Below are 122,732 nucleotides of genomic sequence, written 5' to 3' on the forward strand. Positions count from 1 at the left end.
TTCATTACTTATGATTCATCTGTTCATATTTTCTGTTTCTTCCTGGTTCAGTCTTGGAAGGTTATACCTTTCTAAGAATTTCTCTTTCTTCCAGGTTGTCCATTTTATTGGCATAGAGTTGCTTGTAGTAGTCTCTTAGGATGCTTTGTATTTCTGCAGTGTCTGTTTATTTTTTGTTTTTGTTTTTTAATTTATTTACGGCTGTGTTGGGTCTTCGTTTCTGTGCCAGGGCTTTCTCTACTTGCAGCAAGTGGGGACCACTCTTCATCGCGATGCGCGGGCCTCTCACTATCGCGGCCTCTCTTGTTGCGGAGCACAGGTTCCAGACGCGCAGGCTCAGTAGTTGTGGCTCATGGACCTAGTTGCTCTGCGGCATGTGGGATCTTCCCAGACCAGGGCTCGAGCCCGTGTCCCCTGCATTGGCAGGCAGATTCTCAACCACTGTGCCACCAGGGAAGCCCTGCAGTGTCTCTTTTAACTTCTCCTTTTTCATTTCTAATTTTATTGATTTCAGTCCTCTCCCTCTTTTTCTTGATGAGTCTGGCTAATGGTTTATCAATTTTGTTTATCTTCTCTAAGAACCAGCTTTTAGTTTTATTGATCTTTGCAATTGTTTTCTTTGTTTCTATTTATTTCTGCTCTGATCTTTATGATTTCTTTCCTTCTACTAACTTTGGGTTTTGTTTGTTCATCTTTCTCTAGTTCCTTTAGGTGTAAGGTTAGATTGTTTATTTGAGATGTTTGTTGTTTCTTGAGGTAAGCTTGTATAGCTATAAACTTTCCTCTTAGAACTGCTTTTGCTGCATCCCATAGGTTTTGTACCATCGTGTTTTCATTGTCATTTGTCTCTAGGTGTTTTTTGATTTCCTCGTTGATTTCCTCAGTGATCTCTTGGTTATTTAGTAACGTATTGTTTAGCCTCCATGTGTTTGTGTTTTTTACGTTTTTTTCCTTGTAATTGATTTCTAATCTCATAGCGTTGTGGTCAGAAAAGATGCTTGATATGATTTCAATTTTCTTTAATTTACTGAGGCTTCACTTGTGACCCAAGATGTGATCTATCCTGGAGAATGTTCCTTGCACACTTGAGAAGAAAGTGTAATCTGATGTTTTTGGATGGAATGTCCTATAAATATCAATTAAATCTCTCTGGTCTGTTGTGTTATTTAAAGCTTGTGTTTCCTTATTAATTCTCTGTTTGGATGATCTGTCCATTGGTGTAAGTGTGGTGTTAAAGTCCCCCACTATTATTGTGTTACTGTCGATTTCCTCTTTTATAGCTGTTAGCAGTTGCTTTATGTATCGAGGTGCTCCTATGTTGGGTGCATAAATATTTACAATTGTTATATCTTCTTCTTGGATTGATCCCTTGATCATTATGTAGTGTCCTTCCTTGTGTTTTGTAACATTCTTTATTTTAAAGTCTATTTTATCTGATATGAGTATTGCTACTCCAGCTTTCTTTTGATTTCCATTTGCATGGAATATCTTTTTCCATCCCCTCACTTTTAGTCTGTATGTGTCCCTAGGTCTGAAGTGGGTCTCTTGTAGACAGCATATATATGGATCTTGTTTTTGTATCCATTCAGCAAGCCTGTGTCTTTTGTTGGGAGCATTTAATCCATTCACGTTTAACGTAATTATCATTATGTATGTTCCTATGACCATTTTCTTTATTGTTTTGGGTTTGTTTTTGCAGATCCTTTTCTTCTCTAGTGTTTCCCACTTAGAGAAGTTCCTTTAGCATTTGTTGTAGAGCTGGTTTGGTGGTGCTGAAATCTCTTAGCTTTTGCTTGTCTGTAAAGCTTTTGATTTCTCCATCGAATCTGAATGAGATCATTGCCGGGTAGAGGAATCTTGGTTGTAGGTTCTTCCCTTTCATCACTTTATCATGCCACTCCCTTGTGGCTTGTAGAGTTTCTGCTGAGATATCAGCTGTTAACCTTATGGGAGTTCCCTTGTATGTTATTTGTCGTTTTTCCCTTGCTGTTTTCAATACTTTTTCTTTGTCTTTAATTTTTGCCAATTTGAATACTCTGTGTCTCGGCATGTTTCTCCTTGGGTTTATCCTGTATGGGACTCTGCGCTTCCTAGACTTGGGTGGCTATTTCCTTTCCCATGTTAGGGAGGTATTCGACTGTAATCTCTTCAAATATTTTCTTGGGTCCTTTCTCTCTCTCTTCTCCTTCTGGGACCCCTAAAATGCGAATGTTGTGTTTAATGTTGTCCCGGAGGTCTCTTAGGCTGTCTTCATTTCTTTTCATTCTTCTTTCTTTCTTCTGTTCCACAGCAGTGAATTCCACCATTCTGTTTTCCAGGTCACTTATCCGTTCTTCTGCCTCAGTTATTCTGCTATTGATTCCTTCTAGTGTAGTTTTCATTTCAGTTATTGTATTGCTTATCTCTGTTTGTTTGTTCTTTAAGTCATCTAGATCTTTATTAATCATTTCTTGCATCTTCTTGATCTTTGCCTCCATTCTTTTTCCGAGGTCCTGGAACATCTTCACTATCATTATTCTAAATTCTTTTTCTGGCAGGTTGCCTATCTCCACTTCATTTAGTTGTTTTTCTGGGGTTTTATCTTGTTACTTCATCTGGTACGTAGCCCTCTGCTTTTTCATCTTGTCTATCTTTCTGTGAATGTGGTTTTTGTTCCACAGGCTGCAGGGTTGTAGTTTTTCTTGCTTCTGCTGTCTGCCCTTTGGTGGATGAGGCTGTCTAAGAGGCTTGTGTAAGCTTCCTGATGGGAGGGACTGGTGGTGGGTAGAGCTGACTGTTGCTCCGGTGGGCAGAGCTCAGTAAAACTTTAATCCGCTTGTCTGCTGATGGGTGGGGCTGGGTTCCCTCCCTGTTGGTTGTTTGACCTGAGGCAACCCAACACTGGAGCCTACCAGGGCTCTTTGGTGTGGCTAATGGCAGACTCTGGGAGGGCTCACACCAAGGAGTACTTCCCAGAGCTTCTGCTGCCAGTGTCCTTGTCCTCACTGTGAGACACAGCCACCCCCCGCCTCCACAGGAGACCCTCCAACACTAGCAGGTAGGTCCAGTTCACTCTCTTATTGGGTCACTGCTCCTTCCCCTGGGTCCCGATGTGCACACTACTTTGTGTGTGCCCTCCAAGAGTGGAGTCTCTGTTTCCCCCAGTCCTGTTGAAGTCCTGCCATCAAATCTCGCTAGCCTTCAAAGTCTGATTCTCTAGGAATTCCTCCTCCTGTTGCCAGACCCCCAGGTTGGGAAGCCTGACGTGGGGCTCAGAACCTTCACTCCAGTGGGTGGACTTCTGTGGTATAAGTATTCTCCAGTTTGTGAGTCACCCACCCAGTGGTCATGGGATTTGATTTTGTTGTGATTGCGCCCCTCCTACCATCTCATTGTGGCTTCTCCTTTGTCTTTGGATGTGGGGTATCTTTTTTGGTGAGTTCCAGTGTCTTCCTGTCGGTGACTGTTCAGCAGTTAGTTGTGGTTCCCGTGCTCTCGCAAGAGGGAGTGAGAGCACGTCCTTCTACTCTGCCATCTTTGTTTATCTATTTTATATATAGTAGTTTGTATCTGCTAATCCCAAACTCCTAATTTATCCCTACCCCCCCTTTCCCCTTTGGTAACCATAAGTTTGTTTTCTGTGTCTGTGAGTCTCTTTCTGCTTTGTAAATAAGTTCATTTGCATGTTTTTTTTACATTCCGCATATAAGCAATATCATATGATATCCGTCTTTCTCTGTTAACTTGTATGTTGATTGAAGCCACCCTTTGTGCCACCTCTGCAAGCTCCACCTCCCATTGTAGCTCTCCTGACACTTATAATTTCTCTTCCAATGTCTGACCTCCCTGTGAAAATGTAGTTGCAACTTTGATCAATTGGTACGTACACACACTCTCGTGGGCCTACTATTTCAGCAGCTCTCATGGTCCTACTATTAAAGCCCAGCCTCCTTAGCAAGGTGTCTCATGACCCATCCAACCTGACCCCCACAACACGTTATCAGCCTTCACCCCAGCCTCACATTAATCTCACCTCTGAATCCACAGATGTTATACCCTGTCACATGGCTTACATTTCATGTCCAGTAATAGATTTTAGTCTTAAAAAGCTGGCAACTCACCTTTGTATCCTTGTCATTTTATACACAAGAGATGATGTTTAATAAATGTGGAATATGGTAAGAATTCATAGTATAAATGGAATTGGAACTACAGTTACTATCTAGATACATAATATCTAGATACTTCATGCAACAAACTAGGATAATTACTCTTTAGCTGTACATGTGGTTGGTGTTGCACAGAGTTTAAGAATACTGACTCTGGATCAAGAATCCCAGCATGTTACTTCTTAGCAAAATTGCTTCTCTGTATCTGTTTTTATTAAATTGTTGCCAGGATTCAGTGACTTAATATGCTTAAGTAAAATGCTAAGAAGAGTGCCTGACACCTAGTCAGTGCTTCATAAGTGGTATGGTACATGGTGAGGAAATTACTTGATTATATGAAGCCAAGTAGTATTCACAGATTGACAATCTGCTAGTTCAAACCTACTTTGTACCAATGCAGATTTTTTAAAAATTTGCATTATGTTAACAATATTTTAAAACTGTTTTAGGTAAAAGGTCTTTCTAATTTGTACTACTAGTTTAAACATTATATAATGTTTCACATTTATTTCAAAACATCTTCACATACATTATTTAAACACATCCTCACTACAGCTTTGAACAAAAAGGTGTGTGTCTAATAAGGCAATAGACACAGGAAGGTGAATTGGCTTCCCCAGAGCTATACATTGTGCTGCATATAGGAAGTGTGCTTAAAATCCATTTATGTGATTCAAAGAACAGATGAAACTGACCTATGGTAACTGGAGATGGGGTTGAGAATTGACTTGAAAGGGGCACAAGGAAACTTTCCTTCGGTGAATTGAAATGTGTCTTCTTTAGGGTAGTGATTACAGTAGTGTATACAGCTGTTAAAAGTCATCAAACTGAACACCTAAAATCTGTGTATAATATTGTATTGTTAATTATGCTTTGATTTTTTTTAATGTTAAAAAGATATAGGAGGAGGGAGATTGAGATGGCAGAGTAGAAGGATGTGGAGCTCACCTCCTTCCACAAATACATCATCAAAAACACATCTACATGTGGAACAATTCTCATAGAATACCTACTGAATGCTGGCAGAGGACTTCAGAATTCTGAAAGGGCAAGAAAGATCTCCACATAACTGGGTAGGAAAAAAGAAAAAAACAAGAGAGAGAGAGAGGAATCAGGAGAGTACCTGTGTCCCTGGGAGGGAGTTATGAAAGACTAAAAGTTTGTGTACCCTGGGAAGCCCTCTCACTGGCAGGGAGATCAGCCGGGACAGAGGGGGAGTTTCAGAGCCTCAGCGGAGAGTGCAGCAACCAGTTTATGGCAGGCAGAATGGAGAGAGACCCGCACAGAGGGTGTGTGCTGCTGCCTGGCACTCCCCAGCCTGAGACGCACATCTGCAGGGATGGGCGGGGTCTGGGTGCTGAAGCTCAGGCTTCAGAGGACAGACCTGGCGAGAGGACTGGGGTTGGCTGTGCAGAGACAGCCTGAAGGGGCTGGAGTGTGATGCCACCGCAAACAGTAGGGTACACAGAGGGAGCTGGGACCCACCATAGAGGCAAGGCTCCATTGTTGGGTGCACAGAGGAAGGGCCGGGGCCCACCACAGCAGCCTCTCTCTCCACACACACGCAGCCAACAGGGCACCACCTCCACGAGCTCCAGGAGTGCCCACCGGCTGTTGCCTCCTTGGACTCCAGGAGCTGATGCCAGCCGCCACCACCACCATGGGCTCCAAGAGCAGACACCAACTGCTGCCACCACCACTGCTGTGGGCTCCAGGAGAGGGCACCAGCTCCCACCTCTGCACATCCCCATCAAGGGGATAACGGCCAGCACAGGCTGAGGTAACAGTGGCAGGCGTCCATTAAACAGTCCTCACACCAAAAATATTAAACCCACACAAGCTACACAGGGACACTGCCACATAAAAATAGCCCTCCAAGACCACAGTAGGTAATTTTTTCTCCAACACTCACAGAATAAGGGAAATATAAGTAAAATTGAGAGGGACTTCCCTGGTGGTCCAGTGGTTAAGAATTCATCTTCCAATGAAGGGGACATGAGTTCGATCCCTGGTTGCGAAAGTAAGATCCCACATGCCATGGGGCAACTAAGCCTGTGTGCTCTATAGCCCGTGCACCACAACTAGAGAGCTTGTGTGCCGCAACTACTGAGCCCATGTGCTCTGGAGCCCACGCACCACAACTAGAGAGCCCACACACTGCAACTACTGAGCCTGCATGCTCTAGAGCCCACACACCACAACTAGAGAAAAGCCCGTGCACTGCAACGAAAGATCCCGCATGCTGCAACAGAGATCCCACGTGTCGCAACTAAGACCCAACACAGCAAAATATATATTAGGAAAAATAAAACAGCTTTTGCACAGGAAAGGAAACCATAAACAAAACGAAAATACAACCCTCAGAATGGGAGAAAAATATAAAAACAAAATAAAGTAAAACTGAGGAGCAGAGGAACACTCCCAGTTAAAAGACCAAGAGAATTCCCCTGAAAGAACAACAGTGAAACAGACCTCTTCAGTCTAATAGACACAGAGTTCAAAAGGAGATAATAAAAATAATGACAGGATTAAGAAAGGCTATTGACAGAAATGCAGATTGTTGTAAAAAGGAACTAGAAACTATAAAGAGGAGCCAAGAAAAATTAGAAAACTCATTCGCCAAGACAAAAGCTGAGCTAAAGGCAATGAATAGCAAAAAAAAAAAGCAAAATGAAAGCAATACAAGAGACCTACGGGATAATATAAAGCATGCCAACCTACACATAACAGGGATTCCAGAAGGAGAAGAAAAAGAAAAGGTGATCAAAAATGTATTGAAAAAAAAAATGTATTGAAAGAAATTATGGCTAAAAACTTCCCAAACCTAAAGAAGGAAACAGATATCCAGGTACAGGAAGCACAGAAGTTCCCAAACAAGATGAACCCAAACAGACCTACACTAAAACGTATTAAAATGGCAAAAGTTAAAGAGAGGATTCTAAAGGCAGCAAGAGAAAAGCAAAGAATTAATTATAAGGGAACCCCCACAAGGCTATCAGCTGATTTCTCTACAGAAACATTGCAGGCCAGAAGGGAGTGACAAGATATATTCAAAATCCTGAAAGGGGAAAAATCTGCAACCTTGGATACTCTACCCAGCAAGACTATCATTTAGAATAAAAGGAGAGATAAATAATTTCTCAGACAAGCAAAAACTAAAAGAATACAGCAATACTAAACCTATCCTATAAGAAATATTGAAAGGTCTTCTCTAAATAGAAAAGAAGCAAGAAGATATAGAAAAGAGAAAAATCACAACTGAAAAGCAAATCACTTAAATAAGCCAGTATACAGATTAAAAAGGAAAAAAATATTTTTTAATTTTGTAAAAGTGATAACTGCAATGAACAGCAAAAGGATGAACATGAAGATGTAAAAGAGGACATAAAAACCATAAAATGTAGGGGAGGAGAGTAAGAAAATGTAGTTTTTTTTTTTTTTTTTTTTAGAATGTATTTGAGCTTATATGACCATCAGTCTAAAGCAAGTAGATATAGGAAGGGGTTAACATGCTTGAAAAACAGGGTAACCACAAATCAGAAACATACAACAGATTCACAAAACCAAAAAGAAGAGAACAAAAGCATAAAATAAGAAGAAATCAAACCACAAAAGGCAAAAAAGAAAAGAAACACAAAATCAACTGGAAAACAAGGTTTAAAATGGCAATAAATATATATCTATCACTAATTACCTTAAATTTCAGTGGACTAGGGACTTCCCTGGTGGCACAGTGGTTAAGAATCCGCCTGTCAATGCAGGGGACACAGGGTCAATCCCTGGTCTGGGAAGATCCCACATGCCACAGAGCAACTAAGCCCTTGTGCCACAACTACTGAGCCTGCACTCTAGAGCCCGCAAGCCACAACTACTGAGCCTGCGTGCTACAACTACTGAATCCCACGTGCCTAGAGCCCATGCTCCACAACAAGAGAAGCCACTGCAATGAGAAGCCCATGCACCACAACGAAGAGTAGCCCCCACCCACCACAACTAGAGAAAGCCCATGCACAGCAACAAAGACCCAATGCAGCCAAAAAATAAAAAGTAAAATAAAAATTAAAAAGAATATTTTAAAAAAAATGTCAATGGACTAAATGCTCCAATCAAAAGACACAGAGTGGCAGGTTGGATTAAAAAAATAAGAACCTACAATATGCTGCCTACAAGAGACCCACTTTAGGGCAAAGGACACACATAAATTGAAACTGAGGGGATGGAAAAAGATATTTCATGCAAAACAGAAATGACAAGAAAGAGGGGGTCACAATACTCATATGAGACAAAATAGATTTAAGACAAAGGCCATAAAGAAAGACAAAGAGGGGCTTCCCTGGTGGCGCAGTGATTGAGAATCTGTCTGCCAATGCAGGGGACACGGGTTCGACCCCTGGTCTGGGAAGATCCCACATGCCGTGGAGCGACTAGGCCCATGAGCCACGATTGCTGAGCCTGCGCGTCTGGAGCCTGTGCTCCGCAACAACAGAGGCCGCGATAGTGAGAGGCCTGCGCACCGCAATGAAGAGTGGCCCCTGCTTGCCGCAACTAGAGAAAGCCCTCGCACAGAAACTAAGACCCAACACAGCCATAAATAAATAAATAAATAAATAAATATTTTTAAAATAAATAAATAAAGCAAATAATTTTAAAAAAAAGAAAGACAAAGAAGGACACTATATAATGATAAAAGGATCAATACAAGAAGAGGATATTACACTCGTCAATATATGTGCACCTAATATAGGAACACCCAAATACATAAAACAAATACTACAGACATAAAGGGAGAAATTGATGGGGATACAATAATGGTAGGAGATTTTAACACCCCACTCACACCAATGGACAGATCCTCGAGACAGAAAATCAAGAAGGCAACAGAGATCCTAAAGGATACAACAGAACGGTTAGACTTAATTGATATTTTTAGGATGTTACACCCCAAAAAACCAGAATACACACTCTTTTCAAATGCACATGGAACACTCACTCACTATGATCACATACTAGGGCACAAAACAAGCCTCAACAAATTTAAGAGTATAGAAATTATTTCAAGCATCTTTTCTGACCACAACAGCATGAAACTAGAAATCAACCACAGAAAATGAAATGAGACAAAAACAACATGCTAATAAAAAAACCAATGGGTCAGTGTTGAAATCAAGAGGAAATTATCAATTAAAAAATACCTTGAGACAAATGACAATGAAAAGACAACCATACAAAATCTATGGGATGCAGCAAAAGCAGTTATTAGAGGGAAGTTCATAGTGACACAGGCCTTCCTCACAAAACAAGAAAAATCTCAAATAAACAACCTAACCTACCACCTAAAAGAATTAGAAAAAGAAGAACAAGAAAAACCTAAAGTCAGCAGAAGGAAGGAAATAATAAAGATTAGAGAGGAAATAAATAGAAATTAAAGTCAAGAGGTGATTTTTTTGAAAGGGTAAACAATATTGACAAACATCTGGCCAGGCTCACCAAGAAGAAAAGAGAGAGAACCCAAATAAACAAAATAAGAAATGAAAAAGGTGAAATAACAACCAATACTCCAGAAATACAAAAAACCATAAAAGAATACTATGAACAGTTATATGCCAACAAATTTACTAACCTAGAAGAAATGGACAAGTTTCTAGAAACATACAGCCCACCAAAATTGAATCAAGAAAAAATAATTTGAACAGACCACTCACTAGAAGTGAAATAGAATCTGTAATTTAAAAAAGCTCCCTACAAACAAAAGTCCAGGACCAGATGGCCTCACAGGCAAATTCTTCCAAACATAAAAAGAACTTATACCGATCCTTCTCAAACTCTTCCAAAAGACTGAAGAGGAGGGAACACTCCCAAAGACATACCATGAAGCCACCACCACCCTGATACAAAACCAGACAAAGATACCCCCAAAAAAGAAAATTACAGTCCAATATCTTTGATGAACATAGATGTAAAAATTCTAAACAAAATATTAGCAAACCGAATCCAACAAACACATAAAAAAGACCATACACTACGACCAAGTTGGATTCATCCCAAGTTCACAAGGATGGTTCAACATATGCAAAATCAATGTGATACACCACATTAACAAAAGAAAAAACAAAAACCAAATGATCATCTCAACAGATGCAGAAAAAGCATTTGATAAAATTCAACATCGATTCATGATAAAAACTCTTGCCAAAGGGGGTTTAGAGGGAACATATCTCAACATAATAAAAGCTATTTATGACAAACCCACAGCCAATATAATACTCAAGAGTGAAAAGCTGAAAGCCTTCCCACTAAAACCTGGAACAAGACAAGAATGCCCACTCTCACCACTTCTGTTCAACATAGTGTTGGAAGTCCTAGCCCCAGCAATCAGGCAAGAAAAAGATATAAAATTTATCCAAATTGGAAGGGAAGAGGTAAAACTGTCATTATATGCAGATAACATGATACTATATACAGACAACCCTATAAACTCCACACAAAAACTACTAGAACTGATAAACAAATTAAGCAAGGTAGCAGGGTACAAGATTAACATACAGAAATCAGTTGCATTTCTTTACATTAACAATGAAATATCAGAAAGGGAATGTAAGAAAAAAATACCTTTTAAAATTGCACCCCAAAAAATAAAATACTAAGGAATAAACCTGACCAAGGAGGTGAAAGACATATACTGAGAACTATAAGACATTAATAAAGGAAATTTAAAATGATTCAAAGAAATGGAAAGATATCCCATGCTCTCGGATTGGAGGAATTGTTATTGTTAAAACAGCCATACTACCCAAAGCAATCTACAGATTTAATGCGATCCCTATCAAATTACCCATGACATTTTTCACAGAACTGGAACAAATAATCCTAAAATTTATATGGAACTATAAAAGACCCAGAGTTGCCAAAGCAATCCTGAGGGAAAAGAACAAAGCAGGAGGCATAACCATCTTAGACTTCAGACAATACTATAAATCTACAGTAATCAAACAGCATGGTATTGGCACAAAAACAGACATATGGATCAATGGAACAGAATAGAGAGCCCAGAAATAAACCCACACACCTATGGTCAATTAATCTTTGACAAAGAAAGCAAGAATATACAATGGGAAAAAGTCTCTTCAGCAAGTGGTGTTGGGAAAGTTGAACAGCCACATGTAAATCCATGAACTTAGAACACACCCTCACACCATACACAAAAATAAGCTCAAAATGGCTTAAAGACTTAAAAGGAAGGCATGACACCATAAAACTCCTAGAAGAGAACATAGACAAAACATTCTCTGACATAAATCGTACCAATGTTTTCTTAGGTCAGTCTCCCAAGTTGATAGAAATAATAGCAAAAATAAACAAATGGGACCTAATCAAGCTTTTGCACAGCAAAGGAAACCATAAGCAAAACGAAAAGATAACCTATGGAATTAGGAGAAAATATTTGCAAACAATGTGGCCTACCAAGGCTTGATATCCAAAATATACAAAGAGCTCATACAACAGAACAACAAAAAACACAACCCAATCGAAAAAATGGGCCGAAAACCTAAAGAGACATTTCTCCAAAGAAGACGTACAGATGGCCAACAGGCACATGAAAAGATGCTCAACATTGCTAATTATTAGAGAAACGCAAATCAAAGCAACAATGAAGTACCACTTCATATTAGTCAGAATGGCCATCATTAAAAAGTTGACAAATAACAAATGCTGGAGAGGGTGTGGTGAAAAGGGAACCCTCCTACACTCTTGGTGGGAATGCAAGTTGCTGCAGCCACTATGGAAAACAGCATGGAGGTTCCTCAAAAAACTAAAAATAGAACTACCATATGATCCTGCAATCCCACTCCTGTGCATATATCCAGACAAAACTATTAATTCAAAAAGATACATGCACCCCTATGTTCATAGCAGCACTATTTCCAATAGCCAAGACATGGAAGCAACACAAAAGTCCATCCACAGATGAATAGATAAAGAAGATGTAGTTTATATACTGGGTTGGCCAAAAAGTGCCTTCTGTTTTTAAGTAAAAATAAAAGGCACATTTTTCATTTTCGCCAAGAACTTTATTGAACAACATATTCACCCTTTTGTTCCACTACCTTCTGCCATTTCTCAGGCAACTTCATAATTCCATCTTTCCAAAACTTTTTACCATTTTGAGCAAAGAACTGTTCCAGGTGCCTTTTACAGTCTTCCAGGGAATTGAAATTTTTTTCATTAAGACTATTTTGTAAAGACCTAAATAAATGGAAATCCAAAGGTGCAATGTCCAGTGAATACGGCAGATGAATCAGAACTTCCCAGCCAGGCTGTAACAGTTTTTGCCTGGTCATCAAAGAAACATGCAGTCTTGTGTTATCCTGATGGAAGATTATGCATTTTCTGTTGACTAATTCTGGACGCTTTTCATCAAGTGCTGCTTTCAGTTGGTCTAACTGGGAGCAGTATTTGGAATTAATCATTTGGTTTTCCGGAAGGAGCTCATCATAGAGGACTCCCTTCCGATCCCACCCTATACACAACATCACCTTCTTTGGATGAAGACCGGCCTTTGGTGCGGTTGGTGGTGGTTCATTTCACTTGCTCCACAATCTCTTCCTTTCCACATTATTGTACAGTATCCACTTTTCATTGCCTGTCACAACTTGTTTTAAAAATGGAACATTTTCATTACTTTTAAGTAGAGAATTGCATGTGGAAATACAGTCAAAAAGGTTTTTTTCGCTTAACCTATGTGGAAACCAAACATCAAAGCGATGAATATAACCAAGCTGGTGCAAATGATTTTCAACGCTTGATTTGGATATTTTGAGTATGTCAGCTATCTCCCACATGGTATAACGTTGACTGTTCTCAATTAATGTCTTTATTTGATTGCTATCAACTTCAACTGATCTACCTGATGGTAGAGCATCGTCCAGTGAGAAATCTCCAGCATGAAACTTTGCAAACCACTTTTGACACGTTCAATCAGTCACAGCACCTTCTGCACAAATCTTTTTTTGTGTTTTTACCTTTCTTGAAATAATAAAGCATAATACGTGAAAAATGTTTCTTTTCTTTCATCTTCAATATTAAAATGGCTACACAAAAATTCACCAATTTTGATGACTTTTTTATTTTTAAAAAATTTTTTATTTATTTTAAAAATTTATTTATTTGGCTGCATTGGGTCTTTTGTTGCTGTGTGTGGGCTTTTCTCTAGTTGCAGCAAGCGGGGCTTCTGTTGTTGTGGAGCACGGGTTCTCAGCACGTGGGCTTCAGTAGTTGTGGCTCGTGGGCTCTAGAGCACAGGCTCAGTAGTTGTGGCACACGGGCTTAGTTGCTCCACAGCATGTGGGATCTTCCCGTACCAGGGCTCGAACCCATGTCCCCTGCGTTGGCAGGCGGATTCTTAACCACTGCACCACCAGGGAAGAGCTGATGACTTTTTTTAAATGCACGCTGATGTGACAGCTGTCACATACAATCTAACAAAACCGTTTCAAATGAAGTTAAAGACAACTAAGTGGGGCTTCCCTGGTGGCGCAGTGGTTAAGGATCCACTTCTCAATGCAGGGGACACGGGTTTGAGCCCTGGTCCAGGAAGATCCCACATGTCGCGGAGCAACTAAGCCCGTGCGCCACAACTACTGGGCCTGTGCTCTAGAGCCTGTGAGCCACAACTACTGAAGCCCACGCGCCTAGAGCCCATGCTCTGCAACAAGAGAAGCCACCGCAATGAGAAGCCCGCGCACCACAATGAAGAGTAGCCCCTGCTCGCCGCAACTAGAGAAAGCCCGCATGCAGCAAGGAAGACCCAACTCAGCCAAAAATTAATTAAATAATTAATTAATTTTTTAAAAAGACAACTAAGTGCTACTACAGCCATCTTACAGAAAAAACTGAATGAAACTTTTGGCCAACCCAATACAATGAAATATTACTCAGCCATAAAAAAAGAATGAAATAATGCCATTTTTAGCAACATGGATGGAACCAGAGAGTATCATACTAAGTGAAGTAAGTCAAAAAGAGAGGACAAATATATCACTCATATGGGGAATCTAAAATATGACACAAATGAACTTATCTATGAAACAGAAACAGACTCACAGATATAGAGAACAGATTTGTGGTTGCCAAGGGCAAGGGGGTGTGGGGGAGGGATGGTGTGGGAGTTTGGGGTTAGCAGATGCAAACTATTATATACAGGATGGATAAACAACAAGGTCCTACTGTATAGCACAGGGAACTACATTCAATATCCTGTGATAATCATAATGGAAAAGAGTATTAAAAATGTATATGGGACTTCCCCGGTGGCGCAGTGGTTAAGAATCTGCCTGACAATGCAGGGGACACGAGTTCGATCCCTGGTCCAGGAAGATCCCACATGCCATGGAGCAACTAAGCCCGTGTGCCACAACTACTGAAGCCTGCGCACCCTAGAGCCCGCGCACTGCAACTACTGAGCCCGTGTGCTGCAACTACTGAAGCCCACATGCCTAGAGCCTGTGCTCCACAGCAAGAGAAGCCGCCGCAATGAGATGCCCACGCACTGCAACAATGAGTAGCCCCAGCTCGCTGCAATTAGAGAAAGCCTGTGCACAGCAACGAAGACCTAATGCAGCAAAAAAAATAAAAGCATATTATCTATCTATCTATATATATAGATATAACTGAATCACTTTGCTGTACAGCAGAAATAAACATTGTAAATCAACTATACTTCAATTTAAAATATGTATAAAAATATATATAAAATATACATAAAATACATATAATATATATATATATATATATATATATATATATATATATGGGATGTTAAGTTGTGCACAGAGCTACAGCCATACAAGTGTGTTTGGGTATGTTGAGGAGAAGCAGTGGTGATGCACTGACTTACTTAATGGCACTCTGTGGGAAAAGATGTGAATCAGAGCTTGATCACAAACTCAGTATGAACCAAGTGTGTGTTCTACTCAACTCTAAAACAGCCAACATCAACCCAACCTAAGGACTTTATCACCTTTGCCTGTGTTGTTGGACTGCCCTATCGAACAAAAAGGCAGATTCTCTGTTCCTAGATATTTTTAGCATAAATTAGATATCCACCTAATAACTGTCAAAAATGGGAAGTTAACAGAGCAAAGAAGAGAGACCAGTGAATTTCAGGACGGGTCCAAGAACCAGGTGAGCCAGTGTGCAGAAAGTTTGTGAACATGTGCATTATTTTGAGAAGGTCCTTTGGTGCAACAAATTCTCCAAGGGATTTCTTTAAAAGAACTTCAAACCTAGATAAACAAAAACTGATAAACCTTCGTTTCAGCTCAGAAAATTACACACACACAAATAACATTTTTTAAGCTAACTCTGCCAAGGTGGTACTGGGCTTCCCAGTAACAAGAGGGGGCAGGAAGGTTGACTTGTGCTTTCCTGGCTTTTCTCTGCTTTGTTGAAATTATTGCTTTTAATAAACCCAAAGAAAATCTCCAGCTTTGACATTGTTAGCTTCCTTTTTCCACAAAAAAAGCAAAGGTGCTCCCACACAGAAACCAAGGCATAAATATACATGAATTACATCTGAAAACTTTTCCTGATACTTACAGGTGTTCTCTCACCTCTGAAGTCCTCTGCTTACTTTGTCGAGAGTCTTCCTCCAAAGTGCACCTGAAAACCTTCTTCCACTTGTTTTTGTTTTTCTCTTTAACTTCATGTTCATCTCTTGACCTAACGGGGACGTTACTGACACTATTTTCCCCTGTCAATCTCCATCCAATACTAATATTAATAGCACTGATGCACCCAAAGGAGAAAGTCCAAGAGCCTGAAGACTCAAGTAAAAGCACCAATTTCTCTCCCTGCTGCCACCGTCCCCACCCACAGACACCACCTCTACCTTCTTTTCTGCCAGGAAAAAAATGTTTGAATGGTCAATAAATCTAAACATACGTTTCAAGACAATTTAAGAAAAAAAAAAAAGTCATCTTAATTACTGCCTCTTAAATAAGAACATGCAGCCAATATGACCTTTGATATTCCAGAGTAGTTGCCCTCTTCTCTTGGGGTTTTCTACTTTGCTAAGTAAAGGTAAAGGCCAGAGCAGAACAGCTCAGAACAACAGGGAAGAGGCCAAGGGCTGCCACCAGTAACCCTTCCTTGCACAGCTCGTAGAAGCTTTTAAATAAACACCAAGGGGCTGGTCTGAAGAATATCAGCTTAAAGGGGTGACACATTATTAACCTGTCCATAGTACCTCAGTCTGATCCTGTTTCTACTCCTTAGGTTCCAAAATTATAAATTTTACTTCCAGGTAACATGAAAACCACAAAGTCGTCTTTTCACTCTTTTCTTCTGATGAATACAACCAGAGTTGAGAGTTTTGACCATGGATATATGGGCTGGGATGGTGGGGCAACTTAGTCTCCGTTCCGGATGTTTACTTTTCCGTAGAAGGACGTCCCTCAGCCCTGGCTTCCCTCTGCCCCTCATGCCTCCCTCCCCCGGGAGGAACCTGCCTCATTGATGAGTTAGTTAGGGGAAGGAAGTGGCCTAGTTCTTCTGCTCCTTCCCCACCTGTACCTCTTTGGAGGTGACCTGCCTTCAGACAGCATCATTGTCCTGGGCCGTGCACTAAGCTTAAGGGTGAAAGGCCCTGCCTTGGTAGGGGGACGTCTGCAGTGGTGCAAAGATGCTGGCAGCTGGCGAGTCAACCACAGCCTGAGGTTCCGTATTAGAAAGCCCATTTTCCATAGATACACGAGTCACAACCTCCAAAATGCATTTTATTATTTATAAAGATGTTTTGGCCATCATGTGCCTTAGTCTGTTGACTGCTTAGCTGGTTCAGAATTCAGAAAGGAAGCGGTGTGCTCTTTGGTGGGTACTCACACCCCAACAGGATAAAGTTTACTTTCCTACACTCAGCACTTTGAGTAACAGTAGAAGCTCATATGGGAGATGTCTAAAAATCAGCTGTATTTTTGTCTGTCCCTCTCCTCATTCATCTTTCTCACAGATGCAAAGTAGAAAAACTGGGGGCGAGTGCGGGACTGTTTCTAAAACCATAACACTCTTCTTTAGCTAGATTTTTTTTCCTGAGTGACAACGGGCAAGATGCAGTGGATCACTCCAGAGACACAATAAGTGTCTCTCCTCTCGAAAATCTCTCACTGATGGGCTGTGGATTTTTATGAAACTTCACACAAGTGCAACAATTCTGAACACCTTCCTCAACATGCTTACAACCTAAGAACTAAGGATGTAATCAGTCATCAACCAGATCGTACATTTGCCCTGTAAACTCAATCTGCCAGAAGAAGAAAACACACCACCAGATTAAGAGCTTTTTAAAATATAATTTAAAACTATTTTGTACCAGTACAATATATTAATTTTACAAATGTAAAATTTTATCTGCTGTTAAAGCATTTGCAAAAAACCACACATCCTACTTCAGCTTTATTGCACAATATCTATAAGAAAATATTAATTTTTAAATTAGAAAACATAAAAATGCTTTCAATATAGAAGACACAATCTGATTTTAAAGACAATACTCTATAAGGAGGTCTACCCAGAAAATAACAAACTTTCACAGGATACCAAGCTGGCCAGATGCTTCGGCAGATCCAGTACAAAGCACTGTTGAAAACCAGTCCAAGTTACTTAATCCAAACTGTATCATCCTTCTTCATTAGAAATCCAGATGCCACTCAAGGTGGTTTCTTATACTTTAAAAAGTTGAGGCATTTCTCAGTTGTGAGCATTCTGAATATATCTTACATATGAAAAACAATCCTTCCAACTTCACAGCCATCTGCAGGGTTTTTTCCTTCATGCAGATTATCTCTGGCAACTGTGTTTAATGTCTATCAAATAATCATTTCAATTCTTTTATGCTGATAGAAAACATCAAGTTAAATATACCTTTAAACCTAGTCCTTTACAAAAATCAGTTTATAAATTTGTATCATAAAAATTAGTGTCGAGACCATCAAGGTGGCCTTCGTTTGTTTTATATGAGTTGGTTCTCCCAGAGTTGGGATGGTGGATGTCCCACTTTTCAATGTAGTGTTCATCAGGAAATAAATCCAAGCACTAAGCTGGAATCCCAAGACGGGTTAATGAGGTTGTATGATGGATTTTAGTGGGATAGTATTACCCTGGGTATATATACCAATGTAGGTATTAAAATACTGACAGCAAATCTTGGTGGTAATTTAATTCATCTCCGACAATGAATATAATCTGGAGATGCAAAAGGAAAAATGTTCATAAGTACATATCAGTTGTGTGTATTGTAGAAAGGGAAAAAAATCCTTATTTAGTAGAACAAGGATTCAATAAATTTGATACATTAAATAGATTATACATCTTTTTTTATTAAAGTATGTTAATTCAATCTCAAGTGTTTTCAAATGGATGCCTTTGTGGCCCAGAAAATTGCCTTTTGGAAATTATGGCCTGCATAAGCAAAGTCAAATATAGTACTACACACTCGTGTAGAGAAAGTAATTATTAAAATAGTGGTTATGCACTCACAAGTTTGTTGTAGGTAGACAGAATTATCAAAAACCCAGATGCTTATAAAAAAGTTTGCATTATTTAGAATTTCTTCCTTAGGAATCAAAGCAGTTGCTTTCTGGAACTGCATTTTTTCAGAACTGTTCAAAGCACCTCATCTAGATGAGTGTTTTTTAAAAATATATATAAAAAGTCTACCATGAGACTTCAAACATCACATATTTCACCTTTTACGGGCTTTTTATCATGCATCCCTTCCTTTAAAGTCCTTCAGAATAAAATAAAAATAAACTCTCACATTCCATTAGAAAAAAAGGGAAACATTCACGGTCTGAAAATTTTCTGCATTCCCCCAAATCTTGGTACTATGTGCAATTTCCTCATATACAAGTTTTGAGGAAACCCCTGATCATCTATTACTGAATATTCAGCTAATGGACATGACATAGAAAGTTGACATTAATTGTAGTGAATAGATTAAAATCTATTCCATAAAACAAAAATGTTCTATGACTTCAATTTAAATACATATCTAAAAAGCTAAGAGGAGGTGTTCTGTTTGTTTTTTAAAAGTGCTAATTATTACAAGTATCTTCAATAATACATTATGTCCAATTCTTTGTAAAACTAAACCATGCTTTAGGCACACTGCTTGATGAGTTTCTAAGAAGCAGAGGAAAAAAAATATCACTTGTCAATTAATCCAGCTTCCTTAATTTTACTGAAGAAGAATTTCTCCAGGATATTGGCACATTTGTAGTATTCACTCTCAGGGGGGTTGTACTCTTTGCAATTGGTAAAGACGCGCTGTAAGTCTGCCATGAATAGTTTCTTAGACACGTAGTACCTATTCTTGAGGCGTTCGCTCATGGTTTTCAGATCTGCACAGGAAAAAAAAATATTAGCCATCTTTGACTCCTTTTAAACACCAGCTGACAAAAGTGAGATCGGGAAAGAAATCTATGTCATCAGTTTGATCACATTTGCACCATCCCAATGCCTTTCTTTAAGAGAAGTTCATATGATCAAGGAAAACAGTTCTTGAATCTTATGTTCTTCCTTTTGTGAGGGTATCCTGTGCAAAATCACAGTGTTTTAACATTGAAGGGACCATTATTAGTCATCTGGCCCAATCCCCTCTCCAGCACGAGGAAGCTAAGTAGATTAGCAGCAATAAGTACGATGAACTAAGTACTGTTAGCTCTTCATTCAGAATTATACAGAAGAGGCTTTGTCTATACATGGAGCAGAGCAGGTGGAACATTAGTATCGAATCATTTCATTACTTAAATCAGAACAATCAGACTGAGTTTGTTTCTCTAAATTCACAGTTGTTCTGGTGCTGCAGAGGTAGAACTAAAATGGAGAAACAGATCATAAATACATCTGCAAATACACCAATGACCTTGCAAGTAAAATGGTTCCGGTGAATTTAGTTTCATGCTCCATCAATGAAATAAGAATGACAAACTTTACTTAATAATCTATTTTCTAAAGCAAGTAAGCCTTGCGAGACAATTGTCAAAAAAGAATATTTTCCCAATATATCTACTTGCTTTAAATTATTTTACAAAGGAAAACAGAGCTTCATCTAAACTTGTAAGAATATAATGGGGCTTCTTTCGTCCTCACTCTCAGAACCACTTTAAAGAATTCCATGAAGATTAGAAGATGCTAACATTTGTCTATTTATAGGTCCCTAGTTGTCTCTAAGCCTGGTTCTATCATTAAAAATTATATCAACTATTAAATTGGATTAGCAGATACACACTACTATATATGAAATAAACAAGGTCCTATTGTATAGCACAGGGAACTGTATTCGATATCCTGTAATAAACCATAATGGAAAAGAATATGAAAAAATTTATATAAACTATGCATGAAAAAATAAGTCAAAATCACTAAAGAAATACTTCTGACTACCAACAACCCAAATTCCCACTATATTATCAAATTTTCCAGAGGGAGAGAAACTGACAACCAAATACACTGGGATTATCATTTAATAAGATAAATAAACTTATGTGCAACATCCCAAAATGGGGAGAAATTCATTTGCATCAAAATCCTAAATCTACCACAAAACTCCAAAGGAAAAATAGGAAATATCTGCTTTCGCCTATTTCCTTTGACTAAAGCCTTTTTTTTTTTTTTAATAAAGCCTATCTTGGTTAGAAGTATGTCATCACATCTGTGAATTCAACTTTCCATTTTCTTTCTTCTCTAACTGAAACAGTTTGGAGGGAGAGAAAAACTGAAAAGTGTTGAGCTACACAAAGGCTTGACAAACAGCCCAGTAAACGTGTCACCTGAGTGTAACTGAACAGCTGAAGAGGTGCTCTCATTGAATAAAGAAAGAGCAGTGGCACCGGCCTCTCTGGGTAAAACTGTATGCTTACCCTCCCCCCACCTAAATGCCCACCACTTAGGATGTGCTGCCTGATACCATGTTTACCATGTTTAGAAGGAAGAGACGTGTGACCGAAAAAACAAAAATAAAAAAAAAATAAAGGGGGAAAAAAGAATGAAACTTGACACAAAGAAGTTTATGCAAAAGCTTTCCCCACTATTTTTTGGAAGGCAGGAGGAAAGGAGCGATGGGGAGAGCTTCAAATACAGCAGAAACAAATCATGAAAGTGTTTGGAGCTTGCTGAATAATTACAACCAACTCTGCGTGTTTCCTTTCTCTATTTCCTTTCCATTCTGAAGTTATAGATAACAGCTTCCTTCCTCTGGCCTTCTTAGAAGCTTTTGGTTGACCAAATGGCCTGGGTCACAAAAGAAGGTGACTGAACACTGGTGAAAACAAACATGGAGACACCACTAAATTATTCATTAAATCCCCAAAAGTTGGCAGTTCTGGGTAAATAGGAAAGCCCTGCCTAGCTATCCATGTGTGAGAAGCTTGGGCCGCTCCTCAGACGCTGTACTGAATGCCATTTCCTTAACGAAACAGGTTGGATCTCATCCATATGGAAGAAAAGAGGTTTTTTTAGGGCATGGGGGGGAAGAGAAGAAATGTTTTTTTGAAAAAGCCATGAAGGCAATGGCAGAAAAAGTGGACTTACTGATTGTCAGTCTTGTCCTCAAAGACATGACCATCTTAGGGGCAAGGGCATCCCAAGAAAAAAAAAGCATCGCTCCAAGCAAAGAGTACCATTTCCTGTTTTCATTAACGCTGCTCACACACACCTCAGCCCACCACTGGCCTTGCTCAGTGGGGTCAATTGTCCCCTCACGAGCATTCAGCTGTGCGCACAAGTGGTGTCCAACTGGCGAGGTTCCCACCCTCCTCTGGCTGGACCAAGCAAAAAACTTCCAGAGAGCAGGCTGTGAGTAGGCTATGACAGACAGGACCCACGGGACCTGCCACCGCAGGGCTTCAGAGTGCACGTGGACAGGGCCGAAGACCGTTCTCCCCAGGCTCACGCAACCTCCCGTGAGCATTTCACAAAAGAACCTGAGGCAGCCCAGGTGACGAGGATGCAAAGGTCAGGTAAGTCTGGAAATGGACTTGAAGGGTTTTAGCATATTTTTCACATCCTGGGAAATAGTGATTCCCAAGTCACCCTTCCAGTCAGAATTCTACACTCCTTCAACCCTTACTCTGATTTTCATGTACTGAAATACACAGAAGCGAGGCAGATAGAAAAGGGAAAGAAAAGCGTATGGATGTGTGTCCACTTTAAGGATCAGAGACTACTGAAATCATTACCACCACTATGTAAAACATTCGTGTGATAATGCCACAGAAAACATCTACAAATAACTCTGTTATCGGGGAGCTAATGGGTCCCTTTCACTCTTCCTTTCACATCTTAATACCTTCTTAGCACCAGGTAGAAAAGGGACAGAAGATACAGGCTCTCTCCAGAAAAATGGCCACACAGCTGATTGGAAAAAAAAAAAAAATTCAGCTAGTGGTCTGTCATCTGCACAATGCCAAATTAGTTTAATTTGGGGATTCTCAATTGACTCAATTAATCATTCCTTTTAGCCTGGTGCAGACACAGCAGCAAATTCCACAACTCTACATTTCTAAAGGCATTTTTTTGTTTTGGGATGTGGGACAAAGCTTAAAATAGGAGTATAATTAGTGACACTCAGTCTCCTTCAGGAGCATGGAAAATCAAGAGCTGCATTAATGATGATTTCTCCATCTAAGAGTACAGCAGCCAAGCGGCTTGATCTAACTTCGTCTGTTTACCTTCAAAATTTCTCAGACTCTCCAAGCATATCAAGAGGACAAGCTGATGTTTTTCCATTTGCAACCAAACAGAATATAAGCAAGGTTATGTCCACACAGCTGACTCTCATCCCTAGTGCTGTCTGCAGCTGGCATTGATGGTGTGGGCGCTACAGGGCAGCAGCAGGAGCCTAATGAACACGGCCATCCCCATCCCTTTACCCTCCTGCTCTGATTCCACCGGCCCTCCACCCTACAACGGAAGAGTGCACATCAACCTCGGCACCCCTCTGTCCCCCACGCCACCATCCAGAGAGTTTTAAATCTATACTTAGAAAATGTTAATGGCATTACCCATGGGGAACCTTATAACTTCATAATATCCCGGAGCTTCTGTTCTCTTCACGGGTTCCATGAAGGGCCAAGCGCTTTGATGGCTCTTGGGTAAAGAAAAAAGTAAGGTATCTAATATGGAAATGCCATGTGGGAAATCATTTCAAAATATTTGCATGAGGTGAAGGAAAAGAAAACACCCACCTTCACCTGCTGGAGAATGCTCTTGAGTGTGCTATAAAGCTGGTCGGGGTCTCTGGGCTCTTTACTTGAAAGGAAAAGAATAAACAAGAAGGAACAATGATTAGCTTTCTCTTCTCTTGCCAAGTGGTTCCAGCTCATTTTTACATAAACTTAAAATTAGAACCATTCCAGAATTTTTTATGAAAATTGAAAGCTAACAAGTGTTGTGACGGTGACTACAGTCAGTTTGCCTGTTTTCTCTATGTTTCTGGGAGGGGAAAAAAAAAACACTTGCATTAATATCCTCTGGCCCATCATACTTACCTTTTCTCTTTTCCACTCGGTTTCCAGCCTGTCTCTCCTATATATCAACAAAATTAAACACTGAATGAGAACTGCTTTTGGTCAAGAGAATAACATATTTAATAGTTATCAAAAATACAATAAATTATAGCCACAACTCAATAAATGTCTGTATCTGAAAAGAGACTGAACTTAACTACAGTTAATTCTTTACTTCCTCATACACCTAACAATACAAAACATTTCCAAGGCTGACACTGCTCTATCTGTTAGTACTTTTTAAAGCAGGAACTTCAACCTTTCAGAGGAAAGCATAAAAAACAAATATGTCTGGTACTGTGGGTGGGTATTTTTTTAAAACCCTAAGTCACCTTTTTTGCTAATCACCCTGTGAAAGAGTTAAGCTGTTGTTTTAGGTTGGAACAAACTCTGTCCTGGTCTCTAGTTTATTTGGGGCAGACCCTGCTTGTAATGCAAGATGGTTTAGTGTAGCAGAAAGAAGACACAGCCTGGAGTCCAACTGACCTGGACTGATTTCTTGTTCTCTCCTTAAAAGCTAATGTACCCGAGATAAGTTAGTCAACCTTTGCCTCTGTTTATCAACCTATAAAACAGAACTCCAAAACTGAGCTGATGTGATTCCGTTTGAGATTAGTTGATATATGTAAAAACACACAAAACAAACAAACAAACAAACAGAAGAACGCCTGGCGCATGTAGGCATTCAGTGACAGGGTAGCTATTAATAAGGATAATACATGGAAGCAAAATTTCCAGGTCTGACAAGGAAAGTAAGATCTGCTGTAGGGTATACTCTGTAATGAAGAAATATATCTTGCCCATATACTGTCTTATTTTCTCTGGAGAATTTTAGTTTGTTTGCTTTGGTTTTGTTTATATTAAATCTTCAATATACTGGATGATCCTGGATTTGAACCAAATGAAAGTACCGATATTCATAGCTTTTGATCTACAAAAACAGCTATTTTATATGTTTTAACCCAATACAACTCACCTCTAATATACTCACAGAGAAGAACCCTTGGGAAAACTACTCTAAAATAGGGAACTTGAAACAAAGTATATGCTTTGCAATCATCTTGTTTAGAGGTTTGCGGAAACTAATTCAGCCTAAGCACAGTTCTATGCAGGTTGCACCCAGGAGGGCAGTGAGGCAGGGTGCCAACAGCAAGATGTCTAGAAGAGGCCAGGATGGGGCTGCTACTATTCCTGGCGGTCAGTGGCCACACGCTGTTTAAGGTTAAAGGGCTTAACCATCCTGAGGCTCAACCTTCCCCTCTGAGTAGAATTCCCTGCCATCAAGGTCACATGTGGGGAGTGTCCAGCACAGTGCCACAAGTAACAGGCGCTCATAAACGATGGACACTAACGGCTACAACAAGAGGTCGACTAAGTTCTCTTCGATTTGTTTGCACTGGGAAACAGAGAAAAGATGTAAAAGGAAAGCATTTGCTCCCTTCTTAAAGACTACAATAACACAAATGGAGACGGACAGGGGAAAAAGCTTTCCAAATCACTGCATTCTGGTACAACTGTTTCCAACACCCTCATGGCATTACCAAAAGGTTTTGCTTTTAGAAGAAGATCTATACATACGAATTCCAGGAATGCTTTCTATCGGGATCTGCCGGACTCCATCTTTAAAACAGGAAAGTCCCGGGTAGACTTTCCGAATCTGGGCTTGTTTTCTTTCTATCAGCTTTTTAATGATCTGTAAAGCACAAGAAGAAAATATGTTTAGTGACAGAAGTCTGTGGCTACAGTTTAAGTCAGTCAGTCTAAGGAGTCATTTTTCTAACAAAATTAAGTCTTCAGGAAACAAAAGGGTGAATGCTATTAAACAGTAAGACATGAAAGCATTCTATTATACCATGCCTTTAATGTCATTCACCCAGCCGTCTTTGAATACTTGTCCCCTGCCATTGAAAAGAAGCCAATACTGAGAGAACACACTGTCCCAAGGGCCCACTGTCCTCTTTAGCATAAGCGCCAAATGTTTTGCCCCCTCCCCTGGGAGCCTCGGCTGCAGCAGCCCAGGCAACGTCGGAACCTCTTCACATCCCACGACCAGGAACGGTTCCCTTCTACTCGAGGGGAGGACAAACTCACGAAGTCCCCAAAGCCTGGGAGGACGGCCGTCCTATTATTCACATTTTTCAAGGCTTGAGCTCCAACCTATGCTGCCTGCATCCAAAAAGCAGCTCTAAAGAGCAAAGGCAACACAACCAGGATGGGGGCCACCAGAACTGATTAGGGAATTTTGAGAGGTGTCCGTTTGTTTCATAAAATAATTCCTAATGCCCTGAGGTAACTATTTCCAGAGCAGTTCTCCCTTTGAAAAAGGAAAGGAAAAAATAAGATAAAATAGCCCTCAAAAATCACCATCTTGAGATTAACCATATCATAACTGAATTTTGGAAAACACAGAACAGTAGCAGTCATTAATTGAATTCACAAAGGAAAACAAAAAAATTCTAGTTCCTAACTGCTTGATCTCAGACATAAGGCTGGTAAATGCCACAGCATGAATGCATAATCTTAACAATTAAACATAGGACTCCATAAAATGAATGGGACTGGCAAAATATATTCCTGGTAAATCTACTCAGGGCTGTCCAATAGAAATGGCATGTAAACCACTCATGTCATTTAAAATTTTCCAGTAACTACTTTAAAAAAAAGAAAAAAAAAAGTAAAAAGAAACAGGTGAAATTTTAACAATATATTTTTATTTAATCCAATATATCTAAAATATTATCATTGCAGCATATGTTCAAGAGAAAAAAATTATAAGATATTTTACATGTTTTTATTCACACTATGTCTTCAAAATCAGAGTGTATTTTACACTTAACAGCACGTCTCAGTTTTGACTGGCCATGCGGCAAGCACCCAATAGCCACATATGGCCAGTGGCTACCACCTGGGACAGAGCAGATCTAAATGGATGCTCTGCATTTATTTGTAAGTCCAAGTCTTTTTAAAAAAGAATCCCTGGAAACAACCTAAATGTCCATTGACAGATGAATGGATAAAGAAAATGTGGTACATACATACAATGGAATATTACTCAGCCATAAGAAAGCATAAAATAACGCCATTTGCAACAACATGGATGGACCTAGAGATGATCATACTAAGTGAAGTAAGTCAGACATAGAAAGACAAATATCATATGATATCACTTATATGTGGAATCTAAAAAAATGACACAAAGGAACTTATTTGCAAAACAGAAACAGACTCACAGGCACAGAAAACAAACTTATGGTTATCAAAGGGGAAGGGGGGGAGGAATAAACTAGGAGTTTGGGGTTAACACATACACACTACTATATATAAAACAGATAAACAGCAAGGTCCTACTGCAGAGGACAGGGAACTATACTTAATATTCTGCAATAACCTATAATGGAAAAGAATCTAAAAAAGAATAGATGTGTATAACTCACTTTGCTGTACACCTGAAACCAACACAACACTGTAAACCAACTACGTTTCAGTAAAAAAAATTTTTGAAGGAAAGAATCCCAATGACAATTTCTTATATGAAGGCCTTCAGAAAATATAATTTCAAATATAATTTTGAAAGTTTTTTCTCTTCACCAAGGATGCCCTCAAATGTGCCAGCCTAGCAGGTGGCTTCCATACCCTCAGGTAGCACCTTGAGGTGACTGGTAATGGAGGTGGGGCGCGGGGGGCTTCGCAACCTCTCTGCGCCTCTGAGATCACTTTGGAGAAAGAAGACATTTCACTTCCGTTCCAGTCTCTTAGCTTCACCTCCCTAGAAAATGTCTTCACTTCATCACCATGTTGTCGTCTTTCTCTACTCAAACCCATCTCTCATTCCACTGCTGTTGGTGCTAGTCTTCCCAAACAGAAAATTGGGGGGAACGCCCCCATCTTTAATATTTCACCAAGTTTTAGGATGTCTTCCTACAAAGATCCCATTGCTTTTCCTCACTCTTACTTTGGCCCCTCCAAGCCCAGTCTCACGTAGCCTCACATGTGAACTGAGATTTAAGAATTACCCCCGCTTCCCAGCCCCTCAGACACACCCACACTCAGTCCTGCTCACGGCCTGTTCACACTTTCTCAAATAGTGGCCTTCATCACCCACACACCTACGGTCCCAGGTGTGCAGGTACCCGTGAATCCACTTATGTTGGACTCTGAATCTCTGCTCATGCTTGATTCCCTTCCAGGCCACCCCGTTCTAGACACGTGTCCCATGATGCCACCTCTGAAGATGCGAGATGATGCGAGGGCCGCTGCATCCCACCCTGCCTTGGAGTCCTCACTCCCCACAGCACTCAGCTCCCACCCGCCGCTCCGCCTGTGCAGCTGCACTGGTTCTCTCTCCACCCCCGCTAACCACAACCACGACTGACTGCTCTGTACGCTTCCACGGCGGGGAAGGCCCTCCATCTCCCTACAGTTTGTTCCTTCCCACTATTCATCCCTCCCTTCCCCAAGGGGGTTTCCAGAGTTGGAATAAATGACACTTGTAAAACATCACTTGAATTCTGTGGAAGAAGATATTATGTGAATCCAAATACCTTCTTAGGGCGACCTCCGATCTCTCATGCATTCAGTGGTGCGCCTGTTAGGGAAGGCTGGAGGCTGAGAGGGAGGTGGTGGGGGAGGAATCCAAGGGGAGAGAAAGGGGAAGGGGACGGGGCACTGTCTTCTCAAAAGCTGAGGCTTTGCTGCCATCTAAAATAGCTCTGCGCAGAGGGCTTCCCCTGCATGCAGGAAGGGCCCATTGATCTGGACTCTGAATTTGCGACCCCGCAGGGGGGATCCTGCTCTTGGCTTCTACTGTGGAGATGAGCTGGAGAAGGAGGAGCATGGTGACAGGGGACAGCAATGAGGACGGCTGCCCTCGGCTGGCAGCCTCTGATTGCTGCACAAGGGGCTGCGAATTCGGACCTGCTCCTTAAGCCCAGTGGAGAACAGGGAAAGGAGCCTTCTGTGCTTGTATTAACTCGCCAAGCACCCTATGTGGAATTCTGTCTTAGGCTGACGTCTCTGACCAAGAAACAACAGAGGTTGTTTTTATTTTCTAATCTAATAAAAGCCTTTTGCTCACTTCCACGGGAAGCATAAGAACAACTCTGAGCTACTTTAAGTAAAAGGAAAATACTTACTGAGCACCTACTATACACCAGACACTGCGTAAGGAGCTTTACATCTGTTATGTCAGTGACATCTGACAAGTAACTAAGAACTGGGATCAGGGAAATGAGCAGAAACCAGAAAACAAAGATAGGTTTAAGGCAGAGGTCTTTTTTGTTACTCACTAGAGAAAAGTACACTCGAATGAATAACAGAAGTATAAAGTGGGACTGATGTGGGGTGACCCAGGTGCAAATTCCCAGTTTTTGAACTCCAAGAACTAGGGGGACCAAGGGGATGATCCTGGGCTTAACACACAGAGTTCATTCATTTAATAAACGGCTTCTGTTACACTCCCCTAATTATGATCTCTGTATGTTTCTTTTCCCTGACTTAGAGAAATGTAAAAATTACTATGTAGTCAAATCTATCAACGTTTCCCTTTACTGCTTCTCTTTTAGTTCATATGCATAAAAGACTTCACCCCAGCATCAGATACCAAATCACTTGGTACTTCCCTTGGCAGTCCAGTAGTTAAGACTCTGCGTTTCCACTGCAGGGGGCGTGCGTTCGATCCCTAGTCGGGGAACTAAGATCCCGCATGCCATGCAGTGCGGCCAAAAAAAAAAAAAGAGTCCTCTCCAGATAACAAATCACTTACTATCTGGAAGTATAAGCCTTCAGAACTTGCAATGCAGAAGGAGAGGTGAATACAAACTAAGGTAAATATGGAAGGTAATGACTAACTGAAATTCAAATGAGTGGATCAAACTAGTGCTCAAGAAGTTCGAAGAGGAACGGAAAACAGGAGGAAGTGGTCGCATCTTGTGTGTGTGTGTGTGTGTGTGTGTGTGTGTGTACACGCATTGGGAGAGGAAGTGGGTAAAGGATGAAGATACCAAGCAAGAGGGTTAAAGCATCAGTAACAGCCTTTGGAGATTAGTTTAGAAAGGGAAATAAAGAGGTGGGTTTGAGAAGGATGCATGAGGCCAGCATGTAAGAGGCCTTGAAGGTGAAATTAAGATTTACTATCATATTTTACAAGTTTTGTATTTTACACCAATTTAACAGGTACTGACCCCCTTAGAAGTGGTGATTTAGAGCGGAGATAAAGGATACCTTCAAAGAAGAAATCTAGACAAAACAGAACAAACCGAGGTTATGGTACCCAGCAGACCCACACCCACAGAGCCCAGGGACGCACACTTCACCCCAAAAGAGACCGGTCTGCGCAGAAGGAACCCGAGTCAGTCACGTACTTACCTCCTTCTGCTTCTTAATGATGACAGAAAATTCCGTGTACGGGATCCGTGGATTTAGCTCACATCCCATTAAAGTGGCTCCTTCATAATCCTTGATGTAGCCAACATATTTGGTTTTGGGGATTTTAATTTCTTTGGAGAAACCCTGCAAAGTCAATGACTTCATTTATACAGGGCTGTGCATCAAACATCCTCTCTGAGTGCTAACTATGTGCTAGGCCTGTCTTGGTGCCCAGCACACGTCCAAGCTCTCATCCTATTATCCTGGGGAGGATTAGCAGGAAACCCTTCCAAGAAGTTCAGAAACATCAAAAATCAACTGTGCAGACAGGAAGCAATTCAACATAAAAAATAAACCTAGTAAAACACAAATAATATTAAAAAGTCTTTAACAAAAATGGCTATTAAGTAAAAATGAGGTTTAATTTTGCATTAAACTGCACAATTTCTCCCAAAGTAGAGAGGGGGGCCTCTAGGATGCTCCACAAATCAATAACTAACATTGATCTAAATTCTGAAAGCAAACTTTGTCCAAAAATATAAGAATAAGAACCTTGATGCTGAGGAAATGAAACAACTACTTGACAGGCAAAAAAATTCCAGACGGGCTTCCCTGGTGGCGCAGTGGTTAAGAAGAACCTGCCTGCCAATGCAGGGGACACAGGTTCGAGCCCTGGTCCGGGAAGATCCCACATGCCACGGAGCAACTAAGCCCGTGCACCACAACTACTGAGCCTGCGCTCTAGAGCTCACGAGCCACAACTACTGAGCCCACGTGACTAGAGCCCGTGCGCCACAATTACTAAGCCTAGAGCCCGTGCTCCGCAACAAGGAAAGCCACCGCAATGAGAAGCCCGCGCACTGCAACGAAGAGTAGCCCCTGCTCCCCACAGCTAGAGAAGGCCCACACGCAGCAACGAGGACCCAACGTAGCCAAAAATAAAATAAAATAAATAAATTTATTAAAAAACAGAAAAACTTCCAGACCATCACGACAGTGGTTGTTTCAGTGATATTAATGCTTTGCAGTACATTCATTTACATACTTTAAGCTGTAATAATATAGTTATACAGGGCATACAGTCATATAACGACTTTCTTTATGGTGCCTATTTCAAATTTTTGCAGAAGATTACTTGGACTTTAAATTTCCTGCCTCCTCTTTCAGCAAAAACTTATTTTCCAAGCAATTATTGACATCAGCCTCCAAGAGGACCACAGACAAGTCATCTAAGAAGCATGGCTGAGATTTCAGCTCTACAATGTCGTTACTGCCTAGGAAAGCTGACACTCAAGCCCCCAGTAAAACAAACCCACTGAGTTCTCTCTAGTGAGTTTTATTACGAAAGTCACAAAGGCATCCTAAAGAATGAGGAGAAAATAAATAGGAGGTTACTTATCTGACATCAGAGGAGTGAAAGCTTTCTAGTCATATAAGGACTTGTATTTTAAAAAGAGGTTAATAGATTTTATGTAATAAAATCTTTAAAATTCTGTACATTAAAAAAAAAATCCATATGCAATGTGGAGAAGCAAATGACAAATGGGAGAAAAATCATAAAATAAAAGGTTACTATCTTTACATATATGAGTTCTCATAGATCAATATAAAAATAAATATTTTAATAGAAGAAGAGGCAAAATGCAATGAATTGGCAATTCAAAAAAAGAAGAAATACAAAGGGTCAATGAACAAGGAAAAACAAGTCAAACTTCACAATAATCAAATAAATGCAAACATGCACAATTTGTCACCTAGGAAAGGGGTAAAAAAATATTTTTTTTTCAATTATGAACTTGTTTCCTGAGCCCCCTTATACACTGCTGACAAGAGGAGAAATTATTTGGCAGGGCATAACAAAACCTTAAATACTTCTGGAAGCGCACATTCACACACGGACACTTAGTTAAAAAAATACCTAAATGTCCCCCAAATGTGGCATTGGTTTAATAAATTATTCTCCATTTATACAACAAAATTTCAGAGAAGCATCAAAAATCATATTTGAAAAATCAGACTATATTAAGTTAAAAACGTAAGTGATTAAATTACATGCAATAATGAGCCAATTTTTGTATTTGTATACAGACAAACACACACAGAGAAAAAATATTAGAAGGGTATCTGTCAAAACGTTAACAGTAAATTTCTCTGGGTGGTAGAATTACAAGCAATTTTTCTTCTTTTCTTTGTGCTTCACTTCATTTTCCAAAATTTCTACAGTAACTATACGTTACTTTTGTCATCAGAAAAGTAAATGGAAAATGTTTAGGAATTTAGAATTACAAAGCACTATTAAAAAATATGTAGCAAAGTATAATCCTCAGAGTGCCGAGATGGAAACTTCTGACAGAAAGAACTAAGATGCAGCCAAGCTCCCAGCCGCCTGTGTGCTGTTGCACCAGGATTGTCGGGAGCCCTTTGTAAACATCTGAATTTCCTCTCTGCTGTCATAAATGAAGGTCTTCCAGAGACTGAATCTATTTCTCTCATTCATGGAGAACTCTAGTCCCCCAGCAATGGGAATTTCTCCTTAGCCTGGGGAATAGCACATTTTAGAATGTCGGGATGTAACATTACACTTCACTTACAGATGATGTTCATTCATTCACTCAACAAACATTTATTCAGTACTTACAATGTGTTGGTCATACCCTCTAGTCCAGAGTGAAGCTTACTTCTGGCTTAAGGCTTGCAAAATAAATGGATGCCCCTCTTATAAGCAGAAAACAGTGGGGGGCGGAGGGTGGGTACTTACTTGCATGAAAGCTACCTGAGTGCATATTAAGAAAAGAAATGACAGAACAGGGTTGCACGTGAAAAAACCCACCTGCTTCTTGAAATATCCAATTGCATATTCATCTGCATAGGTGAGAAAGTTCAGGATGTCATGTTTTATGTGATATTCCTTCAAATGGTTCATCAAGTGTGTTCCATAGCCCTGTGGGCAAGTCAGTATGCAGACAAATATATTAGGTTCTGGAGAAAAGAAAGTCCCATATTTTCACTGGGAAATACTGGCAAATTTAGGAGTATGTATTGCCAAGGTAACACCAACACCCTTCTTGCATTTCTGAACTTTGAAAATGAGCTGTAAAACCAAACAAATTCAAAATCCTTGAATGGAGATACAATCATCTTTTGAAAATACAAGTTTCTGGCTCTTCGAAAAGAACACACCAAGGCTACAAGCTGCTCATTCAATCCTAGAGATTACACGCTGAATATTAATAAAGAGGTTTTTGGAGTAAATACTGATTATGAATTTCTGCTTATGTTTAAAGTACTTGAGAACCTGAGATGAAAAGAGCAATGTAAATGAGAAGGGCTAATCTCTACTAGAATATTAACTAATCCAGGTGTTTCCTGCATACAACAAATCAGCAGTCCTTCCAAAGAACTGTATCATCACGTACATAGGGTTTTCAACTTGGTCTTATCAGACCTTTCCAAGCAAAGTCTGAGAAGCCCCGAACCTCTAAGTGAGCCAGAAGACATTAGGAAGTAACTAAAAATAGTGAACAATGTTAAATAAATTAATGATTGAAATATGAAAAAAAAAAAAAGTAAGTACCAGGTTTTTTGGTGATGTACAATGCTTAGAGAAAAATCTATAAATTTAAAGGGATGGTTTTAGAATCTCATAAAAAGAAGATGAAAGTAAATCCAAGCATCCAGATACAAATATCTTCACATCAATATTTTAGAATTTGGTGACACGCTTTTCTGAAGAACTCAAACATGCTCATAGGTATGTTATCATGGAACTATAGGCCCACAGGGGAGAAGGATCTTGGGAAGTCATCCGGTCTGATTCTATCCCATGTGACACTAGAAGTCTCCTGCCATCTACCTTGGACAGGTGAGCTGCTAGAACACCTCCAGTTTAGGGTGCTTGCTCAGTCCTTAGACCAATTAATCTTCAGCCACTGTTATGGTTGGGAAGTTCTTCCTATGTTCACCTGAGATCTGACCCCTCGTTCCTTCTACCTATTGACCTTAGTTCTACTCCTAGAATAACAAAGACTGGTCCCTGCTTTTAACAACTCTCCAAACCCTTGAAAATCATCCTCCCTCACCCATGCCCATTCCTACCTCCCAGGTCCCAAGCCAAGCTTCAGTTGTTCTTCATATGGCATGATCGGAAGACCCTTTCTCAATCTAGTCACACTTTACAGGGTTTTCTCCTGTGTAAGAGGGGTCTCCAACTCCTGGGCCGCGGACCGGCACCGATCCGGGCCTGTTAGGAACTGGGCCGCAGAGCAGGAGGTGAGCGGCGGGCGAGAAAGCGAAGCTTCATCTGCCGCTGCCCCATCGCTTCCCATCGCTCGCATTACCGCCTGAACATTCCCCCCACCCCTCCCACGGTCCGTGGAAAACTTGTCTTCCACGAAACTGGTCCCTGGTGCCAAAAAGGTTGGGTACCGCAGCTGTATAACAATACCCTTCTAAAGCATGGATCCCAAGACCAAGCATAATAATATTCAGGGGACAGTCTGTCCAGTACATAGGAGAAGAGTATTACCATCTCCCTATTCTGGAAATTATTCTTCCATGGATATTACCCATGGACATGTTAGCTTTTCCCAAACATATCACAACACTGACACATTGTGAGTTTGAATAAAACTCGGATGAAAAGACGAATGAAATCTCTCCCTTCTTGAGAAGATAGTAAAATGGGGAAGATAGACATATAGAACTCATAATTTCATATACAACTGGCTGTTCAATATGGTAGCCACTAGCCATGTGTAGCTTTTGAGTGATGAAAATGTGACAAGTCCAAATGAGACATACAGGTGTAAAATACACACCAGGGGAAAAAACTCTCATTAATGACTTTTAAACTTATTGCATGTTGAAATGGCAGTATTTTGGACACCTTAGGTTAAATAGCAAATACCAAAATTAATTTCACCTGTTTCGTTTTACTTTTTTTTTAATATGACTATTGGAGATTTTTAAATTACACATGTGGCTTGCATTTGAGGCTCACAGATGTATTTTTATTGCACAGCACTGGTACAGAGTGATGTATTTGTACCTATAATAGAGAAAAAGGCTATAAGATATTTAAGAGGGAGAAGGAAAAGAAGATGTGTAAGCTAAGCCTTAAAGAAGTTTTGTCAAGTGGTAAGAAGACAGATTGGAAATCTAAATGTAAGGAAAAATAAACCTACACAAAAGTATTATAAAAAGATACAGGAAAGTGGGTTTATAACCTAGGGATACAGAAAGGCTTCTTAAAGAAAATATAAAATGCAAAAGCATAAAGGACTGATTATTAAATAGACTATTTCAAAGGTTAAAACTTCTTTTACAGATTTCATAAGCAATTTAAGATACCATAAACAAAATGACAAAATGGGACAGTATAGATATACAAGATATTATAAAAAATTAACATCAAGAATGCATAAATAGGGCTTCCCTGGTGGCGCAGTGGTTGAGAATCTGCCTGCCAATGCAGGGGACACGGGTTCGGGCCCTGCTCTGGGAAGATCCCACATGCCGCAGAGCAACTAGGCCCGTGAGCCACAACTACTGAGCCTGTGCGTCTGGAGCCTGTGCTCCGCAACAAGAGAGGCCGCGACAGTGAGAGGTCCACGCACCGCGATGAAGAGTGGCCCCCGCTTGCCGCAACTAGAGAAAGCCCTCGCACAGAAACGAAGACCCAACACAGCCATAAAAATAAATAAATAAATAAATAAATAAATAAATAAATAAAAATTTAAAAAAAAGAATGCATAAATAATACCTTCGATAGGATCAATACAAAAAAAGATAAATCATCAAAGGAACAAGCAATAAATATAACAAAGAAATTTAAAAAAAAGATGTTTGATCCCAATACCAATCAGAGCACTCCATCATGAGATGCAATATTTCACTCAGCACTATGCAAATTTCTTTAAGGTTGACAATACCCAGGGAAATGGTACTCTCCAGCACCACTGGTGAAAGTGTAAATTGGTAAACCCACTGAGAAGGGTGATCTGGAAATAATTTTTTAAATTGAGACTCTGGCCATAGTCATTCCTACAGCAATGCCACTTTTCAGCGTCTAGAAATCATTTCCAAACAGAGCACTGTTAGTGATAGAAAATAAACATGAATGTCTTCCATAGGGAACAGTTACATAAATTATGGTCTGTCTACATTAGGCAAATCTATATAAAAAGAATAAAGTAGTTCCATATTAGCACTGTACAATAGGCATTTCTGCAATGATGGAGATATCCTTCATCTATGCTATCCAACATGGTAGCCATTAGTCACATGCAGCTACCAAGGACTTGAGTGACCAAGGAACTGAATTTTAAATTTTATTTAATTTTAATTGATCTAAATATAAATTTAAATAACCACGTTTATGTACTAAAGTTGAAAGATCCCTAAGATACAATGGAAAGGTTTTTTTCAATTATGTACAGTATGAATTCTAGTTATGTAAACAACAACACACCACACAGGTACATGTTCATGTACATAATATAGGGAAGCACCTAGAAGTATGCACACCAGGCTGACAATGGCTGGACGGCAGGGGGAAGGGGGGATGGGATTTTTGCTTTCTCTGAAAATGTATCTGTGCATGACCTATATAATTAAATGTTATTTTTACAGAAAAGTGGGGGGAAAAAAACTGGAGAAAAGGGAAGGGTTGGCTACTGCATGTGCACAAGAATAGTAATATCTAGGAATCAGTAAGAAATGTGTCTTCTCATGAAACTCACTTTAACCTAGATGTGAGTTTAACCTAGACGTGGTTGATGGAAGAGAGTTAGGCTTTCACTGTATACACCATCTTGTAAGGAGCTAACAGAACTATACATTTTCTCCCCTTCACCCACAATCCAAGGATTTTACTCAAGAAGAATAATAATGGTTCTTTTGTAAATAGCTTCTCAAAACCTGCATAAGATATTCTTCATCAACAGCCACTAATCTGTCATTTCTCCAAAGAAATTTTCCAGATTCCAACTGCTTGTGAGTAGGGACTGTGCCTTTTAACTTGAATCCTCTCTGTGTATTTCCTTGGTTAAAGAGGCACTAACAGTGTTAAGCTATTATATGCAAATGTTTAGATTTTTCACCCCAGAACTATTTCCCTCCTTTGTATGCCTTTATTTGCAACTATCACCAAAAGGATTCCTTTCCAAATCCACCTGGTAACTTCAGTGTTTATTTAAATACTTACTATGGTAAATAAGTATTAGCCATGTAACTTTAAAGTTGCATATAATGTCAAACCCAAGTAATTCTTAGATAAGCTATTCTAAAACCAGGTGAGTAGCTTTAAGTAAATTCTCAAATGTTATCCTGCATGTGTTTTGAGCAAGATAAATTCATATACAAATCTTATTTAAAGCATTCACAGGAATTTGTATATAAGCTTAAGTCTCCAAAATGAAAGTATCATTTAGCCAAGATTTTTAATATCTCAAATCAAAATTGTAAACCTCCACTTATGAACTTGCTGTTTTCACAAATAAGTGCTACCAGAATTGACTTCCATCAGATGCATCCATTCTATCCAGTTTTGAAAGATTAATCTTCATTTTCTAAAACTAGTTAAGTCACTTACAAAAGGTGGCTTTTCCTTTAGTTTTTCCTACTCAGTTTGTGATGTTTGGCCACCTTCCTTCAAGTCTTTAGAAAATTATATGGTTTGGGGAAAAAATATACACTGCCCTTCTGGGAAGTAATAAGACAAAGCATCCAATTCATATTAAACAGCTTTAGTTTCCCTTTGGTATCCTAAAAGTGTCCAAGGCAACCTTAACCAACCTTTCCAAACAAGCTGCTTGGTGTAGCTTTCTTTGCAAACAAAAATTAGGCAATCTTCTTCTGAAATTATAAACCAAGGACATATTTTCCAGCTCCTCTCCCTATGAAAAGCCAAACCAAATTTTTCTTTTAAGTAAGTTCCTAAATTCTGGACACTTATTGTTTCTCACTTTGGCTAGGGGGAAATAAACCTGTGATAAGCACAGCAACAGTACCATCTAAAGACATATAGTCAAAGGTCCTTGAAAAAGAGCCAGAGATCGGTTTCAGGTAAATGTGGGCCCTCACCTTCTCCAGTCAGAATGATGAATTTGATACTGATGAATTTTGTCTGCCCTTGGATGCTGAGTGTTGTGAGTCAAAGACAAAAGCCCCATTTGTGCTTTGTGAGAGGAAACCACAGCAGCTGTAATTGGCACCGTGACCATTACACAGAGGAGAGCCGTTAATGAAGCCAAAAGCACCCACGGCCCTGGTTTCAGCCGGCAGGCAGCGCATGACTCCTTCCAGAGATCCATTTTTGGTTTCTGTAACTGGCATTGCTTCATTGTAGCTGAAGAAGGCAACAATGTCCTTAGGCCTGCACTCTCCAAGCCCAGCGAGCACCTGAAATGTGGCTAGTCCAAACTGACACAGGTGTGAGTGCGGAATACACTCTTGATTTCTGAGACTTAGTACAGATCAAAGAATGTAAAATGTCTCAATAATTCTTGGACGCTGAGTACCTGTCACAATGACAACACTTTGGATATACTGAGTAAAATAAAGTATATTTTTTTAGAATTATTTTTGCCTATTTTCTTTTTTTTTTTTTAATGTAGCACTAGAAAATTCAAAATCACATACATGGCTCACATTTGCACGTTGCATGATATATCACTGGACAACGTTGCTTTAGACCTGCCAATAATATTTCTCAGCAGCCATTAGATCCTGAGCTACTTATCTTTCCACCAACTGCCACATTTTTGCATGATTTTAGGGCTCCCAAAGTACCAAATGAATTATAGTCTGAAGACGCATTTCTGGTTCCACTTTCACAAAAGCAGCAGAGGAGGACACAGCACAATCTAAATCTTTCTGACAATTGAGAATCTGATTTATTCCAGTCAGACTGCAATGCCAACCACGCTATCAATAAGACAGTCTGGTTCCTGGGGAGGAAGGGACCCATGCCAAGGACAATCGGGAAGGCAAATCAGCCACACACGCATACATACACACACACACACACACACACTCCAAAAAGACTCACATTCCAAACGTGCATGAATATTTCTGAAACTCAGTCATAAATTTATTCAAATATGTCATGACTTCCCCGACAGAATTTCTTTAGTCCTTGTCCCCCATTAGGCACAAGGTCGTAAGAAATCTTTCTGAGGTGTGAGCCACCTAAATCATCTCCCTAATCCACATCGCACCACACCCCTTCTGGTGGTGCAGTGTCCCCAGGGGTGTGTAGACATGTCTGCACGTGGAAATGATCAGTAACACTGAGACGTGTTTTCAAACATCTCTTCACTGGCTGTAAACTTTGCCTGAGTTGTACCAGGGGCTGTGTGGTGTCCCCAGACCCTGCGCCCAGGTCCAACAAAGCCCGGTAGAGCCTGACTGTGGATACAAGGAAGTGTGTACGCTACACACACACACACACACACACACACACACACACACACACATCCACCCGCAGTGAGAGGGTGCTCCTTGGAAAGTCCTGGGCTCCACTTGGAACCTTCTCTGGACCTGGAGACCCTGCCCAGCTCTGCGGCTTTCGTGAGAAGCACCACATTCTGCATTTCTTCTAAGACCTTGGGTCACTCTTACCTTGACTTGCTCATTTGAGGTTACAGCACAGAAAACAATCTCTGTGAATCCTTGGGATGGGAACATTCGGAAACAGATACCACCAATAACACGGCCGTCTTTAATTAAAGCAAGGGTTTTGTGTTTCCTGCAAGAATAAGATTATGTCAAAGTTTTACTTCTCTTGGTTATACAAATATACTGTTTGGGGTGTCCCCCTCATGAACCAGCCAGGAAAAGCAGGGGGTTGTTTCTTCTTGATTTTTCCATGGAAACCTCCTCTATCTGGCCTCCATCTCACCAGACCGTTCTTTACTGTGGACTTCTTAGAGCAAGCTTGCCTGCCTGAGATGGCACCAGAGCTTCCGTGAGGACAAAGGCCGGCCACCTAAGGAGGCTCTGAGGTTACAAATAAAGAACAGAGCATGTGGGGAGGTGCTGACTGGTGCTGGAACAGGGCCACCCCTGATGCCCACAGATCCACAGTGGGAGTCCAGAGGGAGAGCACAAAGGCAGGGACAAACATGGGATGTGTTTCTGAAGAGTTTAGTCTTACTCAAAAATAGCACGGAAACAATATGGAAAAGAAAACCAAATCCACAGGTACAATTTGCTGAAACCTGCATTCCAGAATCCTATCGGGCCTGCAGTCTAAAACGTCACTCTGAATAGTCACATGCACGGATCACAATGCACGTAGGCTACTGGGTTCCATGTGTTAAAATACATTCAAGTAGGGAAGTTTACTTTCTTGTTTCTTGCTTTTTTTTTTTTTTTTTTTTTTTAATGTAATGGATTGTCAAAGTTAACCTAATACCCCAATAATCTTCTCAGGGCTTACAGACCCTGGCAACAATGGTACCTAGTTAAGATACCAAAATCAAGAATATTTTGACTATTGAAAAAGTGGGACGCCTGCTTAGCGTTTATATATTCCTTCATTGCTATAAGGAACGAAGCACAGGATGGTCACCCACAACTTAAAATATAAAGCCTCATTAACAAAAAATCGACGAACTGTTGAAAAATTAATCTTAATGCCTTTAGCCATGGCAATTATCGTGATGCCACTCTACATCCACAGTGTGACGAGAGGCAGTAGGACTCAGTGGGTGACTATGGCTGACTTTCACTGTCTGAGTAGTTCTTCTTTCATTTAAAAGGGAAAAAAGGGGACAGGTGATCCCTGGTGATCCAGCGGTTCAGACTCGGCGCTTCCACTGCAAGGGGCACAGGTTCAATCCCTGGTCGGGGAACGAAGATCGCATGTGCCATGTGGCATGGCCAAAAAATAAAAAAAAAAAAAGAAAGAAAGAAAGAAGAGGGGAAAAAGGGAGAAGGAACAGCAGAGCACAACTTACGGGTCAAAGACAAGCCGTGTGATGTACTCCTTTGGCATCCGGGGCAGTTGATGGGAGAACACATTCTGCAGCCCCACCAGCCAAATCAGTATCTTCTTGTTGGGCTTCTGGTTCAGGGAATTGCCCACTACGTGAAATTCAATCACACCCCTGCGCTCCTCCATCCTTGCCGCTTCGTCCCTGGCTGAGTGTGCTGACAGAAAATTGGTCTGGGACGCAGGAGACAGGAAAACATTACACAGAGCTCTTCTCTTAAGACAGGAGGGATAGGACATAGCAATGCCTCTCTTCTGTGTTCTAATAAGATGCACATTTGTGGATTTTCAGGGTCCCAACCAACACACAGAAGTGATGAAAACAAAATAGGAAGGTAAGAGCATTTTGAGGGACCAGAGTTTTCTACGTGTACACGGAGATTTGGTGTAGATCAGGAGCCACCAGACTTTCTGTAAAGGGCCAGGGAGCTCATATTTTAGATCTGCAAGTCATGAGGTCTCTGTGGCAACTCGCCAACACTGTTGTAGGGTGAAAGCTGCCGCAGACAACACATAAATGACTGGGGCAGAATTCCAATAAAACTTTGCTTAAAAGGGGGGAAGGCAGACTGGATCTGGCCTGAGGGCTATAGTTTGCCAGTCCCTGGTTTTTAGGAACTCCATCTGGCTGAGCATTATAGCACCCTCGGGATGACAGATCCCAGTACAGGCCCAATAGTGGCAGTCTTATACTGTCAGCACCTCTTCTTGGAAGATGGTTTTCTTTGCACAGGAGTCTCCGTTGACCACTCTCAACCACAACTCGCAGCACAACCTTGTGCCAGCACTCAGTGGGGTGCAGGTCAGTGTTCAACCAATAGCTCCCCAAGGGAGAAAAGCCCACTGGCGGCACGTGCTCATTTCACTGGACTATGGCCGGTGCCCAGCTGCCCGGATGCCACTGTCGTTAGTTTCAAGCTACCAATGTATTTAACAACCAGCACACAAAATTCCTGAAAATGTAACAGTTGCCTTGCACACACCAGTACAAGTGAACTCCAGGACACTACTAAATCCACCCAACACATCCTGAAATGTGTGACTACATCCACATCTTATAGCTGAAAAAAAGTGAGCTAAACTAATCCGTGAAGTTACTAAATCCCCGAAAGACAAGTACACAAAAGGTACTACAGTCATAAGTCCCCAGGACTGGATATCTAGAAGGAAATGGAAAGAACAATTTTATAAGAAGATCTCTTAACAACATTCTGGTTCTCTGACTTATCCTCACTACCATGAAATAAACCTCTAAGGAAACATGACAAATTAAAAACGGGTACTTTGATCTAGCAGAGCCATACTAAAAAAAAATTTAAAGATGTTTTGCAAAATAATCTCCGAGCCATTTCTTCATTTTCTGGAAGCTGTCAGAAACGTCTTAAACCGCTTTGCCCCTGGATAGGACACAATGAGACTGACGGCAGTACTTTTACCAGAATTGCTTTACTTGAATCTAATCATGGGTAAACAGACAAATCCAGGTAGAGGGACATTATGCAGAAACAGTGACCGGGACTCCGCAACAACAGTGCTGCCACAAAAGACCAAAAGAGGGCTGGCGAACTGTTCTAGAAAAAAGGAGACTAAAGAGGTGAAGAGGGGAAGTCCCTGGTGGTCCAGTGGTTAGGACTCCATGCTTCCACTGCCGGGGGCACAGGTTCAATCCCTGGTCAGGGAACTAAGATCCCGGAAGCCACACAGCGTGACCAAAAAAAAAGAGGTGAAGAGATAAGAACTAAATGCAGTGCATGCTCCCCGACTGATCCTCCAACAACAGCAGCAAATGTTATAACGGACAGAATTTGGATATACGGGAAATTTGGATATGGGCTGTATATTAGGCCAAGGGTCTAATATAACTTTGTCTAAGCAAAGTTTTCTATAAAGGGCCAGGGGACAACTATCTTAGGCTTTGCAGTCAGATTTCCCCTATCTTAATAATTCAGATCTGCTCTTGTAGTGCAAGGCAGACACAGACAATACACTTCAATTAAACTTTATTTACAAAACCAGCAAGTGGGCTGGATTTGGCCCGCAGGCTGTAGACTTCCAACCCATACATTAGATTATACTGTAACCTAGCTAAGTTAGCTGGAGGTGATAAGTGCATCGAGGTCATGTGAATGAACAGTCTCAGTCTTAGGAGACACATGCAAATATCGCTAGGGGTGAAGTGTTATGACATCTGTATTGAATTCTGAAATGGTTCCTAATGCTTCACAGGAGCGAGAGCGAGACAGAGGGAACGTAAATGAGGCATGTTAACAACTGGTGAATCTAAATAAAGAGTCTCTGGATCTTTATCATGGAGTTTTTTGCAACATTTATGAGGGTTTAAATTTTTCAAGATAAAAAGTTGAAGGAGGAGAAATGCCTTCAACTGCGTGAGATTATGTTTCCCCGTGATGTGACAGTCATCAAGGGGAATCAGCTCTCCATCAGCTTTTCTTGCCTTTCCGACCCTGACCACCAGGCAAAGTGCAAACCAGGGTAGCATGACATGCTCTCTCTCGGCAATACCATCCCCATTCCCAGCAGCTGGAGTGGCCCGGAGAGCAGAAGGGGTCCACCAGCTGGCTGCCTAGGTTCACCCTGCTGACCTCTGGCCCGAGCATCGCTGCAGGGTCCGTGATGGTGGACATGACCTCGTGGATTAATTCCAGTGGAATATCGCCCATCACTCGGGGTTTCTTGGCCTCCTCCAAAACATGAGAGTCATTCATTTTCCTCTTTTCTCCTTGAGGATCAAAATAAAAGGGTAAACGATGGGTTATTTTAACCACAAAGCACATGCCAACTAATCCAACTAATTTTCTAGTAACACTGACAGGTGTGGACGTCAACCCTCCGTGTACCGGGGGAGGGGCACAGTGGAAGGCGGGAGAGAGAAGGGAGGAGGTCTCACAGTAACTGCCGACCGTTGATCTATTCTAAATAGTTTCTATTTTCCATGATAATTTTTTAACTTGACATGAGTTATTAAGGCATGTGTCTCTTCACTTGCATATTAAGGGGTGAGTCTAGTTATCACTTAGTGGTCAGAGAACATGGTCCATATGATACCAAAGGTCAAAATTCTTCGAAACTTGCTTTATGGACTAAGACTTGACCAATTATTTGCAAATTAAGCGTCTTCTTGGAAAGAATGTGTATTTTTCCGATTTTGAGTGCTCTCTACACATGTTAGATTAATCTTGTTGATCGTGTTTGCAGGGCTTCTGTCCTTACTGACAGTTTTGTCTGCTTGATCTATGAATGAATCAGAGATGGTTCTTCCAGACTTCAACTGTTGGTTGGTTTGAAGTGATTATTTCTCCTTGCAGTTCTGTTAATTCTCCCTCTTTCATATATGTTTGCATGTATGTATGTCTAGATATATGTGGTCGTATGCATGTCATGTACATATGTCTATATATTTGAAATATACTCATGAACTGTTTTATTTTCCCAGTGAATTTAATTTTTTCATCACGAAATGACCCTCACTATCTCTCACGATGCTTTTTTGCCTTAAAATGGTGCCTCACAAAGTGAGCAGGGCCACTGGCCTCTGAAGTGGGTACACTCTCAATATGTCACATGCTGGGAAAGGCCGGGCAAAGGCAAGGAGAACTCTCTCCCACCTTCCTCCTTAGATTACATGGTGCCTTTCTGTCCCTTCTACTATCACGTTTGGTTTTTCTTTCTTTCTTTTTTTTCCTTCTGTCATAATGCATTTATTCTTACAATTAAAATTTTTTTAATTTTTAGATGTTCAAATCTAATTTATTCCTCAGGTGCGAATCCCACTAAGCATGTTGCATATAGCATTCCCATCAACTTTAGCTAAAAAGGAGCAGAGCAATGTCAAGTATCTCATCTATACAAGATGCTTCTCCAAATAGTACATGTTACTTACTAAACAGTTTTGGTTGAGTTCTTGTTTTTATAACTTTTTAGTTGTTGTGATTGGAGGTGAGCGAGAATATTTTCAGTCATTTGACCAAGAAGCCTTCAAATTCCACGATTCCCCAAGATTAACATTGTGAACTATTTATTTTGGAGCTGAGGCTTATACCCAATATGCCCCAAACTTGATAGATTGCTAATAGTGATGTGATTAAGAAAGCATCTTAGGCTGCATCCAAGCTCACTCGCAAAGAGTTTGCAGATTAATTAGTGATGTCTCCCTTGGAAGTGGGAGAGACAATGGTGGCACCAATGCTAAATGCTTAGTACTTCAAACAAAATCCTCTTCTCTCCCCCTTTTATGTCATTTCTTTAATGTCAAACTTTGGTCATGCCCAAGATTTGTCTGAGGTCAAGCCTGCGGACAGAAATGCAACCTTCAAAACATTCTGTAACTGTGAAATGCCTTTAGTATTAAGAGATGTTTTTGCCCACATGGCAGATTACATTCAAGGCCAAATTCTTTCCCCTCCTGTATCCACGCTCTGCTATGTGATTTTGCAGTTCTTCCTATAAAAGGAGTAGGGTACATTTCCCCACCCCTTTACTCTGAGTTTGACCATGTGACTAGCTTTAGATGACAAAATGAGGCAGGTGTGATGGGGTACCAGTTCCAAGTTTAGGCTTCAAGTAAGTGTATTTCTTCTTGCTTTCTGGTGCTTCTGCCACCATAATAAGGACATATCCTGCCCCAAGGGAAGGAGAAGAAACCCAATGGTCCTAGAAGGAGGATGAGAAATACGCAAGCCCCGCCTGAAGGAGACTAGCCGGGATTAGCCACCTCCCAGGCAACACACAGGATGAGTGAGCTATGACAATAAAAGATTACAGTTTTAAGACTCTGCACTTTGAGTGGGTTTGTTACACAGCAATAACTAACCAATACAGCTCAAAGTGAGTTCCAACCATTGAGATCCTGGACATGTACAATCTGTTCAAGGTCTACCTTTGGCACACCTCAGATAATAGAGCTTCTAGGGCAAATCGCAGTCCTCTATGATGCCCTGGAAGAGCTTACCTGGGTTTGCCTCAAGCCCAGAAGCGCCTTTACAGGAAGGACTGTTGCTCCCTCCATTCTGTTGCTCAAGGGACGCTGAGTTTGAATTGAAGGTAACTGTCCCGGCCACAGGAGGTGGATTGATAACTGCCCCCAGGAAAAGGAAAAGAAGGTATTAAATGACTTCTTTCTTAGGCAATAAGGAACCAAGTGCACATGACACCATCCCATTCCTGCCCATCACCCCAAAGAAGTCATCTTTAAAATAAAAACTATGGGGCCAATGTGGGCATGGTAAGAAAGATAGGGATGGATTATAACCCGCTGGATAGAATAAAGATATCCGAGTCCAAATTGATAAAATAATAAATGCATAAATAAATAAGTGGGGAGAAGGTGAAACTCTTCGTACAGGAGAATGCCAACAAATAAGAAAGGAATGATGGAAGTTGGCAGGGGCCGGGCGAAGCAGCCAGTATATAATAACTGATTCAGGGAGGAATCATCTGTACAGTCTAAACCTTGTGAATATAATTTTTTTTATATTTATTTTTATTTATTTTTGGCCGCGCTGGGTCTTCGTTGCTGCACGCGGGCTTTCTCTAGTTGTGGCAAGTGGGGGCTACTCTTCGTTGCGGTGCGCGGGCTTCTCATTGCGGTGGCTTCTCTTGTTGTGGAGCACGGGCTCTAGGTATGTGGGCTTCAGCAGTTGTGGCACGTGGGCTCAGTAGTTGTGGCTTGCGGGCTACAGAGCACAGGCTCAGTAGTTGTGGCACATGGGCTTAGTTGCTCCGCGGCACGTGGGATCTTCCCAGACCAGGGCTTGAACCCATGTCCCCTGCATTGGCAGGTGGATTCTTAACCACTGCACCACCAGGGAAGAAGTCCCAATGAATATAATTTTGATAAAGACAGGATAGTCTCAAAGTATCTCCCCACAAAAGTACTTTTTTTTTTTTTTATTACAAAAGGAGAAATGGTAACACTGCAGTGGAGAAACCTCATCAACCCCACCCTAAGCCAGTGATCAAACTGCACACCAGCAACAATGGGAGAGGCCAACGTTACGTGCCTCCCGATGTGACACAAAAATTGCTATAAACCACATCACTGAGATGGGGGCAAAATGGAAAACAGCACAAAGATTAGATAATAATATTGCATCAAGGTTAAAATCCCTTACTTTGATAACTATACTGCGGTTAAATAAGAAAACGTCCTTGCTCTTAGGAGATACCCACTGAAGTCAGTAAAGGGGCATGACGTCTGTAACTTCCAAATAGTTTAGAAGACAAAAAACATACATTTATGCACACATATATATGGAGCGAGACAGAGACAGAGAAACAGGAGAAAGGATGAAGCAAGTATGGCAAATGTTAACAATTTAACAAAGAACATACAGCACACAGGACTGCTTTGTCCTAGTCTCGTAACTTTTCTGTAAGTTCGAGAGTACTTCCAAACAAAACCTTTTTGTTTTGCCTTTTTTCAAAAAAGCCATCATAGGAAGCAGGACGTTGTTTGCTAGTGTGTTGCTGATCCGTAGCTGATGAGGCGAGACTGATGAGGGACATGGGCATTCCCAGTGCAGACAGATGCCCAGAGAGCACATTCATCTTGGTGTCAAGGCAACCACAGCGTGGTCTACTACGGGGGACTTTCCCCGCAGCCAAGAGAGTGATGGAGTAAGTAAACCGAGCCACGGAGAGACATGGACCCATAGCACTCCTAACTGAACAGCAACTGGTATGTAAAGAATCAGGATACACTGATTTACAACGTTGTGTTAGTTTCAGGTGTACAGCAAAGTGAATCAGTTATACGTCTACATATACCCACTCTTTTTTAGATCCTTTTCCCATATAGGTCATTACAATAAAAAATTTTTTGAAATAAAACATAGGTGAGGAAACCACAGCTCCCCCAGAAAAAAAAAGAAAAAAACGGGGGATCAGAATATACTAAAGCACCAGGCTGTATGGCTTTCCTCCCAGCAAACAAGCCTTCTGAATTTCTAAGTACACTGGAGCGATTCTACACAAAGGGGAAGGAAGCTCTGGTGATTCAGAAGACATCTGAGTACCTTGCAAAAGTTCAGAGCCATCATTATGAATGTCATTTATCACAGTTGCATAGATGTGCAGACATGCCAATTAAGTAGGTGATTACACTTGTCTTTTCCCCCAGAGAACACACTGCAATTACTGCAGAACAGGAGAAGACAGCCTGCTTCCGACGGCGGCAGGTAATACTGACAGTCCAGCTGAACTGCGTGACAACCTGAGACACAGAGATGAATCTGAAATTCCCAGAGGGTCAGAGACGACCCGCCTTCTCCACCTTGTGTGATGACAGACAACACAATGGAAGTGGGACAGACTGGGACGCATCTTGAGCAGGTGAGGGTCAAGGGAAGTCTTCACCCAGAGAGGAATCCTCTCCAGAAAAGAACTAAGTTGACCCTGCCAAACAGCTCTGGTATCCCCGGCCCATGTTCTTCACTCATTCCTTCCACATGTGCTTGCCTGCACATTTGCAAAGCACACTGGGGCCGTGCAGAGCAGCGGTTAGAGCTCTGGCTCTTAACTCAGTGCAAGAGACAGGAATTAGACCCAGCGTGAAGCTCAGTCCCATCACTCACGAGCTCTGCTTTTGGGCAACTGGTTGCTCCCCTCTGAGCTCTCATTTCTCATCCACATAAAGGGGATAATCACACCAACTTCTCATGGTTTGTGCTAAGGCTCAAAGACAAGGAAGCAAACCTCAGGGCAAGCACTTACTGGAAGTATCAGCTATTCTGGTGGCAAAACTGGGTCTCTGACCATGCGGGAGTCACACTCACAGACGTACAGAGAAAAGGGGGCGAGGGTAGCATGAGGTGAGTGCTTTGTGACTCAGACTGCTGTACATCAGGTCACCTGAGGAGCTTTTAAAGTCTCGATGTCCAGGACACGTCCTTGGCCACGTCCAGGCCATGCCCTTGGCCAATTACATCACGCCCTCTTGGGAGGGGCCTCAGAAATCAGTAGTATTTTTTTTTTTTTTTTACTTAAAATAAATCATTTTGTTTTATTTATAGCTATTCTCAGTATCTAAACCAGTGCCATAAATACTGTAGAAAATCAGGAGATAATTGTGGGAAAGAAGGAAATTATTTTCAAACATACAGAGGCATCTACTGGCAAAAACTGATAGAAGCAATTCTTAACTATTTATTGAAATAAGAACCTCTATATGGCATATTTTACTGAGTCACTAAGAGCCAGGCTATAAATTTAGGTGGTTTCTAAACTTTTTAAAGATTTTTTCTAGATTTTTAATGTAAATTTTCTTTCCTTCCTTGAGAGCATCCCAAATTAATAAAGTTCTATAATTAATCATACCACAAATAAATAACACTATTCGAAATCAGTAGTATTTTAAATCACATGGGTGATGCCACGGTGCAGCCAAGTTAAAGAACCGGCGATAGGATATTATCAAGGTTCCACGAACGTTTGGAAGAAAGGAGATCCAGCCCTTACTGGAAGGCGTGGGGAGAATTAGGAAAGGGTTTGTGGGAGAGATGCCATTTGAAAGTTAGGTAAAATAAAGACAGAGACAAAGTGAACAACATGGGGACAGAGACAGAAATACAGAACACACGCCCAGGTGCTACACAGAGCATGTCCAGGAAATGCTGACACTCTGGTCTGGAGTTCCGTCCATGCACAGAAGAGCCCCAGGGCGCTACAGGCTTTGAACCAGAGAAACATGAAATTATATTCTATGACCTAAGGAAAAAACAGCACAGAAGATGTTTCTGGTAACAAGAAGCCAAACAAAGATGGTCTGATCCAAACCAAAATACCTCATTCCCTAAGTACACTGCTTGCAAGGATTTAATTATATGCATCCAAACTTGGGCTCTAGATGAAAAAAGAAAGTTTTAATCACCTTCTCAAATGCAGTATGCTGAGTGAAAGAAGCCAGAGTCAGAAAGCCATGATTCCACTCATATGGCATTCTAGAAAAGGCAAAACTACAGGAACAAAAAACAAATCAGTGGTCGCCGAGGCTGGGGGTTAGAGCACCGAATGGACTACAAAAGGGGTACAAGGGAATTTTCTGGGGTGATGCAGTTGTCCTATATTTTTTTTTTCTATATTCTGATGGCAGTGGTAGTTACACAACTAACTATGTGTGTTTGCCAAAATTCACAGAACCACATACTAAAAAGGTTGCCTTTCACTGTACGTATTCAATTTAAAAAATTGCGGGGTGGGGGAATGGTGAGAATAAAATTACCCTTTGCTGGAGGCAATACTTAAGAGCCCCCATGTTACACATTGAACTAGATCTACTAAAAACTCGACATCAAAATTCTGCATTCTATCTTTCCCCAAGGCCACAAACAAATTACTGCTTTGGCATCTCTTGCCAAACTTCTCCAAATTTTCCGAGCATCCAAGGCAGGAATTCAGACCCTCTTTCTAGGGTCAGTGTGACTCCAGAAGTTACACATCTTCCTTTCTCACAAAATGCTCGCTGAGGCCACTGGCTGACCTGAGGCAATGCCGGCGGACGCCCTGACCCCACTTCACGTCCTGAGACTCACCATCCTACCATTATCCATGAGAGCAACTTGATGCCCAAACCAGACCCCACAGATTCAGAAACCAGAGGGAGACATGATTCCTGGGCATATGTGGCCATTGACCGAGACTGTAAGTGTCTTCAAAAAGAGCCAGCATTGACTGCAGACCTGAGCCGCCTGGGTTTAAACCTCCAGTACAGCTGTGAGGTGCGGGCTGAGCAAACTCCCATAGCAGGAGCAGCAGCTGTGGTTATTTTAACTGTTTGGTTTGCACCTGCTCTCCTCACCAACAGAGATGTAGATGCAAGATTTGCCAGAGCTTTTACTTTTTTTTGGCTGGTGCTAGTCTTCAATTCTTGATGAAAAACACAAATACATGCAGAGTGAACTGCAACGAACACTTCCTGGTTGTTTTCTGATTTATGCAAAAAAAAAAAATTTTTTTTTACCTGTTTGGATTCCTAGCTGGCTGGTTCTGGAAGAAGCTGAGAGAAAATCCTGATCCCAGATGGGAGAGTTTTGACTATAAACTTCTTCTTCTAACATGGACAGAAACCTAGGCACAAGAGTAAAGGCAAGCATGAGATCAAAACTAATGCATTACTAGAGGGACGAAAGCCCCAACCACCCACGGCAATCACATGAACACCAGCATCCTATCTTCAATTTAGAAATATGCTAGTCAATTATGACTCAAGTGATGATTTAGTTGGGCAGCCCTGGTGTATTCTAATAACAGAATGCATTTCTACAGATGTATTCTCTTTGGGCTCTGCATAGATGGATACGAGCTAGACTACACAGAGCATTACATGAGTGGAAATGCATTCCACCCAGCCTCCCTCAGGGAATCTCGGAACCAGATTCCAGCCCTCCACGGATCGGTCACTGTCACTGTCATTTCCATCACAAAAGCCGCTATAGTATTTATGGAATCCTTGCCATGTGCCTGCACTGTCCTAAGAACTTCTTTTTTTTTTTTAAATTAACCTTTATCGGAGTATAGTTGCTTTACAATGTTATGTTAGTTTCTACTGTACAGCAAAATGAATCAGCTATACATATACATATATCCCCTCTTTTTTGGATTTCCTTCCCATTTAGGTCACCACAGTGCATTAAGTAGAGTTCCCTGTGCTACATAGTATGTTCTCATTAGTTACCTATTTTAGACATAGTATCAATAGTGTATACGTGTCAATCCCAATCTCCCAATTCCTCCCAGCAGCCCCCCTTTTCCCCCTTGGTATCCATACATTTGTTCTCTACTTCTGTGTCTCTACTTCTGCTTTGCAAATAAGATCATCTATACCATTTTTCTAGATTCCACATATATGCGTTAATATACAGTATTTGTTTTTCTCTTTCTGACTTACTTCACTCAGTATGACACTCTGTAGGTCCATCCATGACTCTACAAATGACCCAATTTCGTTCCTTTTTATGGCTGAGTAATATTCCATTGGATATATGTACCACATCTTCTTTATCTATTCCTCTGTTGATGGACATTTATGTTGCTTCCATGTCCTGGCTATTGTAAATAGAGCTGCTATGAACATTGGGGTGCATGTGTCTTTTTGAATTATGGTTTTCTCTGGGTAAGAACTTCTTATTGAATCTTCACATCAACCCAATGAGTTACGTATTTTAGTTTTATTTATCACACACATACATAGCTCTTACTATAGGATAGACACTGCTTTAAGTAGTTGGTGTATATTAACTCGTTTGATCTTCCTAACAACCCTATGAGATAGGATCCTTTATTGTACCCATTTTACAGATGGAAAAACTTAGGGCACAGAGAGGCTCAATAACTGGTACAAAGTCCCACAACCAGTAAATTGCAGGGCCAAGTTCAGAACGTGTGATTAATTACTATGTTATATTTCCTGTCGTGTTATAAACAAACAGATCTCAAGTTTTGGGGGCCCACAGAAATCACCCGAATACCTTGGTAGGAGTATAGATACCCAAAGCCCACCTACGCTTACTGAATCGGAGTCTGGGAGAATGGTCTGGGCAACTGATTTTTGATAAGTACCTTGGACAGTTCTTATGTGCCCCAAAATAGAAGAACTATGATTAAAACACCAACACAAATCTATACTTCTGGTACTGGAATGTCTTCCTGAAAGCCTCTTTTTAAGGCACATTAATTCTCATGGAGGGGTACAGAATAATGGCTAAGAGCTTGGGTTCTAAAATCCAATTACCAAGCTCACCACTTATTATTTGTGTGACCTTGGAACAAGTTCTTAACTTTCCTCTTCCTTGGTTCCACTTTTATAAAATGGAAATATCAACAGTAACTCCTGCAGAAGGTGGTAGTGAGAAGTACACTAATGTCATGCTTCAAATGGTGCTGACCCCTTAGGAAGTGCTCATTCATTCACTCAACAAACACTGAATGCCCACCACATGCCAGGTGCTGGAGGACAGAGGGGGGACACAACCTCGTCTTGCCCTCAAGAAGTTTACACTGCAATGATGTAATAAAGGTTAGCTACTATATACGTCTACTATCCTGTCTCTCAAATTTTGAAATCCAAAAGCCCTTAAAAAAAGTATTTTCCCTAATCCATTTGGCAACAAAACATACGTAAGACTACTTATAGTCTTTATAATTATAAGTGGATTTGCTTTGGGGGACCTGTCCCCTCCCCTAAAGCTATGATAATGTACAGTCCATGTGTTATGTTACCTTTATAAAGATGTCAAGTTACCTTAAACTTGAACTGAGAAACATACCAAGTATGGATAACTGATCAAGGACATACATTCACATCATCAGCAGCATCACAATTACTGAAAGTGCCACTAGTCTTCTCATTAATCAAATCCGGCAACACTTTAGAAGGTCTCGGGGTGGGAGAGGTTGGGTTTTTGGAAGTGAAGACAGGTGGGGAAAGGTCCTGAGGATCTTCTGACTTGCTACTCATACTCCGAAGATTTAAGAATAAGGTACCATTTGTGTGAACATCTACCTGCACTCAGTTGTGTAATTCATAGTTTACAGAAATGACATGAGTCGCCTTTTGCCAAGCAAGCCACCATTAACTTATGCTTTAAAACACTTTAGTATGCTTCTTATCTAACACAGAAAGACTGACAGCAACAGGAGGTAAAATCCTTACTAAGATCACATTCTGACCTTGCTGACAAGAGGTAAGGTTCTTGATGCATTTCCCCCTTTTGCTAAGCAGACCCTGCTTTCACCTCACACAGCCCTCAAGATTTCCCCAACTGCCCTTTATCACAGAAGTAAATTTCCTTTCCTTTTCCAGGCTCCTTCTTTATCAGTAATTATATAATGGGAACACTTCACAAAGCCCTAAAGAGACTCACCAAAGAAGAATGCCATTAATAATTTAGGAAAATAATCATGTGTGTGTTATATAATATATATATATACATATATTTAGTTATTTCAATAAAATAAAGAACAGGCTCATCTAATGCTACAAGAAAACACTTGTTTTCTATACAGAGGATACAAAATTGTATGTAGAATAAAAGAACACAATAAATTGATTCTTTATCATAATCCACTATTGGTTGAGGCCTTGTCATGTTCTCATCTAGTTCTTTGAATATAGCATCTTTCAATATAATCTGATTATATTTATTGGATCTGCTTTAAAATCATTGCTAAATTTAACAGCTGGTCCCACTCGGAGACAGCTTCTTTAGACTGTTTCAATTTCCAAGTATAGGTATTACTTCCTTTTTTCTTTGTACATCATATAATCTTTTGTTAAAAACTGTGCATTTTACAAAATATATCTTAGCAAATTTGGATTCTGATTTTTTTTCCCCTGAAGTTTGTTGTATTGTTGGGGATTTTGTTTTTGAATAATTTACTTGGACTTAATCTGAGGAATTTCTCTCTCCTGGACTGTAGCTTTAGGCTAGCAGAACTCTATTTCCCCATTCATTTCTTACAGAGTTTGCTCCTTTTATTGAAATCTTCCCTGGGTGTTGGTATTTAGCATGTTGCTACCAATCAAGTCAGCTTCCTCAGCTTAAAACCGTGGTTTTCATGGGCATTCCCAATCCTGCTACCTCCACCACACCTGCTGCTCTGGCTTTTAGGGTGTTTGAAGGGGTTATGTCCATTCAAGAATGCCATAGATTTTTGCTGTTTTTGGCCCAAATTTCATCAGCTTTTTATGAGTAAATACTTCTCAACTTTTTTGAATTAATTTCCAGAAAACTAAAAAGATTGTTTTTGTATTTTGAGTTATTTGGGGGGACGGGAAGAAAGGTGTTTTCTCTTAGTATAGAATCATAGGTTCTATACATGGAGAAAATATTGAAATATCTAAAAGCACAAAAAGTATATCACAGTGGTAGGGTTATAGTGGTCTTTTGCTTCTTTGTTCCCTGTGAATCAAATTTTCATCAACATGTCCATTTATCACTTTTAGAATGAAATGTACATACTAAAGTTTTTAAAAACAACCGTGTAAATAGGTGGATGGGGGTGGCGTGGGGGAAAGGCACACGTTAAAGCCAAGCAGAAGAAAGGGCAACATATGAAGAGCAGGAAGATAAGGATGTAAGCTCTGAAGATGCATCTGAGAATCACGGCGACCTCACCAGGTGTGAGAAGCAGTCTGCAGCCCTCGCCTTGAGCTGGTGCCCAAGATCCAAATGGCACCTCCAGCTTCAATATGAGATTCTGCCGCCAAATCTGCCCGTATAAATCCCTAACAGCCTCAAATGTTGTCAGATTCAATGAAAAGGGATTAAAAGGAGAAGTGGGTGGTAGTTTTACCCTACCATTAGTAACAGAGATACAAAGAAAGCAACATTGATTTTTCAGCTGAACAGCATAAGCATGCCAGAAGTATGGGCTGAACGAACAAAACACTATAATTAGCAAATATCTGTAAGAAGCAAAATGAGTTTGCTATGGGAAAAAAAAAATTGCTACTATGCAAGGTAATTAAAATTTCTCTTTAAGCACCGCAAAAGGTGTGGGGGGGGAGGGGAGAGGGGTCCTCTTTGTCCCTTGGCTTAGAGACAGAATGACAACTATAATCTGAACACATGAAATGCTACTTATGTGGCAAATGTAATAGAGAAATAAGAAAACTGCTTTACTCTCTATGGAAAGAAGCTTAGAACAGTTAAAAGGCAGCCACTGAAATACATGAACTTGCCCAGAGTTCATTACCCATTGAGGGGCAACATTCAAACTGCAGTTTAAGTGCTTCTGAACCTTCCTCCCTGGAGGATACCAAAGGGTCCATGTCCTGCCTCAGTCTCGTGTGCTGGTTGCCTTCAGGAAATACTGAAAATCAGGTGGCTAGGACTTATGTGCAAATATTGGACGTTCAGCTAAAGCTCATTAGAATTATCCTCTACCTAACGTTTGAGATTCGTGTTAAACTGCAAAAAAAAAAAAAAAAAATTTGTTCAGTCCATTTTCATCAGAAAACCATTTTTGTTGTTGTTTTGGGCCTCACTTATTTTTAAAAATTAAATCATCTTTCCTGAGATACAAATTGGGTAAACCAGAAATAGTAACAATAATAAAAATCCAGTTTCTCAGATAAAACAGGATTTCATCAGTCTTTGCTCAAAGACTATAATATAATGGCTCCTCTCTGAAACTCTGCTATCTCGCAGTTCTCCCTGGCAGAACCCTATCAGACCTAGAATGCCTTTTCAAATGATACCTTCCACCCCGCAAACCAGTGCTACTCCAGGCAGAATGAACTCCCTCCTTCCTGTCACTGCTCCGTGACAAGTCATCAGCTGCGTCCCCAGGCTCTCACCAGCACCCAGCCTCTTAGCTTAAATTTTGGGTTCTTCGCACTGAAAATTCATTTCCAAGGCCAATGGTGTGGCACTGCAACTTCCTATCCCTTTGACACGTTTCATGTATTTGAAAAATATTTAAATGATTATTCACACGTTGGAGTTCTGGCAGGTGCGAGAAGCAAGGTGCACAAGAGCATGCACATTCTACAAGAAACTGAGTACAGAGGCACAAAGATCATTCTGCAGGAGGCCTCTCTGTTCCCGGCCGGCCCCGCTCTTGGGGTCTAGTTCACTCTAGCTGAGACGGGACTGATCCGCCAATCTTAGCAAGGGCTGGATGGGACTTCCCTGGAGGTCCAGTGGTTAAGACTCCGTGCTTCCAATGCAAGGGGCGCGGGTTCAATCCCTGGTCGGGGAACTAACATCCCACGTGCCGCATGGTGGGCCAAAAAATTAAAAAAAGGAAATGGCTGGAGACGTGGGACGGAAGAAACAGCCACGTGACTTCTCCTGCACCACTTCTGGGAAGATGGAAATTGCTTCTGCACCACCTTTCCCAGCCCCCACTAGCATCCTGGCAGCCGAATATACAAAACAAAGCATCCCCCCACCCCCCTGCCTCATGAGACTCAGGTGGGATGAGGCGAGGCTGAGGCAGCAGTCGCACAGAGTCAAACTCATCTCAGATGGGCTGGAAAGTACCCACGGAGCCTCCCAGAGGGAGCTGAGAAGGATGGGGTCCCGCTTTCCTACCCCTCCTGATCGTGTCACTGAGGCAGGCGTTGCTGTGTGTATCCATCAGTCTCAAGCCCTTGCATCAAACAAAGACCCACAAGAGCACTCCCTTACTTTGGGAAATGGGTGAGGATTAGAGTCCGTTTCTCGAGTGGCAGTTTGTCTTTCTCCTGCCTCGCCTGTTCCAGGAGCTGTCGTCTCATCACGGTGAAGACAGAGCGGAGCAAGGTTCTTCCGAACACCTGGGCGGTCTCGTACCGAGGCAGACTGTCACAGAACTGGGGCACGTTGCAGTAACACAGCCACCTGCAACCAGAGGAGAGCACGCCATCAGTATCCCTTAAGCCCCAGACCACGTGGAACACCCAAGGATGGCTAGCTACTCTGTATCATCAACCTCAGCAGGAGAAACCAGGTCTGCAGCGACCAGCAGAAGTATCACCACCAGCTAGTAAAACGTGGGAATTAGGTTAGCTCACCCTGCCATAGCCACTTGGGTCCAATTCTGCTAGAGTCAGTCCATTCTGCAGCATCCTTTAAATAGGAGGAGGAATTAAAGGAGAAACCGAGGAAGTCCCTTCTGCAGAATAAGAACTCCCCATCTAATCCTCTAAGTAAAATTTAAGGCTTCTTTAAAATGCCTACGCAGCATTCACACACCTCCACAGCTTTGGTGGGAAGATAAAGATCTTCAAGACTGTTCAAAACTCAGTCAAAACGCAGGAAGTAATGAGCTTCCACCATCTGTGGCTTAGGTACGTTTTCAATGACTCAGACTCAAAGTCAAAAATGCATTTCAGCGTTGCACAGGGCTGGAGGAGTTCCCGGGACGCAGAGGGAAACCAGGGCTTTCCTGAAACCTGGTCACAGTTCTGGGGCACACGGGCTACGTAGAGCATATGATTGAGAAAGCTCGTTCAGCCAAGAGAAGCTAGAAAATGAGCATCCATCCACAACGGACCCACCTTCTCCAGGGTCTCCCGGAGATGCAAGCCCTGAAATTCCCGGCAACATGGGCACACAGTGGGGCCCAGAGGGCAGCAGAGACCAGGGTCAAGGGTCGAGGCTTCATTGCCCAGCTCCCGCTCCTTGGTAGCAGATCCAAACATCCGCTTCCAGGACAGGACTGCTTTCCCCAGATAAAACCCTCTCCTCCCTGTGTGCCTTCCTGATCTCGTTGAAGATGGGGGGCCGTGCTCCAATGCGCCCAAACTGCTGAAGGACGCCCCAATGAACTGTCAGCCCCTCAATAAAGAGTGGAACAATATTCACTTACTCACGCTTCTTGACTTATTTTTTATCTTACTCTGTATTACTTCTTAGTTCTCCTGTGTATGGGGTGGGACTGTTTCATCTTTGGGGAAGAAACCTTTCATCAGTGTTAGTTCATCCACCTAGATTCAAAATTAACCTTAAAACCCTGCTACGATTTCTGTTCTCCTCTCAACTTTTCTGTCCTAATAATTCACACCCAAATGTCATTTTATGACGTAATACCCAGATGGGCATCTTAAGGGCTGCACTATATCTTGTCAAGTCGGAAACAGTGACCTTGGGAGCAGAAAAAGCTAGGAGGTGCATTGATTTTATAATTCATAAGGCACTTCATATAGAAATTCATCACCTTCGAAGCCAATCTTTGCTGGAAGTTAGCCTGTGGCCACTAAATGAAGTTAAAATATTTGGAGTGGAAGGGAGGCCAGCTCCCAGGGAACTAATTATGAAACTACAAATGTAATCACAAACCATAATCATCAGTTCAATTTCATGAGACTTAGGCTATCATAAGATTGTTTGTAAATGTTAATGATATTAAAAGTATGTCCAATCTGCTGCAATGGAAGATATATAAGGATTTAAGGATTTAGACCAGTACTGTCCAATAAAGCCTCTATGATGATAAGATTGTTGTATACCTGTGCGGATAGCCACCAGCCAGGTGTAACTACTCAGCACTTGTACAAATGAAGAGCTTAATTTTTTTTTTTCTTCTTTTTTTTTTAATTGAAGTACAGTTGGGTTACAATGTTATATTCGTTTCAGATGCACAGCAAAGTGATTCAGTTTTATATATACACATATATGTGTATATACATACATGTGAATATATAAGTCTTTTTCAGATTCTTTTCCCTTATAGGTTATTAGAAAATATTGAACATAGTTCCTTGTGCTATACAGTAAGACTCTGTTATTTATCTATTTTATATATTGTAGTGTGTATATGTTAATCCCAAACTCCTAATTTATCCCTCCCACTCCTTTCCCCTTTGGTAACCATAAGTTTGTTTTCTTGAAGAGCTTAATTTTTTTTTTTAATAAATTTATTTATTTATTTAATTTTTGGCTGTGTTGGGTCTTCGTTGCTACGTGCGGACTTTCTCTAGTTGCAGCGAGAGGGGGCTACTCTTCGTTGCGGTGCGCGGGCTTCTCATTGTGGTGGCTTCTCTTGTTGTGGAGCACGGGCTCTAGGCACGCGGGCTTCAGTAGTTGTGGCACACGGGCTCAGTAGTTGTGGCTCGTGGGCTCTAGAGCGCAGGCTCAGTAGTTGTGGCGCACGGGATTAGTTGCTCCGCGGCATGTGGGGTCTTCCCAGACCAGGGCTCAAACCCGTGTCCCCTGCATTGGCAGGCGGATTATTAACCACTGCACCACCAGGGAAGTCCCAAAGAGCTTAATTTTTAATGTTACTTAATCTTAATCAATTTAACATTACTTTCAACCAACAAGGGCCTACTGTAGAGCACAGGGAACTAGCCTATGATAAACCATAATGGAAAAGAATCTGGAAAAGAATAGATTTATATATATCAATATATCTGAATCACTGTGCTGTACACCTGAAACTAACACACCATTGTAAATCAACTATACTGAAATTAAAAAATACATAAAGGAAAAAATAAAAGTAAAATAAATAAAATTTACTTTCAAATGGAAACGCTGTGAAATATTTTTCCATTAAACAAAACTTCACTGTTTTGGTAGAACCCCATTTATCTTTAACCACTTAAAATTTAGTGAATGAACTAAAATGTGCTGTAAGTATAAAACACACACAGGATTTGGAAGACTTAGTACCAAAAATACAAAAGTAAAATACATCATTAATAATTGTTCATATTGATTCCATGGTGAAGTGATAATATTTTTATATATTGGGTGAATAAAACATTATTAAAATTAATGTCCTGTGTTTATTTTTTTAAACGTAGCTACTAGGAAATGTTAAATCACATATGCGGCTCATTTATGTGGATCATATTATATTGTATTTGGCAGTGCTGATTTTGTGTCTAGAAGAGCATTTCCATCTATAGGGGTCACAGATGTCGGAGACCCTACTTAAAGACAGATGCTCTTTCTGCTATGGCAATGATAGGCTATAAATATTATCATAAAATCATAAAATGTTGTCCCAAAGTGCTTAATAGGTCATTCACTCTCCCCAGAGTAGAGGAAGGCAGCATAGATTATCTAGTAAAAATTTTCAAATAATAGGTTGCCATTCATTTCCTCTGAGAATTATTTTTATAGACCTCAGTTTACACTTTGTAGTTTAGTTTTTTTACTTGCAAGACTAATCTTATTTTATAAATCTGTAAGGGCACAGTATGAAAAGACAGGAGATGAGTCAGCGTGTGGTGTTTCGGGGACTGCTCTAGTAACTGACACAGTCCAGGCGTGTGGTGAGACAGAAATAAGGAAACGAGAATGAATGTGTGCCTTGTCACTACTCACACGCTCCCCCAAAGACTAACCTGGAGGAGAAGATTATACCTAAACGACTGGTTTCAGGTCTTCTCCAAAGAAGTGAAAGGACAGCTCAGTGATCTTTGTATGCCTAACGGTGACGGCATGGGCGTGCAACTGACTGATTGTTCAAACAACTGTCTCTGACTTCTTAACGGCATCGTGATTTGCAACCACCTTGCTTTCTTTAAAACGTGAATAGAATTGGAGAACTTGACTGCAGAAGACCATGTCATCCTACTTACTTGCTGGACTGAAAATCCTAAGGTTTTCAGGAATTAAGTGACCTCTCCCAGTTCTCCCAAACTAAAAGACTAGTTACTTTTAGAGACCAGACTAGAAGCTAGGTCTCCCGAGTGCGAATCCACTGTTCTTTCCACGCTCCATGATAAATACTGCCCTAGATTTACACACCTAATTATGAATGCCCAGGAAGCATGGTGACAGGCTATACCTCATACAGCAGTAGTTATATACAACTGTTTCACCAAAATCAATTTAGTTATATCTAACTTGCTCAGTATTCTTACAAAGCATCTCCCCAATATAGGCATGACCTCTAATTTTGAGAAGGTCTGCACAACCGAGAATCTAATGCTAATTATTTGCCACTTTCCTTTAGCATATTCTGTTGGTCAGATGTATTTTAAGAAGTCGTATTCCTTTGACACTTTATTTTCCAGTTATTTCCTCGTGAAATTATATTAGCACACCATCATGGAATTCAGGGAATTTCAAAATATTTGTCCAGATTTTTTTCCAACACCACAGTGATTTCTGGGGGACGTATAAAGGTATATTTAATTTATACTTATATAAATTATTAAGGTTAAGTATTTTAACATTAATATACCAAATATTTTTAACATATAAAATATTTACGTTTTTCCTTAAGTCAGAACAGAGAGGATAAGTAATTTAAGCAGCTCTGCTGTTCAGTCTGCATTTAATTTTTTATTGGCTAGATCCTCACAGGTTAGCTTTGTGAGGGACATAATCGTTTTCTGAGTCTATTCTCTTCCACGGAGAACCCTGTTTCTCCCCATCTTCACGCTGATGTGCGCTCCACGAGTTTTCCGCCCCTCAGTCCTAATGGCTACAACTGCTATAAATTACATGCTGAACCAGCAGTCCAGCTCCTGACGTTCACTGACACGTCACCTGGTACCTGCAGCTGTAACAGGACCTATTTTGGAGAAGATGGTATCAGGGAGACACCATGCCGCGGCGGCGCGTGGTTTTTTAAATTCCCACGTGGTCGAAACAAGTCTCGCTTCTGATAATGTTCACAGGTTGTTCCTCTCTGCTTCCCTTTCTTCCTCAACACGGCGGTGGGGGGGAAGCCCGGGGCGGGGGTGGGGGTGGGGGTGGGGGGGGGGGCGGTTTGGGAGGCACATCTACCTTCATTCCCTTATTATTCACACAGTCTCCTGATCTCCGGCCCGCCTAGAAATCGGCAGGTTGCAGGACGGGCTCACTCGAGGCCCTCGCCGCTTCCTTTCCCCCACGTCCGACTCCACCCTTCCGACTCCACCCTTCCGGCCTCGGCTGGGGCGAGGAGGCGGGGCTCGCCAGGACCGTGAGGATGTCTCTCGGTGCCCTTTCTAAAGTGACCCTCAGGGCTTCCCTGGTGGCGCAGTGGTTGAGAATCTGCCTGCCAATGCAGGAGACACGGGTTCGAGCCCTGGTCTGGGAAGATCCCACATGCCGCGGAGCAACTGGGCCCGTGAGCCACAACTACTGAGCCTGCGCGTCTGGAGCCTGTGCTCCGCAACAGGAGAGGCCGCGATAGTGAGAGGCCCGCGCACCGCGATGAAGAGTGGCCCCCCACTTGCCACAACTGGAGAAAGCCCTCTCACAGAAACGAAGACCCAACACAGCCATAAATAAATAAATAAAAATTTAAAAAAAAATAAAGTGACCCTCAAATCGCTACCCTCTCATCCCACTGCACACACTCCAGCAGAAGAGTCGCACGCTGGCAGTGACCGAGCTTTGGAGGGCGTGTGTTGGGGGGAAAGCATGACTAGCATCTTCCCAGCGCCTGTGCTGTGCGCCAGACGCCATGCACGGGCCACTTCAGGGGACACACAACAGCCATGGGACCGGGCAGAGGAAGAAACAGAAGGTCCAGGAGGCGAGGTGAGAGAGCTCTAACACACACACAGAACTGGGGAGGGATGGAGCCATGGTTCAAACCCATCGCTCATTCCAGAACTCGACTTCTATTTTTTACGACTCCTTGAGTATTCATAAGTGCCGCCCATTTCTTGGTAATTCCCAAGTGCTACATAGTATTTCTATTATGTTTTCTAAAATACAGCATTAACTCCCGTGCTGCTTCACAATTAATTCTCCTTCTTGATGAAACAATTTTTCCTCTCTTAAGGGTGGCAAATATTGGGAATTCCCTGGCGGTCCAGTGGTTAGGACTCTGTGCTGCCACTGCAGGGGTCACGGGGTTCAATCCCTGGTTCAGGGAACTAAGATCCCACAAGCTGGCACGCCCAAAGGAAAAAACAAACAAAGACAGACAGAAAAAACGACAAAAAGAGAGGCAAATATTTTCAGGGATTTGGCTTTGACAAATATTCAGCTTTGTCAATCGTTCACAGATGGAGTTAAAAGACACATAGAGTTCTATTATCTCAACTCATTTTAAACAAGAGTAACAATACTATAGGAACTATTGTTAATATAAAGCTCTGAAATGAAGGTGTGAAAATGAAGACATAATTTAAAAAGTTGATTTTGAAGAAATCTGTAAATCTTTACAATTATTAAGATAAAATACTTTATAACTCAAATTGTATATATTGTAAAAGGGGAGAAAAAGAGGGAAAGGGGGTTTTAACTCATGAAATCAGGTCAGCGATCAGAGAGAAAAGCTTATCTTCAACTACACCCATTCCTCTTTGTCATCCGCTGTTACGGAAAATAACCTGGGTACAATTGGTCTTTACGAGCTGTCAAAAAACACTGCCTATTTTAAATTGGGGGCGGGGGAAAAACCCTGAAGCAAGCTTGATGTGCCTATAAAATATAAATGGGAAAAGTTATAAAAAAGGTGAACAGAATGGATAATACAAGTCCCTGTCTTACTTAAATAAAAATAAATGTAAGTCATGCTATTTTGTAGGGCCCGTGTTTATGACTCTTAAGTCAATTCTATTATTCTGCAAGTCATAAGTAATAAAAATAAATTCCCACTTTAGAAAAATGTGTAATTCTTGGATGTGTAATCCAAGAATATGTTTGATGTCCACCAACAGGGACATGATTAGGTAAATTACAGTACATCAGTTCAACAGACTGTAATACAACCAGTAAAACGTCTGAATGGGGGACAAAAAGGATGCAAATTTTGTATTTTCGTTCATTCTAACAAATGGAAAATATCTATTTAAAGGGACAATGGCTATAAGACAATATGTATAATGATACTATTTATACCATGCTGCTGGGACTATGGTGATCTTTCCTTCTTTAAAAAAAAAATTTTAACACTATTATATTCACAGTCATTGCTTTTTTTTTGTAATGATGTCTCTATATAACAATTACAGAGTCATAGTATAATTATCTAGATCAGCAGTGCTCGATAGAAATACCATGCAAGCCACACATGTAAATGTAAGCCATGCATTTAAATTTCCCAGTAAGTCACGTTAAAAAAGTAAAAAGAAACAGGTGAAATTAACTTTAAAATATTTTATTTAATTCAATATTTCCAAAATATCACCATTTCAACATGTAATCAATATAAAAAACTATTAAACTATTAATGAAATACTTGACATTCTTTTTTTTTTTTTTGTACAATCTTAGAAGTCTCCATTCATGCCAGCCACACTTCAAGGGCTCAGTTCAGGTCTAGATGATTTGGATCCCTCACCCTCCAAAACATCATGCTATTAATGAAGAGTAGGAATCTGGGGAGTTAAATTAGACGTTCTCTCTAACTGATGGAGTCCCGTGATAACCGGGCAACCCTCTGCTTGCAGAGGCAAGTAGCGATGTTATGTCTGCAATGTACTTTATGGGCCAGAGAAGAAGAACCGGCCATCTGCTTACCTTGTATAGTTCTCCTTGTATCCAGAAATATCATCGTTGGGAGATCGCAGTCTTCGTTGAGATGGAGCCTCCAGATGCCAATAGTTGATGCGGTTCAGGAACATTTTTGCCAACTCAACTATTGTTTGCCTTTCTTTGGATGGCAGGTGACTAAATTTGTACTGTACAAAGTTATTCACACCCTTAAAAGGAGGAAAGGCAATTTATTCATGCAGCTGTGCAGTCCTAAACACTCACATAGTCAGCCCCGTTGGTGGTCATTAGCAAAAGAAAAGACATTTCTCTATTCACAAAAAGCTCTTCCTTTTCCCTGTTAGAAAACAGGAATGCCCAGAAGGAATCATGCCTCAGATCACAGTCTATGAAAAGTGACAAGACACAGAGGCTGTGAGTTGCAATTCTATGCCTGCTGCAATCGTGAGGTGCTAAAGGAAAATTGAAAATCGCGGACCGAAAAAGTCAAAACCCCATAAACAATAAAATATGGCTATTTTGCAGCATAACGCTTGCTGTACTGTCAACACAGTAGCTCACATATAATGAGATTCTTGGATAAATATAATGTTTTTACATTCGTAAAATTTTAATTTCTGAACTAAACCACTAGAATTTGAACTTTTACTATCACTCTGTCGGTTTTAGTAAACCTACCAAAAGAAAGTTCTTATTCAGAATTATGGCCTTTTAAAATAATCTGTGGATTTGTGGATTAATTTAATCTTTCTTCAGAACACTCCCATCTAATTTAATTTCAAATAAAGGAACAATGAATTCTTATTTCGTAGGGATTGAAGACAACGTTTTTTCTATGAAAAACTGACTGATAAAATACATTTATTTGTTTCTGATATCATGTCTTCTGTAATTATTCTTATCAAGAAATGCAGTCCAGAGTATCTGAGATTTACTTAGGCGAACAATGATGGGCCAAAAAATTGATACTGATGAGAGATACTGACAACACCTAATAGAAAAGGTCTATACATATCAACAGATGCCCCAAGTAAATCTCGGCTTCTTTGCAGGAATCATAATGTACCAGGAAGCCAATTTCTGGAAGCAAAATCTCATTTCTTTTCTGTGCTTTTTACTTGACTTACAATGTTTTTCACATTGCTCCTGAATTCCCTCGCCTCAGTAGACTTTTCAACGGTGCAAACAGAGGGACAAAGACTTAATTTTAAAACATCAACACCAAGAAAAAGCCCATTTCATGTGTTCTGACGAACTACATCCTCTACTTAATTTTTTTCTTTCCCAAACACACAGTGAATTCTGAGCATTCAGCAACCCTAAGAGACACAAGCTAGATCATTTATTACATTAAGTATTCACTTCTGATCCAAATGGCCCAAGACAATTCCTACAGACTTTGAACATCTCTAAGCCAGCAATGAGGATGAAAATGAAAATGTTTGTTCAGCCTTAAAGCAATAAAAAAGGGGCTTCTCTTGTATCTCTTTACCTGTTCAATGCTAGGTTTCTCAAATGGGGGTTTCTTCTCCAAAGAGCCTTCAACCACAGGTTTTCCTCTTTGTAAAATAGACTTTCTCAAGAGCTGTAAGGAAATCATTTTAAAAAAATCAGTCAGTGTCATACACACACACACACACACACACACACACACACACACACACAGAGACACTATGGAGTCTCCAAGCTTACAATCTTGCTGGGAAAAAAAGGCCACATTAATCTAGAAAAATGGTACAGATGAACTGGTTTGCAAGACAGAAATAGAGACACAGATGTAGAGAACAAACTTATGGACACCAAGGGGGGAAAAGGAGGATGGAATAAATTGGGAGATTGGGATTAACATATATACACTAATATGTATAAAACAGATTACTAATGAGAACTTGCTATATAGCCCAGGGAACTCCACTTCACTGTACAGTAGAAACTAACACAACATTGTAAAACAACTATACCCCAATTAAAAAAAAAAAAAAGATTACAAACATTTTCTCCCATTCTGTTGTTTGCCTTTTAGCTTTATTTATGGTCTTTATAATTTTTTTTTATTTTAATTTACTTAATGTGTCAACTCTTCCTCTTTTTGTTTATCAGAATTTAGGTCTTAATGATATTTCTAAATAATATTAATAATGTTGTCTTGCTTAATACTAATAATATCATAAAAGTATTACAAAACATTAAAAAAAAAAAAAAAAAGAGGCCACATAATGGAGCTGGGCCAGGCCATACCATGCTGTCTTCCCACATACAAAAGGAAAAAAAAAAAAAAAAGTTTGGAAGAAGAGAAATTCCAAATAAGTTGCAAAGGCAGTAAGTGCAGTATAAAGCCCAGAGGATGAGAGCTCAGAAGTCTGCCTTACAGAGGGAAGATGTCACAGAAGAGGAAGGGTATAAACTGAGTCTGGAAGGGAGGACAAACATGAAACACAACAAGAGGATGGAAAAGCATTTGCAGGAAGGTGAGGTAGGAGGTCAGCCTTGGAGGGAGGTTAAGGGCTCAGTACAGTTGAGGCTACATCAGTTGGAGGTTAGAAGCCCCGTTTAAACTTTGATGTTATTTTTTTCCTAAGATATTTAGTCAACCAAGATGTGGATTAAAAGTAATAAGAGTAGGGCTTCCCTGGTGGCGCAGTGGTTGAGAGTCTGCCTGCCAATGCAGGGGACACGGGTTCGAGCCCTGGTCTGGGAAGATCCCACGTGCCGCGGAGCAGCTGGGCCCATGAGCCACAACTACTGAGCCTGCGCGTCTGGAGCCTGTGCTCCGCAACAAGAGAGGCCGCCGATAGCGAGAGGGCCACGCACCGCGATGAAGAGTGGTCCCCGCTTGCCACGACTAGAGAAAGCCCTCGCACAGAAACGAAGACCCAACACAGCCATAAATAAATAAATAAATACTTTAAAAAAAAAAAGTAATAAGAGTAAATTTAGTATTCTTTTTTGTTTGTTTGTTTTTGTCTTTTTGCTTTTTTTTTGGCGGTGCGTGTGGCATGCGGAATCTTAGTTCCCTGACCAGGGATTGAAACCGCGCCCACTGCAGTGGAATGAATTCCACTGGACCGCCAGGGAATTCATTTTAACATCTTATTTTGAGACATTTTAAGCTTAGGCTTTTCTCTAAAGTACACAGTGTCTCACACACACACACACACAGCCTTCGAAGGGAAGCTACCATATTCTATTTATCTTAATTACATGTTAGTAAATCCTGAGATCAACAAAATGGGTGACTACCAGGTAACCCAATTTGCCTTCACACCCATGACCAGAGCTGTGAGGAGCTAAACACTTTTCGTGTTCTGGGCAGCCGGAAGCACACGGCGGCGCACCACACACCTTTCCTGCTCACTCTCCCTTCCCCACTCTGTTCGTGGCTTCTGCTGACCCAGAGGCTGGTGGACACTGCGGTCTCTGCACACGCCCATCCAGGCCACTGCAGGTGTGCTCACGCTCTGGATGGCCTGATTTAAACCCCTGAAAGGCCGAGGTCCACTGCGTACGCAGGGGCTGTGTGTGACGGCTGTGTGTCGCACACATAATCCAGGGCCCAGGCTCTTCGGGAAGGAATTCTGTAGGGCTCTCAATTGGCAACTTTCACTGTTGAGGTCTTTTTTCATTTCCTCTCCATCCACAGAATGTGGGCCAAGTGTTCTGGCATCTCAACGCCCATAAAACAAAAACGTTGCTCTTAATCCCTGCCATTGGAATTTAAAGCCCTCAAAGAGCAAATATCACAGAGAAAAAAGAACGCGGAACCACTCATTAAGACCTAGTTTGAAAATAAATTTGATCTTGAAATTCTTTACCTTCAACCTTTGCTTGAACCTTCAGTAACCTTTACACATGGGCCAGTTATGATATACGACCATGCATTCATTCATTCATTCATTCATTCACTCATTTATTCACTACATATTTATTTATTACACATTTATTTACATCTTTCTCTCCTTTGTCCACCGATTGCCTTTTCAATGGAAACAAAACATGGCAAACTTTCTCCCAGGAGTTAGTGGAAATAGACGAACCCCCAAGGTTGAAGAACACCCTGTGTGCCCCCTGAGCCGGGTCTTATAAGGGCCTCATTTCCTTCTAGAGGTGCCATATAAATTACTCATATGTAGTATTTGCTGATCTTATCAATGTATCATGCCCATCTTTACAAAAATAAAGGTGCCATAATGATAAGTTATTGTATGTGTTCCTAAGGATATAAAAAGACTGATTACCAAATTTAGATACAAATAATTCTGGCTGCCTACTTTTTTGTCCAGTTAAAATAAGACCTTTTGGGAACTTGACCCACTGGCGGTTTCAGTTTGGAGGTGGACTGATGAACTGGGGAGATGTCGAATCTCCGCTTCTTCATCTACAAAAGGATGAAGCTGGGATAAATAGGTATATACGAAGACTTTAATAATAGCAGCAAGCATTTGCTTCCTGACTTTTGCCAGGCACTGTCTGTGGTTCTTTATCTGTATTACCTCATTAATCCTCCTAACAACCTCTTGAAGTAGGTACTATCATTGTCTATAGATAAGGAAATGCGACTTGCCTGAGGTCACATTCACTAAGTGATGAAGCCAGGATTGGAACCCAGCTAGCTGAGCTCCAGAACCACGCTGACAAGCCCTAGGATAAAATGAGCTTCAGGAAGCAGCTTTTCACCGAGTCCATTTTCAACCTCTAAGGCAGAAGCTTCCAAAATGCTACTAAAATGCACAATAACATTTTGATTTAATTTAATTATGGAGACATAAGAGACACAGGAACTGCTTTTCCAAAACTAAGAAACGGATGATTTATAACTTATTTGCCCGAAGAATGACTTTGGGGGAGAAGAGGGGAGAATGCTGAATATTTTGGATTTTGTTCTCAAGAGCAAATATATTTGCATGGCTAAAGATGAGAGAGGTAAGAAAGGGAGAGAGAAAACATACTTCAAAGCGGAGCAGTGTTTTCTGGCCTGTTGGTTGGTTATAAACAGAACCTAGAGGAGGCCAACAGGATGGAAACCTTCCCTTCCAGCAGGGCGGTGAGGAACCGCCCGCCAGGGAGCTGAGTTCCAAGACAAATAATAGCTGCAGTCATGCAGACGTTGTTTTCCTTCAACTAAGGCCTTTTTCCAAAGAAGCTCTAAACAGTATGAACCTGCCAGGGTTCAGTCCAGATGACTCAGGCCTCACGGTCATGTCAACAAGTTGTCACCTGGAGCAGCCTGGCGCCTGCTAATGGCTGTGGTCTCTCTCCCTTGCCTTTTCCTCCCTCCCCCTACACCCTGCCCCAACATTTACCATTTCAGTGTTAATAGCCCCACGTGACTCCAAAAGTTGAAAATATAATTCCCTCTCCCACTGCTGTCCCCCATTGACCCCAAAAACCCCAGTAGTACAATAAAAAACAAAAGTTAATTACAGGGGAAAAGGGAAAATTACATATTTCAAGTAAATTCAGACCCCTCCGCCCTCGCCAAAGTTCTAAGAATTGGGCATAAAATTTGCCCTGAGATTCCTAGCAGCCAAAGCAAAAGAGGAAACTCAAAGGAAAATGGATCTCTCCTCGTCATATAAAATGAAGCCCAGCCCTCATTAGGAGATGCAAACTTTTCCTGGCTGTAAGCCCCGAGGGGAAGGGGAGTGTTTTGGGTTTTGTTTTTGTTTTTCGAGATCCTTATAAGGGTTACACAATACAACATAATCAACAGTGCCCTCGGTAGCAGGTTCTGGGGCTTTTTAAATGATTCCTTCTGTCTGCCTCCCTTGTGAATCTATTTTTGGCAACCTCTCCATTTTCCCACCCCCGGTTTCCCTCCCCCATCTGTCAGTCCTGATTGCCATCACCAGCGTGGGGAGACCCGTATCAGTGGGAAACGAGGGGCTGGGACCCAATGGAGCTGAGGCAGAGCCATGAAGAGGCAGAGGCGGGGAGTGGCAGCAGGGCTAGGTGACTGGTGTCAACAGGCACAGAGAACAGCGGTAAGACGCCAAAGCAAATCTGGAAGTTCCTGATTCCTCCCGTTGAAGAGTCTAAGCCTTAGCAGCCTCCCTCCAGCCACTTCTCCCGCCTCCCTCTGCCGCCTGGGCCCCACCATGCTGGGCGTCACATCCAGCTCACTCGGTACATGGTCTACACGCCCCTGCCTGGAAGGCGCTTCCCCGGCCCTTTTCAGGGGTGGCTCTCATGCCCCCGCTGTGGTTTCTGCTCAACTGTCATCGCAGACAGGCCTTTCCTAACTGCTCTTCCTTAGTACCACGTCCCCGCAGCCCCCAGCATCCCTGCCATTCTGATGCCACCCACCCTGCTTTGTCTCTCTTCACAGCACTTATCACCACCTGCAAACATACTGTTGACTTGTTGATTGACTGCCTCTCTTACTGAAATGTAAACTCCATGAGGGCAAGGACTTTGTTTTGCCCACTGATCTATCCCTCATGCCTACACGAGCGCCATGCACAGAGCAGGTATGTGGTAAGTCCTTGTTGGATGGATGGATAGGCAATGGAAAGAAATCTATAAGCACACAAAGCTATTCAACTCTGCGTATAAGTAGGAAGGCTCTCGAGGAGAGTGATGTGCTCAAAGTAGGGTGGGTCATTTTAGAGAGTCCCTCACGGAGAAACACATGCTTCTGCAAACCCAAGGGCCAGACGTATCTAAGCTGAGAGCCTTCCCACGTGACCTGGCCCATGGATAATGAGCACGTTTGAACAGTGAGAGAAAGAAGAAAAGCCCTTCAAAATGTGGAAGTCTCACCTTGAATAGGTAGAAATAAACTTGTTTGGTATCTGCATCTTCTTCCTTGTGGACACAGGTAAAGAGATATTCCACATCCAACACGATTCCCAGGAGTCTGTTCATTTCTTCCTCTGACACATTCTCCAGGTGGGAAACGTGAGCGGCTTAAGATAAAGATCAAAGGAACACAGGTGAGAAGTAGATGGAAACCACGAACAGTCTCCATTTTAAAATGGAACATTCGGGAATTCTCTGGCGGTCCAGTGGTTAAGACTCCGTGCTTTCACTGCAGAGGACCCGAGTTTGATCCCTGGCTGGGGAACTAAGATCCCACAAGCCGAGTGGCGCAGCCAAAAAATAAAAATAAAATAAAAAATAAAATAAAAATGGGGCTTCCCTGGTGGCAAAGTGGTTAAGAATCTGCCTGCCAATGCAGGGGACATGGGTTCGAGCCTTGGTCCGGGAAGATCCCACATGCCGCGGAGCAACTAAGCCCGGGCGCCACAACTACTGAGCCTGCACTCTAGAGTCTGCAAGCCACAACTACTGAGGCTGCGTGCCACAACTACTGAAGCTCGCGCGCCTAGAGCCCGTGCTCCACAACAAGAGAAGCCACTGCAATGAGAAGCCCATGCACCGCAACAAAGAGTAGCCCCTGCTCGCCGCAACTAGAGAGAAAGCCTGCGTGCAGCAACTAAGAGCCAACACAGCCAAAAATAAATAAATTTTAAAAATAATAATAATAAAATAAAATAAAATGGAACATCCTCTCCCAGGAACCTTCTGGAATGTCAACCCATCAGACTGCACTGTCAATAGAGGAACTTTCTGAACCCCTATAAGACTGATATCTTCACACAAAATCGACTTATAACTGTAAGAGACCACCACCTTGTTAAGCACGGACCTCCAACTCCAACACTGAAAATGACCAGAGGCTAATGTACGGTTTTAAGATCTGGAACTTGTTGGCACCAAGTCTGGGGACGACGGTGTTAAATTCTTATATGTTTCCATATAAGCCGATTTTCATCGTGCCAAGAGGGTCCTGTGGTCCTACAGGCTGGATCCAGGATTTGAGGACTGCGGGTTCAGAAGGACCCCAAAACCAAGCTCCCTAAAGGTTTAGCTCTAAGTCCTGTGAACAGTTCTGGTGGCCAAGAATATCACATATCAGGAAAGACCAAAAAAGAGTGTCAGTAAAAACTGAATGAAGGCCCTTTTCCTCAGCCCTCCTGAGATGCAGTGAAACCTCACTGTCTCTGCAGCAAAGCCCCAAGGCCTGTCTGAGTTTGAGATTCAACGTCCTGCATGGTCACGCTCCAAACCCACCTTTCCTGCCTTTATTCTGTTGTCTCACTATCATTAAGTGGCATATCCATCACCCTCCTCCCCTCCCACACCCCTGTCCTCTCTTCTTCCCAAATCCAGCCCATTTTTCAAGATGAACATGTTTTATCTTCAAAATAATCCTATGAAGTAGGGATGAGTAGCCCCATTTTACGGTTGAGGAAACTGAGGCTCACAGAGACTGAATGCTGTTTCCTCCAATGTCAATTGGCCAACAAGGCAGAGCTGGGGTCTGAAAGCAAAGGATGTTTGACCCAAATTCTGAAGCACCCACACACATATTTTTTGGATGATTAGGTGATTCACTTCAAGCCCCTTTCACTTGAAAGGGGCTCTCTCTAGGTAAGCCATCCAATACCCAACCAGGAGCCCAGATGCACCTCTGGGTGGGACCGTGGCTCTCAGGTCTGTGTCCCCAGAACTTATTACTATGCTCACTGTGCTAATAGGCACTGCCCTTCAAGAGCGATCCTTTCAGGTATGTTGACTGAAAATGCTTGGACCTAGAAGTGCTTGAGATGACTTCTAAAGAAAGATTAAACTGTGGAGAAGGGTAGGCTTTTCCTTGCCTTTTTAAAGGGAGATGGAACTAAAGATTCTCGAGGAACAATCCAGGTGTCAAGCATGGGTCAGGCTACTCCAGAGACCAAACCATGAAGCCCAGTCCGAAGTCTGGGATAGAGAACGCAGCTGGTACCCCATCCAGATCCCCTTCCCTTACCGCCTCATCTCCTGGCCTCCAACTGCCAGCAGCTCTGTTCCCTCCTGTCACCATAATCTGCTCTGCCACCTGCACGCCCCTCAAGAGCAGCCTTCAAGTTAGCGTATAAAGACCCCAGTTGCCTCGCCCCTCGGGGGGAATAACTCTGAGCTAAGTGCTCCAGACCAGCTCTCACATCTTCCCCACAGAATTACCCACCTGTTGCCCACAGCGGGAACTGGCTTAATAATGCACCCATATCGGCCACCTTTTCCTCCTGGTCTCACTTTCCCACTCCCCTACCTCCATCCCAAATAAACTAGGACTTGCACTCAAATCCTTGTCTTTGACTCTGCTTCTGTGGGACCTCAAACGAAGATATCCGATCAAAAGCATTTTCAGAGAGTTAAGAGGATTACACACCAAGAGGGTGGGCCTTCCACGCATCCATGAGGAAGCCAGATTAAAGGGGTTCAAGTTAGAGGGGCAGAGGCCACCCACCTTTCATTCCTTTCTAATGCGGAAAAGCAATGGAAAGGCAGAGGGAAGGGCCCAAGTCACGGGCCGTTGGTGATGAGTGCAGGTGTGCACACACCTACATGTGCACGGGTGTGCACCTCTAGACAGCGTTTCTAACAGGGAAGAGGGGAGGAAGGAGATTTGGTGAGGTCTGCCTTAGGTACCATAGATACATCCACAGGTACATCTCAACTTGACAACGCCAACACTATATTACTACATTATGTACACACGAACGTCAGTATTCAAATCTATTACTTTCTACTTGGCTCTACAATATGTGGCTTTATCACTTTCTAATAGATGCCCTTTTAGGTAGAACATTGGCTGGGTCATCTTGTTTTCTCAGGAATGCAAAATTTTCTTTGAGGTTAGTCCGAAGCCTTTGGGAGACAGGCCTTATTCTGACAAGTAGGTCAACATTTCTATGTCACTTATTTACAGAAACAATTTTATTTAAGACTATTTTGGTCTTGTAATGTTTTAATCTCTTTCCAGTGATAAGTTATGAAAGCAATAAGTCTCCAATATAATATAAATGCCTTCAGATTCTCCAAACTATGAAACAGTCTAATTAAGGTGCTAACATATAGTGGCTTTAACTCGTAGAAGTATATGCCATGATTCATTTTTGAAACCAGTGGTTCACTTTCTTTAAGCCACGAACGCTTTGCCCAGATAAATCCTTAATCAGAATTTAGAAAGAGTTGCTCTTTCTAAACAGAGGTTGAAACAGAGGTTGGAAGCTCCAATTTTCAAAATGGGGTGGGAGTTGGGGGGGCCCAGCATCCCCTCCCCTTACTGGGGCTCTAAGCTGCATGGTTTGAAAACCACGATATTCTGAAGAGTAAACTAGATAAAACTTAAAATGCTTAAGACATGAGACCTGAGGAGGTCCATTTCCTTCTGATTCTGCGCATAAGGAAATCCATAATCTCTCCTCCAAGCTCTGTGTGTGACCACAAGTACAGAGGACTAGACCTGGAGATACGGGGAAATGGAAACAAAGCTGCAGGTTCCCAGAGGGGGGAAGGGAGAGGCTGTGCTGGAGAAATGGGGGTGTCCCTCACAGCCGAGAGGGTGGGAATCTTCCTCCAAGAATAAAGGAAGGGTGGGCCGGGGGTGAAGGGAGCTATACTGAGGCAGAAGGAAGACAGTGCATGAAAAGGGTTAAGCTTCCTAGAATGAATGATGGAGATGATGCGGGACGGGGGGAAGATCAGATGAAAACAGAGGGAGTGGACCATCTACCTGAGAAGGAAAAAAGCAGCTCTGGACAAGCTGCCACGAAACAGAAGCTTCCGTATGATGAGAAAGCCGGCACGGGCAGATACGACCCCACTGCATCAATGCTTAGTTGCCTGCACCTGCCCCGTTCTCAGACTCTCCAAGCATGGGCCCCTTTCACCAACACTCCTTTTCAGTCTCTGAGCATCTAGCACTCAGCTTTTCCCTCTCACCAAATCCACATCACCAGCTAACGTCTCCTCCAACCCAAATCATCCATCCCCACACCCTACCTCACCACCTCGCCATCCCAACAACCAGTGCACCACCATCCTGGCAAACTTGACTCCAGGATTAAAATCCTCATGGCCATCCTCAAAACAGCAACTCCCTCTTGCCAAGGAGCCCGGCACTCACTCCTTCACTGTCCTTCATCCCCCAACCAGTGCCACCACCAGACGCAGCTGAGCTTTCCCACCCCTACCTTTGTGATCACTGGGATCTCAAGCCCACGGCACAAAACAACCCCCAGACTGCTCTGCTGCCATGGGAGTCTCCCTAAAGCCCCACTGTCCTCATCAACCCCATCTCCACCAAATCCAGAGACGTCTCCTGACCCTTGGGGGCTGCTGAGCAAAATTAGATAGACCCCACAGTCAACACCACGTCATGCCAACACCCAGATACACTTCACTCTAACGGTAAAGCGAAACTACTTACTGAATTCGTATTTAACTAAAAAGAGCCACTTATTATTGAAAAAAAAAAAAAAAAACCTCTTAATGTTTTCCAAAGAAACCTTTTTGATGCAAATAAGCTCCCTTCGATGAACCAAAAGCATATTTTCTTGAAGAGATAGGCCTCTATTATTTACAAGCCTGGAGGCCTATATTAAAAAAAATAAAAATCTGTAAACTACAATGTACAGATCAATAGCAGTTAATCGGCCACAGAACTCGTAACACTGAGTCAATGCTATCTAAAGCTTCGATACATGTTCCCTAATGTATCTTCCCAATAAAGTTTGCATCCAAGTCCATCATATCAGCAGTGTGCTAGAATACCCCTTTCCCCACGCTTGCCAACAGTGAAGAATCATGCTCAGTCATTTAATCAGTCTTTTGAAAATTAATCAGGGTCCCCCACTGTTTTGATTTGCATTCGCTGGAACGCCCTTGGAGTTGTTTGTTTTTCATGTTACTGGCCATTTGTATTTGTTCTTTTGTGCACTACCTATTCATGCCCTCTGCCTGCTTTTTTAGGATGCGGGTCTTCTTCTAATTGCTTGAAAGAGCTTTCTTGTCTATCCTCCTGGATCTCATTGGGGTTTTTGTTTGTTAGGTTGTGGTTTGGTTATATAGGAATTTTACATTTTTCAGAAAGTCAAATCTATGTCTGGCATTTCTTTAAGGTCTTGCTTGCAAAGGCCTCTCCCATAGAACCAAAAGATGACAAAAATGTATTTTCTCCTAGCTCTTCCACAGGTTTGTTCTTAACATTTAAAACATTCCTCCACTGAAACATCAATATCATAAAAGACCAAAAAAAAAAGAAAAAAAAAAGGCAGAGGAACTGTTCCATGTCCGAGAAGACTAAAGAGGCCGGCTGTGATGTTGTGATTTATATAAAGAAACATATATTTGGTCTTTGTCCCCTTTCCTAGCACAGTGCTCCTAAAACTCTTGGAATTTCATAAGTAATTCCAAAACTCTTGGACTATCGTAAGTAATTCCAAAACTCTTGGAATTTCATAAGTAAAGGTGAAAGGACTGCCTGTTGTTATTCCTAACGTGTCCCTTTCGACCACACCTGAGCTTCTGTGAATGGGCTTCTGGAAAGCCCCTACTGATGGGGGCTGGTTGCCAGGGGAACCAAACCAGTGATAAGAAGGTTGGAACTCAGCCAGCCCCCTCCACCTCCCCAGGAGAGAAGGGGGTCTGGAGGCTGAGCAAATCACTAATCGATCACTATGCCTACGTTAACAAGACCTCCGTTAAAACCCCTAACTGAAGGGCATGTGAAGGTTCCAGTAGTTGAAGCCTGGAGGTGCTGGGAGGGCAGTTCGCTTGGACAGAGCAGAGGAGCTTTGGGCTCCTTCCACCCCACCCTGCTCTGTGCATCTCTTCCATCTGGCTGTTCCTGACTTGTATCCTTTTTATAAAAAGCCAGAAATCTAGTAAGTAAACTGTTTTCCTGAGAACTGGGAGCCACTCTAGAAAATCATCCAACTCGAGGAGGGGGCCGTAGGAACCTCCGATATACAGCCAATAGGTCAGAAGGACGGGTTAGGACCTGAACTTGGGATCGGCATCTGAGCCCTTCCCCTGTGGGGTCTGTGCTAACTACAGGCAGATAGTATCAGAATCCAGTTAAGTCGCAGTGTCTGCTGGAGAGCTGGAGAACCGCTCGGTGTGGAAAAACCTGCACATCTGGTGTCAGAAGCCTTCCGGAAGTGCTGGGTGTGAGAAGACTCACTGTTTTCCGTTCACATGACAACTAAATACATATGTAATTCTAGACTGGGTGCTTAATGGAGAGGAAAATACGCTCTAAAAGACATTTTGGGGTCAACTATAAAACTGGAATACAAGCAGTAGATTAAGTATTACATTAATGTTAATATTTACTGAAGTTGGTAACTAAACTGAGGTTATGTAAAAGAATATCTGGGAATTCCCTGGCGGTCCTGTGGTTGGGACTCAGCACTTTCACTGCTGTAGTCCAGGTTTGATCCCTGGCCGGGGAACTAAGATCTTGCACGTAGTGTGGTGTGGCCAAAAAAATTAAAAATTTAAAAAAAAAAAAAAAAAAACCTTAAATTTAGAAAATACATACTTATGTATTTAAGAGGAAAAAACCATGATGTAAATGCAACTTATTCTCATATGGTCCAGGAAAAAAGTATAATACACACAAATACACACACACACAGACTCGTATATATGATATCAGTCTGTGTGTGTATCTGTGTGTGTGTGCACATGCACGCACACGCAAACACACATACGAGAGCAAATGACAAAGCAAATAGGGCAAAATGTTACCAATAAGTAAAGTTGGGCAAGAGGTACATGGGATGCTCCTTGTTACTATTCTCATGACTTTTCTGTAAGTTTGAAATTATTTCCAAATAAATAGTTTTTTTAAAAAATCATTCTTCCATCTAGAATTTGATAATCAAATGTAAAAGGACCCTACTTTCATTTCAAATGGTCTTCCAAGAGCCTGGTACAAAGCATCCATATAATTACCCAAGAATGGCCAACCCTTGACTTGTGGGAGAAGCTCTCTTCTGCTCAGCGCTGTTGCCCACAGCGTCCAGGGCATGGGGGCGCCGGGGGATGCGGGGGCGGAGGGTGCGTCAGGGACTGGGAGGCGCCACCACCTTGCATCTCCCAGCAGGGTGGACCCTACCACCCTGCAGGGCTGAGTCAGACTTGCAGACACCCAGGGTGCCGGAGCGACCTGCCAAACCCTGCTGCCAGGAATCACAGGGCAGCTGTGGCCTTGCTGGGAACAGGAGATGCACTGTCACTGCAGGCTGTGACCTTCACTCACTCCGCTCTGGCCCCGTAGATCTGTCCTGCACGTCTCCTGCGGACAGCCCGCCAGCCGTCACACGCCCTGCGGCGGGAACCGGCGGCTGCTGGGCAGGCTGCTACCACAGCTCCGCTCCCCTGGACCGGCAAGAAAGCAAACGGCACAGCACCTGTAGGGTCTGTGAGCTGTTCCAATACGGTTTTTGTTCATGGGGATTTGAGGTCAAGGCTAGAAGAGGTCAAATGAAGTCTTTCGATGAAAGCTTCTGAATTGACTATGTGCAAAAGGCTTATAATTTAACAGTAGTTTCCTAAAATGGAAAAGAATCTGGAAAAGAATAGATAGATAGATAAACTGAATCACTTTGCTGTACACCTGAAACTAACTCGACATTGTAAATCATCCATACATCAATAAAAAATAAGTTTTTTAAAAGGAATTTTTTTTTTAATTAAATAAAAGTGGTTTCATCTTCAGTAATCTCAGATCTGGAATGGAGAAAAAGGGTAGTTTAAGAGTAAGAGCCTTGGGCTTCCCTGGTGGTGCAGTGGTTGAGAATCTGCCTGCCAATGCAGGGGACACGGGTTCGAGCCCTGGTCTGGGAAGATCCCACGTGCCGCGGAGCAACTAGGCCCGTGAGCCGCAACTACTGAGCCTGCGCGTCTGGAGCCTGTGCTCCGCAACAAGAGAGGCCGCAATAGTGAGAGGCCCACGCACCGCGATGAAGAGTGGCCCCCGCTCGCCGCAACTAGAGAAAGCCCTCGCACAGAAACGAAGACCCAACGCAGCCATAAATTAATTAATTAATTAATTAAAAAACAAAAAAAAAAGAGTAAGAACCTTAAGAGAGTTCAGTCCAACAGAAATATAATATGAGCCACATACATACTTTTAAATACTCTAGTAACCACTTTATTTTTTCTTATAATAGATGGTCAAGAAACACTTATTTTATCTTTTTTAATTTCTTTTGGCCGCTCCACGCCGCTTATGGGATTTTTGTTCCCCGACTAGGGATTGAACCCGGGTCCCCGGCAGTGGACGCACGGAGTCCTAACCACTGGACAGCCTGGGAAGTCCCTAGTAACCACTTTAAAAAAGATAAAAAGAAATAGGTGAAATTCGTTTTAATATATTTTATCTAACCTAATATATACTAAATTATTTCAACATGTACTCAATCTTAAAAATATTTTACATTCTTTCCTCACACTAAGTCTTCAAAATTGGTGTGCATTTTCCAAGGGCAGCACATTTCAACTCGAGCAGCCACAGGTGGCTACTATGTTGCACAGGACAGGTACCGATCATAAACCGTGAAACCTCCTCCGCAAATAAATGCAACCAGCCGTCTCTTTAGTATTACTGAATGTAATGGATATCTACTAATGAAGAAACAATCCAATTACGCCCAAGGAACTAAATGTATTAGGAACTAGAGAAAAAGTCAGTCCTTCATCTCCAGTATAGAAAACCAACAAGGGTATAGAGAACTATAGTTATACAAGCAGGAACACTGCAGTGCAGCTCCAGGAAGTCCTTTATAGTCTGTACCAAGGGCTGGGGTAGTCAGGCCTTGGAGGTGAGTAGGGTTCCCCCAGCAGAGAAAGAAGGAGAGGCATGGCAGGTGCTGTGCACCTCCACATCCAAGGCAGAGGTGGGAGAAAGTGTGAAGACCCTTCAGAGAAGGTGGAACAGCCTGGGGACCAAAATGCAACCCAGGCGGAGGAAAGGCCTGACCCACCTCGCACGCTCAGCTGAAGTGGGCCTTCATCCTGAGAATGAGAGGCCGCCCAGTGGGCTGAAGCAGGAGAATGTGACCACATTAGGTCGCTAGTGCTTTCTTGGGAAGCCAGGTGCGCAAGCATGGAGATGGGGCCTCCAGGTGCTGCTGCAGATGCGACCACAGAAGGCAGAGAAGCAGCCTGAATCCAGGCAGAGCTGGCAGGAGGTGCACTCAGACAACATCCACAGGACTTTGTGACCCAAGGAGCACAGGGAAAAGTAATAACCTACATCAGGTGAGCACGAAAAATGCTACCAGGTTTTATCCCCTAACTGCGGCTGTACCAGACTCACAGCTCCTGACAACTCTGAAGCCCATGTAGAAAAACAGAGGACCCCCAGCCAAGAGGAATATGCAGACCTGACCCAGGTGGCTGTGTCCGTGTGCTGGCCAGGCCCCATACTTCTGTCACTTGGCATCTGCCCGGGACATGTGTAAATGGGGACCAGGTGTGACTAAGTGGTGAAGGGGTTTGCAAATGCGGCAAAGCCAGAGAAGAGGTGTTGGATCAATAGTCCATGAGAAAATTACTGGTAAGATACTTCATACTGTTCAAGAAATAAGCTCTGGTGTAATTGTTAATGCTGGTCTTTACTTTCCTTGGAAAGTTTCTACCGTAAATAAGCAGGTAGGCAGAGGTAACCATAGGAATATATACCAATTTCCACTTCTGTGATGTTTAAATATATGTGTGTGTATCAGAAAAAAACTGATGACATTAAATAACAGTCAGAAACTGGGACTTCCCTGGTGGCGCAGTGGTTAAGAATCTGCCTGGCAATGCAGGGGACACTGGTTTGAACCCTGGTCCGGGAAGATCCCACATGCCACGGAGCAGCTAAGCCCATGCGCCACAACTACTGAGCCGGCGCTCTAGAGCCCGCGAGCCACAACTACTGAGCCCACGTGCTGCAACTACTGAAACCCATGCGCCTAGAGCCCGTGCTCCGCAACAAGAGAAGCCACTGCAAAGCGAAGCCCGCGCACCGCAACGAAGAGTAGCCACTGCTCGCTGCAACTAGAGAAAGCCTGCACGCAGCAACGAAGACCCAATGCAGCCAAAAATTTTAAAAAATCAAATTTAAAAAAAAAAGGAAAAAAAAATCAGAAACCTTCATAAAACTGCAAAGAATGATCGATAGTCAAATTTAATAATCAGTATGTTCAGGCACAGTTCAGAACAATGGACTCCAAAATGACAACAAAAATTCCAATTGTGTTTTGATCACAATGGTGTTTCCTACTGTCCTGGTCATAAAAGGAGGTTGCTATTTAAACAAGCAGTCCCAAAATAAGAAATTTTGATTAATACTAAAGTAAGGAGACGTGTTTGGGCCAACTGAAGTACTTTGTTAGTATCCTTCGCCAAAATTTTATAAACTGAATGTACTTATACCAATCCCAAATATCAAATAATTTCAGAGAATGGAGTAGAATGTTCTAGGCCAGCACTATCCAGTAGAAATATAATGCAAGCCACACATGTAATTTTAAGTTTTCCAGTAGCAACACTGAAAAAAGAAACAGGTGAAATTAATTTGAATAATACATTTTATTAACCCAAAATATCCAAAATATTATCACTTCAACATGTAATCAAAATTAATGAGATATCTCACTTTTTTTTTCATACTAAGCTTTCAAAATCTGGCCTGTGTTTCACACCTAGAGCTCATCTCAATCTAGAGCAGCTACAATTCAAGGCCTCATTAGGCAAATGTAGCAAGTGGCTATAGTATTAGACAGCTGTAGGTCTAGACTAACAACTGCATTCTGTGGATGAAGATACTGAACAGCAAAGCGGTTAGGGGACTGGTAAACTGCCAAGCCAGGCGTAGAACTGTGAGTTTCTAACTCCTGACGGAATGTTCTTTCTATTTAATCAGCCCATCAGCCCTGCGGTAGCCCTGCGTTTGACACCCAGGAGACACAGAAGAGTATCAAATTAAGGCAGGCCAAGGACGCCTGGGATGCAAGTCACTATCAGGAGACCGCATGAAACCAGAGCTCACTGTCAAAAGACCGTGTACGGCTGAGCCAAAGGACACCCAGCAGCAAATCAACAGACCAGACACCACCATCTCAATCAATACGCCTGAGTGTTTTGTTTTGACAAGTCCAAGAACACTACATATACTGTAGGATCTAAATTCATCATACTCAGAATAGTAACTGTGAAAATCGCACAGTGCACACAAATTGAAATGTTGTTGAGAATTCAAGCTTGCATGACACTGGACAGAATTCCCTAGACCCCGACCTCTACTTTGTTGGTAATATTTAAGAAGTCATGTGCAGGAATAAGAAAAGATGCCTGGCCAAAAAAAAAAAAAAAAAAAAAAGTGGGGAGGGAAATTGTCAAATGCTAATCATTGTTAAAGCTGGCTGATGGAGACAAGGCTGTTTATTAAATGATTCTTCCTACCTTGATGCATATGTGGAAGTTTTCACAATAAAAAGTTTTTAAAGGGAATTCCCTGGCAGTCCAGTGGTTAGGACTCCAGGCTCCCACTGCTGGGGGCCCGGGTTGAATCTCTGGTCAGGGAACTAAGATCCCGCAAGCCTTGCGGCCCGCCCAAAAAAAAAAAAGGGTCTTTAAAAAAACGCGGGTGGGGAGGAGGCATAAGCCTCCTTCTAGAAGAGGAAAAAGTTTTCTTGAGCCCCGGCATTAAGACCAATAAATAATCTATGGCATTCGGGCAATAATTCCAAGAGCACTTGAAAATATGCAGACATCCCAATTCTAAGAAAGCAAACCAAATAGAGAGGAGAAAGGAACCGACAGGGGGAAAATATTTTTAAAACGCCTACAACCCCAATACCCTGAGAAAATCATTGTCAGCAATGCAACACATATCCTTCCAGATCACCTCCTGTTCGTATGTATTAAAATATTATCTAACCTAAAGAAATGAGATTATCTTCATGGTGCTGTTCTCAAGTCAGCAGCCCTGCATTTGGGAATGACCACCTTCTGGGTAGTTCTCACAGGGTGACACTCAGGGCTTGGCGAGTGACAGATACCACACTAACTAATCAGCCCCTCCTCTGAGGATTTAAATCCTGAACCAATACTCCCAGGGACAGAGGTTAATGGACCTGAATCATACAGGGTCCTGGACAGAAGGCCCATGAATTCCTGCAGCTGGGATCCCAGGACCTGACTGATACCGGGTTTCCCTCTGTTTCCAGCTTGTGGAAGCGACCAGTACTCTTCTTATGAACACGGTTTTCTCATTCAAACTGGACAGAGTTCCCATCTGTTGTTTTTAGTAAAGAACCCTAATGAGAGTAATAAGAACACATTTATCTTCCAGGTATTGTGCTAAAATTCTGATAGGCATTCATTCACTTAATCCTCACAACGCTCCCAAGAGGTAAATACTAGTATTAACTCCATTTCAGAACTGAAAAACTGGAGGGCCAGGCTGATTACATAATATGCCGCAACTCACAGCTACTGGCTGTTGAGCAAGGATTTGAACTTGCGCTGGTGGATCTTGTCATTTAGTCCTCCAATTTGGCTGCTTTCTGATCTGCTTTTTTCATTAATAATACATTAAGAATATCTTTCCATGATGCAAAACACATCTTTTGTTAATAACCATATTGAATTTCATAATATATATTTTCATAATTCAACCAAGGATCTCCTCCATTGGGATATTTAGATTGTTTCTAGTTTTTTTAATATCATGAATATGGCTATAATAGCTGTCCTTTTAATCTGAAGGCACATCTTAATTTATATTTAGGTTAACTTTCTGGCATGGATTTGTCAGGTCAAAGGATATGTACCCTTTTTTTCCATTCTCGATTATGTATTGTCAAATAAGGGTACTTGTTTTCAAAGCTTGTTAAGAAATATAAAAGGGAACAAAGTTGGCTTTTCTTTGAGAAAGGCTGTTTCTGCCTTTGGGCATTCCTGTGTGTTGACCTGCTCAGAAAGGAGACAATCTGTGCAGCTAACAAAGAAAAAGGACTCTGTTTTTAAATGTTAATTGGCGTAGGATAATAGGATTTCCCAATCAATACCAAATACAGTTCAAGTCCAGTGTTTAAGGAGTTCTCTACTGCGTCATATTTCCTGAGGCAATTCTAAAGGGATTCATTACTCACGGATCGATTTTGCGGAAAAGGTGAGTTAAAAGCAAAGATATTCCTGTGACTTCTGGCATCTGTCCTTTGCACTGGTTGCTTCAAAAATCAGAACTTACATTATTTGAGACACCAGTTAAATCAACACATAGATGTGATTATCAATGCTTTTATTTCTCTTGTGAGATTGATGTTCTCTATTTCCTTTTCTCAGAAGGTCACTCCAGTGCAGTAACTTCCTGAGGAGATCACGCTAGTATCTACTTTTTTGCTCTATAGGGACTGAAATCCTCTCCAGCTGAGGACAAAATAACACTTCAGACTAGACCTAACTCCAGGCTAACGAAGGCTGATGCTCTACCGTCTGATATCAGCAGGAAGCTTGAGGGAAAGATGATGGCTAAAAGGAGCCACCCATACCATATGACCCTGCAATCCCACTCCTGGGCATATATCCAGAGAAAAACATGATCCAAAAGGATGCATGCACCCCAGTGTTCACAGCAGCACTATTCACAACAGCCAAGACATGGAAACAACCTGAATGTCCATTGACAGATGAATAGATAAAGAAGATGTGGCACGTGTATACAATGGAATATTACTCAGCCATAAAAAAAGAATGAAATAATGCCATTTGTAGCAACATGGATGGACCCAGACATTGTCATACTGACTGAAGTAAATCAGACAAAGACAAATATCATACGATATCGCTTATAGGCAGAATCTTAAAAAAATGATACAAATGAACTTATTTACAAAACCGAAACAGACTCACAGATGTAGAGAATGAACTTATGGTTATCAGAGGGGAAGGATGTGGGAGAGGGATAGTTAGGGAGTTTGGGATTGACATGTACCCACGTTATATTTAAAATGGATAACCAACAAGGATCTACTGTATAGCACAGGGAACTCTGCTCAATATTATGTAGCAACCTAAATGGGAAAAGAATTTGAAAAAGAATAGATATATGTATAACTGAATCACTTTGCTGTACACCTGAAACTAACATGACATTGTTAATCAACTATACTCCAATATAAAATAAAAAGTCTAAATAAATAGAGACTTCCCTGGTGGTCCAGCAGTTGAGAATCCACCTTCTAATGCAGGGGACGCAGGTTCAATTCCTGGTCGGGGAACTAAGATCCCACATGCCACGGGGCAACTAAGCCAGAGCACTGCAACTACAGAGCCCAGGCACTCTGGAGCCCGTGCGCCACACCTAGAGAGAAGCCTGCGTGCCACAATGAAAGATCCTGAGTGCTGCAACTAAGACCCGACACAGCCAAAAATAAATAAATAAAGTTTAAATAAAAAAATAAATAAACAAATGGAGCCACCCCCTTATAAAGGGTCAGATGGAAAAGGCCAAAGTACATTAGTGAGAATGTCTGGCGCTGCGTCCTTGCAACACTGGACAGTAAACTGGACACAGAGACGTTCTTTGGGAGACCGGATAGCTGAAGGCAGAAAAGTAAGTAAAATAAGTACAAGAGTCCCAGATCCCTTGGGAACTGGAATTTTAATATCTCGGGAAAACGAATTACTCAGTAACTCTTACCCACTCAAACAAAATACAAATTAAAAAGAAAACCTGTATCCTAAAACTAGGATCAGGACACAGAACATATTAGCACAGGCCTGTTGACTGATTCTGGCAGAGTCTATCTGGCCAGGCTGACAATGATTATCTTGCAGGGACAGATAAGAAAGTTGAAAGGGAAAACACAAGTAAATATTTACCAAGCACAACCCCAAGGAAGAAAAGAGCTAGCAGACACAGGAAACTAAAGAATATGAAGATAAAATGAAGCATTCCCAGAAAGTTCAGGGAATCAGAAAATAATAAGAAAAATGAGAATCAGAATCAGGAGATGTTACGTGTTAATCTAAGTAGCTTGGCTGCCACGTTTCATCTTATTTGGCAATCCCCTTCTCCCTCACTCCCCCGCCAACTCCGTCCCAGTCAACCAGCTCTTAGGAAAAACCGGGAAGAGACAGATGAGGAATCCATGCAAACAGTGCAGGATTTGTCTCCCACGTGAAGCCTCCCCAGCAGATTCACGAAGCTAAAGAGTCTCTTTTGTTGCCTCATATGGAGGTGAGGTGTGCAAGTCTGCTTAACCCACGAATTCAGTAATTTAGAACTTGCAGGCAACAATGACGTCGTTGGTCTCCTTGAAGATTTAGGAACTCACCGAGGGCATGGCTACAGCTCCGGCAGGATTCCGTCAGACTGACAATTATTTGCTGCAGGTCGGCTCTGGGGGGAGTGGGAGAAGGGTTGGGGTTTTTCCAGCCATTACATTTACAAGATTCCTCAGCCTAAAAAAAAAAATGAATAGAGAAACAACGTTATGTAACAGGCAGCAATGGACTGAATGTATTACACGCGAATAATACACTCTAGTCGCGTGACAGCTACACTCCCCGCTCCAGACTTAATAGTATTCTCTATATTCACAAGAAACGAATACAGAAAGAAAGCAAAGAAGGTGTGTGACGTGGGCCTTTGGGTTTTTTGTTCTGTTTTTGGTTTGCGTTTCTTTTCTGCTGGCTGGAATCCAAGTACTGCCTCAGAAAAAGGACTGTCCCATCCACTTCGGTAACACCGCCCCAAGCGAGCCTCCATGGAGGGTCAATTCCAAGGGAGTCCATCCATGAAGCTTCCCAAAGGGATGAGCCAGACTCCTGAGGTCCCTGCAACACAGCTGGGGCTCCAGCTGCAACTCTGCCCCACGGGACTGAAGAAGTCAGCAATCTTGGGGACATGAGGAGGGACACTGCAGTTGAAGCCACACATGCAGGCTCTTCCAGGTCCTTTGGGGGGTCCCAGCTGTAGAATTGGACAGGGCTCGCCACGTCATCTGGGATTTCTACCTCTGTGTATTTCCCAGGCCTCCTGTACTAGAATACTATCATTTTAGCAATGCTTGATAGAAATCTTCCTTAACCTCTTCCACTTACTTCACACCTCCCCACCTTCTTAGAGAACAGCGAACATGATTGAGCATTTCAGTGATGACTTGGGTTGTGAAGCAGAGGACAAGGATGGAAAGATATCGATTATTCCCAATTACTCTACCAAGCTACCATGCTGGGTATTCAGGGGTCGTAAGCTGTGGAAGGCAATGTGGAAGGCTTGCACTGAATGACTCAAGCCACTTAGAGTTCTGCCCACTTCTGGTGTATCCTTCACCACTCCATCCCTCTCTTATTTACTGCTCCAAATCTGCTGTGGCTGGGAAACCAAAAAATATGAATTGTTAGAACAACATGAGACACAGGCAGATTCATTCTGGGCCTTCTACGTGCTCTGTCCAATACGGGAGTCACAAGCCACGTGTGGCTATTGCGCACGTGAAATGTGGCTTGTGCACGCTGAAATGCATTGGAGGCGTAAAATACACAGAGTTAGAAGACGGGCGCGAGGTAAAAAAAGTCTCAGTAATTTTCATATTCATTACATGTTGAGATGTCAATATTTTAGATACATGGAGTTAAATAAGAGATATTAAAATTCATTTGACCTGCTTCTTTTTACTTTTCTTAATGTGGCCACCAGAACATTTAGAATTACACATGTGGCTCACATTACACTTCCACTGGACAGCACTGGCCTTGAAACAAATCGCAGTAGATTTCTGTGCTTGGGCTTCGTGTTAGATCTTTTTGTTCCCTCAGATGTCTCTCCTCCCTGCTTTGGATCCCGCCCCCCACCCCACCCTCCATCCCCTCGTGTACCAGATGGCTGAAGTTAACAGGAGTCTGATTTGTAGAAAATTCCAGAATGGCTGCTGCCTTGACCTCACACAGAAAACTCTCCAAGAGAGGAACAGTTTCTGAAGTATAGGCGTGTATAGGAGAGTAAGAAAAGAAAGAATAAATAATTGGCAAGGCAGGAAGGGTCAAGGTGGAAGAAGAAAAATCTGCTTTGGATGGTAAGTCCTCTCCAGGGGGCCCCGTGAACCTGGCAAGCCCAACCCGACGGCGCCTCACATTTCATCACAGCGCGGATGGGGAAGGATGGGCCCGAGGAAGGGCCTTACACCAGTAACCCCAACAGAGCAGCCCCCCGCGAGTAGCCCCCGTCACCCTCCTCTGTTTGGCCAGGCACCAGGCAGGACCTACCGTTACTCCCACTGCTCTGCTACTAAGCTGAGCCGGGCCCTGAAATTCTCTGCCCTGAGCCATCTGCCTCCTTAGAGACTTGGAAAGGTCTCCGAGGCCATGTTCTTGAGGGGGACACTCATGAGAACCTGCTCTCCGGAAAGCAGCCCGACAGTCTCTGGAGGGGTGGAGGAGACCACCCCCCACCCCATGTGGACCCCTCCTCTTCTAATCGTGGGAGAGCTACTTGAAGGGGCTCCCACAGCCCCCGGCTTCTCTGAGCGCTTGGTCTGATCCTGCTGCCCTTTCCGAAATGGCCTTTGGTTGGAAAAAGAAAAGTGATGACAAAACAAGTTAATTAAGGAGAGCAGGACAAACCTAAGAAGAGAAAACAGTGATAGCCAGAAACGCTGAGTTCAGAGAACTACATTCTAAGCCAGACAAAGACTACTATGCATACCGAGTCACTCACTACCACAGTACGTGCTGAGGGCCTACTATGGGCCGGGTACTTTTCCTGGGTGTGGAAGGGAATGAAGAAAGATCCCGCCTGTCCTCAGGCAACACCAATAAGCACATCTTACAGTATGTCAGAGAGTGACGGTGCTCGGAAAGAAAGATGGAGCGATGGATACAGGGGGGATCTGGGAACAGTGAGATCGAATGTGCAATTTTAACCAGGCCTTTTAGAGAAGGTGGCATTCAACCAAAGGCTTGACCATTAGGGACCTGGCGGAAGAGCATCCCAGGCAGAGGAAACAGCCAGCGCAAAGACGAGCATGCCTGGTCTGCTCAACACAAAGGCCAGCACGGCTAGAGCACAGCAAGTAAAGGAAAGAGCCGCAGACAGCGAGGTAAGGTGGACGTGGCGGGGAATCCTATGAGGCCTCCCGGGCGATGATAAAGACTTTAGCCTGGTTACTTGATCTCCTCCCTTCCTCTCAAACAGGATCCTCCAGGCTTGAAGCAGGGACCGGAACAGAGCGCAAAGACATGAGGCAGGGTGTCTCCAAACTCATTTCTTTCTCTTTCACTTTTTCCTTTAGTCATGAGGGTCAACCATCCCCACTTGCTTTTTTCTTCTTCTTTAATGGCAATCACTAAGGCAAAAAAAAAAAAAAAAAAAACCATCCATTTTCCTGTCCCTAAATTACACGAGCAAATCATCCTATTTCCTTCTTCTGTGAACTTTCAGTCCAGGACCAATGATGCATTCTATCACACGGAGAAACACCATAATTCCTAATACAATCCAGAACTTAATAAATCTGTGCTATCTGGACAGAAAGGAACGCCAACACCTTCACCGAGGCCCACAGAGGGAACACGGGATTGTCATAAATGTGCCGAGCTGCCTGGTCAAGGGTTTCCTAACTTAGTAAGGCCGAGGATTTATGTCAGGGTTTGGGGTCAATTGGATAAGGACTAAAGTTCAGAACGCTGAGGAATCATGTGACTTGCGAGTCTGTCCTCAGCAACCCCTTTGGCTTTTGACAAACATGATGGATTTTGCATCTTGGCAGGTTAGCAAACACAGCTTAAGTCTCCTTCTTTGGCAGGCTGGCTCGGGGCAGGAAGTAAAGCTGGCAGGAACTCTGTATAGACCAGAATTAAACAAACCCACCAGAGCCAGCATCTGTCACTCCAGATCCTCAGAGAGACGGTGACCTAGTTAAGCATGAAGTTCCTCATTACAGGAAGCTGAGAAGCCAGCGTGCTCTGAATCAATCCCATACACTCCACATCTACGAGAAGAGCCATCAGCCTGGACAAAACAGGCTGGACGAAAAGGTCTGAGTCCACAGGTAAGAAACCCCTCAGTATGTGCTTGGGTCTGATGGGACCTCCCCACTGCTGTTCACACAGTGTGCGGACTGGATTAGCTCAGAAGACACTGCTAATGGGGTGGGTTCTCTCTGCATTTGCAGGGTGGTGGGAAGAATGCACAGGGAGGAGAAGGAAAAGAGTAGATAAGGGACTTCCCTGGTGGCGCAGTGGTTAAGAATCCGCCTGCCAGCGCAGGGGACGTGGCTTCGAGCCCTGGTCCGAGAAGATCCCACAGGCCGCGGAGCAACTAAGCCCGTGCGCCACAACTGCTGAGCCTGCGCTCTAGAGCCAATGAGCCACAACTACTGAGCCCACGAGCCGCAACTACGGAAGCCTGTGCACCTAGAGCCTGTGCTCCGCAACAAGAGAAACCACCGCAATGAGAAGCCCACGCACCACAACTAGAGAAAGCCCGCGTGCAGCAACAAAGACCCAACGCAGCCAAAAATAAATAAATAAATAAAATAAAATAAATAAAGAGTAGATAAAACACGAGCCTTTCCTGCTTTCTTTCCTGCGCCATCTATCCATTCTTCAAACCCTGAGTGCCCACTGCACGACACTCACAGGCCTGGATACTGAGACGCAAGAAATCCCTGCAGAGCACGGGCTCTAGGCACACGGGCTTCAGCAGTTGTGGCACATGGGCTCAGTAGTTGTGGCTCACGGGCTTAGTTGCTCCACAGCATGTGGGATCTTCCTGGACCAGGGCTCGAACCCGTGTCTCCTGCATTGGCAGGCGGATTCTTTTTTTTTTTTTTAGAAGGAAACAATGTAAATATTTTAATAAAAACAATTCCACAGCATTTATTGTCATCTGGTAATAACATAAAGGTGAGCAAAACAATATGAATAAATGCTTTAGAACTACACTTCTAACAAAGGACACCTAAAAAAACTGTATTGCCTTCTCAACAACTTCTCACTTCATTGATCATTTCTAGCTGGAGATACTTTGGAGCAGAGTAATGTTAGCATGATCCGACCCAGTTGTTTTCTTGACTTTGTTTTAGAATGAATCTCTTCTGCATCATCTAATACGAGGTTCATATACTCATCAATACCAATGATACAGCCCTCTATCCACATATTCACTTGCTCGTAAAGCCACACCTGAATCCGAGATCTATTTTGCAAGTATCTGAAGATGAGGCTGATGGGCTGCACCATCACCTTCTGCACCTTCTGGCCCTGGCCCCGGTACACCATGGTGGAAGCTCACAAAGACCACACTATCCCTCACACTGCCTCAAAAAAAAATGGCAGGCGGATTCTTAACCACTGCGCCACCAGGGAAGTCCGCTCTTGCTTTTTTTACGTCATAATATTTACCTTAAAAATTCAACCTAAATTACAAACAAAAGGTTGAACCATTGGCCTAAAATAGATAAGACTTTGGGATTGAATCAGATAGGTAATGCATACCTATTCCTCCTGAAGCTCTGCTTAGCAACTAGATTCCTGGAAATTTTCCCAGATAACCTGGGAGAATGAGACTGGATGTTCCTGCAGCAAAGCCCTAGGACTAGGATGTTCTTTCATGATATACTGCTTCCTCAGACTCTGGAGGAGCCAAGGGGGCAGGGATGGAGAAAAGGGGCAGAGGAAAAGGGAGCCGGGAAGGTTGAGGCAATCCTCCATCACAAGAGGCTGGCAGGAGACTGGGGAAGGGGTCCTTTCTGAGCCCTCCTGCAAGGACTTGTCCCCTTCCTCCGCAGCCCTTCAGCACCCTGCCCTCGACCAACCCACAGCAACGATAGGGGAAGGAAGGGAGGCAAACTCACGGTCAGCAAAATGTTTCATCTTAGGTTGAAGCTGGTAGAAAGGCTGCAGGTGACAGTACACAGTATCAAAGCCGTGGTCAGAAGGGTAGGCCTCACAGTGATATAAATGTGGTTTCAAATCTTAGCTCCAACATTTACTAACTGTATGAACCCGGGGTAAACCCCTTAACCTCCCTAAGCTTCCCAAGCTATAAAATGAGTATAAAATACCTATCTCACAAGACTGGGGGTGGGGGGGGGCATTAAGTAATGAATGTGGGTAGGCGCTAGAGTGAACACAAGTGGTAATAAAGATGATGGTAATACGCTAGGAGTGCCCTGTTAGGTGAAGGATGAGCTGGAACAAGAGCTCTGTAAGTCATGATGAACTACAACAGTTAATACTTTAAAGCAAGGACCTGAAGAGGATGCAGCCAATGAAAGTAGCTTCAGGATACTGGCCCCAATCACTAGAGAATCACAGCTCTTACTGAACAGAAGATTGGACAGCTTACAAATTAAAAGTTATGCCCCTCATACATATGATCCAGCAACCCCACTCCTGGGCATTATCCAGACAAAATTCTTAATTTGAAAAGATATATGCATCCCTATGTTCACAGCAGCACTATTCACAATAGCCAAGACATGGAAGCAACCTAAATGTCCATCGATAGATGAATGGATAAAGGAAATGTGGTATATATATATATATATATATATATATATATATATACACACACACACACAATGGAATATTACTCAGCCATAAAAAAGAATGAAATAATGCCATTTGCAGCAACATGAATGGACCTAGAGACTATCATACTAAGTGAAGTAAGTCAGACAGAGAAAGATAACTATCATATGATATCGCTTATATGTGGAATCTAGAAGAAAATGATACAAATGAACTTATTTACAAAACAGAGAGTCACAGATGTTGAAAACAAACTTATGGTTAGCAAGGGGGAAGGGGGGGAGGGATAAACTGGGAGATTGGGATTGACACATACACACTACTATATGTAAAATAGATAACTAATAAGGACCTACTGTATAGCACAAGGAAATCTACTCAATACTCTGTAATGACCTATATGGGTAAAGAAAATTTAAAAAGACTGGACATATGTATACGTATAACTGATTCACTTTACTGTACAGCAGAAACTAAGACAACATTGTAAATCAACTATACGCCAATAAAAATTAAAAAAAAAAAAAAGTGATCCTCCTTGCAGAATCAATCAGCTCCCTTCCCACCACACGTGAGAACAATGGGAAGTCACTCAAAAGGCTCATGGGGTGACCTTGGTGGACATTTTTATAACAGAGTGGATGTGAAGAGAAAGAAATGGCAAGGTTACATATACACAATCACTCAGTAAGAACACAATATATCAAAACCTATGGGATATGGTTAATGCAACACATAAAGGAAAACAAAGACCCTTAAATGCATTTACGGGAAAAAACAGAAAGATTAAAAATAAATGAACTAATCATTCCACTCAATAATCTAGAAAAAAAGTAACAAACTCAAGGAAAATTTTTAAAAACTCAAGGAAAATAGACAAAAGAAATTAATGCAAAAAATATTTAAGGAACTCAATAATGAACAAAAGCATATACCTACCCAGTATAATAAACGGTTGGTTTTTGAAAAGACCATTAAATTAAACAAACTCTTGACTAACTCTTGATTAGTCAAGGGGGAAAGAAAAAAGTGAGAAAAGACATAAAACTACAGATTTATTTTATAGCTTAAATAAGTACTCTGTAGAACTTTATACCAATAAATTTGAAAAACTAGATAAAACAGGTGACTTCCTGACTTCCCTCAGAGAATATAAATTATCAAACCTGATTTAATAAGTAGTAAAGTTTCTAACAATCCTAGAAGAAGTGAAAAGGGTGTCAAAAATCTACTCCTAAAAAAGGACCCAGGTCCAGATAGTTTTATAGGAACATTCTAGTTAACTCTCAAGGGTCATCCAACATAAATATTATGTGAACCACAGACAAAATTTTAAATTTTCTAGTAGCCGGATTTCAAAAAGTAAAAGTAGGTGAGATTAATTTAAATAATAAATTTATTTCATAACATCTAAAATGTTACCATTTTAACATGGAATTGGTATAAAAACATTATAAATAAGATATTTTACATAGTTTTTTATGCTAAGTCTTCAAAACCCAAGGGATATCTGACATGGCACATCTCAACTCAAACAAGTCATGTTTCAGGTACTCAACTGTCATTTGTGGCTAGTGGCTACCATATTGGACAGCAGGAAACCAGGTCATTGGTAATGCAAACTGTGCCAAAGCATTAGAAAAAGATTAAAAAACACATATCATTCTATGAATTCAGTATAACCCTAACAGTAAATCAAAATACAGAGAGCAAAAAAACAGAAAAAGTCACCAGCCCAACCTCACAAAAACAAAAATGAAATACTTGTAAATCAAATTCAACAATACAGGGGGACTTCCCTGGTGGTCCAGTAAATCAAATTCAACAATACAGGGGGACTTCCCTGGTGGTCCAGTGGGTAAGACTCCACACTCCCAATGCAGGGGGCCCGGGTTCGATCCCTGGTTGGGGAACTAGATCCTACATGCCACAACGAAGAAGCCCTCATGCTGCAACTAAGAAGTCTGCATGCTGCAACAAAGATCCTGCATGCCACAACTAAGACCTGGTACAGCCAAAATAAATAAATAAATAAATATTTTTAAAAAATTTGACACTATACAATCCAACAACATGCATCTTGACTAATACATAATAACTAAAGTTTATTACAGGAATGCAAAGACAGATCATTTGAAACAAATCAATTGATACATTAACAAATTAAAGGAAGAGAAAATAATTACGATTGATGCCCAAAAAAGCTTTTCAAAGCATTCAACATTAATTTCTGATTTTTAAAAAAACAGCAAATTTGGTATAGAAGAAAATTATATTAACTTGAAAGCAAACATTGTACTAAATAGACATAAAATCATTCCTACTGGGACTTCCCTGGTGGTCCAGTGGTTAAGACTCCGCACTTCCAATGCAGGGGGCACAGGTTTGATCCCTGGTCAGTGAATTAAGATCCCACATGCCGTGCGGCACAGCCAAAAAAAAAAAAAATCATTCCTATTAAAGTCACCAAAACAAGAAAGCCCTGAATATGCCCAGAGTTCAACACTGTACTAGTAGTACACAAAAACTATGAAAATTGGTAGGCAATTCTTAAAGATTATCAAAACTAATAAAGAAATTAATAAACTGGCTGGATATAAGAGCAACATAAAACTCAGAAGCTTTTCCATCACCAATAGCCACTCAGAAAATGTAATAGGAAAAAAAAGATCCTAATAGCAAGAGCCATCAAATACTTAGGGACAAAACTTCAAGATGAGTAAGACCTATATTCAAAAAACTACAACTGTCTACTAAAGATGAATAAATGAAGAAATATGCATTGTTCTTCATAGGAAGACTTAACAGTGTAAAGATATCAATTCTCCTTAATCTATAAATTTTGTAAATCAGGATCAGTTGAGAGAGTATACACTTACAACCCATAATCAAAGTATTAAGATCCAGAGCATATATAGATCATCTACAAAACAATTTGAAAAGGCAGTCTGATAGAAACAAAATGGCAAATCCAAGTGATTCCAAGAAAAATGAATGCTAATGACAAACAAACCTGTACAAAGTGGTCAAAGTAACTATTAATGGGGAAATAAAAAATTAAAAGCCCTGTGATGAAATTTTTAAAAAGCAAAAACAAGAAAAATAAATAAATAAAAGATAAAAACCCTGTGATATATTTCCTCACACTAATTAGTTTGCCAAAAAATAAAAACAAAAGGTTGACATCTTGGGGGGGAAACATGCACCTCGTACACATGTGTGGGAGGAAACACTGGTGCAGCCTTTTGGAAGTCAAATTGGAATGTTCCTGCCCTTTGGCCCGACAGCACAATGAGGAAGGGCACCTACAGAAATATTCACATGTGCTCAATGATATGCTGTTTATCAAAGCAAAATATATATATATGTCATCTTATATATATCATATATATGCCATCTAAAATTTGATCAAGAGAAGAATTTATTAAATTATGTAGCTTGTTACTACCGACTATTGTACCACCTTTATCAAAAATAAGGCTAGGGACTTCCCTGGAGGTCCAGTGGTTAAGACTCTGCGCTTCCAATGCAGGGGCTGCATTCGGAAGCAGCAGGTTCAAACCCTGGTCAGGGAACTAAGATCCCACATGCCGCGTAGTGTGGCTAAATTAAAAAAAAAAAAACAAATAAGGCTAACTCAAGACATGGAAGAAACCTAAGTGTCCATCGACAGATGAATGGATAAAGATGTGAGATACATATATATATTTATATATACATATATAAAGTAATATTTCATTGTGTATGTATATATATTACATACACAATGGAATATTACTCAGGCATAAGAAAGAATGAAATAATGCCATTTGCAGCAACATGGATGGACCTAGACATTATCATACTAAGTGAAGTAACTCAAAGACAAATATCATATGATATCACTTATATGTGCAATCTAAATAATGATACAAATGAACTTATTTACAAAACAGAAATAGACTCATAGATATAGAAAACAAAGTTACCAGAGGGGATAGCGGGGAGCGGAGGATAAATTAGGAGTTTGGGATTAACATATACACACTACTATACATAAAACAGATAAACAACAAGGACCTACTGTATAGCACAGGGAACTATATTCAGTATCTTGTAATAACCTATAAGGGAAAAGAATCTGAAAAAGAATATACGGACTTCCCTGGGGGCGCAGTGGTTAAGAATCCTCCTGCCCATGCAGGGGACACAGGTTTGATCCCTGGTCCAGGAAGATCCCACATCCTGTGCAGCAACTAAGCCCGTGAGCCACAACTACTGAGCCCATGAGCCACCACTACTGGAGCCCGCTCCTAGATCCCATGGTCTGAAATGAGAAGCCACCGCAATGAGAAGCCCGCACACCACAACGAAGACCCAACACAGCCAAAAATAAATAAGTTTATTAAAAAAAGTATATATGTATGTATGTACAATATAAACTGAATCACTTTGCTGTATACCTGAAACTAACACAACATTGTAAATTAACTATACTTCAATTTTTTTAAATATGGTTTAAAAAAAAAAAAAGAAGAAGGCTAAATATTTGTGCTGATGTGAAACCTCTCTAGGTTCCGGTAAAATGGCAGAAAAGGCAAACCACAGAACAATATATACCATAATCTGATGTATGTTTTTTAAAAATAAATGAATAAGCAATTTAAATATATATGAATGTGGGGAATTCCATGGTGGTCCAGTGGTTAGGACTCTGCACTTCCACTGCCAAGGGCCTAGGTTCAATCCCTGGTGGGGAAACTAAGATCCCGCAAGGCAGGCAACGCAGCCAAAAAAATGTGTGTGTATATATATATATATATATATATATATGAATGTGGGTGGGTATACAGAGGACCTAGACAGATACATACTTATGGGGGACGGGGAAAAAGTTGGGGAGGGGCAGGGACATTCCCACTGTACTCTATATTCTTCTCTGTGGTATTCATATTCATGGGTTGCTTGCTAACATTGATTCCTCTGAAGGGAAAACATAACTCCGGAGAGATTCCAACAACAGTAACAGAGGCTCAGTATGCATCAGTTGTGTGAGGGAGGGTGGAAACCGCCTCTTTATCACAGACCACATTTAAGAATTCAAGGATCGAAACTCTTCTCCCTGTGGGGCTGCTTATAAACTAGCCCCTCCCCTCACTGAGGTTCAAGCCAAAGAGTAACAAGCTTGCAACTCTTGGAGCAGACAAAACAGATTTTTAGAGATATTAATCTTAACTTCATGATTGCAAGAGACTCAGAGCAATCAGCCCAGAAAGAAAAGTTTGTGCCTCTTCTTGTCTTAACAGGACAGAATAATGCCACGTTCATGGAGGGGCTGCTAAAGGGGTGGGTCACAAATCTCATGGCCGGGAGATTCCTCCCAATAGCCTACTCAGTAAAAAATGTTACATCCCAAATATTAACCACATTTATTTAAGCCACTTGTGATAGAAGTGCTTAATAAGCTGTACAACAATGAACCCCGAAGCTTAAAAAGGTAACTGAATAAAGGACTTTTCTTTCAAAACTGGCTAACTCGGCCTCCTCCACTGAGTCTTGGGGACCCAGTAGCTTTTACAAAGTAGGTTTTTATTTCTTAAACTAAGAGGAGGGTAAAGGGAGGGCGAGGAGAGAGGAGAGAGGAGAGAGGGCGAAAGTACAGGGCAAAACACTGAGAAGCATAAAAGCTTTGTCAGCGTGTTGGCCGGCACATGGCAGTCAGCCACAAGCCACTATGCAGCCCTCAGAGAAAGTCCAAGTTGAGATGCTTTGTAACTATAAGATATGCACTGGATTTCAGAGACTTAGTGTCCAAGGGGGAAAAAAGAATGTTAAAATATCTCGTTAAGAATTCTGTTATATTGATTACATGTTATAATGATATTTTGGAATATTAGATAAAACATTAAAATTAATGAAATGGAATTGTTTTCTCTCATTTTTTTTTAATGTGGTGTGGTGGGTCGAATAGTGTCCCCCCAAAGTTTAGGACCACCTGGAACCTCACAAAGGGAACTTATTTGGAAATAGGATTACTTAAGGATCTTTTTTTTTTTTTTTTTTTGATTTATTTTTGGCTGTGCTGGGTTTCTGTTGCTGTGCGCGGGCCTTCTCTAGTTGCGGTGAGCGGGGGTTACTCTTTGCTGCAGTGCGCAGGCTTCTCATTGCGGTGGCTTCTCTTGTTGTGGAGCACGGGTTCTAGGCACGCGGGCTTTAGTAGTTGCAGCATGCATGCTCAGTAGTTCTGATGCATGGGCTTAGTTGCTCCGCGGCATGTGGGATCTTCCCGGACCAGGGCTTAAACCCATGTCCCCTGCATTGACAGGCAAATTCTTAACCACTGCACCACCAGGGAAGTCCTACTTAAGGATCTTGAGATGAAATTATCCTCGTTTAGACTAGGCCCTAAAACCAATAACTGGCATTTTTATAAGAGAAAGAGAGAGGGAGATTTGGAAACCGAGTCAATGACACTCAGGGAAGATGCCATGTGAAGACGGAGGCGGAGACTGGAGAGACACAACTATAAAACCAAGGAAGGGGAATTCCTTGGCGGTCCAGTGGTTAGGAGTCCGCGCTTTCACTACCGTGGGTGTGGGTTCAATCCCTGGTCGGGGAACTAAGATCCCAAAAGTTGCGGGGAAAAAAAAACAAAAACAAGAAAGGCCAAGCGTTTCCAGGAACAACCAGATGCTAGAAAAGGCAAGGAAGGATTCTTTCCAGACCCTTCAAAGGGAGCATGGCCCTGCTGACACCTTGATTTCAGACCTCTGGCCTCCAGAACTGAATTAAAGGAACTTTCTGACAATTTGTTTGTGATCATTTGTTATGGCAGCCCGAGGAAGTTAATACAAGTGGCATAAAATAGATAACTAATAAGGAGCTACTTTATAGCACAGGGAACTCTACTCAATACTCTGTAATGCCCTATATGGGAAAAGAATCTAAAAAAGAGTGGATACATCTATATGTATAACTGATTCACTTTGCTGTACGGCAGAAACTAACAACATTGTAAATCAACTATACTCCAACGAAAATTAAAAAAAAAAAAAAAACAAGTGGCTATTAGGAAATGTCAAGTTACAGATGTGGGCTCACATTCTACTTCTGGTGACACTGCTGCACTAGAGTTTAAAGGGAATTCACCCCCCTCAAACCCAAGTCTTCACTATGGACCCTAACAGCTTAGGCACAGAATAGTCCCCATATTTCTTAAGTGGTTCTAACTGATGAAAGTTATACCCCATTGAGGTATGTGGAAGTCTCTCGATTTTGCTCACTTGTTTCTAAATTTTTCATGTTGGTAGGATATGAAAAATACTTCCTAACATGTGTACAAGCACCATGGGACACTCAGAACCTAAGTGCACAACATTTTTTTTTTTTTTTAACTTAGACCTTTTTTTTTTTTTTTTTTAAGTGTAAGCTTTTTTTTTTTAAACCTTGGGTTTATTTATTTATTTATTTATTTATTTTTGGCTGTGTTGGGTCTTCGTTTCTGTGAGAGGGCTTTCTCCAGTTGCGGCAAGTGGGGGCCACTCTTCATCGCGGTGCGCGGGCCTCTCACTATCGCGGCCTCTTTTGTTGCAGAGCACAGGCTCCAGACGCGCAAGCTCAGTAATTGTGGCTCACGGGCCCAGCTGCTCCGCGGCATGTGGGATCTTCCCAGACCAGGGCGCGAACCCGTGTCCCCTGCATTGGCAGGCAGACTCTCAACCACTGCGCCATCAGGGAAGCCCACAACATTTTTAATATGTATGGGACTTATTACCCAATTTACTGAAGGGGACATATTATGTCCTTGGAAAACATTCAACCATTATCCTCAACTGCCAGCGAAGCATTTTCTGCCAAGCGTCCCAAGCTGCTGCCACCCTGCCCTCTGCCTTGGCCTTCCTATCTCCCTTCCAGATGCTCAGGCCCAGCCACTGTGCTTTGAGATAAGACGTCTCCCTTCAAAACACCTTTCCCATGTCTCTCCTTAATAAGACAAGACAGCTGCTGTTTCAGGGAACTCCCAAGAGGGTTGGCCTTGCAGCTTCAACAAAGTATCAGCTGCAGCACAACCTTTTAGGGCGTGCATTGCCAAGCCAATTACCACCGCAGCTAGCAACCCAGGCACAGGCGGGGAGGCTGCCAGGGGGAGCGCATCTCCCCTCCCCCCCCGCCACCCGGGGGCAAGTCTCTGCAGACGTGGCGGCACCGAGAAAGGAAAGGCCACCTCATTGCTAGGAATAAACAGGTCTAGGATAAACATGGTTTTTGCCCCAACAGGATCCAGGGGGGAGAGGTCAAGAGAATGCACCAGATTTTGTCAGGGTACACAGAAGCCAGGACGGATGAAGAGAAGGAAGCAAAACCAGATAAACAAGTGATCACGACCCAGAGGACAGGCAGACAAGGGAGCAGGGTACTCCCAGTTCACGCCGCGTCGATGAGAGACAAGAGCGTGAAGATATTTGGGTTGCATCCAGAGGAACCGGAGAGAGGTGGCCAAGCTGCTAGCGGGGCTCTGTTATGCTTAAAATGCTGGAAAGTCATATTTGCTGGAAAAGTTAAATCAGGGACAGGGCTGTCCCACAGCAAAATCACACAGATGGGAAATGTAGGCAGTAAAACTGTGAATCCAACATTTATTAAGCACCAGAAAAAAAAGGCACTTGTATACTTGTTCGTATCTCACCTTGTGTGAGAAAGCGATTTTTTTTTTTTTTTTTTTTTGGCCGTGCCACATGGCACGGGTGAGATCTTAGCTCCCCAACCAGGGATCGAACCCACGCCCCCTGCAGTGGAAGCTCGGAGTCTTAACCACTGGACTGCCAGAGAAGTCTCGAGAAAGGGATTTATTATTCCCATTATTCAGAAGAGAAAGCTGAGGCTCTAAGATGTTAAGACACTTGCCCGAGCTTATTCAGTCTACCCTGCAGAAGGATTAAGTGTATTCAGGCAGATAACTGGTCCTGTGGTTGTGTGTGTGTCGGGGGGAGGGAAGGGAGGGTGTCCTCACTCCGTTTTACTACCTCTCTGTTTCAGGCTGGACAAAGGCAGAATGTTCAAAGGTCAAGAATCAAAACCACAATGAGATACAACTTCACACCTACGAGGACGGCTATAATCAAAAGAGCAGGTAAGGGGACTTCCCCGGTGGCGCAGTGGTTAAGACTCTGTTCTCCCAATGCAGGGGACCTGGGTTCAATCCCTGGTCAGGGAACTAGAGTTCGCATGCCGCAACTAAGGAGCCCGCCTGCTGCAACTAAGGAGTCCTTGAGCCACAAGTAAGGAGACTGCCTGCTGCAACTAAGACCCAGCACAACAAAATTTAAAGAAAAAAAAAAAAAGAGCAGGTAATAAATTTTGTCAAGGATATGAGAAAGTGGGAATCCTCACACATTGTTGGAGGGGATTGTAACACGGTGCAGTTGCTTTGGAAGCCATTTGGCAGTTTCTTAAAAAGTTAAACCAATAGAAAACCCCAAAATAAACCCTCACATATATGGTCAAATGATTTCTCGACAAGGGTGCCAAGACCATTCAATGGGAAAAGGACAGTCTTTTCGACAAACGATGCTGGAAAAGCTGGACATTCACATGCAAAAGAATGAAATTGTTGGACCCTTACCTTACACCATGTACAAAAACTAACTTCAAAAAAAAAAAAAAAAACTAACTTCAAATGGATCACAGACCTAAACATAAAACCTAAAACTGTAAAACTCTTAGGAGAAAATACGGGGGGGGGGGGGGGGGGGTGGGGAAAGCTGCATGACATTCGATTTGGCAATGACTTCTTGGATATGACACCAAAAGCAAAGGCAACAACAACAAAAAATAGGATTTAACTGGGAATTCTCTGGGGGTCCAGTGGTTAGAACTTGGCACTTCCACCGCAGGCGGCCCGGGTTCGATCCCTGGTTGGGGAAATAAGATCCCGCGAACCGCACAATGCAGCAAAAAAAAAAAAAAAAAAAAAAAAGGACTTAATCAAAATTTTAAACTTCTGTGCATCAAAAGAACATAATCAACAGACTGAAAAGGAGTCAAATCATAGAGACAGAGAGAATAATGGAGGTTGGCAGGAGCTGAGTGGACAGAGCCATGGGGAGTTACTGTTCAGTGGGTACAGAGTTTCAGTTTTGCAGGATGAAATGAATTCTAAGCAGAGACGGTGGTGATGGCTGCACAACGTAGTGAATTTCTCTGTGCCGCTTAACTGTACCCTTAAAAATGGTTAAGATGATAAATTTCATGTGATGTGTATTCTGCCACAACTCTAAAAAATAATAATCTTTTTAAAGTTAAGCGTAAATTTATCACATGACCCAGCAAACCCACCCATGGGTATCTACCCAACAGATTTGAAAACATCCACAGTAACGTGATTCATACTAGCCAAAAAGTGGAAAGAAACCAAAAGTCCATCAACTGGTGAACTGGTTCATACACAAAATGTGGCATATCCATACACTGGAATGTTACTTGGCAGTAAAGAAGAATGAAGTGTTGATACAAGCTAGTGCATGGATGAACTTCAAAAACATTATGCTAAGTGTAAGAAGCCAGTCGCAAAAGACCATGTATTGTACAATTCCATTTATATAAATGTCCAGAAAAGGCAAATGTATAGAGATAGAAAGTCAATTAGTAGTCTGGGGCTTGGGGGTGCAAACAGGGTTGACTGCAAAGGGACACAAGGATCTTTTTTGGGGTAATGGAAACCTGGATTTTGGTGATGACTGTACAACTCAATTTCCTAAAAATCACTGAATTGCATGCTTAAAACCAGAGGAATTTATGGCATGCAAATGATACCTCAATAAAACTGTCTTTTAAAAGGGCAAGAACTTGCTATTAAATTATCACTTCAAATATGAGTCTTCTACGGAGTTTCCCCAAAGCGCGTCCCAAAATTGAGGCTTATTTTCTCAAATACAAATTAAAGAAGCTTAATACGCTACATTAAAAATCATCATCATAATAAAAGACCAGCACATGGGGGTCTCCACCTCTGTCCTTTCAGATAGAAAAAAGCAAAAGAAGTCAGAGCATCTAGATGGCCACACCTCTGCTGGCAGAATCTGTCCCAGCAAAAGAGAAACAGCAAATGACAGAAATAAGTCATTAAGTAGGCTGCCCTGTTTTTAAAATTAGTGGAGAGTGTGAAACAAATAAAACTTGCTAATAATAAAGCCATGTTGCTGGCATTCCTTTCAGACTCCCTCACCCAACACCTTTGACCTGCTGCCATGCAGCTTTCTGGCCTGTTTACAAATTCATTCGAGCCTCATCAGAATCGAAAATGGATTTCTGTACAGTGACTCTAGTTCCCCTCCTCGAATTCTAGTAGAAAATGTAAGATGCAGCCTCAGGAGGGTGGCGGAGGGGAGACCAACAATTTCTGGAAATTAGTCCAAGGGACTGAGGAGTGAGCCTGGGGCTGGGGAAGGCTGGGGTGAGTGTCTAAATTTTCATTGGCCACCATTGCGAGCAGTCTGAATTTTGCTCTTAACTGTGTGCATGCATTCCTTCGGGAAGAAAATTCTTTTAATCCTATTTTAAAACAGCAGCAACACCCAGAGTCTGCTGTATGAGCTGTGATTCCAATAAATGTTCCCTTTAGAAGTGAACTGCTGTGGAAGTAGTCTGAATAATGCTCGTGGGATTTGCAGCAGTGCTTCTCAAACTTTACTCCTGAATTACCTAGACGATCTTGTTAAAACGCAGATTCAGAATCAGTAGGGCCAGGGCAGGGCCCAAGATGCTGCATTTCGAAAAAGTTCCCAGGTGAGGACCACACTTGGAGTAGCAAAGATGCAAAGGAAAAAGATGGTCTCGGGCATGTGGGTGTTAATACCTCTCTCTTCTCCCTGGATTAACGTGAGCTTTCCATATACAGTTTAAATTTAACGGGCTAAGGAATCCTTTCTGGGACATGAACACTTTTTCTCTCTTCACTGTGTGATAATCCTTGCAGTTGACACAGCTGCCCACGGACAGCCAGCAGACACCATAAAGTTACGACTGGAAACCGGGATTCTTAAAATTTGGTGACTTTTAGTACAAGTGAAAAGAATAAAGTGGGAGTGGGGGAGGGAGTCTTCCCTCAGGAGATCAAATGTGGGATTCTTAAAATTTGGTGACTTTTAGTACAAGTGAAAAGAATAAAGTGGGAGTGGGGGAGGGAGTCTTCCCTCAGGAGATGAAATGTGCCTGGAATTGAGAGTGAAAACAGAATCGGAAGGGGAGACTAGATAACCGGCGAGGTAATTCAGAGCAGAAGCGTCTCTGAAGACCTTAATTAAGGGTGCCATTTTGGTCTGGAAAGCCACAAGGAACCAGAAAAACAAATATTGAAGAGAGGGGCCAAGGGTACAGAGGAGAAGAGAGTGGTTGAGCCTGAGGAAATGACCCAGGACAAGACAAGCAGGTACGGACACCCTATTCAAACAACATCCTTGCAGGCCCTCCACGAGGCACCAACATCCAATCAACAGAAAACCTTCAGGAGGAGACCTCTGGGTCTGGAAGAAATCCCTGTGTCTGTGCTGGACTTCAATAAGGAACTGCACTCTTTATGCTAAATAATCAGATTTGACTGAACCCAAGGCCCAGGACCCTCAGGCATGGTCTCAGAAGGTGCTAGAATGACTCCAGTGCTACCACACGGCCTAGGGGTGGGCCAGACCCTTCCTTATGTCTGAGTCACCTCTCCAGGGCCAAACTGAAACATGCATCACCCTTGGAAGGGCCTCAAGAGGTCCTGAGTGACACCAGGGCCAAGAAACTGGTGCCCCGGAACCCTGAAGCCCAGACAATTCCTGGAGTCTTTTCATACACGCACCCTCCATCTCGGACTTCACCGGTGAACCTGCCAAAGCAGTCAGCTCAGCCTCCAACGCAGTGGGAAGATTCCTCAAATCGCTTGGCTGGCACTGAGCAGCCCGGGCAACCAGCTGACTGACAGAATGTCTCACTCCTCAGCCTGCTGTCTTGACACCAAATCAATCAGGACGAGCAAAATAAACAGCGCCATATACGCTGCATCCTGGGCCGGCTCACGCTTTTAAGAGTATCAGCCAGTATCTGGGCTGATGACTCGCAAGGTCCCCTTAACCAGCACAACCTGCAGAGCAAAGCGTCCAGCCCACGTTCCCAACTGCCCACACCTGGCATCTCGGCCCAGGTTTTACTTGAAGGCTTGCCCTCAACTCCAACACCCCCTTTTCAACGATGCTATTCCCTACACAGGCATTAGGCTTTTCTCCCAGCTCCTGAATGCTATACATCTGCTTTCAAGGCCCTCACCCAAGGCCACCTGATTCTCCTTTCAAAGTCTTTGCCAGATTTATACCTTCTCCTTTCTCACTGCCAAGGCCCTAGGTCAGGCCCTTACTAGCCAGTTAGAAGGACCAGCCTCCTCCCCACCTTCAATCTCTTCCCACTCCCACCCTCCATATAACACCTACTGCACACATGGCTCTACTCTAAAATGCCACTGAATAATGTCAAACACTTCTGTCTGATACTTCCCAAGGCAATTTTCGCCTACGTCATCCTATTTTCCCCACCCAATAGCCCCATAGGAAGGGCCGGTGATTCAGTCCTTAGAGAAGGGTGTGGCTTTGCATTCACCCAGCTGGCAGAGGAGCAAAGACCAAAACCTAGACCTCCTTGCTCTAAAATATCTCATGTCTCCTCTGTCTTAAAGTGCAAAGACTCACTATTAGTAAGTGGATTCAGTTTGACTTTTTCTACTTGGAATTCAAGACCTTCTATCAACTCTTTTCTTCTTTACCCAGTGGATCCTATTTCCCACGATTTCCATTTACTCGTTTTTCCTTTTTCCCCAGTTGGGCTAGTTGCTTTATTAAGATCAATAATTATTACTTAGCACTGCTTTTTTGTTTGTTTGTTTTTTTAAGTACAGTTGACTTACAATACTGTGTTAGTTTCAGGTGTACAGAAAAGTAATTCAGTTATACATATATATGTATATATCTATAGTCTTTTTTTCTATTCTTTTCCACTATAGGTTATCACAAGATATTGAATATAGTTCCCTGTGCTATACAATAGGTCCTTGTTGTTCATCTATTTTATATATAGTATTGTGTATATGTTGAAACCATACTCACAGCTTATCCCTCCCCCTGTCTTGGTAACCATAAGTTTGTTTTCTATGTCTGTGAGTTTGTTTTGTAAATAAGTTCACGTGTACTATTTTTTAGATTCCACATATAAGTGATATCATATGATATTTGTCTTTGTCTGACTTACTTCACTTAGTATGACAATCTCTAGGTCCATCCATGTTGCTGCAAATGGCATTATTTCATTCTTTTTTATGGCTGAGTAATATTCCATTGTATAATGTACCACATCTTCTTTATCCATTCCTCTGTTGATGGACACTTAGGTTTACTTAGCATTGCTTCTCACTATAATAGTAGATACCATTTGCTGAGCATTTAGAATGTTCCAGATATTGGGCTTCCCTGGTGGCGCAGTGGTTAAGAATCCGCCTGCCAATGCAGGGCACATGGGTTCGAGCCCTGATCTGGGAAGATCTCACATGCCACAGAGCAACTTAGCCCGTGAGCCACAACTACTGAGCCTGCGCTCTACAGCCCACGAGCCACAACTACTGAGGCCACGTGCTACAACTACTGAAGCCCGTGCGCCTAGAGCCCGTGCTCCGCAACAAGAGAAGCCACCACGATGAGAAGCCCACGCACCACAACGAAGAGTAGCCCCCGCTCGCTGCAACTAGAGAAAGCCCGGGCACAGCAACTAGGATGCAATGCAGCCAAAAATAAATAAAATAAATAAATTTATTTTAAAAAAAGAACGTTCCAGATATTATACACAACTGCTAAATGGACTACCTCGCTTTATCATCAAAACAACACTTGACTAAGAGATATATGTTAACACATCCGTGAAAGAATTCTTGACTCTCACCCACCCCAATATGCTTCTCCCACGGTCTCACCCTTTTTTTTTTTTTAAACATCTTTATTGGAGTATAATTGCTTTACAATGGTGTGTTAACTTCTGCTGTATAACAAAGTGAATCAGCTATATGTATACATACATCCCCATATTCCCTCCCTCTTGCATCTCCCTCCCACCCTCCCTAACCCACCCCTCTAGGTGGTCACAAATCTTGATAAATGGAACTACCATCCTTTCAGCTGCTCAGGCCAGCAACCCAGACATTACATTCATTTCTGTCTTTTCTTCGCATGCCTCCCACCCTCCCTGCCAACAAGTCAAATCCTGTTGCTTCTAAACTCATAACACAGCCCCAAACTGTCTCCTTCTCAGCCCTCCACTGCTACCACCCTCATCCAAGCCACCATCCACTTATACCTAGACTGCAATAACTTCAACTGGCCCTCTTTTTCCACTCTTTCTCTTAAACACTTTATTCTTCTCAGAGCAGCCAAAGGAGATGCTTGAAAGTGCAGGTTTTCTCTGAATCTACTGGAAACAGCCCAGATGTCCATCAACAGGTAGACAGATAAACTGTGGTACATCCGTACAGTCGAGTATTTCTCAGCAATAAAAAGAAGTTAACTACTGATGCATGCAACACCATGGATGAATCCCCAAAATCCTAAGCGGAGTGAAAAAAGAATAGTGTGTACTATGTGGTATCATTTATAAGAAATGCTAGAATATCAAAACTAACCTGCGGTGACACAAAGTAGATCAGTGGTTGCTTCCGGGAGGAGAGGGATACGAAGGTCAAGGAGCAGTAGGGAAATTTCTAGGGTGACGAAACTGTTTGGGTCTTGATATGCATTCGTTGAAAGTGCTCAGAGGTGGAGATCAGATCATTTCACTGGGTGAAAATTATACCCTGGCAATCTGGCCCCATCTACTTCTTCTTCACCTCATCTACGCTCATCCCACGCCCACCCCCAACCAGCCACGCTGGTCACCTGGCTGCCCTTGACCCTGCCAAGGCCTCTCGGGGCCCAGGGTCTTTGCACCTCCCTCTCCCCTCACACCCCACGCAGAGCTGGCTTCCTGTCGTCATTCTGGCCCAGGACGTGTCCCCTCTTCAGAGAGAGCTTTCCAGGCACACATCTGAAGGAGCTCCCCAGGGGTTCTCATCTATGTCTCTGTTTTCATTCTCTGTGTGTGCGGCACTTACCACTTTCTGTTATTTTCTTGTTTACTGTCTGCTTCTGCTACCAGAAAGCAAGGTCTCCAAGAGCGAGGACACATCGGTCACTGTATCCCCAGCATCTGAATCAACGCCTGACACATTCAAGAACAAGTTGTTGGATGAATGGGAAAAAGTTGACAATAACGCTCTCTCCACTTTACAGCTCTGAAATTGAGGCTTGTGAAGGGTACGGAATCTCCCCACAGTCTCAGAGCAAGATAGCAGCACATCAGGATTCCAACTGGGCCAACCTGTTGCCCAGGTCCGCGTTCTAAACCACTCTGATGCCTTGCTCCCTTCCGCTCTGCTCTCTACTGTTCGCTCCACCTGGGCTGGGCCCCTCACCTACGCTCCCACCCGCCCCAGCTCGTGACGCTTTCTCTTTGCACGGACTTCATGCCTCATTATTCGCTTCCATTTTTCTTTCCGTTCATGTCTGTCTCCCCAGCGAGATGAGGACTCCTTGTGGCTTGCACGTCCTTTTGTCACCCACCACACACCTAGGACAGAGCCGGGCACAGGCAGCTGGCCACTACATGTTCCCCTGGAGGTGGGTGAGTCAGGTGCTCCTGTGGGCATGTGCAACGTGCAAGTCCTGGCTCCCGTGACTCACTTCGCTGTTTCAGAGTACGCTGACCTTGGCTTCCCTGGCATTCTGCCAGCCAGTTTCAACACCAGCTTGTTAGAGCGAATGCAAACAATAGATGGAGCGGCCGCTGCCATCAATCACTAGAGTATTAGTCAGGTATCATCCCTGTACTTCTGGAATCTCCTGTGTACCACAGAAGCCTCGTAGACGGCTGCGCAGGCCCAGGGCACGCGGGGGCTTCTTAGGATGGTGTCGAGTTCATGGAAATATCTCCACACACCTGAGGTCACTGAAGAGATTACAGAAAGCCTCCTCCTAAGGTTAGGTGGTGTGTCAGGCCAAGGGGATCACTAGCGACATCGTTCCCACTTTTTTTCCAAAATCAATGCATTTGTCTCCTGATTAAAAAAAATAAGCCCAGGGCTTCCCTGGTGGCACAGTGGTTAAGAATCCGCCTGCCAATGCAGGGGACAAGGGTTCAAGCCCTGGTCCGGGAATATCCCACATGTCGCGGAGCAACTAAGCCCACGCGCCACAACTACTGAGCCTGTGCTCTAGAGCCTGCGAGCCACAACTACTGAGCCAGCGTGCCACAACTACTGAAGCCTGCGTGCCTAGAGCCCATGCTCCAGAACAAGAGAAGCCACCGCAGTGAGAAGCCCGTGCACTGCAACAAAGAGTAGCCCCAGCTCGCTGCAACTAGAGAAAACCGGCACGCAGCAACGAAGGCCCAACACAGGCAAAAATTAATTAATTAATTAAAATAATAATAATAATAATAATAAGCCCTGTGTCTGGGCCTCTGGGTACAAACAGAAGAACAAATTAAAGACAGCCTGTTTTAGCCTTTAGTTTAAGTGGACAGCAAAGGAACAAAAACTATAAATAGTAGTTAGAAAACATACCTTTATAGGCGATCTTTTTAGTTCACTAGCATAGTTTAGACTTTTAGGATATACAGTAGGGCCTTTCCATCCGCCCCCCCCCCCATAGGTTTTAACCCGCTGGTCTTACCATATTCACAATCCCCTTGTGCAAATTTCATTTTAATTTGCAGGCGAGGAAATGCAGGTCAGAGAAGTTCACATCATTCACTCAGAGGAGGATTAAAAGTGGGTTTGATTCCTTCTTGCTCTGCCTTGAGCAGAAGTCCAGGCCATCAGACAAGTACCGTGTGTCATCAGGTCCCCGTGAGCTGAGTATCAGGAGACGCTGTTCCAGCCCCAGCTCAGGGCTGCCCTGCTGCTGACCACATGGCTGTGGGCAAGTTACCAAACCTCCCTGGGCCCCAGTTTCCTTGTCTTTAAAACAAAACTTCCTCTCCTCCAACCTCACAAAGCCTGTGAATATGACCCACTTAGTCAACAAATACGGATTGAACACCCACTGTGTACATGGTCCATGGACCTGGGATACGGAATGAACCAAAGTCCTTGCTTCAGGGAACTTCCATTGTCATAAGGGAAACAGACAAGAAACTATATGTGATTTCCAAGTATTGGCAAATGCAATACAGGAAAGCAAACCAAGGTAAAATTATAGAGTGATGGAGTACTGCTACTTTGGCAGGGTGGGGGAGCGGTCAGGAGGCGTCTCTGAGAAGCTGGCATTTGAGAACAGACCAGAATGAGTTTTAACAACAAGACACACCAATACCTGGAGAAGAAAAGTGTGCGATGCAGGGGGTACCAGCATGCCAATTAGAAGCCCGAGATGAAAACAATTCATCATTATAAAGGATTTGATTCTATTTCGACGATAACTAGGTAACGAGTTGTCATAAGGGGTTTGGGCAGGAGCTACCTGAGTGGCAATCTTCCAGAGCAGCCCACGGAAATAAATGTTACATGAATAACTACATGGTACAGGTATAACACCTCCGTGTACATGCACACACAAGTAAAAAAGATGAAACTCCCGTTGTGTTAACTATATCAATTACAGAAAAGATTACTTTACGGTCCATATGATCCCATTAAATAGTAAGCTTATCTTAAATATTTAATACAAGTTTTCAAGGATGGGCTGCTATGGAAAAACTGTAGGCTGTATAGTAATCTGTGTCCCTCACTGCCACTCCTGGGGAGAAGATGGCCCTTAATGGCCTCAGCACACAGTTCTGGAGATGGTGTGGGGATAAACCGGAAGGAACATTCTCTGTCCTGCATCTCCATCCCCTAGGCCAATAACAAGGGTGTCAGCACCCACTGGAGCTTTCTGGACCTGTCTCCAGCCAGCCTTCTAGGAACCCCGCCACTGCACCCAACACGTATGACTCTGCGTGGTTTACAGGACACAGTGTATAACTCCAGTCGACTTCCAGAACCAAGGAAGGGTAACAGCAGGACTTAGCATGATATTTACCAGTAAGGGCTCACCAACGCAGACTCCAGGGGAGAAGGAAGGACACAGGCTGGGCATTCCGCAGCTGTGACATCACAGCCCCCAACATTCTGGCTCTCCTTTCCAATCCTTCTCTATGTCTGCTCGGCCAGTACGCCTCCTGGATTGCCCGTCCACCTTCCTGCCCTCGTGGGTTCTTCCCAGTACACCCGGAGATCAAATTCCCATCTTTTCTTTCAAAAGCCTAATTAAAATTCATCTTAGGGACTTCCCTGGTGGCACAGAGGTTAAGAATCTGCCTGCCAAGGCAGGGGACATGGGTTCGAGCCCCAGTCCGGGAAGATCCCACATGCCACGGAGCAACTAAGCCCGTGCGCCATAACTACTGAGCCTGCTCACCTAGAGCCCATGCTCCATAACAAGAGAAGCCACTGCAATGAGAAGCCCGCGCACCAAAAACGAAGAGTAGCCCCTGCTTGCCGCAACTAGAGAAAGCCCGCGCGCAGCAACAAAGACACAATGCAGCCAAAAATAATTAATTAATTAATTAATTAATTTAAAAAAAAAAAAATTCATCTCAGGAAGCTGTCCACATCCAATGACTTCCATTCTGGAAATGGTTAGCAATTTTTAACTTGTTTTTTAGCTTAAACACATGTGTCTTGACAAACTAGAGCTATAGGAAACAAGGCACATGCAGCGCACAGACGCCACGTGGAGTGACAGAAGCCAGAGGCAAAGGAGCCCAAACCGTGCGATGCCACTGATGTGAAGCTTCAGAGAGGCAAAGCTGACCTCTGGCAATAAACATCAGAATAAGGGTTACCAGAGGTGGGGAGGGGGCACAAGGGGGCCCCTGGGGTGCTGGAAACACTCTACAGGTGCTTTATCTGGACGGCAGTTGCATAGACGCATGCATATGTAAAAATTCATCCCCCAAATCCTCACACATAGTGATGATTTGAGCACTTTAACTGTCTGCATGATAAAAGTTTTTTTTAAAAATGACTCCTCTGGGGCTTCCCTGGTGGCGCAGTGGTTAAGAATCTGCCTGCCAATGCAGGGGACACGGGTTCGAGCCCTGGTCTGGGAAGATCCCACATGCCGCGGAGCGACTAAGCCCGTGAGCCACAACTACTGAGTCTGCACGTCTGGAGCCTGTGCTCCGCAACGGGAGAGACCGCAACAGTGAGAGGTCTGCGCACCGCGATGAAGAGTGGCCCCCGCTCGCCACAACTAGAGAAAGCCCTCGCACAGAAACAAAGACCCAACACAGCCAAAAATAAATATAATTAAAAAAAAAAAAAATGACTCCTGTGGATTGTGCTGAAATACTACTGTGCGTGAAGTCTTATACAGAGCTATTTGGGGACTTCTGAACACCAAGGACGGGCAATTCCTTACCTCTCTGGCACATCTGGCACCTTTGACAGCCCGAGCAGATAGATATCTGTTTCATCTTCTTTCAGCAGGGAACTCTCTCGGGCCAGCCCAGTGACCATTCTTGATTGTCAGCTTTAAAACCATCAAGGGCATGCACCTGTCTGCCCTGGGCCAGTCATAAAGAACACATTTTGTTTGCTTTATGGCCTGCACGGTTTCAATGAACTAGAAAAGCCTTTGAACATACCTCCCAATAGGAGTACAATAAACATCAAATGAGAGCAGGAGAATGCCTGCCACAAGTGAAGTCCCCTCTGCAAACCATTTGGAAGGACAGCATCCTCTCCACCCCATGAGAATGCCTGGGAAGAGGATGCAGAGGGCACGTTGGAAAGAGAGCCTCTGTGGGCAGCTTCCCCCATGAGCCACCCCTGCAGCTGGACGAAGCTGCTGAACCTCTTTGGGTCCCGGTTCCCTGCTAGTAACATGACCTTCCCTGCCTTTCTCTTACCCCAGGTGCGGTGGCAAAACACTAACGACAAAACTGCCGATACCAATGGAAAGTTTTTAAAAATTAAAGAGACATCTGTGGAATGCCTGTGTTCTAAGAACTGTCACATAAGATGATTTCATCTTCACGGTAAATTGATGAAGTGGCACCTCGCCTCCCACTTCACCAATGAGGAAACTGAAAGATAGGCAGTTAAGAGACTGCCCAGGGGCACCCACCGGCCGGTGGGGTGGGAGGAGTGATCCTCCAGGTTGTCTCCAGGTCGCCAAGTGGTCGGCACGCCTGCAGTTCTACCACAGGTGCTGTGGCAGATTCGAACACTCGAATCGAATCAGATTAGGAGTAGGGAACCATCCAGAGCCAGAAGCCATCGACAACCGTTCCCAAATAGCTATCTTCCTCTCATGGAGAAACAAACTCCATCAGAAGCCACTGAGCCTTGGAAATCCAAGTCTTATTGACACTGCGCTGAGTATCCAGGTCTTTCATCTGAGAAGCAGATGTTCTGATTGTTCCAAGGTACCTGGCGTGAAACTGTATATTTTACCCTTTTACCCTCAATGTTCCCTATGACGGGTCAGACCTGTGGATTTACAGAATTAAATGGACGCAGAACTAAAGCCTGCCTATGTGGACAGGTAACTAGGTTTAGATCTACTGAATGGTTAAAAACAAAGAAACAAAACCCCACGAGCACTGCATCACAAAATGCTATACGCAAGCACGCGCTTCCTAAAACAAAACAGTCCTCAGCAGATTTTGTACTGTTTTGCCCTATAAACTACTTTTTTCAGTTACAGAAAACTGCAAACTGCAATCCAAAGGCTTTTTGCAGGCTTGCATTTCCATCTTCCCTGAAAGTTTAGGAGGAAACATAATTCGATTTGGTCATCTTTCTCCCTTTTTGCATGGTGCCTGCCAAATGAAACATTTTGCCTGTGTGCTTGGCTCCATGATACCACCTTTTGGAGAAGTTACCACATGTGAAATAATCGTCTGCATTAGATTTATGTGGCTAGAGACTTGAGTTTTTAAAAACATTTGATCTACGCCCCCTCCTGTGTTGTGCTTTGCTGTAACAATACTGATGATCTAAGAGTCTCCAGAAAGATACTTTCAATTGGGTTTCTGTTTGCAAACCAACAATCAACTGATACAAAATATCACCTTAAAAAGTTGCCCACGGTGGGGGGATCTGGGGGGGGGGGGGGGGCGGGAACCACCAGACCTTTGCGGAGGTAGAGGGGCAGGGGGAATGGTAGTTATAAAACTGGCCTGTGGTAATGCACGCACAGTTGTACACATTTACTCAAGAGCATCTGACTGCACACTTACAGTTGCTGAGTTTTATGATCTATAAATTATACCACAATAAAGCTGTTTAAAAATATGCCCAGGGATTCCCTGGTGGCGCAGTGGTTGAGAATCTGCCTGCCAATGCAGGGGACAGGGGTTCGAGCCCTGATCTGGGAAGATCCCACATGCCGCGGAGCAACTAAGCCCGTGAGCCACAACTACTGAGCCTGCGCGTCTGGAGCCTGTGCTCCGCAACAAGAGAGGCCGCGATAGTTGAGAGGCCCGCGCACCGCGATGAAGAGTGGCCCCCACTTGCCGCAACTAGAGAAAGCCCTGGCACAGAAACGAAGACCCAACACAGCCATAAATAAATAAATAAAACAAACACTTAAAAAAAAAAAAAAATATGCCCAGGATTCACAAAGCGAGATTTTTCAGGTTTTGAGTGTTATTCGAATTAACGTGAAAAGCATTCGTTTCTCCTCCGCTGCAAATGTATTTATGGTATTTGGGGGCAATACGATTTTCTTCCAAGGCAGAGTTTCTCAACTTCGGCACTACTGTCATGGGGGCCAGATCATTCTTTGTGTCGGCGGGGCTGTCCGGGGCTGTCCTGGGCTGTCCTGTGCATCCGGGGATGTTTAGCAGTATCCCTGGCCTCTGTTCACTAGCCGCCAGCAGTGCTCCCTCACCCCAATTACCATGACCAAAAATGTCTCCAGACCTTGCCAAACATCCCCTGGGGGGCAAAACAGCTCCTGGGTAAGAGCCACTGCTCTAGACACTGAACATTGCAAAAGAAACTTGCTCCCGGGAGGAGTGACTGACAAATACAAACACAGGCGTCCAGGACTCCCCCTAACGTGAAGGCTCGGTCTAGTGCTCCATTCGCAGCCCCCTGGCCAACGTAGGAAGCTTTTTCTCTTACGGTGGTGCCTCTGCCTGTGCTCGCTGCATATTCTACAGCCAGTGTCACTTCTAGATTATAAACCATTATTTGTTAAATGAAGACTAATTTTCTAGTCCTGTGCCTATGTCAGTCTCTAAGTAAGGCACTCAGCCCAGAATCAAAGCAAAGTTCTGCATAACTGCTTTGCAGCCCCTGACTGGGACACTGAGTACAGGCAGCAAGCAATTTCTTTTCTTTTCTTTTCTTTTCTTTTCTTTTAATTTTTATTGGAGTGCAGTGAATTTACAATGTTCTGCTGGTTTCCTGCTGTACAGCAAGGTGAATCAGTTATACATAGACACATATCCACTCTTTTTTAGATTCTTTTCCCATACAGGTCATTACAGAGTATTGAGTAGAGTTCCCTGTGCTATACAGTAGGTCCTTATTAGTTATCTATTTTATATATAGTAGAGTGTGTACACGTCAATCCCAATCTCCCAATTTATACCTCCCCCCCTTTCCTCCCTGGTAACTATAAGTTTGTTTTCTACATCTGTAACTCTATTTCTGTTTTAGCACCAGGCAATTTCATTTTGCCAGCATGAACCCAACACATTTAGGTTCCAGGAACTCTGGGGAACCTTCCACCTTTGAACTTCAAGGTTGAAGTCATGGTCTCCATCTTAGAGATGAAGCAATCCAGGCTCAGAGGAAAACTAAGTGACTTGTGCCCAAGACCATACAAGTGGCAGAGCTGGGATAGGAGACTAAGCCCCATGTTCTTTCTTGGCTCCCAAGTTTACAGGGTATCCCCTACTCTGAGCTGCTGAGAAAACGTAGGGTGCACTAGACACCTGCCGGATGCCTCATACACAGGAGCTCATTTGAAATCCTCACTGTTAGGCTGTGAGGTGAGGGTTATTATTCCTACTTAACAGACAAGGAAATGGAGGCTGAAGTAAAGTCCTTGTCCAAGGTCACACAGCTGGACCTGAAATGTGAACTCAGGTGGCTCTCGGCCACCACTCCCTCCGGCCTCCCCTCATGTAAAAATGGCTTATTTCACTAGGAAGAGTCAGTCATTGGTTTTTGGTTTTTTACTACCTAAATTACATTTTCATTCAAATAGATGTGGATTTGGGCTACTCATAATTTACTCGGGGCTCCTTTTATAACACTAAAAATCCAGTCCTATGCACATCCGTGAGAAAAAATGCTCTCTGCCCAGTTGTCAAGAAGTGGTCAGGCTAAAATTTCACTACTGCTCTTCTAACAGTTAATCATTTCCTCCGTTTTCTCTTCTCTCATTCATTCATCCAGTCAATAACCACATCACTTAGGATCTATTCAGAGTGACAAACGCATATCAAATAATCACACAATTAAAAATCATGATGAAAGCACCAGTTAGGAAAAGTAAGTACAGAGGGGGTTCCGAAAATTTAGAATGGCAAGGCTGGCCAGGGTTGTAAAGGACATGCAAGGAATCTGAGATTTGCAGGAAGAACTGGGAGTTCGTTTGAAAGTGAGGCAAGGGACTTTCCTGGCGGTCCAGTGGTTAAGACTCCTTGCTTCCACTGCAGGGGGCGCAGGTTCAATTCCTGATTGGGGAACTAAGATCCCACATGCCGCGCAGTGCGGCCAAAAAGAAAAAGAAAAAAGAAAGTGAGGCGAGAGGAGCTTTTGGTCCTAGTAAACAGTGTGTGCAAAGGCCCTGAGGTAGAAAGGAACCATGCACGCAAGGCCCTGAAGGGGGCCAGAGAGAGCAGTGGCCAGGCCACACAGGGTCTTGTGGACCCCTCATAAAGAGAAATTAAGGGTCCTAAGTAGGGGCAGAGCATGGTCAGATTTATATTTTTAATGATCAGTCTGGCTGTGTCACATGAGCGACCTGTGCCAGGACACAGTTCAAAGAGCTCTACTCTGGATCCTGCAAAACAAGTTTGTTTGTTTCTTTTTTTTTTTTTTTTTCCCCCCCCCTTCTCTCCGGGGTGTGGTGCACCTCCCTGGCTGTGAGCTACCTCCCTTCTTTCTCTGTTTCATTTGTGAAGTTTAAAGGCCAGATCTTTTATCAGGTCTTGGACCTGTTTTCTTTCAGTAGCCCCCCCAGTAAAGTACTTCATCTCTTCCCAGAGCCCTCCCCACTCCCTAACCTCTCTATTCTCTCCAACTTGCTAAGTGGCCAGTCAGTGACAAAAGGTAGGAGAATCTGTCCTTTGGGGCTTTCTTACATAAAGGGTAGAGACAAGCTGAGAAAGAAATACAGATTCCACTCTCTTGCACCTCCTCACACTCAATCAAGCACAGTTGGAAGAAGAAAAAAAAAAAGCAAATCTGAGATAATGTTAAGATTCCTGGATTCCCTCTTGGCCACGCACACCCGCCTCCACCAATCTAGTGGCCGCCGCCAATGGACTTTAGCTCCCGCTGGCCCAACTCCAAGCTTTCATAACTACTTTCAGTTTCTCCACTACAAGAAGCTTCATCTGACCGCACCCTGCCCCGCTAAGAGTCCTTAGCAGCCACTGACACTTCTTCCAGGAAGCCCTTCCTACCCCACCCACCCTTCGTGCCTCCTGCCCGTGAATGCCCTGCTCTGAGTTCCAACAGCACTCTAAGAAAGCAGGTTCTTCGAACTTCATTGTAATTGATTCACCCAACACATGTATGCAAGTGCATGCACACACACGGTCAGTAGGTCCAGAAGGACAGATTCTGGGTGTCACTGTCCCAGCATCTAGCACAATGCCTGGCATCCGGTTGAGAACCCCTCTAAATACTTACTGAATGAATGAGCAAATAGAAGTGGACACATTCAGAGTCTCCCAGGGGCAGGAAGAGAGACCTTAAATGAGAGAGGTTTTCCCTTCTTATAGGTTTGGTTGTGAATGTGAACATGAAACACTGAAGTTACAAATTTTAGAAAAGGCGCTACATTTCACTCAAGGAAATTTGAAAGGATCAAAAATATCAAAGCAGGGCACACATGCTCATGGTTTTAGACAGGACCAAAAACTGCAGGAAAGTTTTCAGACGTTAAGGTGGGAGCAGGGAAAGAAGATGCTCAGGATGGGAACCCAATAAAAAGCCAGAACAGAAACACAGAGCTGACACGGCTCCCACCTGAGCCCACTCTGGCTGCAAAACGCCACGGCAACCGAATAACTGACCCCGTTCTTATCTCTGTACAGTTCTCCCTTCCGCCCACTCCTCTCCCGGTCTTGTTCTCATTCGTCAAATGCCCTTCATAACCAACTCCTACCCCTTCACCTTTCTTAAAAGCACACTCCCCACTGGATCATTTTTGCATTCTGTCTTCAGAAATGCCAACCATGTGGCATTAGTGTTTCACAGTTTCACTTTCTTGGCTGAATTCAAATGGGCTAATCTTATATTGTCCAGGTCTGAACTAGGGTCTTGCTAGTCAGCGGACTAACATCACATCACCTGAGAGTCTGTTAGAAATGCAGTCTCTCAGCCCTATCCCAGACCTCCTGATGCAGAATCAGCATTTACCCAGCTCCCCAGAAGAGTCCTGTGCACACGAAAGTTTGAGAAGCACTGGGCTAGATCCTACGTTCACTCAACAAACATGTATTGAACCAGTGCCGGGTCTACAGTGGGTGTTCAACATGCACAAGAGGATGTGAATGATGTGGAGAAAGGAAGTACAGATATTCCACTGAGGTTGAGAAGCTCCTGTAAATACTAAAATCAGCATCACCGGGGTGCGAGATTCTAGCAGGATTAATAACCTTACGCCCAAATTCAGACGTGGCCAACTGCATCTGGGCTGTGGGAATCTGGAATCTGGGAACTTGACCCTGTCTGCAGCAGGCGGGAGGAACACAGGGGAGGTGTGTGAGTGTGTGTGTGTCTCTTCCCCGCTTCAGCCACAGGCCGCAGGAGCTGACAAGGCCAAGTCCCCGCCCCCCTCAGCTGTCACCCTGTCAAAACAAAGCCGCTGCTGACAGCGCAGGGCCAGCCTGCCCCGCGGCCTCGGGCAGTGCTCCCACCCCGGGAGCACGACGCCCACATCTGGATCCGCAGCTAAGGGGCGGCGGGGTGCCCGGAGCTGGGGTGGAGAGGGGATGGCCAGAAACGCGCGTCCTCAAACTGAGCAGTAGCGCCCGCCGCGCTGGGCCGTCACCTTGCCAAATCCTGTTTACACCCCGAGAGGCTGGGGCAGCGTTTCAACTAAACAAGTAAAAATACAGTAATGACTGGGCTGTCACCGCGCGCCGCAGCGCCTCCGCCCCCGGCCGAGGGCGCCCGGAGCTCCAGGACCCTAGCTTGGGGCTGCGCCGCCCACCCCGCGCATTCCGCCCCTTCGAGCTCCCAAAGCGCCGGGAGTCTGGAATCCTATTCCAGCCTCACTCCTTCCACCCAGCTCCGCCCAGTGGGACGCGGGGAGAGGAGGGCGGAGAGGGGGCGCTCAGGTCCCCCAAAAGATGTTGCCTTGGCCCCGCTCCACTCCCTGGGAGGCGCCTCCGGCGAGCTCCTACAAAGCAACAAAGCCCCAGGGCAGCCCAGGAGCTCGGATGCGAAGGCAACTCCTTCCAAGGGGGAGGAAGGAAAGGCTCTCGGTCGCGGCGATCCCTCCTTCCCACCCGACAGCACTCTGGTCCGAGAAGCAGCTAATTGGGCGCGGGCGACAGCAGCACTTCCGCGGTGCCGCGGCCCCGGGCGGGAGGGGGGGGCGGGAGGGGGAGGGGGTCCCGCGGGCCCGGCCGCGGCCCCTCGGGCCGGCCGGGCGCCGAGCGCGTACCTTGCAGGCTGAGTACACGCCGAGTTTCTCCAGTTTCTTGGCCCGCGGAGCGGAGCGCAGCTGCGCCTTCTTCACTGCGATCCGGGCCGAGCCGCCGCCTCCCGGCCCCTCGGCCGTGCCCGCCGCCGCCACCGCCGTCGCCGGTCCGCAGGCGCCCGAGCCCCCGGCGGCGGCGGCGGCGGCGCCAGGGGAGCCCTGCGGCGGCGCGGGCGGGGGCGCGGGGGGCGGTGGGGGCAGCGCCCCGAGCCCGGCCCCCGCCCCGCCGCCGCCCGGCCCGGCCCCGCCAGCCTCGGACATGCCGCTCCGGAGCACGGCAGGAGACGCCGAGTGTCAGGCGCCGCCGCCACCGCCGCCGCCGCCGCCGCCGCCGCCGCCGCCAGGGTCTCCCTCTCGGGCTCTGGTCGCCAGGAGCGCGAGACCCTCCCCCCGCGCCCTCCCGCCCCTGCGCCCACCCCCCTCCCCGCCCCCGCCCTCCCCCGCGCGCCACCCGCCCGGCTCGCTCCGGCAGCGGCCCGCGCGCTGACGGTGGCGGCGGCGGCGGCGGCGGCAGCTGCTCCCCCAGGAGGGAGGGGACTAGCGGCTCCGCGGCCGCCGCCGCCACTGCACACGCCCTCCCCCGGCTCTCCTCCCCGGGGCCCCGCTCGGCGCCCGGGCCGCCGACATGGCCCTGGGGTGCGGGCGGCGGGTGCCGGCCTCTCAGTAGGGTTGGGGGCCAGACCCCCGCCCCCACCCCTCGGCTCTGTCCCGCTGTCTGCCGAGCGTGCGCCCCCCACCCCGCGCCTGGCACCCTGCGCTCGCCCGCCAGGGGGCGAGGCCAAGCCCGGGGGGAGGGGGAAGGGGGCAGGGGCCGGAGCCCAGGCACCTGCTGGCCGCCTCCGTCTCGGCAGCCCACCCCGCGCCCCCCAAGCTGACCCGGCGGAGGGAGGGGGCGCGGCAGGAGCGCGGGGGAGACTCCCATCATTTGTTCCTCCGCTCCAATCCACCCTCTCTCGGAACAGAGGCAACTTCCTCCACCCTAGCGGGAGCCAGAGAAAAAAAAAATATTTTTGAAAAGTACCCGTCCATGCTAATCCTTTTCTTTGTTGCCAATTCACCAAACTAAAGGCGTGATGTTTTCCATTTCTCTTTTTAGATACTTTTCCGTCCACCTTCTCTCTTTTAATTGAGAACGCTTTCATCCTATAATCAATTTCTGGATTGCATCTGCCAGAGGAAGGAAAAGACTGTTAATCGATATTTTCTGTAATTTTTGTATGAAAGTGCTGGTTGTTAAAAGAACTGTCGTCCCAAAAGCAGGGTCACAATGAAAACTAAGCGCAGTGGGAAAAGTTTGCTAATAGGTCTCATCTCTGCAGAGTTGGAGTATAACCTCACTTTCTTTTCTATAATGTTCCATAGTTTTCAATTTTGATATCACCAGCATGCATATTAACCATGAAAAAAAAATTAAGCAGCATCCAAAAGAATGTGTTGATTTTGGCCTCAAACTTAAAAAAAAAAAAAAAAAAGGAAAAAAC

The 122,732-nt window shown here is 43.0% G+C and overlaps 1 protein-coding gene across 1 annotated transcript; it reads right to left on the reverse strand.

The window, feature by feature from the left end:
* Positions 1-17,516: 17,516 nt before the first annotated feature.
* KAT2B (lysine acetyltransferase 2B) lies at positions 17,517-121,512 on the reverse strand. Its single transcript, XM_068545854.1, has 18 exons — positions 121,216-121,512; positions 87,076-87,202; positions 71,666-71,811; positions 66,399-66,491; positions 64,934-65,115; positions 57,221-57,412; positions 51,046-51,152; positions 46,039-46,164; positions 43,673-43,809; positions 41,035-41,243; positions 39,695-39,821; positions 32,904-33,014; positions 30,074-30,217; positions 25,289-25,403; positions 23,693-23,729; positions 23,390-23,453; positions 23,207-23,291; positions 17,517-19,543 (listed from the first exon to the last, which is right to left on the reverse strand). The coding sequence occupies exons 1-18, from the start codon at positions 121,510-121,512 to the stop codon at positions 19,350-19,352; spliced, it is 2,493 nt and encodes an 830-aa protein (XP_068401955.1). The 3' UTR covers positions 17,517-19,349.
* Between the last annotated feature and the right edge of the window lie 1,220 nt (positions 121,513-122,732).

This window comes from Eschrichtius robustus, chromosome 6 (genome assembly GCF_028021215.1).
Source record: "Eschrichtius robustus isolate mEscRob2 chromosome 6, mEscRob2.pri, whole genome shotgun sequence".
Taxonomy (NCBI): domain Eukaryota; kingdom Metazoa; phylum Chordata; class Mammalia; order Artiodactyla; family Eschrichtiidae; genus Eschrichtius; species Eschrichtius robustus.

Excerpts from the sequence above, each read along its gene's own strand:
- KAT2B (XM_068545854.1), bottom strand. The coding sequence starts at position 121,512 with ATGTCCGAGGCTGGCGGGGCCGGGCCGGGCGGCGGCGGGGCGGGGGCC. Across the intron at positions 66,492-71,665 it reads TTTATTTCTACCTATTCAAG|CTCTTGAGAAAGTCTATTTT; the intron begins GTGAGACTTCCA and ends ATTTCCTTACAG. Across the intron at positions 33,015-39,694 it reads CCTCAAATGAGCAAGTCAAG|GGCTATGGAACACACTTGAT; the intron begins GTAAGAGTGACC and ends ACTTGCCCACAG.